Source organism: Pinus tabuliformis, chromosome 2_2, assembly GCF_031772625.1.
Source record: "Pinus tabuliformis cultivar Carrire ecotype Pingquan chromosome 2_2, CPIR1, whole genome shotgun sequence".
Classification (NCBI taxonomy): domain Eukaryota; kingdom Viridiplantae; phylum Streptophyta; class Pinopsida; order Pinales; family Pinaceae; genus Pinus; species Pinus tabuliformis.
In genome coordinates, this window is record NC_142300.1 from 1,043,675,691 (window position 1) to 1,043,819,869 (window position 144,179).

The window sequence follows — 144,179 nt, forward strand, 5'->3', positions numbered from 1 at the left end:
ATAAAATTGCACTGTATTGGATCTTTTTCAATGGCAATGCAATTTCTTCCTTTTTGAAGGTAACATGCTAGTGTTGTACCGAATTATCAAGCATAAAAGAAATAATGAAGTAAATTAGTACAATGACATATAAATTAAGAAATAACATATTGAAATTCAATTTCATATAATAAAACTTACCTGAGCCAAAAAATAAATCTAGAACCCAATCTCCTTCATTTGAACATATGTCTATAAGATAATTAATCAATAACTATAGTTTTTTATAAATGTTAACTATCTCTCCTTTTGCTTCTTTGTCTTCATATGTTAGTTTTCTCACAACAACATCAGAAGTCAGTATTTGGCTATGACTCTTTCCATCTACTTGACTAAAACTCATAGACATATAGCTATCATCTTTTGCCCAATTATCAATATGGATCAACTCACAATCATTTATGAATGGTTGATCTTCACAGTTAAGAAGATTTGAATTTTGCCTGTAACATGAAATAGTAAAAGTTTAATTAAATTGTACATAAATGAATTTTTTAACATTAATCAAATATACATTTTAAACACCTTACCATGTAAGTTGCATCCTTCAATTTGTTTCCCCTTGAAGCTTAACAATAACATTGCCAATTGTGTGTTTGAATAAAATGTCACAAATCTCCATAATGGTGATGACGTGACTTATAGAAATCCCGCAACCACTTTACTAAGAGCTTGATAAGTATAAGGGTCACTATCATAGTCAATGTTTGGAATATTGAAACCATGGGGAATATCTGCAATAACTAGGGCATAATCCCTTTTAAGTATGCGTTTAGCAATGTCTTCACAGTCACCTTGTATTACTTCATATTGAATAGTGTCAAGCCCATTCCAAATGAAATGAGTAAGAGTTGGATCAAGTTCAACATTCTTAAGACATTGCTTCTTCAATTTTTTGATCTTAATTTTTTCAATAAAGGTTCTGAAAATATCTAGTGCTCCATTTCAATCCTTCTTCATCTTTTATATAATAAACAAATATATGTGTAAGTTATAAATTAAAAATAGTATACAGATGAATAAAAATGAATGTATAAATCAACATACCTTTTTAAATGCAATTTTTTTTTTTTTAATATTAATGTAGAACTTGAATCTCGATAGTTGCATACAACATCATCCCAACTATCTTCATTCAACAAATTAACCATTTGTTCTTGAATTTTCATGTAAACTTTGTGACTACATAGATAAAGTAACAAAAAGTTAATATAATTATATGTATAACAAATACTACCAAGAAAAATGTGTTATATTTAAAAGAAAATTATAATCTAGAAATATATAAAAATAATTCAACAAACTTACTTTTGAAATTCCTCAGACATTTCCTCCAACAATAATTCCCCTAACCTCACACGATATAATATTTCTTTGATAAGTTTTTCATCCTTCACTCCTTGCAATGCTCTCCAAGGTGTGATAGTCATATCTTCTGGAAGCTTCTTCATTTCAAGACCTGATTTATTGTTGCTACTATCAATGGTTTAGACCTTTTGACCTTCTGGTTTTTAATGCCAATATTCTCCCACATGCTAAAAATATCATTAATCAATTCCCATATCTCTCCAGTTATAAATGCAAATTGGAAAATGTTATCAATACCTTTGAATAAATTAGTAGTTACTATGACGCCTTTTGAATTGATTTTGTCTTCAATTTGATAGCCTATTTCCATACAACATTCCTTCATAAATCTACAGTAACATTTAGCTTATCCCCACTACATTTTTCTTCAAATTCACTATGAATAAATCCAACCCTTTGGATGAAAGCCATAGACATCATATATTCATTATCTGAATTATGATCCCATGCCACTAACGTTTCCTCTGTATTTGATAAACCAGCATAAATAATACATTTCATTGTTTCAAAATGTGGGTTAATGGGATATTCCTCCATCAATTGTCTTTGAGCTTCTACAGAATGGTTCCCCCCAAGCACATAAAAATTGTATTCAAAACATTTTGACTTATAAAATACTTCCTTATTGGGAACTTGAACTGGATCAACAAGAAGCACATAATTAACCACATGAGAATATGTCTTGTACTTCATCAATGTCTTCAAGTTGTGAACATGTAGATGGTGTGGCTTTCTGAATTGATAATTACATTGTCCTTTTACTTGCCTTATAGATTTGTCTGACATTAAGCTGAAATGTATGACCACTCTCAATTAAGTTTCTCTTTGTCAAGTTCTGTCAAATGGCATTTTGTTATGTTTTGATAATGTCATCCTCTAAATCAGCTCCTGGTGTAATGATTTCTCTACTTCCTTTTGAAGTTTCACTAGGTTCTTGACTGTTTGTAATGACTACTTCAAAATGTTCAACCTTACTTTTCTTCCTCATAACATTCTCATCATTAACTAGAACAGATTTATTCTTGGGAATTGTTACTTTTGGTATTTTACGGCTCTTCTCAGTTCCAATGTCATCCTTAGTAATGACAACATATTCTTCACTATCAGTTTTGACTTCCCCATCTTCAAAAGTAACCTGTCTACCTTTGCTAGATTTATCCAGTAGAGGTTTTTTTCTTTTGTTTTTTTTTTGTTTTTTGTTTTTTGTTTTGTTTTGTTTTTTGTTTTTGTTTCTTTTGTTTTTTGTTTTTTGTTTTTGTTTTTTTTGTTTTCTTTGTTATTTTTGTTTGTTTGTTTGTTTTTTTTTTTTTTTTGATCCCTTGGCTGTAGTTTTGTAGCATCATGAATTATTACATTTTGCTTGTTTGCCATATCTTCTTCTGACATTGAGCATAAATTGCTAACAACTTTCATAATATCATGCTCTATGAAATGAATGCCTCCCAACCTAATTAAACAATTTTCAACAAAATTCTTCCAAACAAAATATCATATGTCAATAAAAAAAACTCTATAAAAACATAGTGAGACAGTATCAAGAATGCAAAACACAAATATAAATAACAATACTTATGATATTTCTATCATCTCATTTACGATTTGTTTACACAACTTTGTAGATACCTTTCTCGCGTCATACAATGAATATGATAATTGGTATTTAATCTTTTCATGTGACTTGGGTGGTTTTGTAAGTATGTAAACAACTTCACTATCTAGTATCGAACACATGTCTATGACCTTTCCCATCACCTCATAAATTCCATTATTGTTAGGTATATCAACATATAGATATATCTGCACATTTTGGCTTTCTCTTTCTTTCACATAACAGACATTTGTTGGAAGTTTCACTTCTTTTGATTTCTTCTAGTATGAAATCATCTTCTTATCGTTTGAGGCACTTGAAAGATTTGTAGCCATCAGCTCAGGTGGAGTTCATTCAACAATGTTTTTTGAAGATCCATCTTTAAGAGTCTTTCGTTCGGAAAGATTCACAAAAATCTTCTTTGATGCCATTTTCCTGAAAAAGACACATATAAATCAGTAAATCACAAAAAAATAATAGCTTAAATTAACAATGAAAATGATAAATGATAATTAATTTTGTAAACCATAACAATTTAAAAAAATATAAGAAATTTAAAAAATAGAGCGCCCTGCCACCCCACCATGAAAATCGGTCGGCCAACTGAGCCAGCCATTGGGTCCGGCCACCCCCTACCCCACCTTGGAAGCCCAAAAAAAGCCCCCCTCTCCCAAAACCCAACCCCACCCCACCTCAGCGACCCAACAACATGCCACCCCTGTAGGCCACTAGGGTGGGGCGGGGTAATGGCTGCCAATCCCCATCCCACCTCGGCGACCCAACAACTTGCGAGAGTGGTGGGCCGATTTCGAGAATTGGCACGCTACCCCCACGGGCCATTAGGCCATCGGGGTGGGGCGGGGTGCCGGATAGCCAGCCGCACTGCCCCTAACCCACTAGCTCATTTGGCTATCGTGAGCATTACCGAGCCCACCATGCCCACTACGGACGTAGTGGGTAAATTTGGCCCACAAAAATTTTTAATTTAAAAAAAAAAATTTAAACTTCATTAAACTTATTTAATTTTAAAATTTGCAAAGCATAAAAATTAACTATCCTTTCAAATGTGAGAATCCTCCATTGAATATGTTGTTGATAGCAATGTAGCTGCTCCGTAAATTCACTTCAAGTCTTTTAACGAACCTCAGAAAACCTTGATGTGATGTGAGTAATAGTGAAAATGAAATTTATTATATAGGCGAAGTTATGGAAATGTTTTACCAGATGGTTAATGTGGGATTAATTTGTTTTTATACAATTTAACATGTTAATTTTATTATGGTGATATAGGAAACTATGATAAAGTGAATACTATGGAATTGTTTTACAATACGGTGAATGTGGGATTAATTTGTTTCAGAAGGTATTAAAAGAAGAAAAAAAATTAGTTGTCTAGTAAATATTATATAGTTTAACTATTAAATTAATTTAGGTAAAATATTTAGTTTACAATTTTAAATTTAAATATTTATTTCATTAAAAAAAATTAGCTAAAATTTTTCAATAAATTGTAGAAGAAAATAATGGAGGGAAATAAATGAAGCAAAATTTTTGGAGGGAAAATTTCATTTTTTAAGCTATATAATATCATTAGGAGAGTCTGCATTTGTATCATTGAACCTCTTCTATTTGAAACGGATGGATTATTCTGATAGTGAAGTTTCACTTTGCGAAGCATCAACATCTTCATCACATAACAACTCTATTCATATTGATGAATATAATGGAAATTCTTCCACTACAAATAGAGAGTCAATTCTTCCACTTAGTCATAATCCTAAGGACTAGGAGAGTAGCACTGATGAAATATGGGATGAAGAATTTCAAATAAATAAAGAGTCATGGTTTCCACTTAGTCCTAATCCTAAGGATTATGAGAGAAACAGTGATGAGGAGCATGATGAAGAATTTCAAAAGAATGGAGTGTCACAATGTCCACTTAGTCCTAATCATATGGACTATGAGAGCAGCAGTGATGAAGAGCATGATGACGAATTTCAAAAGAATGGAATGCCACGGTGTCCACTTAGTCCTAATCTTAAGGACTATGAGAGTAGTAGTGATGAAGAGCATGATGATGAATTTCAAAAGAATGTAGTGTCACGGTGTCCACTTATTCCTAATCCTATGGACTCTGAGAGCAACAGTGATGAAGAGCATGATGAAAAATTTCAAAAGAATGGAGTGTCATGGTTTCCTCTTAGTCCTAATCCTATGGAATATGATAGCAGTAGTGATGAAGAGCATGATGACAAATTTCAAAAGAATGGAGTGTCACGGTGTCCACTTAGTCCTAATCCTATGGACTATGAGAGCAGTAGTGATGAAGAGCATGATGAAAAATTTCAAAACAATGGAGTGTCATAGTGTCCTCTTAGTCCTAATCCTATGGACTATGAGAGCAACAACGATGAATAATTTCAACTGAATAGAGTGTCACAATGTCCACTTAGTCCTAATCCTATGGACTGTGAAAGAAGCAGTGATGAAGAATTTCAAAAGAATGATGTTATGAAACCAGCTCAAGAAAAGATAGAAAATGTAGATCAACGCCTTAGAATTCAGCCTCTTCGAGGGGGCAACCTCCTTTACATTACATAAATGAACAATTCTTTGATGATTCAAATGACAAAACCTCCTTTCTATATATAGGAGTCTAAGGAGTCACAATATAATCCAGCCGACCTAACAATAATAATATAAAGCCACAAAAATAAAAATAGAGGGATTCTATGGGACACAGAAATAACAATATGGGGGTAATAGGGGCACAACAATATAAATAAGGGGTATAACTATAATAGTAATGGGGTAATCACTAGTATTATAGGGACCCAACATGCCCCTCTCCTTCAAAAAAGTGTTGTCCTCAACGCTTGAGTAATTCTGGATACTTCTGCATAAAATTCTCATCCTCCCATGTGGAATCTTCAGCGGATATTTTCTTCCACTTGACAAGATACTCTGAAATTGATCGATTTCGTAGCTGTCGAGTTCTTGTTTCTGTGACTGCTTTCGGTTCCAATATAATTTTTCCTTCCTCGTCAAGTTTTGGCAATATTGTTTGAATTGGGAGCTTGTCGCCTATAACCTTCTTTAAACATGAAACATGGAAAACTGGGTGCAATCGAGAAGCTGCAGGAAGCTCCAATTTGTATGCCATAGTACCAATCTTTTCCAACACCTTGTATGGACCATAATACTTTGGTGATAATTTATTATCCTTCTTAGCTTGCTTTAGGGACATTTTCTTATATGGTTGTAGCCGTAGGAATACCCAATCACCTACATCAAAACTTCTTTCACTGCGATGTTGATCTGCCTGTTGTTTCATTCTATTTTGTGCCAACACGAGGTTATCCTTTAAGAGTTGGAGGACTTGTTGTTGATGTTCGATGTGATGTTCCACTGCCTGAACCTTAGAATTTTCTCTTAAATATGATGTGATGGATGGTGGTTGATACCCATAAAGTGCCATAAATGGGGTCATTTTTGTTGCTGTATGGAAGGAAGTGTTATACCACCATTCAGCCAGAGGCAACCATTTGACCCATTGTGTCTGTTTATCAGATACAAAGCAACGAAGATATCCTTCCAAACATTTGTTTACTATCTCAGTTTGCCCATCAGATTGAGGATGATAAGATGAGCTATGAGCTAACTGAGTACCAAGACAAGAAAATAATTTTGTCCAAAAATTTCCAGTGAAAATGGGATCTCTGTCACTTACAATAATCTTTGGGTTTCCATGTAGCTTTTGAACTGTTTCCATAAATGCAGTAGAAACTGTACTGGCTTTAAATGGATGTGATAATGCACAAAAGTGTGCATACTTGGTAAGTCTGTCAACTACCACCATGATGACACTCTTTCCCTCAGACTTGGGTAAACCTGTGATAAAATCCATTGAAACCTCCTCCCAACGTTGGCTTGGAATGGATAAAGGTTGTAATAGACCCGGTGTCTTAATTGTTTCAACTTTATTTTGTTGGCAAACCAAACATTCCGCCACAAACTTTTGAATATCTGATTTAAGGCCATCCCAAAAAAATTCCTTCTTAACCCTGTGGTAAGTTTTTAAAAATCCTGAGTGCCCTCCTAAGGGAGAAGTGTGCAATTCCATAAGAATCTTTTGTTTTAGCTGGGAATTCTTACAGAGGTATAAGCGATCTTTGTACCATAACGAATCATTTTGCCAGCTAAATGTATCAGAAGTACTGGAATCTTGTTGTAGCTTTCGAATAAGTGCCCACACTTCTTCGTCATTCTTCCATTCCTCCCTTGCTTCGTTTATCCAATCTGGTTGGATAATAGAAATGGCACACAACAATGCTTCCACATCCTCATCCTTTCTTGAGAGTGCATCTGCCACCACATTTTGCTTCCCTTTTTTGTAGATGATTTCAAAGTCATAACCCAACATCTTTGTGACCCACTTTTGTTGCTCTTCAGAGGATAATCTTTGTTCTAAAAAGTATTTAAGGCTATCATGATCCGTTTTTACCTTGAAGTGTCTTCCCATTAGGTAGGGTCGCCATTTCTTAAGTGCATGGAGTATTGCCAACATTTCCTTCTCATAAATAGCTTTGCTTAAAAACTTTCCCTTGATTGGACGACTTTCAAAAGCAATGGGTCTTTCATCTTGCATTAGAACAGCACCAATTCCATTTCCTGAAGCATCACATTCCACAATAAAGGTTTTTGTGAAGTCCGGTGTAGCTAAGACCGGTGCTTGGCACATTGCCTCTTTAAGATGTTCAAAGGCCTTTGTTGCTTCCGAGTCCATGAAAATGAATCTTTCTTCAATAATGTTGTTAGAGGTGCTGCTATTCTCCCATAATTCTTAACAAACTTGCGATAATACCCTGTCAACCCAAGAAATCCTCGCAGATGCTTTATGGATGTGGGGATTTTCCATTCCTTAATGGCTTTAATTTTGCTAGGGTCTACCTTAACTCCTTCATGAGATACAATATGACCCAAATATTCCACCTCCTGGACTCCAAAGAAACATTTGGATCTTTTTGCATATAATTGTTTCTCCTCCAATAGTTGTAGCACCCTGTCAACATGTTCAACATGATCCTTCCAAGACTTGCTGTAGATTAGTATATCATCAAAAAATACTAACACAAATTTTCTAAGGAATGGTTTGAAAATTGAATTCATCAAACCTTGAAATGTTGAAGGTGCATTGGTAAGGCCAAAAGGCATGACCAAAAATTCATAATGACCCTCATGAGTTCTAAATGCCGTTTTCGGAATGTCTTCAATCTTCATTCTGATTTGATGATATCCGAACGAAGATCCAACTTGGTGAAGTAAATTGATCCATGCAATTCATCCAGTAATTCATCAATGACAGGAATGGGGAACTTATCTTTAATAGTGAGCTTGTTGAGCTCCCTATAATCCGGACACATGCGCCATGATCCATCCTTCTTGTGCACCAATACTACTGGAGCTGAGAAAGAACTTTGACTCGGTTGAATTATACCAGCCTCTAGCATTTCTGCAACCATACGTTCAATTTCACTTTTTTGGACATAGGGATATCTGTACGGCCTGATGTTTGGAGGAACACTTCCTGGAATCAGATGAATAGCATGATCATGATCACGCATAGGTGGGAGACCTTTGGGAGTCTCAAATACCTTGGAATGATTGTCCAGGACTTTTTGGAGATCTGGAGAAATAGATGATTCCAATGTGGAAACATCTAGCGAACATAATTGTGCAATTACACCTCTTTGCTCCTTTTTTAGAAGCTTTGTCATGCCATTAGAGCTGATTATCTTTCCTGGTTTCCCTGCAATACCCCTTAATTCAACTTCCTTTCCTTCCATAGAAAATTTGATGAAAAGTTCTTGAAAATTAAAAGCTATTGTACCCAAGGATTGTAGCCATTGGACTCCTAGTACAACATCAGCACCTCCCATTGGAATGGAAAGCATTGGGCTAGTCAATACATATTCTCCCATGGATAGCTTGATATTATGGCACTTTCCAGAGAAATTTATTGTTCCTCCATTTGCAATCATCACTTGACACTCTGGTGCTGGATATAGGAAGCAATTCAATTCTTTTGCTACCCTACAATGAATAAAATTGTGGGTGCTTCCTGAATCAATCAACACTATTACCTTTTTCTTCTTGATTTGTCCTTCTATCTTTTTCTTCATCTAGGCTTTGTTCCTGGAATATATCCTCTTCTTTTGACCTTTCTTGCTCCTTTTCTTCTTCCTCTTCACAATCTATGTAGAATAATTTCTTCTCAGCACACTTATGACCTTTTGTGTATTTGCTATCACAATTGTAACAAAGCCCTTTTGCTCTTTTTTCTTCCAATTTTTGTGGTGTCAACCTTGTAGGTTGTGGAAGACTAGGGGCAACAACACTTCCGTCTTTATAGTTGTGAGTGGTATGCTTCCTAGTTGCCATAATTTTGCTTTCCATTTTTCTTGCTAACCTGAATGCCTTCTCTAATGAATCAGGTTCCCAAAGGCGAACATCATGTTGGATATTATCCTTTAAAGACCCTATGAACACATCAATCCTATGCTCCTCTGGAATATCTTTTACCCTTATGTTCAATTTTTGGAACTCCTCAATGTGCTCCATTATTGAACCCTTTTGTTTGAGACTTATCAATTGGCTAAAAAAAGTGTTGCTTTTTGTATCCTCATAATGTGCTATCAATTCTTCCGTAAAAATTGCCCAAGTGATAAATTGTTTACGAGAACAAAGCCATTGATACCATACAAACTGATTTGGTTCCAAATATACAGTTGCCATACGTACCTTTTGTGCTTTTTGCACATTATTGAGATTGAAGAATTGCTCCATCTGTAATATCCATGTGGCGGGATCCTTGCCATCAAACTTCCTCATATCGATTTTTGGAATATGGTGATTCTTCGATCCAACATTAGCATCTATGGAATCATGATTAACATTTCTTTTGTTCTCATCATGAGTTTCCTTTACTACCTTTTCACCATTAGTAAGTATTTCTTGTAGAAAATTTGTCAAATCTGTCTTCAAATCTGCCATGCCTGTCTTCAAATTTGTGTTCAGATCTATCTTCAAATTGTCCATATTAGCTTCCACGCCATTTATCTTAGCATCTGTTAACTTGTGAGCGTGACATTTGTTGCACTTGTTCTTGTAATTTTGATATATCATGTAGCATTTCTTCCTCTTCTTCATGAGTCATGCTAGAGCTTTCAGGTTCCTTACTAGGTGTTTGCATTTTCTTTCCTCGGGGCATCAGTTACCGATAATAATGCTCTACTATGCCCTTTGAATTCCTTCAAAATAAATTTTCAAACCAAACTTAAGCAAAAATTTAAAAAAATCTACACACCTTTTTTCACTTTGTAGGAGCTCGATATTGCCTCTGATGTATCTCTGTACTTTCCAATCATCTAGTTCTGAAATTTTGACCTGTAGTAGCTCTCTGTGTCCTCTTTCCAATGCCACCAGTCTGATCCAAATTGGATTCTCCAAGAAAGAGTTATGCACAATCTCCCACAGTGACTTGATTATAGACTAGTTCAGTAGAGCGAACTTGTACGATGTGCCACGAGTCACTGTTTCGACCCTTGGATCTAAAAAAACACCCACAAGAAACTACAGTCCGTCCTCTTTCTTTACCTTCTTACAAAACTTCAATCCGATCCTCAGAGAGAAAGTTATGACGATTTTCCCCAGGTCACCTGTTTTGAATGTAATTCAGGAGTCTGCAAAAAGACCAACTTCCTCAGATCATATCTCCGCAAATATCGTGCGAAAATCTCTGAAATTCGGACCCAAGGTTCAACGCAATTTCTTCTCAAATGGGTTTTTTTTGCGACTTCTGAAACGTCACAAAAAAAATTATAGCGAAAATGCCACGATGACCTTTTTGGAGCAGCGAAACCCTAGAATCCAAAGCTCTGATACCAAATGTTATGAAACCAGCTCAAGAAAAGATAGAAAAGATAGATCAACGCCTTAGAATTCAGCCTCTTCGAGGGGGCAACCTCCTTTACATTACATAAATGAACAATTCTTGGATGATTCAAATGACAAAACCTCCTTTCTATATATAGGAGTCTAAGGAGTCACAATATAATCCAGCCGACCTAACAATAATAATATAAAGCCACAAAAATAACAATAGAGGGATTCTATGGGGCACATAAATAACAATATGGGGGTAATAGGGGCACAACAATATAAATAAGGGGTATAACTATAATAGTAATGGGGTAATCACTAGTATTATAGGGACCCAGTCACTAGTATTAGTCCTAATCCTATGGACTATGAGAGCAGCAGTGATGAAGAGCATGATGAAAAATTTCAAAACAATGGAGTGTCATAGTGTCCTCTTAGTCCTAATCCTATGGACTATGAGAGCAACAACGATGAATAATTTCAACTGAATAGAGTGTCACAATGTCCACTTAGTCCTAATCCTATGGACTATGAAAGAAGCAGTGATGAAGAATTTCAAAAGAATGAAGTGTCATAGTGTCCACTTAGTCCTAATCCTATGGACTATGAGAGCAAAAATGATAAAGAGCATCATGAAGAATTTCAAATGAATAGAGTGTCACAATGTCCACTTAGTCCTAATCCTATGGGCTATGAAAGCAGCAGTGATGAAGAACATGATGAAGAATTTCAAATGAATAGAATGTCATTGTTATAGACATTTTTGTGCCTTACAGCATTGAGCATGAAATGTCCATAATCTAAGGGATCCAAAGTCCCTAAACATGTTGTTCCTACCCATAGAGGAACAAGGTTAACAAACCACAACAATTCACAGAAGTTCTCCACCAGAAACTGGTCAAAAACAAGTCAATTCAGGATCAATTCAGTGGCTCCACTAGCTGTTTGCGCTGAATGTCAAAGCCAACACTGGCTACCTACGCTGAATGCCAAAGGCAACACTGGCTACCTGCGCTGAGCGAGAATTGACATGTGGAAAGTTCATTCCACGAGGTGTCAAGACCCAGGAAGCTTCCAAAATCTTCCTCAATGACACTTGCCTCAAGGAATTCGACTGGTGATGAGTAAGAGGTTCGAAATCTCCAAGTGGAAGCAAGAACCTCCAAGTGGAATCAAGAACTGACAGAGGGAGAGGACACTAGTCAAATCTCAAGCTGACTCATCCTCTCTCCAAACATCTATATATGGATCTCTCCTCCATGAGATCTAGGGGGCTGGAATTTTGTTATTGCAAAGAATTTTTGTTGGTTTGAGACTGGAACTATTGGGTGCTTAATGCTTTGAAGGGGGTGAAGATAGGAATTCCATTTGCTGGGAAGGAGATGCTGGATTGGAGCCCTCTGGGTTGTATCTCTTCCTGAACCTTGTTATTCATCAATAAAGCTATCTTGGTTTCTCCTATATGCTCGTGTATTCTTGATGTATGATTGCATTAGTGTATTTGGTTTATTTCTAATCCTGAACTAGTTATGAATATGAATCCATGTCTTGTGTAGTGTTCTTTTCTTGTGATCTTGCAAAAACCTCTTGAAGCTGGGCGAGCGAGAAGGAAAGTAGCTGGGAACTCTCCAAGAGAAGAGAATCTGGATCGAGGGACAAACGGAAGACACTGGTTAGTCCATCTATCTCTCTCTCTTCATTCTCAATTCATAAAGAAAGAATACTAGAATAGCTGTCTCTGTTTGTTGCTAAGGCACTGTCACACCTTAGGTGGATAGGATCGTCCTGCATAGGCATTTTTCCCCACAACAAATTGGCGACTCCGCTGGGGAAGCTTTTTTAGTCATTTTATTTGTGTTTCTATCATTGTTTACTTCATAGACTTGACAACAACAATCGAACTGCATCTGCTTTTTCCGGATGCAAAGTAGACAGTTGATGCTTTGATCCAATCACTGGACTTGTCTGTGATGTGAACAATGGACTCACAAATGATTTGATGATCCTTTGTGATAGATCTTAGTACCCTTCAAAGCATCCCTTTGATTACACCTTGCTTGTTGCTTTTATTTGGCCTGAAACAGTTGATTAAATAGCAATCTGTGACCCAGAACCTGTGGGAAACGAGAGTTTCTCCTTCAGCGCAGACCCAGTGAAGGGATTCTGCATTTCAACGCAGGTCCCGTGAAGGCTACCTGCGCTGAATGTCAAAACACCTGTGTTGAGGTTACGCTGAACCAGTTTGCCCTTGTGCAGCTGGGGTTCTCTGCTATGTTTTGCCTTGTTTTGATCTCTGTTTTTAGCATAGGTACCAGTCTGATAACTCCTTTTCTCTGCTTAGATTCCGACTCCTTTTGTACAAAAAGACTATGAGTGTTTTTATGTGTTTGTGGCATCATTTGCAGTTTTCCTTTGCATGAGTGAAATAGTCATCCTGTAGTCCTTGATTCAGATCTGTTGATTGTGATCTTAGAAGAGAGTTCATTGGCTGTTTGCAAATTGATTATACATTTACTCTTGCTTATTGGTTTGAATTTGTCTCTTTTAAGTGTGGAAACAAGTATTCATTTCAAAAATCGTTAAGTGTTGTAATCTCTTCTACCCTCTCTGATTTCGAAAAAGTAAACTTGTTTGTATCGGTCATTTAAAAGCAAATTCAAAGTTGTACAAAAAGCTTTCTTTGTAGGCATCAATACTAAGAAAGCGGAAAACAAACACCTGCATTGTGCATTTGCATTTTGATAGTTTGCATGTTGGATTTAGGAAAAGTGCATTAGAGTGTGCTAATTGCTCTTTGAGAAAAGATGGTGTCTTTATTTTCCCTTAGTAGCTAGGATTTTCAAAGTTGAAAAGATATAAAGCTTGCTTATCATCTTTAGACTGCATTTAGCAATTGTATCATACATCTCGTGGTGAACCTCAAAAGGCAAACTTATAAAAATATCAACCTAAAATAAATTGAATGAACTTAACAACGCTATGCAACATAACGCACAACATAGAGGTCTAGGCTAGAGACGTGTTCCGGCGTCGTAAAGCCTGGTGACTGTCGATCTCGTTGATGGTGGGTGATTCCTCCTGAGGGACGATAGCGCCAGTACGGATTGTGCTCCCACGTACCGTCGCGTATATATTGGGAGACCCCTATAGGCATAAAACCTTTATCCTTAGGAAGCCGTGTCGGCCGCCCTACTGATCGCAATGCACTGAACACAGCATTCAGGAAGATCGACCGCCCGTATCTTAAAAAGTATTCTGTGGTTTTGCAAAAAGTTTGGCACACCCTCTGCCTAGAACTCCAGAGCAGTTTCTTTTGGCCTTTTTCAGACTCTATAACAGAAAAAGTCCATCCGAGCATTTGTCCCTTCGGGCTCGTTAAAACATCGAAGGAGACTAGAGTCATCTTTAGCTTTTTCTCGACTCTTTAAAATTGAAAAAGCAAGTTGTGTCTAAAGCGTCGTTAAAATTTATTTTAAACGGAACAATCACCCCTTATTCCTGCGTTGATCTTTAGGTTGAAAAAATGGAGCACACCAACCAAGGAATTCCCCTTGGTGGAAATCCTAGTCCCTTCTCCTCTTGGGGAGATGTTGGTGCGCCCCATATGGCCACATTGTCGCTTCCAGGGCTGACAATTGGCCTACCGGTCTGGCTCTTTCCAACCAATGTCGTTCAAACCACCACTATTCCTGAACAGTCGAGTCAACAGTTAGACCAGACCAAGGTTGCCAACCAGCCTTCTACTTCATCTAACGCTTCCTCTCCTCCTTCCTCTTCGCTTGACGGAACTGGTAAAACAAAAAACCAAGTTCCTAAGGAGAAGAAGGAAAAGAAGAAGAGAGAGAAGAAGAAGAAGGAGCCAAAGGTGACTGGGGGAAAACAAGTGTCATCTGACAAAAATCCACACACAGCGCTGACCAGGCCTAAATCGCCATGTGTCATATGCAAGGGAGACCACTTCCATAGAGATTGTCCCTACATCCCTCGGATACTAAGGGACTGGTCTCCCCGTTTGCACAATTCGGTAGCGTCAACCTCTGATAGCCATGTTGACTGCTCACCGTCAACTAGTGAAAGTGAAGTCACAGGACAGAGGGGGAAATCTAGATTTCCCTACAAACTGTGTGAAGGCGATCACGCCATCCACCGTTGTCCCTTCTTAGACGAGGCTAAAAGAGTTCTGGAAGATCGCCCGATTTTACGAGCGCAACTTCCTCCTGGATATCAAAAACTCCTACCAAGTCCTTCACTAGTTGAGAACCCGGCTGGCCCACCCAGGTGGTCAGCCAAAGCACCTATCATTGAAGATGAACCGTCTAGATCCATGCCTGACGAAAGTCAAAAGGTTGAGACGGCAGTTGACCCGGTTTTGCCTTCAGAGGCTCTATCTTCGAATGATACTGCCACAGAGGAGAATAAAGACGACACCGTCCAAATTCTTTTCATCAACACTGACTCTGATGAACAAGGGGGCAATGCCCCCATTCCTTTATCGCAGGAAGGAAGTTCGTCAGAGTGATATCCAGCCGTCTATTCGGTCCCACCACCAAGCAACCTGGTTGTGTCCTTCGACTGGAACCAACTAGGCAGACCCCGGTTGCCAGCAAGCTGATCCAGGTGGATATTGGTGGCCACCTTCCAAGTCCACCTGGACCCCCACCATTTTCTTTCTCAGCATTTTCAGTTTCCTTAATTGTAGCACAACTTACTATTTTTAGCAGTTTTTCGGGTCCTGAACTTCCGGAGCCGTTTTGAGGCCCTAAACGACGTTTTTTGGGGAATCCAGGGGCAACACGAGTCCATGTAATGGACTGGTGTTGCCCGTTCCAACAATGATAGTGCTCGGATAGATCTTTCTAATGAGCTATTGTACGCGTCAAACGGAGATCATATGCCAAAGTTACGACCCCGGGAAGTTGATGTACCAACTTACCCCCAAACGGGGCCCACAGTTTGGCGTTTCATCTCCTAGGGTTAGGTTTGGAATGTTAAGGGTTTTTCCATTGTTTCTCAACAATAAATAGGCCTTCGAGCCTCATTGTAACACAGTTCAGAGGCATGTAGCCATCACATCTCTTCTCAGAGATAAGCTACCATCGCCCTAGCTAGTTTATTTCCATTTCTGTTTGTAAGCATATTTCAGTATTTTCCATTAATGAAATGAAGTATTATTTCCGCTGCATCTTTGTGTATATGGTTATCTCTGTAATTTGTTGCGTTCCTGTTTAAATCCGGATCAGTGGTATCAGAGCGGTCTGCTTTTTCTCTGTTTTTCTTTGCATGTCCCCAACAAGGTCGGGATATAAGGAGTTAGGGCTTGAACTGGTTGAACCTTTGCAAGACCAGCCTCGCAAATCCCGACGGCCTCCCATGGCGGACGAGAAGAAAGACGAGGGGGCAGGAGATCCCATCAAAATCTTGCTCGAAGAAGCGCTCGAGCGACAACGGAACGCGATGATGGACAGCTTTGCGCAGATCCTTCAGCGGCTACCCAGAAGCGGCGCATCGGCTTCCAGCAGCTCCTCTGGAAACGCCACACCCTTTAAGGTACAAGTTAATTTTGAAATCCCCATATTCGAGGGTCAGATAGACGCCGATGCCGTAGATAAATGGTTAAATCTGCTAGAGGGTTATTTTTCTGTTCATGAATTTTCGAGTCGGGAAAAGATTGTTTTTGCTCTTCTCAAAGCAGCCCCCCACGTCAAGGACTGGTGGGAAACCTACTGCGAGCAGAAGGATGAAAGTACTGGCTCACTATTTTCAGCCGCACCCACCTGGGATTCGTTCCGGGATGCCATCAAGGAGCAGTACTACCCTGTCGGAAGCTATGAGGATGAATACATAAAGTGGACCACGCTGCGGCAGGGAAGGGACCAAGACGTGCCGGAGTTCACCAATCTTTTCCATACCCTTCGCACAAAGTTGGGTATCAAGGATTCGGAGCAACATTTGATACTCAAATACCGTGGCTGCCTGCACAAGTACATCCAGGAAGAAATACAGTTCCTAAACATCCCCTCGCTCGGCGCAGCATACCGGTATGCCGTCAAGGTCGAGCAGAAGTTTAAACAAAAGAAGCGAGACTTTGGATCTGCGAATCCAAAGCAGGGGAAAGGTGCCCCTAAACCACAGAACAAAGGACAAAGCCAAGGCGGGACAGCCCAAGACAACCAGCCGAAGCTGCAAGCAAAGAGCAACGCCGCGAAGCCGAGAAAGGACACTGGAAAATGGTGCGAGTTCCATAAGAGCTCCACTCACAACACAAGTGAGTGTCGGGCCAAGCAGTCACTGGTGGCTGAGCTAAAGGTTTCAGAATCAGATGCATGTTCCGACTCTGAGTCAGAACCCGATAAGGGGTATGAAAAAGGGAAGCAGATCATTGATGCGGATCCCAGCGCCACTGTTGCTACCGCAAAGATCCAGAAAAATGAACCCGAAGATCCAGAGGAGGAGGAGCGTCTCTTCCACTCCCAGATGTGGGTAAAGGGCTCCCCGATACAGTTCATTGTTGATAGCGGGAGTCAAAAGAACCTCATTTCGGCAGAGGTCGTGAAGCGGTTGGGCTTACCGACCACAGCACATCCACAACCATACACCATTGGGTGGCTTCACCAAGGACGAGATCTTCGCGTGAGCCAGCAGTGTCGCCTTCCATACAACATCAAGCCCTTCACGGATGAGGTATTGTGTGACATTGCTCCCCTTGAAGTTTGTGATGTATTACTAGGACAACCATACTTGTGGAAGCGACATGCTGTGTATGAATCAAGGCCCCGTGCTGTTATTATTACATTGGGAAATAAGTTGTTCAGGATACCAGAGGTAGCACCACCTGCCGCCATCTCTTTGATTACTGCAAAACAATGCAGTAAGATCATTTCCAAAACCAGGAAATTTGTTTTCCTGATGATACGCCCTCAAGGGAAGAAGAAGACAGTGGCCGCGGCCTCCAAACGGGGTCCCTCTGCACGGCAGCTACAGATGGACAAGATTGTGGAGGAGTACGAAGACATCTTCACCTCCCCGGCAGGGGTTCCTCTGCACTGTCAAGTCAAGCACTCCATCGATCTGACCCCAGGTGCGCCGCTACCCAATGGACCAATTTATCGGCGCTCCGTTCTGGAGAACAATGAAATCAAGAGGCAGATTCAGGAGCTCCTGCAGAAAGGTCACATCCGTCCGAGTTCTTCGCCCTGTGGGAGCCCGATAGTGTTGGTACAGAAGAAGGATGGGACGTGGAGACTCTGTATTGACTATCGGGCGCTGAACAAGATCACTGTCCGTAATAGGTACCCGATCCCGCGGATTGATGACCTCCTAGACCAACTAAAGGGGGCGAAATATTTCAGCAAGATCGATCTGAAGTCAGGATATCACCAGGTACCAATTGAACCCTCAGATGTGTGGAAGACTGCCTTCAAATCCAAGGAGGGCCTCTTCGAATGGTTGGTCATGCCTTTCGGATTGACGAATGCTCCTGCAACCTTTATGAGGCTAATGGATGACATCTTGCGGCCATTCACCAACTCCTTTGTAGTAGTATACTTGGATGACATTCTGATCTTCAGCCAGAGTTGGGAAGAGCACCTCCACCACATCCGACAGGTTCTCCAAACACTGCGGCAACACAAGCTATGTGCCAATTTGGAGAAATGCACTTTTGGCATGACCGAGGTTCAGTATCTGGGATACATCATTGATGAACAGGGGGTGCATGTCGATCCAGCCAAGGTCCAAGTCATTCGGGATTGGCCCTCTCCAACCACTCTAACAGAGCTCCGCAGCTTTCTAGGTCTTGCCAACTTCTACCGCAGGTTTGTGTTGGGATTTTCTCATATTTCTTGGCCCTTGAGTCAAGTCACCAAGGGCGGGGCGAAAGCAAAATTCTTTTGGTCTGAATCTCAACAGAAGGCATTCAGGGAGTTGAAGGATCGCCTCTGCACGGCACCAGTGCTCGCGTTACCAGATTTACAACAACCATTTGAGGTCGAGACAGATGCCTCTGACTATGCTATTGGGGCAGTCCTTACTCAACATGGACATCCAGTGGCATATCACAGTGAAACACTTTCAGACACAGTCCGGAAGTACCCCACTTATGATAAAGAGATGTATTCCATTGTACAGGCCTGCCGACAATGGAAGCATTACATTTTGGGGAAGGAAACGGTCATCCACACAGACCACCGACCTCTGCAGTTCATACAGACCCAAGGGAAATTGCAGAATGATCGCCATCAGAAGTGGTCTACATACCTGCAACAGTTTCACTTGAATATCAAGTATAAAAAGGGCAGCACCAATAATGTTGCAGATTGCCTCAGTCGACCACCGATCATGGCGCTAACCACCGTGCTCAACTCTTGCGGGCACGAGACTTCTGATTGGCCACTTCTCTACAAAAGCGACCCAGAATTCGGCCACACATACCAGACACTCTTGGAGGGTCGGCAGGTTGCAGATTTTCACCTCCAGGATGCCCTATTATGCCACCTCGGTCACCTTTGTGTTCCTTCAAGCGAGCGTGCCAAGATGATTTGGGAAGCACACTACAGTCGGGCTGCTGGGCATTTCGGGGTCGAGAAAACAGTGGCAGTACTGCAAAACTATTTCTATTGGCCGAATCTTCGACAGGATGTTGGGAAGTACATCCGATCATGTACTGCCTGTGCCATTGCCAAACCGACCATTAAGAAGCAAGGCCTCTATACCCCGTTGCCTACCCCTAGTCGACCTTGGGAATCCATCTCCATGGATTACATGTCAGGCCTTCCTTCCACTAAGCATGGAAATGACTGTGTTTTTGTGGTCGTCGACAGGTTCTCAAAGATGGCCATTATGATGGCCTGCAAGAAGAATATCACAGCAGAAGCCACTGCTAAACTCTTCTTTGAACGAGTGTGGGTGCACTTTGGGATCCCACAGTCTATCATCTCAGATCGGGACAGTCGGTTTCTCAGCACCTTTTGGTCCAGTCTCTGGTCAATGCTGGACACCAAACTCACGAAGTCCACAGCCTTCCATCCTCAAACTGATGGCCAGACAGAGGTTGTCAATAGGATGATTGTGCACATTCTGCGCATGTATAACTCAAAGCATCCACGCACATGGGACGAGAGCCTCCCCTATGTTCAGCACAGCTACAACCGAGCTCTTCACAGCTCCACTGGCCATAGCCCTTTTCAGGTGGGTTTGGGATTCCAGCCACTATGCCCCATTGATGTGGCCATGCCACTTGCAGCTACTCACATGAATTCAGCTCATGTCCAGTCCGAAACAGATAAGGCCACCAGCTTCATTGAGCGCATCCAACATATTCGCCAGCAGGTCCATGACATTCTTGAGAAATCAAATGCCAAGTACAAGCAGCGACATGATCAACATCGGGTGCCACACAAGTTTCAGGTGGGCGACAAAGTCTGGTTGCATTTGCAAAAGGAACGCCTTACTGGAGCCTATCGGAAATTGAGACCACTCCGATATGGTCCTTACACCATTACTAAGGCTATGGGAGACAATGCATTTGAGCTCAGCATTCCCCCATTCCTTGGCCTGCACCCAGTATTCAATGTGGACCGCCTTCGGCCATACTTTCCACCATTGCTAGACACATCCGACATTGCAGAACAGCTCAAACCCACAGAATTAAATCCAGATTGCATGGAACAAGCTGCAACTGATCGGATCATGGACACACAGATCAAGAACACTCGCCAACAGAATATCCAACTGTATCGAGTTGTCAAAGCGGGCCAACTCCTTCAGCAGGGCAAGTGGCTCACCAGGGAACAAGTTCAGCAGAAGTTTCCTCATCTCATGGAGGAGCTCAACGCAATGGGGACCATTGCTTCCTAAGGGGGGAGGAATGATCCAGGTGGATATTGGTGGCCACCTGCCAAGTCCACCTGGACCCCCACCATTGTCTTTCTCAGCATTTTCAGTTTCCTTAATTGTAGCACAACTTACTATTTTTAGCAGTTTTTCGGGTCCTGAACTTCCGGAGCCGTTTTGAGGCCCTAAACGACGTTTTTTGGGGAATCCGGGGGCAACACGAGTCCATGTAATGGACTGGTGTTGCCCGTTCCAACAATGATAGTGCTCGGATAGATCTTTCTAATGAGCTATTGTACGCGTCAAACGGAGATCATATGCCAAAGTTACGACCCCGGGAAGTTGATGTACCAACTTACCCCCAAACGGGGCCCACAGTTTGGCGTTTCATCTCCTAGGGTTAGGTTTTGGAATGTTAAGGGTTTTTCCATTGTTTCTCAACAATAAATAGGCCTTCGAGCCTCATTGTAACACAGTTCAGAGGCATGTAGCCATCACATCTCTTCTCAGAGATAAGCTACCATCGCCCTAGCTAGTTTATTTCCATTTCTGTCTGTAAGCATATTTCAGTATTTTCCATTAATGAAATGAAGTATTATTTCCGCTGCATCTTTGTGTATATGGTTATCTCTGTAATTTGTTGCGTTCCTGTTTAAATCCGGATCACAAGCATACCATTCAGAATTATCGTTCAAATATACAGAATGGTAATGACTGGCATTATCATTGATGAGGGGGCATCTGTGAGTATCCTTTCCTCTATTGCTTGGAAAGCGCTTGGTTTGCCAGCGCTTTTTCCTGAAATGAGAAATCTATCAGGCTTTGATAAAGGAACCTGTCGACCTTTAGGGATCCTCCCCAATGTGCCTATAACACTGAAAGGGAAGACCGTTCAAATGAACGTGATGGTCGTTCAAGGACCCTTGGATTATAACCTACTCCTTGGACGAGACTATATATATTGCATGGGAGCTATAGTCTCCTCACTCTTTAGAGTAATGTGTTTTCCACATGAAGGAAGAATGGTCAAGCTCGTGGACCAACTTTCATTTCCCGGATCACGCATCGCAAATAGTCATGTACCATCCCTAAATGGTCTATTCACACAAGAAGTGTCTCAACCCACGGTTCGTCCTCCTGATGAGCGCGAGTAATCTGGGAGGATATGACTAGAACCCAGGGGGCATGCATCCTGGTCTGCTTCGGCAGGGAAACTTTGGGTATAGAGTAGGTTTCCGCGGGAGAATATGACTAGCCTGTACCCCGTCCGTATAGGAAGAGGGGTTATTCTAGAATAAGATTCTTTTGTCAAAGTTATGTGAGTTGGTGGGCATCGTCACTCACCTTTGTCTATTTCGGTAGACATTGCCGAGGAAGTGTTTTGTTTGAAATATTAACGAGACAATCTTTGGGTAACCTGAAAGAGGTAAGCCTCTCTCTTTAAAAAAATTGTTTTGAAGGAAAAGAAGTAGAGGTAACCTTGAAATCATACTTTATACCTGGGGGCATGCAAACCTTTTGGAGTGTAAGCAAAGAGCGATTATTTATCTGTTTTTTGGGTTAGCCATTTCCTAACTTGCACAAAGAAAGGATGCAGGGCATAGCTTTGTGAGATGAAGCTCCATAAAAAATAGAATCTCAATGAGACACTCTTATCATATGACTGGGTTATCGAGCAGTTTTAGCACACAGTTCATGCTCGTTAAAAAATAAACGCAAGATCCGAGCAGTTTTAACGCGGACTTCATTCTCGTTAAAAAATAAACATAAGCAATGAGCAAGTGTTTCCACCAGCGTTTAAGCTCATTTTAAAATAAAAAATGAACCAAATTCCCGGTAAATAACCACTGTGAATGTAATATCATCAGCCATTAAAGCCTTGGTCGTGTTTGCACCGTCACCTCCACTTTTCCATTGGCCGATCATTCACCTCCATATGATTGTTTACCCATTTTGAGGAACAGCTGCGAAGAGTGATTTCACCTAGCCATCCTTGTGACACTGCCGTGATTGGAAAATTCCAACTTGTACCTGGAATCAACTGCTAACCCGTTTTATCACTCGTTCCTCAGAAGACGAGTCTTCTTTAAGCTCTTTTCATCTGACTCATAAAATATGAAAAGATTGCCGAGTCCTTGGCCTTCCAGCTCGTTAAAGGATAGGAAGTGCTATCCCTCCTCTAGATTTTAATCTTTTTGGACCTGAGGGATTATTGCACAAAAATATCGAGCGCTTGTTTTATTCGGCTCGTTAAAACTATCGAAAACTCATCCCTTCTGTATTGTTTTATACTTTTTCTGACCTAAGGGATTAGATGACGAAAAAGGACTTTTGGAGTTAACTTTATGTACCTTTTCATACTCCCTAAAAATGAAAAGTACCGAGTTATCCTTGTCGTTAGACTCGTTAAAATCATTAATAGCGACAAACTTGTCTTTAGACAAGAGCGAGTTTCACTATCGCTAGGCTCGTAAATAACATAGCGATGGGCTTGCCCGAAGGGCAGGTTATAGAACAAGCATATGTTATCCTCCTCAAGCTTGACAAAAATAAAGAGGTACTGGTCAGCAATGACTGGGGAAAAATTGGGAGAAACTCAAGAAAACTTTGATGGTAGCAAGTCGCTCTTGAACATGACACTTTTCCTCCGTACCACAATCGGGTTGGGTTGTTTCATTCACCGGTCACATCCATGGTCTCGCCATACCATCCATATTTGGGGTAATGCTACCAATCCATCGCATCAGTGTCGCCATATGTTCAAGAGAAGTCGTTCAGAAAAGTCAACCGTGTCCCATCCACTGCCGTACATTATCCTTCATCCTTTCATGACCGCCACCCTGAATCATATGTCACAGATTGTTTTCACCTCCATCAAAATCATTAGCTCCGTTCCCTGTCATTGATGTGGGATTCATTAAGGCCCTCCTTTGACGGATCGCTTCTTGTCGACATCAGCTCATTATCCAAGAAGTTGATCTAGGAACAACCCCTTCAGTATTTTGAAGCTTGCATGCCTCAATGGCAAGTTTCTCACTTCCGGCGACAGGTATACATCAATGACCTTCGACCGAAAGATTTTGCGTGGTGTTCGACGCCAAGTCCTTTATTCACACCACGTGAATTGTACTGCAGTACCTTGAGGGTCATTATCATTATCGGTGATTCCTCTCGCGCTTGTTAACGGTTTACCTCATTGACCGGTAATCAAGCGATGTCTTTCCATGTTCGACTTCAGAACAATTCTCACATGGATCGACTTGTACGTAGAGTGAAGATCGAACGAGTTTGAAGACCCCGGATCTAGTTTCTTCCATCCGGGCTGCGATATATATTCAGGAAAGATAAAGACATTGACATGTACATCATTGCAGCAGATAATCATCCTACTCAAAGGATGATAATTTCATCAAAATTATCAGTCTACCACCAGATGATTGTCTGTTCTATGTATAGAAAAATGAATTTATAAAGCTGAGCATGGGAATGCCCGCCTCAGCTAGATCACGAAAGCAGTATGAAAAATAATGTATTGTATTGTATCTTATTACAGGTCTCCTCCCAACATTGGATGAACTTCAGATCCCCCTGATAAAGCATTTCACCCGATAAACGGCCTCATACTTTAGGGGGCAGCTGTTATAGACATTTTTGTGCCTTACAACATTGAGCATGAAATGTCCATAATCTAAGGGATCCAAAGTCCCTAAACATGTTGTTCCTACCCCTAGAGGAACAAGGCTAACAAACCACAGCAATTCACAGAAGTTCTCCACCAGAAACTGGTCAAAAACAAGTCAATTCAAGATCAATTCAATGGCTCCACTAGCTGTTTGCGCTGAATGTCAAAGCCAACACTGGCTACCTGCGCTGAATGTCAAAGGCAACACTGGCTACCTGCGCTGAGCGAGAATTGACATGTGGCAAGTTCATTCCACAAGGTGTCAAGACCCAGGAAGCTTCCAAAATCTTCCTCAATGACACTTGCCTCAAGGAATTCGACTAGTGATGAGTAAGAGGTTCCAAATCTCCAAGTGGAAGCAAGAACCTCCAAGTGGAATCAAGAACTGACAGAGGGAGAGGACACTAGTCAGATCTCAAGCTGACTCATCCTCTCTCCAAACATCTATATATGGATCTCTCCTCCATGAGATCTAGGGGGTTGGAATTTTGTTATTGCAAAGAATTGCTGTTGGTTTGAGACTGGAACTATTGGGTGCTTAATGCTTTGAAGGGGGTGAAGATAGGAATTCCATTTGCTGGGAAGGAGATGCTGGATTGGAGCCCTCTGGGTTGTATCTCTTCCTGAACCTTGTTATTCATCAATAAAGCTATCTTGGTTTCTCCTATATGCTCGTGTATTCTTGATGTATGATTGCATTAGTGTATTTGGTTTATTTCTAATCCTGAACTAGTTATGAATATGAATCCATGTCTTGTGTAGTGTTCTTTTCTTGTGATCTTGCAGAAACCTCTTGAAGCTGGGCGAGCGAGAAGGTAGGTAGTTGGGAACTCTCCAAGAGAAGAGAAGCTGGATCGAGGGACAAACGGAAGACACTGGTTAGTCCATCTATCTCTCTCTTCATTCTCAATTCATAAAGGAAGAATACTAGAATACTTGTCTCTGTTTGTTGCTAAGGCACTGTCACACCTTAGGTGGATAGGATCGTCCTGCATAGGCATTTTTCCCCACAACAGTCATAGTGTCCACCTAGTCCTAATCCCATGGACTATGAGAGCAGCAGTGATGAAGAACATGATGAAGAATTTCAAATAAATAAACAGTTGCAGTTTCCACTTAGTCCTAATCCTAAGGACAATGAGAGCAGTAGTGACGAAGGACAGGATGAAGCACTTAGTCCTAACCGTAAGAACTATGAGAGTAGTAGTGACAAAGGACAGGATGTAGCATTTTTAGTAAGTAAACAGTCACATTTTCAACATAGTCCTAATTCTATGGACTATGAGAGCAACACTAACAATGCACATGAGGAATAATATCCAATAAACATCGAGTCAAATTTTCCATTTAATCCCAATTATAAGGACTATGACAGTAGCACTAAAGAAGGGGAAGATGATGAATATCCTCCAAGTTAGTATTTAAAAAGCACAACTAATCATAGTGTGGATAACATTCTTCAGAATGATGATGAAAATGGTTACACAAATGATGATCCAATGATGGAGATGTTGCCAAGAAATATTGTATCGAGGAGTAGGAGGAGACCTTTTCATATCAATCCAAGATGTTCTAGTTATACAAGGGGTAGAGTAGAATATCTGACGAGAAGAAGTTATATCAGTGCTCTCATTTCAAGTGAATGTTGTCAAAAAGATTGCTTGAAACATATGGATTTCAAATGTACATTAGAGAAGAGGAAGAGATATTTGTCAATGAATAAAAGCATGCAAAATTCATATTTAGTTGGGTGCATGCAATCTACATTGTCAGGTTATGATTATCATATTGGGTCTTTATTTATCTGTAGAAAGGCTTTCAAAATGTTTCATTCGATGGGTAATTTTCGTCTCTCAAGAATCCAAGAAAATTTGGAAATGGATCCCACATTTTATTCGGAAGTACATCATAAACGACAGTTTGGGCCATTATCAAATACTGCAATTTCATGGATGAAAGATTTCTTTTCAAAGCATGGAGAGTGTATGCCAAATAGAGAGGCAATACATATTCCAGATAAATTTTCAAGACGATAAATCTACAACTTATACAAAGAATATGCAGAAGGTTTTGAGGGACATGGTCGGTTTATTACATATCAATATTCTGTGAAGTTATGGAAGAAAGAATTCAACAATGTCTGTATTCTTAAGAAGACAAGAGTGGGGATTTGCAGTACATGTGCTTCTCTTAAATAAAAAAGGGATAAATGTGAAGGGTCAGAAAGAGGTAAGCATTCATAACTTTAACTTTTAAAATTGTATAGTCATCAACTATGAAAACATATTTCTTAATGACTTTCTTTTATGTTGTGTAGATTCAATTCTCAAAGAACTTTAGGAGCATCACAAACAACAAACAAGTCAAAGGAAAAATTTGTACAAGCATTGAAAGAAGTGTTATGATAATCCGAATAAATATTTGGGTTTGATAATTGATGGTATGGACCAGAAGAAAACACTTTTACCACATTTTGTTCACACACCCAAAAATTTACAGGAGAAAAATTTTATTCAGTATCACTTGGTCAGTTGTATGGTCTTCAATGGGAAAATGTTGCCAAGGGTGTACTTCAAAGCTCCAAATATTCATAATGATGCAAATCTGACAATAACTATAATTCATGATGTGCTTTCTCATTGGTCTGGTAATCTTCCTTATGTTTTGTATCTACAATTGGACAACACTTTCCATGAAAACAAAAATCAGGTTGTTTTTGGATATTTAAACATGCTTGTTGAATTGAGAATTTTTCAGAAGGTAAGGGTTGGTTTCCTTCTTGTTGGGCACACTCATGACAATATTGATTAGTTGTTCAGTCGTTTTTCAGTCACATTGAGGAGGAAGGAAGTTTGGATCTTGCCATCATTAATTGAATGTATTAAGAAATCATACATACCAGAGCCTACTTTTGATGCATTGGAAGAAACTGTTGACATGCAAAGGTTTATTCTGGGATCACATGGTGAGGCGAAATGCATTGAACAACTTACTGACATTAGCTTCCAACATCAATTTCGTATCAAAAAAATTGATGGGAAAAAAATAATATGGGGCAAGAAGTATTCAACTACTACAGAATGGGCATCATCATCAGGTTTGGAATTTTTGAAGTTCATTCTAGATCATCCAATATTTGCATCAAAAATATTGTTATTACAATCAGTTGCTGAAGTTCATAATGCACGCACACAGAATAGAGATATAAATTATTTTGATTGCCTAGAAGAAATTAAGAAATGTATTAGATATACATATGAGTACTTTGACATTGCTGATTCAGTTTGGTGGGAGTCATTTTTCAATAATCAAAGTGATATCATTTCAACAACAACAAATGAAGATATAGCTTTGAAAAATCCATTTATTTGGCCACAAAATGTGTTAAATGAACATGAGGAAATAAACATTGTTGAACAACAACAATCTCAAGGAATTATTAATTCTTCACAGGCAGAGGAAAGAGAGATGTATATTGGTTCCAGAAGATCTCGGCACAACATGAAGTCATGGAAGACCATCACAAGGGTTCAGTACATGATAATAAGGAGGGTTGCATGATCGTAGTGCTAGTAGATGGAGATCCCAATGGCTATCCATTCTGGGTTGCTAAGGTTATAAAGGTATTTACAAAAAATGAGGATGTTACAGGTGTTGAAGTACATTGGTATGCCACAAATACACACCCATTCAATGGTGTGTATAAGCCAGAGATGGTAGTTGACAAAAAATTTGGCGGGAAGAGAAAAAGAAAGGGTACAAATATAAATCGTTGCCGCATAGACCTCTTAAAATTATTCAATTTAACAAAGAGAGGAATTCTTTGCTTCTAGATGATAGAGATTCTAAAAAGGTTGTTACCAGAAGGAACGACGTTGAGATGGGAGTTTGCTGAAACCAGTCGTAGATCCAGAAGAACTTTGAAACCTGAAATGGTGGGCATGCATGTGGACTCCGATGGGTCACTAGTTGATGAAAGAGAAGAATATGAAACATCTTCATTTGCATCCAGTCATTCATTTGAAGATGTGAATTCTGATGATGTGCAAGAAAATATGAGTGATTTTGTATAATTGTCTAAGACAGTTTATATAACTGATGTTTTCATCCTATCTTGAAATAAAAATTTTGATTTCCATATGGTGTTAAATTAGAAGTTATGAGTCATTTTTATGTTGTTGGATTATATGTCTTAATTATGATGATTTTTATTGTTTATAATATCTACAATGCAACAATAAATTAGAGATATAATGTATGTTTCATTCAATATACAAATAATGACATTTTGATCAAATTAGTCATGTAATATGTTCATAATGTCATGGTTTTTTAATTTTATGGTTGAAAAATTGGCAATTTGTTTTGTATCTATAATGTTATGGTTGAAAGCAATTAGAATTTTAGCGATCTTTAGTGTGATGTTATTATATGTTTAACAACATGGATGAAAACTAATAGAATTTTAATGTATATCAGATCTCATTATTTTATCTTTATGGTCATTACTAAAACATGTTGAATTTATACTTAGGAAAGAAAAATGTTATTCTAGCAAAAAAATTAGTGTGTTTTTTTCCACATAAACAACTTTTTTTTGCACATAAAAATTCAATTTTACTGGCATTTTTTTAAAAATGTTGAAAATTGACCCTAAAAAAAAAACCATTGTTCTAGTATCAACACTTTTTGTTTTCAGGGTGTTGTTTGCACAATTTTTTCACGAAAATTTCATTTTCACTGCCATTTTTAAGACATGTTCAAAATTGACCCTTAAAAAAAAAACATCATTCCAGTATACACACTTTTCGTTTTTAGCACTATTTTTGATGTTTTTTCAGGGTTTTTTGGCCATATTTCCCGTTTTGAGTTTATAGTTCCCGTTTCAAAGTTTACATTGTTAAATGCTTGACAAGGGATACATTAGGCCAAGTGTATCACTTTGGGGTGCACCGATATTGGTTGTGAAGAAGAATGATGGTGCTTCTAGGTTATGCATTGATTACAAGGAGTTGAAAAGGGTAACGATAAAGAACATTTATCCATTGTCGAGGATTAATGACTTGTTTGATCAGTTGAAGGGAACAACGATGTTCTTGAAGATTTATTTGAGATCAGGATAGCATCAGGTACGCATCAAGGAAGAGGACATATACAATACCTCTTTCCAAATCAGGTACAATCATTTTGAGTTTGTTGTAGTTCCATTTGGTTTGAATAATTCTCTAGAAACTTTCATGTGCTTGATGAATATTGTGTTGCGTCCACATCTAGAAAAATTTGTTATTGTATTCATTGATGACATCTTGGTATATTCTATAAATGAGGAAGAACATGTCGAGCACTTATTAGCATTGTTGAGACTATTGAGAGAGCATCATTTATATGCTAAGCTTAGAAAATGGAGTTTCTTTCAGACAGAGGTACATTAATTGGAACATGTTCTTTCCACAGAAGGTGTAGCAGTGGATCCAGAGAAGATAAGGGCTATCATGGAGTGGGTAGGTCGTAAAAATGCAGATGAGGTAAGATCTTGTATGGGGTTAGAAAGTTATTATAGGGGGTTCATCAAGAACTTCTCTCACATTGCATATCATATTACATCACTATAGAGGCAAGCTAAAAAATTTGAATGGATAGAGGAATGTGTAGCTAGTTTTGAGTAGTTGAACAAACTATTGACAAATGCTCCAGTTCTAAAGATTGCAAATCCAGACAAAGAGTTTGTGGTATGTAAAACTTGTTTCAAGGGAGGGCTTGGTGGAGTCCTTATGCAGGAAGGACAGGTAGTATGTTATGAGTCACAGAAATTAAATGATCACGAGAAGAATTATTTAACACATCATCTTGAGTAGGTAGTGATCATCCATGCTTTGAATATGTGGAGGCACTATCTTCATGGCAGGCGGTTCATATTGATGAGTGATCACAGTGGATTGAGCTATCTATGTGATCAACCGAATCAGAATGAAAAACAAGCTAGATGGTTGGCCACGAACAGTGATTCGAATTTGAGATCAGGTATATTAGAGGTAAAAAGAATAGGTTTGTAGATGCTCTTAGCAGGAGGATATAGGTAAATCAAATAATAGATATGAGTTATTATGGAACATATTTGTAGGATCATATATTGTATATAGGAGAGTAGAATGATAGGTATATGGATCTTATGCATAGGTTACAATAGGGTACAGGTGATCGGGATGTGGACTATTGTCTCACAATAGATGACTTGGTCAAATTTGGGGACATGATATATGTTCCAGAAAACAGTGAATTCAAGAAGATTATCTTGAGAGAATTTCATGCTAAGCCATATTCAGGTCACCTAGGATATCAGAAGACATTGAATGTAGTGAAGAAGTGTTATTATTAGAAAAATATGAAAATAGACATGGCAGATTTTGTGGCTAGATGTTTGGATTGTGAGTATGTGAAGGAAAAAAGTAAGCATCTTGGTGGATTACTACAACCGATTCTGATTCTAGAGTGGAAGTGGGAGGTCATTTCCAAGGATTTCATTACAATTCTTTCAAGGAAATCTAGACAAAATGATTCCATCATGATTGTGGTAGACATGTTGAAAAATGTAGTACACTTCATTCCAGTGAAATCTATGTATTCAACTAGTGATGTAGCACAAGTCTTCATAAGATATGTGTTTAGATTGCATGGTGTTCCAAAGAATATTGTGTCAAACAAGGATACTAAATTCACCTCCAAGTTTTTGAAGGAGTTGTTTGTAGGATTGAGGATATAGTTGGTCTTCCGTACAACTTATCATCCACAAAGAGATGGAAATATAGAGAGGGTCAACAGGATATTGGAGGAAATGTTGAGGATGTATGTGATGCATCAATGAAGGAGATGGGAGGAGTACCTTCCATTGGTTGAGTTTCCTTATGAAAATGGGTATCAAGAGTCATTGAGTATGAGTCATTTTGAAGCATTTTATGAGTGGAGTTTTAATACTCCCATAAGTTAGAGTGATACAATTAACATGGTGTTGATTGGAGTAGATATGTTGGCAGAGATGGAACAAGAAATGAAGGTAATAAAGAAGAATCTAAAGGTAGCACCAGACAGGAAAAAAAGTTATGCATATCAGAACATGTTGTTTAAGGATTTTTAGATTGGGTAATAAGTATATTTTTACATCAAATTTAAGAAGATCTCCTTTAGGATTAGATCGTGTGTGAAGTTGACACCTCAGTTTTGTGGGTCTTTCAATATACTTAAAAGGATTGGACCAGTAGCCTATCGACTTGCATTGCCTCCAACAATGAAATTACTTGATGTTTTCCATGGGTCATTACTTAAGAATTATGTTAAATATGTTGATCATGTGATTGACCAGTCTGTATTGCAGGTGGAGCCAAATGTAGAATTCCAGCCATAACCTTAGTGTATATTGCAAAGAAAGATGCTCATGCTCCGGAACTGAGCAATCAAGTAGGTTAAAATGTTGTGGAAGCACTTTGGTCACAATGAAGCTACATGGGATATGGTAGATCATATGCTGGATATGTATCCTTATTTATTCTCTAGTTGAGTGAATTTTTGTTGTGTGATGTTTTTGGCATATGTACATATGTATATGGATGTAAATAACACCATGAGTTGTGTTATAAAGCTCTAATAAGCAGTATGGGTGTCATGTCATTATGGTTGTTATGTTTTTATGTTTCATGTTGGTTTTCTTCTTTGCAGGTTGATCATTGTAAATACTACAACAAGATAAGTTATAAAGCTCCACAGGCAGTATGTTTTAATTTTAGTAGTTTTATTGATTGTAGGTGTCGTTGAACACCGAGGACAGTGTTCCCCCAAGGGGGAGGGTTGTGTAACAACCCTAGTGAAAATTCCATGTAAATAAAAGTTAATAAAGGAAAAATAATAACCACGTGACACTTATTGAAGGTTGAATGTTGGGAACAACATCCTAGTGTGGGTGTTCATTTGGTTTATTATGGCTAAGGAGATTGGCAAAGGAAATGGAAAAGGCTTTGGAAAGGCATGATGCATTAATTGGAATTTTATTTTTGAAAATAATGAAATTAGGAGAAAGGGAAGGACAAGGTCACAGGTTGCATGTGATGAGGAAAATGAAGGAAAATAATTGAAAATGAAGGAAATAGAGGCCTCATTAATAGAAAGGATTCTGAGGATCAGTTGGTACCTTTTTCGAGTTCAGTTTTGGAGCTCTTTCTCAATTCCCTCTCTCTCACACACACTCTTTGACACTTATATTTTTCTTGCATCATTTCAACATTGAATCAAGAAAAGCATAGAAGGAAAGAGGAAGCAAAGATCAAGCAAGGCGGAGTAGGATCAAGGAGCTACAATTGGCTTACTTGCAAGTATCACTTTGCATGTGCGATTTCCTTGCTAGATTTGGCATGCATGATACATGCATGTGTGAATTGGGCTCTCTTGTTGTCATTGGCATGCGTTTTTCCAGGTATGGCAGTGTCCTTCAGCCTTGCCTTTCCATTTCTGGATAACTATGGTATGATGGGCTTCTCATGTTTTGTTTGATCCAGATTGACGAATGGATTTGCAACTGAGTGAGGTGGTCTATTTAATACGTGGCCTAGTGATCCCTGTGTCAAAATGTGGATTGCGGTAAAGCCTTGGCCTAGTAACCCCTGAACTAGATTGTGGGTTACAGTAAAGCCAAATTTTGTGTTACCTCAGTGGGCCTAGGAATCCTTGACTGGTGAATGGTGTGATATACAGTAAAGCATAGAGGTGGGTGCCCTCAATTAGGCCTAAGAATACTTGACTGGTGAATGATAGGATATACGGTAAATCCTGGAGGATGGAGTCTCCATTAGGGCCTAGTGATCTAGTGGGGATTTTGGTATATCCTAGAGACTAGTAGACATGAAAATTCCTCATGGTCTAGGTGGATAAATTTGGTGGCATCCATGCTTGTTTAGGGCCTAGTGATCCGTTGGGGATTGCAGCAAAGCCCAATTCTATTGATGTATATCCTAGAGACTAGTAGACATGAAAATTCCTCATGGTCTAGGTGGATAAATTTGGTGGCATCCATGCTTGTTTAGGGCCTAGTGATCCGTTGGGGATTGCAGCAAAGCCCAATTCTATTGATGAGGGTGATGTGGTTTAGCCTTGGGAAGCCCTGGTGGATTTCCAGTTATGAGTCCCACATTCATGCTTGGAATATGGCATGGGGGTGATTGGCTAAAAGAAATATTTTATTAAGCTAATCTATGGTCAAGTGGTTCGTAGAAGTCCCATACCTGATTGGCTTATGCATTCGTTAATAAGAGTTCCTTATCCTTGGTATTTTATGTTTAAATGTACTGGCTTATATGTATAATTTATGGTCATTGTATCCTTATTATTTATGTTGTTTATATATTGATTATGAGTATATTTTATGACAATGATGATGTATGGATCTCATCATGTTTTGATTTTTAAATGAATGAACAATGAATATATCAACTAATAGATGATAATGAAGCTAATGTGATATGGCATCAATTCTTCTTAGTGATTATTAGATAAGTATGAGACCCCTATGGTTAGATATGTTGTTATGACCTATATTATGCATATATGTGACATATTTGACGAAATTCTTGTCATGGCTAATAGGGCTCAAGTCAATTCCTTGTTCAATTATTTTCTTTAGTATCATTGTTTCAATGTATTTTTATTTTCTGAAAGTATCATGAAGTTTTGGGAAGTGGTTGATAGAAAATTATATATTACAGAGCAATGGAACACATAAAATATATTACATAAATATTAACACAGAAAAAAAAAAAAAAAAAAAAAAAAAACAAGAGAGACACAGATATACGTGGTTCACCCAGTTTGGGCTATGTCCATGGGAAACAACTAGTCCTTCCTTTTATATTATCCAGCAAACTGAAGAGATATAACCTACAACAGATCCGCTGTAATTCCCTCCTCTCTCACACAATCTCCTCTCTCTTCTCACTCAGAATACAGATCTACATAGACGAAATACAATTCCCTCATATATAGTGAGGGGTTTCCTTCTAGGGAAAAAAACCCTAAATTAAACATAACTTTTGCCATTAGATCTCCGCCTAATGAACAACCCAGATTGACTATGAAATTACAACATTTTACAAGCCAATTTTACATCTATTTGTAGCTTCGAGGTTGCTACCTTCAATCCCCCGGCAGGGGGGGCTCCTAAAGATCGCTTCCACCCCCCCTGGACCCCCCTTGCAACGCAAATATTATGGGCGGCGTTGCCACCACATTATGAACTAGGGTCCAATGTGGTGATACCTCTGAATAAAGAAGATAATTAGGGTCCACACACAATAGTGGATTGAGACCTAGCTGTGAAAAAAGTGGCATAAATCTCAGGGTCAAGGGCTCAGAACTAGCCACAAAAGTCCCCAGTCAATGGCATTCCCTTGCTGTGAGAGTGACTGGAGGGTCCCAGTCACATGAATGCCATGTCATCAGAGCGACTGAGGCTCTAGGTTAGTAAAATGTCAAGTTACTTCATGGGCTGGTCACCTGGAAGGGTTGACTGGCTCCTGAAAGTTTTGTAACATGTGTAGAAGGTTAGATTGGTTGTGCTATGTTGGTTCCACTTCCTTAACTATACATGGGGAGTCGAATTACATCATAGTAGACTCTCCTCACATGTTTACCCCAGTGGACCAATTAACTTGGGTAAATATGGGAGGATGGTGTAAACAATATTGTTATCAACACTCCAATATACTCCTGGTATGTTTTAGAGTCGATATAGAAAAAACCTAGTATGACTACCTATCAATTGCCACAAATATACACTTTTTCAATTGAGGATGGGGTCAAGTAACTTGAAGTTTTTGGGCATTCCACCCAAAATATGGGGTTTTCTTTTATATAAAGAAATTTGAGGTTTCCAACCCAACTTCATATTTTGCCCCTTTTCACTTCCTTCACACACCTTTAGTCCTTTGTTAATGAACTTTGGTCAATAATTTTTCTTCCAATTAACTTCAACAAACTCATTTTAAAGAAAATATCTCTTCATCCATGACTTTATCATTAATAACAACACAAAGTACAACCCCATTCTGACAGTGACATCAATGACAACACAATGTTCAACATCAACTAGAGTTGAACAATGGGCTAGGCTAACCATGGTCAAACATAGTAAGTTATAGTGAACCATGGTCATGGAAACCATGTACATGGCCAATCATAATCATCCATTATGAAACATGGTCCAATCATAATCAACCATTATGAAACATGGTCCACAATTGAGAATGGAACAATTTGACATTAATCAACCATGATGAGCAATGCAAGGGGACTTTACCATAAAAAACATGATTATATATAATCAACATACTCAACCATAAACAATTTGACATAGTCAAGCAAGGTAAAAGGATGATGAAGGACAACCGTAGTGAATCATAACCAGCCATATTCATGATAATTATTGACTATGGACATGGTCATGTTGAACCATAACCATCGAATATAATTTCCAATGGTCATTTTCCTAATATACCATAATCAACCAAGGTCATTTCACCCATAATCATGTTCAACCTTGATCGACCATAATCCATCATAATTTACCATAGACTAACATGGTCAATCATATTCAACCATAGTCATGGTCAACCATAATGGTCGGCCTTAATCATCCATAGGCATTTCCAACTATTTTCAATCACATGGTCAACCATATTCAACTATTCTTGATACCCATAGACTATCATGGTCATGTAAAATCTTAGTCAACTAAACTTAACTATGGTAAACCATAATTAGCCATGCTAAAAGATGATCATGGTCATGCTCAATACAGTCAATCAACTTCAACCATAATTGACCATGGTCATGTTCAACCATTCTCACTCATATACAATCTTGGTAACCGTGGTTATGATCTACCATAATCATAATGTCGGCAAGCATAGTCAAGCATAGTCAATCATGGTTGACTAAAGTTAATCATAATCATCATCTCTTTTATGTTCATGGTCAACCATGATTGACCATAGTATTAATTTACCATAATTAGAAGCATGGTAAGTTATGGTGATTGTCACACTCAAACATGCTCAACCATAGCCAACCAAAGTTGACTATGGTCAAAAGTGTTTTACCATGTTCAACAATAGGTTTCCATGGTCAACCTAAGAATGACGTGGTAAAATATGGTAAAACATAATCAACCATAGTCAACTACAATATGTACAGTCAGCATGTACACCCATAGCTAACACTCACAAGAAAAATCTATTTAGGTGAACAAAATTCAATCACTACTAATAGTTAATAATATAACAAGGTCAACAAAATTAAATCATAGCTAATAGTTAATAGTCAGCTATATTAAAGTATAATTAATAATAGTCAACTATATTAAACCATATTCAATCATGATCAACTTGATTGATTTTTAAATAATGTTGAAGAATTTAGGGTAGATAGCATTAGTAAGATTCTTCTAGACTTGATAACAATTTGTGAAGTTCTTTTACAATTTATCTTAGCTGGATCTTCTTCTCATTATTAGTATGTGTGTTTACTTCATTAAACTGCTACCACAAACAAAGAGACAAGAACTCAAGAAGTTGGAATTCTGCCAAGGCCAAAACCTCTCCCTCTTGGAGAGGAAAACCTACATGTGATTCTTCTTATAGAGATTCCAATTGACGAATACCAAGACCATGGCCATTGACCTACTAGGCCAATCCAAGACCAAGACACAAATCCTCTTCTGTATCATTGTCGAGGTCGTCATCACTACTGCTTCACTGAGGTCATCATTATTGTACCTTCATTGAGATAGTCATCATAACAACGAGATCATTGCTGCTGGACCATAGCCACACCTTTATTGAGATCTTCACCTTGTAATTATGTCTCCATTAGGATCACGACTATACGAAGATCATAGTTGTGTCCAGGATGAATGCCGAGATAGAATGTGATACCGTGGGATCACTGAGATCCTTTTCATCACTGCTACCCATCTAAATTTACAGTCCTATACCCATCTGAAATTTAGTCCTGCACCAATCTGAAATTATAGTTCTGCACCCATACAAAATTATAGTCCTACACCCATATCAAATTACGATCCTACACCCATACGAAATTACAATCATGTACCGATACGAAATTATAGTCCTGCAACCATACGAAATTACAGTCATGTACCCATACGAAATTATAGTCCTGCACCCATACAAAATTACGATCATGTACCCAAACGAAATTATAGTCCTGCACCTATCCGAAATTCAAAGGATTCGAGTTCCTTCACCTCATACAAAATTTTAGGGATGTCCTAAATATTGTTGTGTAGTTTTGCGGATACCCAAGCTGGCCGTTTATAGTAGTTTGTCCTCCATATTAGCTGACATGTCCAGGTGAATCGTTGTCTCTTTTATATGAGCTGACATTACATTAATATTCATATTTTGAGGCCGACATGATGTTCTCTTCATTGTTTTTTTCTGTCTTTGAAGGATGGTGCTTGTCTTGGAGGGCTGCTTGACACTAGGTTGACCCATGTAAATTACATAAATGTTCAAAAAAATCTCCTCAACATAATTTTGACTCTTTGAATTTCTTAGATCTATGGAATAAGCAAGAAACGCATTCCTATAATTTTAAAAATTCATATAATTTATAAAAATAATATTTCTTTTTTCTTGACAAATACAAAGATCAAATTATATTGACAAATACCAAACCTAGTTCCACTTTTCTTCAACAAATAATGTGATTTATCAAAATTTGTCAAAATGAATTAATCAATCATGGTTAATAAAAATCATCTATACACAAATGTAAACTACAATACATAGTCAACCATAACAAACTAACTGTAATTTAACTGTAATTTATTAGGATCATCCATATCATATATTTTAGTATTAATTATATTTGTATAAATAATCATGATCCATGTTGAAAACATAGTCATAGGTGATCAACCAGGTCTTCCATTTCATCTATATTTGATAATTAATCATTATATATTTTTCTCCTTTCAATATTAATAACTCTTTAACCTATATTGAAATATTAATAACACTCTTTTATCATATATAACCACTTTTAACGTATATAATATGCTATAATTTATGACATATTATTAATACACATAAGTTAATATATATGTATTGAAATATTATTAACCTAATTGTCAATAGTAATAGTTATTACAATTAATAAAATGCATTTATGTAATGCATACAGACATGCGAATAACATTAACGCGATTGTTGTCAATTAAATATGAGGGAGACTTAAACTTACTAAGGAGTTAATTAAACATGAGTTGAAGTAAAAACAAAACTATAAACATTAATATTAATGTACACACTGTAATACACATAAGTTAATATGTATGTATTGAAATATTATTAACCTAATTGTTAATAGTAATAGTTATTACAATTAATAAAATGCATTTATCATGTAATGCATACAGACATGCGAATAACATTAACGTGATTGTTGTCAATTAAATATGAGGGCGACTTAAACTTACTAAGGAGTTAATTAAACATGAGTTGAAGTAAAAACAAAACTATAAACATTAATGTTAATGTACACACTGTAAACATTAATATAGTGGTTGTTACTGGTATACATGAGTGAAGCACAAACTGAAGGAAAAGATTTTAGCCATTTACGTTATGAGATAAACGCAAACATATTTTCCCAGCGAAAATGCTGAACAAACTTCTCTTAAGTTTCTTATGTTGAATTACCACGATAAATATAAACATGGTGAGAAAGGAATCTAGGTAGCGTGTTAATCTGGTCAACTCTGTAACAAGCTTGAGGTATCAAACATATTTATCTCTCTCTATATATATAAACTTCTGTATGAAGGCAATGCCAACCAAAACAGAGCATTAGATAATTTGACAATTTTTTTTTTCAAGCTTGTCATCTGCAAATTCTGAAGTATATCTACCATCTTTTCTTTAACTGAGATGTACACAATTTTCTTTTTTTCAAATGGGAAGTACACAATTCTCCAAATCTCACCTATCACAACTTTTCTAGGGAGTATCTTATCCCAGCTTTTCCAGTGAGTTGAGTGAGTTGAGTTTAAAAAAATATCATATGATAAATGATTGGGTTGATACTGATATTAACTGGACTTACATGCCAGGGAAAAACAGCCAAATAAACTGGTTATGTATAAATCTGGAGCTAAATTTCAAGGAGAAATAGCCTGCAAACATGGATTTATTGTACTGTATAATTTCAATACATATATATACAGTATCAGATAATTACATGTACAAACAACTATCGTTAATCTTCGGGAAATAGGTCCGCCTTGGCAGGTCCATTGATGCATCGACCCAGATTATCAAACATTGAACCATGGCAGGGGCAATCGAAAGTTGAGTCTATAGGATTCCATTTCACAATACAGTTCATGTGTGGGCATATTGCTGCAATATTCAATCATAATATTTAAGAGAAACTCCAGTTGCAGGACTATAAAAAGACATTGAAGATAATTAAGGGAAATGAATAACCATCCAAATGAGAAACAGTTACCCGAGTATTTGTGAGTCAGTCCATTTTCATCTTTGTAAATGGCAAATTTTTTCGTGCCCTTTTCAATAACTGCTCCACTCCTTGGCTTCATATCTTCAATATCTATCGAATCTGCTCCAAGACCTGGTATGTGATCTTTGTAACCCTGTAAAAATATATTAATATAAGAATGAAGGGAAGTTGGTAGTAGAATATGCAGGAATTTTGTATTCTTTTCTGAAAGAGATTGAGTCAGGAATATGATCCACAATTACCTTTTGTAACTCTACTTTTCGGAGAGGAGAGAAGAAGAAGTATAAATATAAAGAGAGGAAGGGAATAGCCTAACTAAGTTAAGTTAATATTATTAATTTTTTTCCTTTTTTTTTTCTCTCTTTGTATTTATACTTTTATATCTCTTTGTATTTATACTTTTATATATATATATTATATATATATATATATATATAATTATAATTATAATTATAATTATAATTATAATTATAGTATTTTTATTTTTTACAATCCTCCTCTCAAACCATGAGACTTATTTTGAACTTGACACACCTACTTAGAAATAGAACTCCTTCTCTCTCTGTATTTATACCTTTCTTCTCTCCTCTTAAACCATGGAACTTGTTTTGGACTGGAAACATCTACTTACAAATAGCACTGTGGATCATATTCCGGACCCATTCTCTTCAAATTCTAAGCAATAAGGTAGAAAAATAAATGTTTTTTTTCTTTTTTCTTTTACATGAACTGTATGTGAAACTTCTTGCGCAACATTTTTCCCTGTTGTCTTTGATATAGGTGGCCGCCTCCCTGGATCATAGGCTATTTCCCAAGGGTTATTACGTTGGAGTATCATGTCTTTGATTAAGATGCCTCCTATAATCCCTCCAGTGATTCCTTGCCCACTGTCACCTGTACACATGGAGGCGAAAAAACCATTAAAAAAATATCAACATGTTAAACTAAGATCAAATTCAACTAAAAAAAATATCTGCATGGGGACTGTAATCCAACGGCAATTAAACAAAGGCTAAAAGATCAAATTCAACTATAGCTATAGCCCAAAACCCCATCTAGATCCCAATTCTCTGATATGCACTTTCAGGTCACATATATGAAGTTCCAGTAATCCAAAACCCTAAATGGATTTCGTTTCTGTGTCGGAAAATAGTATCGAAAACCTCGAGGGTTTAGAACCCAGAACTTCCAGTTTTGGCCTTTCCCTGATACACACCAATTAAGTCCACCAGCACGCAGAGGAGGAATCAATCACTAGACCTCCATGATCAACGAATCCCCCTCGAAGCTCGTCTTGTTAAATTGAATTGTGATGGAGCCCCAAGGAAACCGAAGGCCTCTGGATGCGGTTGGCATACTTGGAGGTTAAAGTAACTTGGCAAGTTGTCAGGTCATAAATAACTTTCCCAAACTACAAAATTGTGTAGCGAAGCTGAACAAGCAGCTCAGAAATGCATTCCATTACCTCCGAAGATTTTGGAATGTAAATCTTAATCTTATGACAAGTATCATTTGGTAACTTTATGAGGGAAAAAATTAAAAGAACTGTGGCCAATTTAAGGAGCAAGTCTTCGGAGCATTTAATTATTTGCCGATTTCGAGTTTAATTTAAAGAGTAGGTCTTATTTGCTGATTTCGAGTTTAATTTATCTGAGTCACATTAAATGAAACTTGTTGGGATCAAAATTTTAATTAGTTCATTTCTATCGCTTAGACATGTGCAGAAAAATTAATTAGTTTGTTTTCATACGTTAAACATTATATAGATTTAGACGATCACAAACATACCTCATCCCATCCCCAGTCGTAGATGACTAGCTAGCCATGTTAAATCCCAAATTACTAAGAAACTTAAATTAATCTTCCAAATTACTAACAAACTTATATTAATGAGTTCATTTCTATCGCTTAGACATGTGCACAAAAATTAATTAGTTCGTTTTTATACGTTAAACATTATATAGATTTAGACGATCACAAACATACCTCATCCCATCCCCAAGCGTAGATGACTATCTAGCCATGTTAAATCCCAAATTACTAAGAAACTTAAATTGATCTTCCAAATTACTAAGAAACTTATATTAACCTCAAGCGTGGATGATTATGATTATGATTATGATTATGATTATGATTATGATTATGATTATGATTATGATTATTGATTTTAAATGAAGTTGTTTTTAGTGCGATTTTTTGGAAGTTTTTTTGGTGGGGTTTTTCGATCTAATTTCTGTAAAATCCTTTATAGAAATCACAAGCTTAATAGGTAAGCCTTGCTAGGTAAGGCTTGCTCAATGAAAGTGCCCTAAAAGTTTGTCAGGATGCTGAATTCATATAAAGTCAAAGAACCAGTTTAAATAACACAATTCCAAATTTCACCTCAAATTTTTTCATCTAAAAGATCCAAAAAATCACACTAAAAACAACTCCATCCTAAAAATAAAAATTACCTATTATTATATAAAAGTTAATATTATTATTCTTCCATAATTAAGCATAGCATCTTGAAATGACATATCGAAAGAATCTTGAAAGCATCTTGGAATGACATCGAAGCCTCCCAAATTACTAAGAAAAAATAAAAATGACAGTATTATTATGGCTTAAATCCGAGCATCTTGGAATGACATATCGAAGAATAATAGAGAAGGTAAAAATTTCATAGTATCTAAAAACCTCATGTCATCTTCTAGTTAAGCAAAATCCTTATAGTGTTTTTTTATATTATATTTTATCTTCTAGTTAAGGAAAATTCTTAGTGTTTTTATATTATATTTTGAGTTTTAGATGGTATTTTAATGTTTCCTTTCTTTCATTTTAGTTTTAGTTATTTTCATAATCTTTAGCAAATATGGTAAGATTTAGCAATATTGTAATATTATTTGAGACATAATAATATTGTAAAATTTTTTGGAAAATTTGTTATAGTGAAATATTTACAATAGTTTACCAAATCCTTAGTGTTTTTATTATATTTTGAGTTTTAGATGGTATTCATTTTAGTTTTAGTTATTTTTAGTTATTTTCATAATCTTTAGCAAATATGTTTTAGTTATTTTTCATAATCTTTAGCAAATATTGTAAGATTTAGCAATATTGTAAGATTATTTGAGACAATTTGATAAAATTAATAATATTGTAAGATCTTTTGGACAAAAATTAATAATATTGTAAGATCTTTTGGACAATTTGTTATAATTAATAATATTGTAAGATCTTTTGGAAGATTTCTGGAAGATTTCTTATAGTGAAATATCTACAATAGTTTACCATTATATTGCTATGCAAAATGAAGATGAAAGTTGGAAGAAATATTAAAACAAAAATTAGCAATATTGTAATTTAGCAATATTGTAATATTATTTGAGACATAATAATATTGTAAAATTTTTTGGAAAATTTGTTATAGTGAAATATTTACAATAGTTTACCAAATCCTTAGTGTTTTTATTATATTTTGAGTTTTAGATGGTATTCATTTTAGTTTTAGTTATTTTTAGTTATTTTCATAATCTTTAGCAAATATGTTTTAGTTATTTTTCATAATCTTTAGCAAATATCGTAAGATTTAGCAATATTGTAAGATATTTAGCAATATTGTAAGATTATTTGAGACAATTTGATAAAATTAATAATATTGTAAGATCTTTTGGACAAAAATTAATAATATTGTAAGATCTTTTGGACAATTTGTTATAATTAATAATATTGTAAGATCTTTTGGAAGATTTCTGGAAGATTTCTTATAGTGAAATATCTACAATAGTTTACCATTATATTGCTATGCAAAATGAAGATGAAAGTTGGAAAAAATATTAAAACAAAAATTAGCAATATTGTAAATTTATTTGAGACAATTGGTTATAGTGAAATATCTACAATAATTTACCAACTATATTGCTATAATAATAGTTTCCCAACTATTTTGTTACCAACTATATTGCTATAATAATAGTTTACCAACTATATTGTTATAATAATATTGTAAGATTATTTGAGAAAATTTGTTATAATCAAATATCTACAATAGTTGGTAAGTGAAATATCTACAATAGTTTACCAACTATATTGCTATAATAATATTGTAAGATTATTTGCGAAAATTTGTTATAATCAAATATCTACAACAGTTGGTAAGTGAAATATCTACACTAGTTTACCAACTATATTGGTATAATAATATTGTAAGATTATTTGAGAAAATTTGTTATAATCAAATATCTACCATAGTTTACCAACTATCGATTTGTTATAGTCAAATATCTACAATAGTTTACCAATTATATTGGTATAATAATATATTATATTGGTATAATAATATTGTAAGATTATTTGAGACAATTTGTTAGAATTAATAATAGTTTACCAATTATATTGCTATAGTAATATTGTAAGATTATTTGAGACAATTTGTTAGAATTAATAATACTGTAAGATTTTTTGAGATAATTTGTTATAGTGAAATATCTACAATAGTTTACCAATTATATTGGTATGGTGAAATATCTACAATAGTTTACCAATTATATTGGTATGGTGAAATATCTACAATAGTTTATTAATTATATTGGTATAAAAAGTGAAGGTGAAAGTTGAAAGAAATATTAAAAAAAGAATTAATAATATTGTAAGAAAATTGAAAAAAAAATGGTATGAAAAATGAAAGTGAAAATTGAAAGAATTAAAAAAAAAAAAAATCTTACTAATTTTATGAGAAGTGAGAACAATTGGTTAGAATTAATAATATTACGAATTATATTGGTATGAAAAATGAAAGAGAAAATTGAAAAACAAATTGGTATGAAAAAGATTTGTTGATACATAGTGAAATTAAAAAATAGCTTACGAATTATATTGGTATGAAAAATGAAAGAGAAAATTGAAAAACAAATTGGTATGAAAAAGATTTGTTGATACATAGTGAAATTAAAAAATAGCTTACGAATTATATTGGTATGAAAAATGAAAGAGAAAATTGAAAAAAAAATGGTATGAAAAATGAAAGTGAAAATTGAAAGAATTAAAAAAAAAAAAAATCTTACTAATTTTATGAGAAGTGAGAACAATTGGTTAGAATTAATAATATTACGAATTATATTGGTATGAAAAATGAAAGAGAAAATTGAAAAACAAATTGGTATGAAAAATGAAAAAATTGGTATGAAAAATGAAAGAGAAAAAAAAAATATATTGGTATGAAAAATGAAAGAGAAAATTGAAAAACAAATTGGTATGAAAAATGAAAAAATTGGTATGAAAAATGAAAGAGAAAAAAAAAATGGTATGAAAAATGAAAGTGAAAATTGAAGGAATTAAAAAAAAAAAAATCTTACTAATTTTATGAGAAGTGAGAACAATTGGTTAGAATTAATAATATTGTAAGATTTGTTGATAAATAGTGAAATTAAAAAACAGCTATAATATTGTAAGATTTGTTGATACATAGTGAAATTAAAAAATAGCTTACGAATTATATTGGTATGAAAAATGAAAGAGAAAATTGAAAAAAAAAATGGTATGAAAAATGAGAGTAAAAAATTGAAAGAAAAAAAAAATCTTACTAATTTTATGAGAAGTGAGAAGTTTTAGTTATTTTGATAAATTTTAAAACAATGATATTTAAAGTAATAAATAATATAATTATATATTTCATAATATATGATATTTAAAGTAATAAATAATATAATTATATATTTCATAATATATAAAATTTAATGTGATGAATTGCTTTGGTGAAATATTCAAGATAATTTTCTTTAATTATCTTATTATATATATAATAATATTATTATATAATAATATTATTATAAAATATTATAAAATGTGTTGTCTTATTATTATATATATAATAATATTATTATAAAATGTGTTGTGATTCTTAATATTATAAAATGTGTTGTGATGAATCATTCTAGTGAAATATCCCTGAGAGATTAGATGTCGTATTATTATAAAAAAAATCTTTGATGAATTGTTCTAATAAACTATCCAGATATCGTATTATTATAAAAAAAAAAATTCTAAAATTTCATAAAATTTGATGAATTGTTCTAATAAACTATCCATAATATGTGTTGTGATTCTTAATATTATAAAATGTGTTGTGATGAATCATTCTAGTGAAATATCCCTGAGAGATTAGATGTCGTATTATTATAAAAAAATTCTCAAAATTTTCATAAAATTTGATGAATTGTTCTAATAAACTATCCAGATATCGTATTATTATAAAAAAAAAAATTCTAAAATTTCATAAAATTTGATGAATTGTTCTAATAAACTATCCATAATAACCTGCCGATTGTTCTAATAAACTATCCATAATAACTTTCCGATTGTATTGCTATTAGAGAAATTATGTTTAGAATTTCTATGAAAAAGAAGTTAGGGATATCGTATTATTATAAAAAAGTTCTCTAAAAATTTCATAAAATTTGATGAATTGTTCTAATAAACTATCCATAATAACCTGTCGATTGTTCTAATAAACTTTCCATACTAACTTGCCGATTGTATTGCTATTAGAGAAGTTATGTTTAGAGTTTCTATGAAAAAGTTGTCTTTAGAGTTTCTATGAGGAAAAAATATAATTGTATTAATAAAGAAGTATTAAGAACCTAGTATGAGTCCAATCATTATAATAATCCTCGAGTCCAATCATGATAATCGTTACGATGAAACTGAGAAGAGATTATTGAAATTAGAAGAGATCAATGATCAATAAAGAATGAGTTATTGCATTGCCTAACCTTTTGAGGTGGAGATGAATGCAAACAAACCTGGTATGCAGTAGTATGTATGGGAGGATGTAAATAATTATGCTATCATTTTGAGATGTAAATCATTATGCTATCATTTTGGTAGGCAGTAGGATCCATGCGAGGATGTAAATCATTATGCTATCGAGGATGTAAATCATTATGCTATCATTTTGAGATGTAAATTATTATGCTATCATTTTGAAAATGTGTCCTAGTCGGGTCATGAACTACGTTATATATAACAGGCAACTTTATAGGCAACTCTGTGCCCTCGTTCAAACTATAAAGAAATAGAAGCACTATTTGAAAGAAAATAAAACCATTGTCCACACTCATCATCACTAAAAGATATAAAACTATAAAGAAAACTATAAAAAAATGGAAGCACTATTTGAAAGAAAATAGTCATTATAGTATTATATCCATATAAAAGGATATGGAAGCACTATTTGAAAGAAAATAGCCATTATAGTATTATATCCATATAAAAGGATATGGAAGCACTATTTGAAAGAAAATAGCCATTATAGTATTATATCCATATAAAAGGATATAAAATTATAAAGAAAACTATAAAAAGATATTTTATAAAACTATAAAGAAACCTATAAAATTTTTTATAATGGAAGCACTATTTGAAAGAATCTATATAAAAGGATATCTATATAAAAGGATATAAAGAAAATATTATATCCATATCTATATCTATATAAAAGGATATCTATATAAAAGGATATAAAGAAAATATTATATCCATATCTATATCTATATAAAGGATATAAAGAAAACTATAAAAAAATGGAAGCACTATTTGAAAGAAAAGTCAAATAAAACTATTGTCCACACACACCAATCACTAGCCACTATATAAGGATATAAAGAAAACTATAAAAAAATGGAAGCACTATTTGAAAGAAAAGTCAAATAAAACTATTGTCCACACCAATCACTATATAAGGATATAAAGAAAACTATAAAAAAATGGAAGCACTATTTGAAAGAAAAGTCAAATAAAACTATTGTCCACACCAATCACTAGCCACTATAGTATTTTTGTAATCACTACTAATAACTAGCCACTATAGTATTTTTGACCATTGATCCACTACTAATCACTCGCCACTATAGTATTATATTTGAAAGAAAACAAAACAATTGATCCACTACTAATCACTAGCCACTATAGTATTTTTGGATATAGAGTAAACTTCAACATACTTTGGTCCACTACTAATCACTAGCCACTATATTATTTTTGGATATAGAGTAAACTTCAACATACTTTAACATACTATATAGTATTTTTGGAATCACTACTAATCACTAGCCACTATAGTATTATATCACTATAAAAAATCCCTATAAAAAAATGGAAACACTATTGGAAAGAAAACAAAACCATTGTCCACTACTAATCACTAGCCACTATAGTGGATTTGGATATAGAGTAAGCTTCAACATACTAAATCACTAGCCACTATAGTATTTCTATAGTATTTTTGGATATAGAGTAAACTTCAACATACTTTAACATACTATATAGTATTTTTGGAATCACTACTAATCACTAGCCACTATAGTATTATATCACTGTAAAAAATCCCTATAAAAAAATGGAAACACTATTGGAAAGAAAACAAAACCATTGTCCACTACTAATCACTAGCCACTATAGTGGATTTGGATATAGAGTAAGCTTCAACATACTAAATTAGCCACTATAGTATTTTTGGATATAGAGTAAACTTCAACATACTTTAACATACTATATAGTATTTTTGGAATCACTACTAATCACTAGCCACTATAGTATTATATCACTATAAAAAAATCCCTATAAAAAAATGGAAACACTATTGGAAAGAAAACAAAACCATTGTCCACTACTAATCACTAGCCACTATAGTGGATTTGGATATAGAGTAAGCTTCAACATACTAAACAATAACCACTGTAGTATTTTTGGATATAGAGTAAGTTTCAACATCCTAAAATTTTTGAAATAATTTCATTAAATCATCTTTGAAATAAGCTCATTTAATCATATTTTATAAAAGGATAAGTACTAATAAGTTAGTAGACATAATTCCAAAGCCACCTACGTCCAAGATTATTGCTTTGGAAAATTTATGCAAATGAAAATCCATGATGCATACACAATGAGACATATATGGAAGATGAAAGAATTTAAAAATGTATTTCACTATTGAAAACTTTTAAAAGATATTTCAATAGTGAACGGACCACTGTTTTTCCAGAGGTGTCTTTAAGGTTAACTATCATCTCCGGAATGGATTGCTTAAAAACAAGGTAAACTCTACATGTCTAAAGATGTAATATTGCATATTATTAGCGATATTCAAACCTCCAAGTTTGTGAGAATCTGCCGAACAGTTCACTCCAAATCCTGAATAATTCAGGAAGCAAGCTAATTCGCGTTGTTTGATGAGATCACGTAGTATCAGGTAGTTGATTAGGTAATGATTTAGTTATAGCTAGAGATGCCAGTTTGTATTTATGAAAGGAACGCCGAAAGAGGGAAGAATCAACGAATATAAACCACATCTGAAAAAAAAGACTAAGAAAAGAACTCGCAAGACAAATCTATTTTTCAATATGCTTGATATTTTTCTATTAGGAAGAAAATTATGGTCAGCCTAGCCAGTGAGGTTCTGATCAACCCCCTTATCTAATGGTTTGCCTTTACGTTATAGAAGTATTATAGAAGTATGTGTATTGACATAGAATGCAAGATGTAACTCAACTCGTTTTATTGGAGGATGAATACTATGTTGCACTAAATTTGAAATTATATCTCGTTATAATAAATTTGAAATTACATCTCGTAAGAGTATTTTTTAGGTTAAAAATGAAACTCGAAGAAAAAGTTATTCTATCAACAACAATGTTGAGAAAGCTAACGAGATTCAAAATTTGGAAAGGGATATATATATATATAAAATCAAATTTCTAACCCTTATTAGAATGAAATTCTAATAATGAATGAGTGTTTACATTTTAAAATTGGAAATTGGAAGAAATATAGTTGAAAATATAATTTTAAAATTTATAAGGTATTGAATGAGTATTTACATTTAAAATTTGAAGAAGAAATATATATAAGGAAAAATTATTCTATTAACAACATTGTTGAGAAAACTAACGAGATTCAAGATGAAAATGTAAATTATAAGAGTAAAAAATTTGGAAAGGGATATATATATATATATAATCAAATTTCTAACACTTATTAGAATGAAATTCCAATAATGAATGAGTATTTACATTTTAAAATTTGAAGGAGAAATATAATTTTTTTTTTTTAATTTAAAAAAGAAATAAATATATAATGAAGAAAGATATAATGATAAATATATAATGAAGAAAGATATAATGAGATAAGTTGAAAATTTTTAGATTTTTTTTTTTTTTTAAATCTAAAAAGAAATATATAATAAAGAAACATATATAATGAGATAAGTTGAAAATATGAATATGAATTTTTAGAATTTTTTTAAATTCAGAAAAGAAGAATAAGATAAGTTGAAAATATGAATATGAATTTTTAGAATTTTTTTAAATTCAGAAAAGAAGAATATATAATGAAAAAACATATAATAAGATAAGTTGAAAATATGAATTTTTACACTTAATTAATCTAAAAAGAAATATATAGTTAAGAAACATATAATGAGCTAGACTTCCTCAATTGTGGCGAGACTAAGTCCTCCTCAAATGATTTTGTGGTAATTTGGTAATTTTATAATTAGGAAAATAAACGACTCTATATTTGTGATGGTAATTGATAGGCTCAACCAAATATGAATTCTGTTACCTAAATACCATTAAAACACTAGTGCATTCAGAAATCTATCTAATAGATTTCTCAATGAATAATAGATTTCCAATTAAAAAAAGTTGGACAAAGTTGAAGATATGTAAAATTTTACAAATAATAATAAATTTCCAATTAAAAAAAGTGGGACAAACTTGAAGATAGGTATAATTTTGCAAATAAAAGTATTTAGTGGTGCATTCATTCCAAATTTTGAGGGATAACAATTGAAACACTTGAAATGAAAATTCCATTTATATTCAACACTCTTAAATGATAAGAGTCCAAAATTATACTACAACGATCCACACTTCTAATGTCTAATTCCCTTTTGAAACCCATTTTAGGTATTTTCCTCCATCTTCTTTGGATATTTATTTGGATATTATAAATAGAAGAGAAAGAAGAACGATGATTAAACATATCGAAAATGTAGAATTCAGGAGAATAAATACCATGATTAAGGAACTTGGCTTGAATGAAAATTTCATTTATATTCAACGCTCTTAAATCATTAAGAGTCCAAAATTATACTATAACTATCCACACTTCTAATGTCTAATTCCCATTTCAAACCCATTTTAGGTATTTTCCTCCATCTTCTTTGGATATTATAAATAGAAAAGAAAGAAGAATGATCATTAAACATATCGAAAATGTAGAGTTCGGGAGAATAAATACTATGATTAAGGAACTTGGCTTGAAAGCGTTCCTTATTAGAAACTTGGGAGAATAAATACTATGATTAAGGAAATTTTTTTGAAAGCATTCTTGATTGGAAAATTTGTTGGCATTATGATTCAAGTGTTGTCCTTGATGGCAACTCACTCAGAGGATGGTACAAGTGCTCAGAGGTTGGTACAAGTGATGGCATCTTAATCAGAAGACAGATCTCAGTACAGCATGCCAAGGAAGCTCATACACGCCGTTTCGTTAAGCCCAAGTCGCGTGTACACGCTAGTTCGATTCATAAAAAGCGCGTGTATGTGGAAAGGTTCCTTTGGTCCATGGTGGTTAGTCCTTGGAAGTTGTGTCTATGATTTCGGACCATTGTGTCTTGACGGGCGTGTCGATCCCTAGTTTTGAAGTTGATGGTATTGTGTTACTATGGTTTTGGCTCTTGGTATTGAGCTAGGCCTAAGACTATATAAGGAGAAGAAGATCATTAGGCAAAATCATCTTTCGACAAGGGCTTGAATATCTAAGAGTGAAAGAGATCTGATTTGCAGGTGCTGGGTTGCTTGATTTAAGCCAAGGAGAGATCACATTGGTTGATGGAAGACTAGATCTAAGGATAGATCGGGATCTAATGGTTTGAAATGCACTATCATGATATGGTTGATTATGCTTATTTCTAGATCTGCATATTGTCGCAATGCTATGTTCTGGGTCTAACTAATGTCTGGTACAGCTGCAAATTGAGAAAGTTTATTTTTAGATCTGTACGCAGGTTGGCTTCGGTAAAAGAGCGTGTATACGCGGGTTTGTCTCCTTGAAGTAGCGTATATCTTTTGAAGCTTGTTTTTGGGTTTACAGTGGGGTCTGACAGTTATTGCAGAGTTCTGTAGTCTGCTCTGTGTTCTGATAACTGGTGATTGACAGGGTTCAGTGGTTCAGTGATTCAGAGTTTGGTTGTTTTATGCTTCAATGATCTGTTGTGGAAATTGAATGAATTGTGGTCTTCAGATTGTAATGTTGTGCTTCAGGAATATTCAAGTCTGAAAATGTATGAAAGGTGATACCTGAAGAAAAGAAGATTGTAGGTCAGCACCTACGTACTAGTATCTTGGCTAGTACAAGAACAAAGGGGGTTGGAGCTCCCTTCCAAGGAAGTTTGGAGAACGAGAGAAGGTTGTAGCCTTCTGCAGGTTGTAGCCTGCGTACTGGTATAAGGCTGCACCAGTACAAAAGATTGTAAACTGAAGTTTCTTAAAGAAAGATAGAGATAACTTGCAGCAGGTGGTTTTCACCCACATTGGGTTTCCACCTTATATCTTGGTGTTCATGTGTGTGACTTTTGATCCGTTCTGTTATACTGCATCTGCTTACTGTTAATGTGCTGAATAATGTCCTGATGAACTTAACTGAAGAATAAGCTAACTAAGTTATGAGTTTTCTGCTTATACGCTGTTTTATTTAGTCACAGTAGCGTGTACACGCTGTTTTACTTAACTGAAGTAGCGTATACTTTTCTGAGCATTGAAAAGGTTTGATTGATCTGATAATACTGATTCACCCCCCCTCTCAGTATTATTTCCAACAATTGGTATCAGAGCAGGTCCTTCAGGGAAGCTTGATCGCTTGAAGGTAGATCATTCATCATGAGCAACTACGAGAAAGAAGCATCAATCAGGCCACCGGTTTTTGATGGAACAAATTTCAATTATTGGAAGGTAAGAGTTACTGCATATCTTCAATCTCTTGGTACAGAAGTTTGGAACATTGTAGAAACAGGCTATGCTTTTCCTTCAGTTACTCCTACAGATCCAGCTGAGAAAAAGACATATGAAACAAATGCAAAAGCAGTCAGTACTCTATTAGGAAGTATATCCCAAACAGAATTCATGAAGGTCATGCACTTCAAATCAGCAAAAGAGATATGGGACAAAATGATCACTAGCTATGAAGGAGATGAACAGGTAAAGGAAGCTAAACTTCAAACTCTCAGGATTCAATATGAGACTCTCAAGATGTATAATGATGAAAGTGTGGCAAATTATTTTCTTCGGGTAGACGAGATTGTTAATTGTATGAAAAATTTGGGTGAAGAAATAAAAGAGACTATAGTAGTTTCAAAGATTCTAAGATCATTATCCCCCAAGTTTGAATCTAAAGTATCTGCAATAGAAGAAAAGGAAAATCTCAAAGTTCTCACTATGTCTCAGTTACATGGAATTCTAACTGCTTATGAAATGAGAAAGGGAGGTCCATCAGACAGAAGGGAAGCTGCTTTTAAGGCATCAGGAAAAGAAGATTACTATGAGGCAAGCCATGTTCCAGAAGAAGAGGAAGAAGAATCAAATTTTGTTAGAAATCTTCAAAGGGGTGCTGGAAGGTTCAGAGGTAAGCTACCTTTCAAATGCTTTGCTTGTGGAAGAGTAGGTCATTATGCTGCAAAATGTCCTAATAAAGATAAAGGAAAAGAACCTGCTAGATGGAATAAGAAACAAAGTGCAAATAAGAAAAGCTACTACACCCATGAAGATAGTGATGGCTTATCAAACAGTGATGAAGATGAACAAGGTAATAAATATAAGCTATTAATGGCATTTGAAGATGATGATTATGAGGATGCTGTAGATGTGGATAATCTCTATAATGAAATTACTAGACTCAAGAGATGCATAGAAGAAAAGAGTGTGATCATTGATACTTTGCAATTTCAAATTGATGAAAAGGAAAAACATCTTGAAAAACTAGAAGGTGAAATTGTTGGTCTCAGAAAAGAAATTGAGAAAACAAAAGCTATTAATCTTAAGTTTGTCAAAGGATCTGAAACTTTGGATGAGATTATCAATGTGCAGCGGTCTCCTCTAAACAAGACAGGTTTGGGCTATAATGGAGAAACCTCTAAAGCATCCACCTCAAAGAATTATCTTGATGCAGCAAGAAGAAATGAGCAGAAGAACAATGAAGATAATCAGGTAAAGCAGGGACGAATTACAAACAGAAACTATCAGGGACAATCCTTCTTAAGGGTGAACAAAAGCTACAACCAACCACAGGTAAAATCTTCTCAGTTTGGCACAAGAATAGATGAAAATAGAAATTACAATCAGTTGGCTGGTAGATTCAATAACCGCAGAAGCTTCTTCAATGGACAATGCTTTTCTTGCCATAACTTTGGTCACAAAGCAGCTCAATGTGTTGCATATAAAACAATCATGACTAGGGAAGCTCAAAAACAAAGAAGTATGACAGGGATTACAAAGAGGACCTATAACAACTTTTCGGTTCTTGAAAATGAAGTTGAATGTTCTATTTGCAATAATTTTGGTCATAAAGAATCTGAATGCAGGAGCAGGTTTCAGGAGAAAAAGGAACAAGCCACGAGCACCAAAAAATGGAGAATAAAAGAACCTCAGACAGAAAGATGTGGGATAGCGTTTTATGCAGAAGGACAGGAAAATCTATGGTACATTGACAGTGGATGTTCGAAACATATGACAGGTGATAAAGAAAAACTTGAATCTTATTCTACTTTAGAAAAGGGAAAGAAAGTTTCTTTTGGAAATGATACTCCTGCAACTATAAAAGGAAAAGGTATTGCTCCTTTGAAAGAAAAGGTCAAGGCTGGAAATGTTTTGTATGTTGATGGATTGAAGCATAATCTTCTAAGTGTCAGTCAGATGTGTGATCAAAAAACCGAGGTTATTTTCAGATCGAATGGATGTCTTGTTCGTGATCTTGATACAGGTAAAACAGTTCTCAAAGGCAAAAGAACTCCAAATAATCTGTACATATTTGAAGAAGGACAACAACAATGCTATCTTAGCAAGGATGAAGAGCACTGGCTATGGCATCGAAGGTTGGGACATCTAAGCTTCTCACAAATAAGAAAAGCATGCAAATATCAGGCAGTTCGCGATCTTCCAGATATCAAAATTCCAGACAACACTATATGCAAATCTTGTCAGTTTGGAAAACAAACCAGAACTAACTTTCCAGAAAAGGAAGGATCAGCTAGCTTGCCTCTTGAGCTAGTCCATACAGATGTATGTGGTCCATTTAGGAAAAGGACACCTCGAGGAGAAGAATATCTGATATTATTCATTGATGATTTCTCAAGGTTTGTTTGGTTAGGGCTTATGAAGCACAAAGATGAAGCATTCGAAAAATTCAAATCCTTCAAAGCATTGGCTGAAAATGAATCAGGACACAAAATTAAGTGCCTCAGATCTGACAGAGGTGGGGAGTTCACATCAAATGAATTTTTCGATTTCTGCGATGAACATGGGATAAGAAGAGAATTCTCTACAGCTAGAACTCCTCAGCAAAATGGGGTTGTGGAAAGAATGAACAGAACTATCCAACAAATGGCTCGTGCTATGCTCGATGAATCAGGTACTCCTGCAACCTTCTGGGGTGAAGCTGCACATGCTGCTGTTATCATTCTTAACAAAACAAATGTCCGAGTAAACAGCACTCAAACACCTCATGAGCTTTGGAGTGGTAAAACTCCTTCCGTGAAGCATTTCAAAATCTTTGGGAGCAAATGTTATATTAAGAATACTGATGAGCAACTTGGCAAACTTGAACCTAGAGCAGATGAGGGCATTCTTCTTGGTTATTCTCCACATAGCAAAGCATACAAGTGCTACAATAAAAGACTTGGCAGAATTGTTGACAGTATTGATATAGTGGTTGATGAGAAGGGATATATTCCTAGGCAAGTTCATCATGAAGACATTGAAGAAGATGAAGGTTACTCTCAAAGGCGAAATGATGAAGAAGAAGAATCTCAAGAAGAACCAGAGGAGCAGACAAGAATAGAAGAGAAGACTCCATCCAGATATGTCCAAAAGAATCATCCAGAAACTCAGATTGTGGGGCAGAAAGAAGCAGGAGTACAAACAAGAAGGACACTTGCAGAAGCTTCAAGCTACTTGGCTCTACTCTCCTCCATTGAACCACAAAATGTGAAAGAAGCATGCAAAGATGAATGTTGGGTCAAAGCAATGGATGAAGAACTTGAGCAAATCGAAAGGAACAACACTTGGGAATTAGTTCCTAGACCAAAAGATAAGAATGTAATAGGAACAAAATGGGTCTTCAAGAATAAGTTAAATGAAAATGGAGAAGTAATTAGAAACAAGGCCAGACTTGTTTGTAAAGGGTATGCACAGCAAGAAGGAATAGATTTTGAAGAGACCTTTGCTCCTGTGGCAAGACTAGAGGCCATCCGAATGTTCCTTGCTCTCTCAAGCTTTCAAAACTTCAAGGTATTTCAAATGGACGTGAAATCAGCCTTCCTAAATGGAGACTTAGAAGAAGAAGTATATATTGAGCAGCCAGATGGGTTCATTCTTGGAAATGATCCAAACCTTGTATGCAGATTGAAAAAGGCACTCTATGGGCTCAAACAAGCTCCAAGGGCTTGGTACTATCGCTTGGACAAATATCTTCACCAACAAGGCTTTTCAAAAGGATCAGCAGATAGCAATCTCTATATAAAAGTTGAAAATAACAAATTGCTAATCCTTGTTGTTTATGTAGATGATATTATTTTTGGCAGCAATGAAGAGACCATGAGTCAAAACTTTGCCTTGGTTATGCAGAAAGAATTCGAAATGTCACTTCTTGGAGAATTGACATATTTTCTTGGATTGCAAATCCAACAAAATGAAGGAGGTATCTTCTTGTCTCAAACCAAATACCTCAAGCAGATCTTGAAGAAGTATGGCATGGAAGAGTCAAAACCAGTATGTACACCCATGGTTACAGGATGCAGCCTCAGTGCAAATGATGAATCAGCAGCAGTTCACCAACCCACTTATAGATCCATGATTGGGAGTTTGCTTTATTTGACAGGTACTCGACCAGATATTACACATGCAGTAGGAATGGTTGGAAGATTTCAAGCCAACCCAAAGGAAACTCATCTTCAGGCAGTCAAAAGAATCTTCAAATATCTTCAAGGGACCCAAAACTATGGCTTATGGTATCCTAGAAATACTGATCTCACTCTTCATGCTTACACAGATGCAGATTGGGCTGGAAGTGTGGATGATAGGAAAAGCACAAGTGGAGGTGCTTTCTTCATGGGTTCTAGATTAGTATCTTGGTTCAGCAAGAAACAAAGTTCGATTGCCTTATCTACAGCTGAAGCAGAATATGTGGCTGCAGCATCTTGTTGCACACAACTTCTTTGGATGATGCAGACCTTGCAGGACTTTCAAATCACTTGCACTCCACCTGTCTCTATCTTATGTGATAATACAAGTGCAATCAGCATTTCAAAGAATCCTGTCATGCACTCAAAGACCAAGCACATACCAATCAAGTACCATTTTCTTCGGGAACAAGTGCTTGAGCAGAAGGTCAAGTTGGAGTATGTTCCTTCTAAGGAGCAAGTTGCTGATATTCTCACAAAACCACTGCCCAGGGAAACTTTTGAATATCTCAGACAAAAGCTGGGAGTAGTTGATGCTTCATCCTGTTGTTGAAGATTGTTTGTTCTACAGAAAAGTTGGTATACGCAGGTTACGGAAGGGATATGAGCGTATACACGCGGATTTATGATGGGTAAGTCGCGTGTATTCTGGACGCTTGTTGCAGAAAGAATATCCGCGTACATACGCTGTTTTATACAGGATAAAACGCGTATATGAAGTTCTGAACAGCAAGGGAAAACTCTGAAGTTCTGAAAAGCAATAGGAATGTCAGAATTCTTCAGGCACAGTTTCAGGGAGTGCAACAGGCACAGGTTCAGGGGGAGCAGCTCAAAAGTCTCATAAAGCATTGTTGGCATTCAGATGTTTTGGTTGTTGGTTTCAGGAGAAGGAGCTCAGAAAGAAATTCTGGTTGCTGATCTAACAAGATGTTTATCAGATGTTGCTGGTGTCTTTCCTAAGTCTTGGTCTAGATCTGTTGTCTCTATGTCATGTATCTCTCTTGTCATATCTCTTTTATGGTGTCAAGGTCATGTAACGGCCTATGTTGGTTTCCCCACTATGCTTGGGATGAATGCTGTAATATAATTGGTTGTTTCTGATATGTCCCCTCTTGGTAGGGAGTATGGATGCATGTATTGAGTCTTTTGGTGATAGGAAGGTCCCTTATGGTGTATAAATCTTGGCTCTTGTTGAAGAACATCTTTTTCAGATCTGGCCTACTGTCAGGGGGAGCACGAGTCAGCACAGCCAAGCAGAGGTATCAGCATGTCCTCAGGGGGAGCACAGCCCTTTGCTCTTGATGTCAAAGGGGGAGAGTGACTTGGTGTGGTGGTTGCCATCAAGTCCAAAGGGGGAGATTGTTGGCATTATGATTCAAGTGTTGTCCTTGATGGCAACTCACTCAGAGGATGGTACAAGTGCTCAGAGGTTGGTACAAGTGATGGCATCTTAATCAGAAGACAGATCTCAGTACAGCATGCCAAGGAAGCTCATACACGCCGTTTCGTTAAGCCAAAGTCGCGTGTACACGCTAGTTCGATTCATAAAAAGCGCGTGTATGTGGAAAGGTTCCTTTGGTCCATGGTGGTTAGTCCTTGGAAGTTGTGTCTATGATTTCGGACCATTGTGTCTCGACGGGCGTGTCGATCCCTAGTTTTGAAGTTGATGGTATTGTGTTACTATGGTTTTGGCTCTTGGTATTGAGCTAGGCCTAAGACTATATAAGGAGAAGAAGATCATTAGGCAAAATCATCTTTCGACAAGGGCTTGAATATCTAAGAGTGAAAGAGATCTGATTTGCAGGTGCTGGGTTGCTTGATTTAAGCCAAGGAGAGATCACATTGGTTGATGGAAGACTAGATCTAAGGATAGATCGGGATCTAATGGTTTGAAATGCACTATCATGATATGGTTGATTATGCTTATTTCTAGATCTGCATATTGTCGCAATGCTATGTTCTGGGTCTAACTAATGTCTGGTACAGCTGCAAATTGAGAAAGTTTATTTTTAGATCTGTACGCAGGTTGGCTTCGGTAAAAGAGCGTGTATACGCGGGTTTGTCTCCTTGAAGTAGCGTATATCTTTTGAAGCTTGTTTTTGGGTTTACAGTGGGGTCTGACAGTTATTGCAGAGTTCTGTAGTCTGCTCTGTGTTCTGATAACTGGTGATTGACAGGGTTCAGTGGTTCAGTGATTCAGAGTTTGGTTGTTTTATGCTTCAATGATCTGTTGTGGAAATTGAATGAATTGTGGTCTTCAGATTGTAATGTTGTGCTTCAGGAATATTCAAGTCTGAAAATGTATGAAAGGTGATACCTGAAGAAAAGAAGATTGTAGGTCAGCACCTACGTACTAGTATCTTGGCTAGTACAAGAACAAAGGGGGTTGGAGCTCCCTTCCAAGGAAGTTTGGAGAACAAGAGAAGGTTGTAGCCTTCTGCAGGTTGTAGCCTGCGTACTGGTATAAGGCTGCACCAGTACAAAAGATTGTAAACTGAAGTTTCTTAAAGAAAGATAGAGATAACTTGCAGCAGGTGGTTTTCACCCACATTGGGTTTCCACCTTATATCTTGGTGTTCATGTGTGTGACTTTTGATCCGTTCTGTTATACTGCATCTGCTTACTGTTAATGTGCTGAATAATGTCCTGATGAACTTAACTGAAGAATAAGCTAACTAAGTTATGAGTTTTCTGCTTATACGCTGTTTTATTTAGTCACAGTAGCGTGTACACGTTGTTTTACTTAACTGAAGTAGCGTATACTTTTCTGAGCATTGAAAAGGTTTGATTGATCTGATAATACTGATTCACCCCCCCTCTCAGTATTATTTCCAACAAAATTGGGAGAATAAATACCATGATTAAGGAACTTGGAACTTGGCTTGAAAGTGTTTTGGAACTTGGCTTGAAAGTGTTCCTCACTAGAAACTTGGATATGTTAGCAAGTATAGAAAACATATCGATCAACATAATTGAAAAAATGAAAAAGCTGAAACTTGAAACTTGGATACGTTAGTAAGTATAGAAAACATATCGATCAACACACAATTGAAAAAATGCAAAAGCTTTTAAAGTGGGATATAAAGTTTGGTTACTTTTGAAACACATGTCCTTTGAAACACTACATGTCACACCCCTACACTGGCGGTACTCTTCCAACTGCACTATAGGAGAAGCGGCACCACCGACCCTTTTCTTTTTAACAATACTAACGATCGTGGACTACACCTACTTTTGATACTTAGTTTGTTTCTCAATAGCTAAGCATATCTTTCATTAACACAGTGGAAACTTTCATCATACCATTAATCATATTAACATCATTACCATTCAAGTGCACAATGAATTATCATGGGAGGGGAAACTCCCTACAATATGAGTCTGCCTGTATCAATAATGTTAATAATCAGAATTACATATAAGCTTACATTCACGGGAAACCCCGAGTTTCACTTTTACACTTATACAAATTCACTTCCTACACTTGTCGTGCAGCCTTGCCCAACCACCAGGCAAAGTTGCCCAAGCTGTTGTTCGGCTTGTTCAACTCGTGCATGGCTCATCCGTTTGCCAATGCCTTCACCCATCGCACGATTTCTCATCTCATTTCGGGCGCGCCCAGCACGACCACCAACCGTTCACAACTCGTCGTTTTGACCCGAGCTCGTTCCACTAACTTGCCCTTCGTTCACTCGAGCGCGTTCACCAACTCGCCCTCGTTCATCGTTCACTGGTGTGTTTCACCAACTCGCCCTTGTTCACCCACAAGTTGATCGTGTCATTGTGCCAGGCGTGCCCGCCCGACTCATTTGTCAGCAAGCCTTCGCACGCCCAACTCGGTTACCTCGTCCACTGTTCGCCTACCCGATGTTCCTTCCATCGGGTGTCCGCACACGAGCTTGACACCTAATCCTTGTGATTGGGTGAATTATTGTAAATAGATAGATAGGAAATATGAACAGTCATCGGGAGATGAACTGAACAGTCTCTCCCTCGTATATAATGAGGACCTACCTGATGGAATAATATAGTCAAATTTTTTTTTGCCCAATCGAGTTATTGCCTGGCCTGACATGGTATCAGAGCCAGCTAATTTTTTAGCTCTTGTGCCTTGTAACTCCCTTATTTGACAAAGTGACTGTACTGCCTGCATTCTGTCTGCCATATTCCATTCCCTGCGCTTTGCTCCATATTCCATTACCTGTGCCCTACTCCATACAATACACTGCCCATATATTCGATGGTGTCAGTTGCCTGACATTTTCTGTCAAGCCTACCTACACCATTGACTGCTACTATTACGCTGCTATGTTACTCTGCTGTGTTTCGCTCCCATACGTTGCTACGTTACACCATTGACTGCTACGTTACTCTACGTTTTGCTCCCATACGTTGCTATGTCCACCTCGACCCTGCTGCAACAGACATCCATGTGTTGTGTGTCTCCGTGACTATTCAAAATTGCGCAAGAGGTCTTGCGTTCAAACCATTGGCCTTTTAACCAGTGCTTCCACCTATTTAGAGTTCTTTGCCGATATATTAAACAAATGAATTTATCAATCGAGAAACATCCAAAGTATTCAATTTACGGTGCAAGGTTGAATCTGAGTGTATACTGGGCTTCTTTTGGACGGACTGCCCAACATGTGATATAGTACTCTAACCAGTGCTTCCAACTCTTTAGAGTTCTTTGCCGATATATTCAACAAATGAATTTATCAATCGAGAAACATCTGAAGTATTCAATCTACGGTGCAAGGTTGAATCTGAGTGTATACTGGGCTTCTTTCGGACGGACTGCCAAACATGCGATATAGTACTCGTAAAGACGAGTGGACTTGATCTATATTCATTGCAAGTTAAGTTAAATAGTCTCAATTTTATGGAGACAAGATGATTCAATGTCAGCTGTTGTGAATGTTTGTGACCGGGAATATAAAAACCAGTCAAAGCACTTTGCAACACAGTTTCGAACGATTGTACTGCACACGACTGTTAGGAGCTGATCTTAAATAGAATTTTCAGCTGATATGTGTACACACATGAGAGTCGGTTGGTTCTTCTTGCATCTGGAACGCAGTGCAAGACTTTGACTGGATTTCAGTTTTCTGAGGAGACATTATCCGTTTTCCAAAATTTGAGGTTGAATAACTAAAGTTGAGGTGTTGTGTTGTTTGCATTTCCACTTAACCTACTTTCTGTCTCTTTCTGATAGCAAGAATAGAACCATCTACATTGAGGCGCGCAGAGGTGGAGAGAGCGCACGACAAACACAATGTTATACACTGGTATATAATGTTTGATGTGGCTACTATTTTCATATAGACTATATCTCATATATACCACGTTGTTGGGCTACCATAATGTTGTTTTCATAAAGTCGTTTTCAAAGTGACTAACATAGTTAACGCTCCTGCGTTTGACTATGTTTAATATATTGTTTGGAGCTAGAATACATTTTGATATCAGAATCAATTTCTTTTTAGAAGTAGAAGTTTTTTATTTCTCCACAAAAGCACATTTTTCTGCCAGCAAAAGTATTTTTACAGCTCTTGGATTTTACAATGCATTCAATCATATCTATGGTGGGAATAGTTCTCACTGGCAAGGAGAACTATCCAGAATGGTCCCGGATGATAAAACACACTCATTTTCAATGAGTTGTGGAAAGGAGTGTTACAATGACCCTGTATAGCCTACCTCAGACAAAGAGCTTGTCATTTGGGAAAACAAGGACAGCAAAGTTTATGAATTAATCGCAGCATCTGTAAATGAAGAGGTGAGTCGCCATATTTCGTCATATTCAACTGCCTTTGAAGCCTTACAAAAGCTGAAATAACTCTATTACTCACATTCTACACTTGAAGTTGTCAAACTCGTGATTAAACTCTTCACTCTTGAACTGCAAAATAATGATCCTCTTGCTCTTGCATATGAAGTAAAGTCTATAATGCATGATATCAAATCCACTAAAGTTGAATTTGATATTCTTCTTATTTCTTTTCTCAAGGCACTTTACCCTACTTACTCCAATTATCTTGAGTCATTGCAAGAAAATGGAAATCTCAAAGATATAACCTTTGACTCTCTTGTGAAAAAGTTTGCTGAAAGAGAGAAAGCTTTTGGAAAGAAGACAACCCATGAATCTTCTGAAGAGGTTGTGTGCCTTGCTCATAAAGAAAAGCATCTGCTCAAGATTTTATAAGAGGAAGAGGTGGACGAAAAGGAAGAGGAAGATATTTCAGAGGCAGGGGGGCAGACATTCTCAAGGAGAAAAGGCAGATTTGCACTGTATTCACTACAAAAGAAATGGATCAAACGATGCCTCTACATGCAAGCTACCATGGTACAAAATTGAGCAGAAACGAAACCAACAGAAAGGTAAAACTGATGATACAGACAAAGGTAATGCACTTGAATCCACTCACTATGTTGAGGCACAATGTAACATTGGAGTAAATGAATATTTGTCTAATGCTTCACTTGCTTCTTGGAAAAATGATTGGTTGCCTCTACATGCAAGCTACCATGGGGCAAAAGTGAGCAAAAAAGAAACCAACAGAAAGGTAAAACTGATGATACAAACAAAGGTAAAGCACCTGAATCCGCTCACTATGTTGAGGCACAATGTAACATTGGAGTAAATGAAGATTTGTTTAATGCTTCACTTGCTTCTTGGAAAAATGATTGGTTGCTTGATTCAGGAGCAACCTGTCACATAGAAAAGATTTTTTTGAAGATTTCACTGACAATGTTGATGGAGCGGTATACTTTGCAGATCAATCAAAAATCAAGCCATCAGTGCTTGGCACAATCAGGCTTAAACTGTCTGGTCTTCCAGACTTTCTTTTGCATCATGTTCTATATCTTCCACAACTGAAGAGAAACTTGTTGTCCCTGGTCCACATCCGCCAGCAAGGTCACTCCATTCATATGTTTGATGGCAAGCTTGAGGTAAGAAAAGCATCTGACCACTCACTTGTCATGAGGGGAATATATGAAGAAAGGCTTCTCAAGTTGCAAGGAACCTCTGCTCATGCACAACATTTCTCATACAATTGTCATCATGAAGAAGGTATACTTCCATCAAGTTTATTATGGCATGCTAGATTTGGACATTTGAACTATGACAGTCTCCTCTTGTTGAAGAAAAATGGTGTTGTTGGTTTGCCTACAATTCCTAGGAAACTTAAGCGGAAACTTAAGCAATGTGATGCTTGCATTGTAGGAAATCATAGCAAACAGTCTTTTCATGATTCACATTCAAGAGCACATAGAAAACTTGAACTCATTCATTCATATTTATGTGGTCCAATGCCTTTTCCTTCTGCAAATGGAAATAAATATATCATGACATTTATTGATGACTACACAAGAATGTGTTGGGTTTATTTATTGAAGAACAAATCTGATGCTTTTCAAACATTCAAGAATTTTCATAAATGGATTGAAAATGATGCACAATCTCATATTGGGTCTATTCACACTGATAATGGAAATGAATACACATCAAATGAATTTGAAAACTATCTTCCCCAACATGGGATCAAACATCAAACAATTATGCCTTATAATCCCCAACAGAATGGTGTAGCTGAAAGAATGAATAGGACAATCTTAAATATGGTATGACCCATGATCTTCTTCAAAAATGTAAAGATAATGTTTTGGGTTGATGTTGTTCTATGTGCTGCATTTATAAAGAATAGATGTCCATCTAATGCTACAAGAAACAAGACTCCATATGAAATTTGGTATGGACATGTTCCTTCGGTAAAGCATCTCAGGGTCTTTGGTTCCACATGTTATGCCTTGATACTACAGGTACATAGAAACAAACTTGGTGCTAGAAGTCATAAGTGTATCTTCCTGGGGTACTCAAAAACCTCCAAAGCATACTGCCTCTATGATGAAGTAAATAAGAAGTTTGTTGTATCTAGAGATGTAATTTTTCTTGAATCATCCAAAACTGACAATGTTGTTGAGCAGCAACTTGATTGCTTGGATAGATTCGCAAAAGCAAAATCATTTCAAGAATTTGATAATCAGATTCCACATCTTGAAGGGGGGATTCCTATACTAGATCAACATGTGGAATCTTCTTCTGAAGAACACTCTCCCCCGCATGAAACTCCAACAACGGATGATGCTTTAAGTGATGTAATTGACAGAATTGGGAGACTCAATCTTGATTCACTCCCAACTCAATCAACGAAGCAGCCTGGAACATCTCAGAAAGGTCCCCCAAAGTGGCTGACAAAGACACTTGAAAGTGTTCATCTTGATGAAGTTGGAAAGATAAGAACTAGAAATTCAAACCGGAAAAATGGAGGTGATGTAGATGACTCTAATTCACTTGTTGATATGGATGTTTCTTATGATTATGAATTGAACTTGTCTACAGATTTTGAACCAACTTCCTTCAAAGAAGCTGCTTCTCATGATGAATGGAAAGAAGCAATGCAAAAGGAGTATGATGCCCTCATAAAGAACGACACTTGGAAGCTGGTTGATCCTCCATTTGGAACCAAACCAATTGGCTACAAGTGGGTCTACAAGAACAAGTATAAAGTTGATGGCTCACTTGACAAGCACAAAGCTAGGCTTGTGGCAAAATGTTTTGCATAGAAGGAAGGGGTAGATTATGAGGAGACTTTTTCCCCAACAACAAAGTGGGCTACCATCTAGACACTCTTTGCACTAGCAGCTCAGAACGGTTGGAAAGTCCATCAAATGGATGTAAAAACTGCTTTCTTGAATGGAGATCTAAAATAGAATGTTTTTATGTCCCAGCCTGAAGGTTTTGGCTATGAAAGGACATGAACATAAAGTTTGCAAACTTGTGAAGTCCTTGTATGGCCTCAAACAAGCACTGTGAGCCTGGTATGAAAAACTAACTGAGCATCTTCTGAAACTCAATTTCAAACATTTTGATCTTGATAATACAACTTTATTTGTCAAGAAAGTTGGCAAAATAGTTGTATATCTTGTGGTATATGTAGATGATCTTTTGATGACAGGGAAAAATGAAAGCTACATTTCATCCATAAAGAAGGAATTGGGGAAAAGTTTTGAAATGACTGATTTGGGCTATGTTCACTACTATCTTGGCATTGAAGTAACCCAACATCCAAAGTCCATATTTCTTTCTCAAAAGAAATACATTGGAGATTTGTTGAATAGGTTTGGCATGACATAGTGCAATCCTCTTACTACTCCAATGGAACAAAAATTAAAGCTCACATCTATTGAAGGAAAGGAATTTGAGGATGCAACAAAGTATAGACAACTTGTAGGAAGTCTCAACTGCCTAACTACTACCAGACCGGACATTTCATTTGTTGTTGGAATCCTCTCCAGGTTTATGCAAAAGCCTTGTGAGGGACATTGGTCTACTGCAAAAAAAGTTCTAAGGTACTTGAAGGGAACTCAATACTTTGGAATTAAGTATACACAGGTGGACAACTTCAGCTTGATTGGATACTCTGATTCAGACTTTGATCGAGACAAAGAAACTGGGGTATCCACTTCAGGATATGCTATGAGTCTTGGATCAGGAGCTGTCTCCTAGAGATCGCGCAAACGATCAGTTCCAGCAGATTCCACAACAGAAGCAGAATACGTGGCAACAGCTGAAGCAACAAAAGAAATTGTGTGGCTCAGGAAAATTCTTGAAGATTTGCAAGTAAAACAAGTACGATCAACTCCACTCATGATTGACAATACCTCTGCAATAAATTTGGCCAAGAACCCAAAGTTCCATGATCGAACAAAGCACATCAATACTAAATATCAACTGATTCGACATCATGTTGAGGCCAAAACAATCCATCTCCATCATTGTTCCATAAATGAGAAAATTACAGACATCTTCATCAAAGCGCTTGGAAGGGAAAAGCTTGAATGATTCAGAATGATGCTTGGACTCACCAACATCCCTTTAGATTAAGGGGGGGAATGTTGACACCTAATCCTTGTGATTGGGTGAATTATTGTAAATATATAGATAGGAAATATGAACAGTCATTGGGAGACGAACCGAATAGTCTCTCCCTCATGTATATAATGAGGACCTACCTAATGGAATAATAAAGTCAAATTTATTTCTGCCCTATGGAGTTACTGCTTGGCCTAACAGTCTCATCTCACCGTGCATCCCACCACTCGTCATTCACCTGCCATTTGACCGAACTTCGCTCCACCGAACTATCATTTACCAAAACTTGTCATGTGTGCCTGCCTATGCTGCCTGACTTGCACCCTAGCTCTACAATGCCCTCGACCTCCACTTCATCTCGCCTCTTCACCGTTTTGGCATGGGTGCTTTGGTCTGTGACCGCCTGCACCTGCGCCTCGCACTTCGTAACACCTTCTCAACTCGCACTTCACTTCTGCAGTTGTATTTCTTGTTCGAACTTTGATGATGGAATGGCTCTCCATGCCATCCTAATTATACACCTTCACCGCCATGTTTTCCACCATGTCGGCTCACCTAGCTGACCCTTCGTTCGGCCTGTTGTTTCAATATTTCACCTGTCATTCCATTGACTTGGGCGCCCCCACCCAGGACTACCTTACGCTATAAACCAACTGCTCTTCACACTTAGTCGCATTTTTCACATCGACCTCGTGTTTCCTTTGCTAGATTTTCTATTCCGTTCAGCTCGCCTGCACTCCTCCCATTGTGCGCTCTCGCCGAACTCGTCTACAACCTCGAGGCGTTACATCCTCCCCCAGTTGAAGTCATTTTTGTCCTCGACACCATCTGTCAGCAAGATATCATCCACACAACTGTGTATATGGGTATTCTAGATGTCCACTACTCAACCTACTCCCATGCCATAGATATGCCACTATACTGCAAGGAATCATGTTCCGGTACCCCTCATGTTGGTGATTAGTTGGGTAGCTAATCTAACCATGCATCGCCTCCACAAGAGCTCATGCCCCACATCGTCATGACTTTCCACTGCATGCTATATGTTAGCCTATGTCATCTCACCCCTAGATGCTTGCTCAAAGTGTTTGGAGACTCACTTCCATGAGAAGCTAACAATGAGCCTCATGCTCCACGATAGTCTAAGATGATGAGGAGGGAGCAGAGCCTGAAGGCTCTCTCTCACTTATCAACTCAATCCACCTATATGGATCCTCCACTTCCATTTTCTGTAAGTATGCCTTCCAATCCTCCATCTAAACATTTGGCCTCACATACTCTTCGTCATCGTCATCCTCCACTACTTCTAGCCTCTTAGATAGATCCAAGATGTTATCTGACAATGCCCTGATAACCTGTGACTGCTCCATAAGTTTTGTCTCTGCAACAGAAAAATGCTAATATATCTCTTCATCTCTCTTTCCATCCTCCATACTCATCACTGTTAGCTTATGCTTGCCCTTAGTTACTCCCACAGTCGGTGCACCAATGGGTACATCCTGTCATCCATTGTAAATGTACAGTTTCCTCAAATGGGGAATAATCATCGCATCGAATTCCTTCATGAATTCTATACCTAGTACAGCTTCCTAGTCATCTATCCACACCACAGTGAAATCGACTTTCCCTGTCCATTCACCAAGTGTCACATCCACCTTTTCAGCTACACCAATCATAGAATCTGGAGGAGAAGTCATTGTCTTCATTTGTGCTTGCACTTGTACAAACTTCAGCCTAATCCTTCTTGAAACATCCTCACTCATAAATTTGTGATTTTCTCCACTATCTACCATAGTAAGCACACCCACACTCCCAACTTTCATTTCAACATATTCTAATTTGTTTCTCTGAGGATCTCTCCTAGAGACCACTTCCATAGTCACTGCAGCTCCCAATATCTGCATAACTCCTACGGAAGTTTCTTCTTTCTTTGCATTGGACTGTGCCAAGGCAGCCACCTTTGGTCTAGAAGGACAATTCTTCACCGTATGTGGTTCCTCACATATCCAACACTTCAACGGTTTCTTCATCTTCGACTTGTCATTTGATCTTGAAGTCTCCTCTTTCATAGTCTTTTCTTTCGGTTTGTCATACTTCTTCTTTTTCTCATCAGAACCCTCATCAAAGTGTTCTACCAAATGATCCACAATAGTAAAAGCCTCCTCAAGTGTCTTAATCTTTTGCCTCTTCACTTCATTCCACACCCAAGGTTTCAGACCTATGATAAAGTTGAACACCTTGTCCCTTTCTGCCATGTCTAGAAGTTCCAAAACTGCACTTGCGAACTCTCGCTGGTATGCCTATAGACTTCTTGTTTGCTTTATATACTTTATCTTCATCCTTGCATCCCATGTTTCATCTTGTGGACTAAAGTGGGTTTGCAAAGCCTTCTTCATTTCATTCCACGAAGTTATGTCCCCAACATTGCCATTGGCAATTTGGTCCATCTTTCTCCACCACCACATCTTAGCATCCTTCATCAAGAATTGAGCAGCTACTTTCACTTTGTTTTCCTCATTGGATAATCCCAAGCGCTCCAAGTACTGTTCCATATCCCATAGAAAGTTTCCAAGAGTCTTCGCACTCCTGGTTCCATCATAAGAATCCAGCTCTTTGACTTTGACATGAGCCACACCTCCACCTGAGTTGTGTCTCACGGCCTTCTTCAAAACCGCGATCTCATCCAGAGCTTTGTCAAGAGCTTGCCACAATTTCAAGATTTCAGCCAAACCTTGATCTCTTGCTTCACCAATCTTCTTGACTTCTTCTTTCATTTGTGTATACTCATATTTCGTATACTTGTATCGGCTCTTAAGGTCTTCAAGTTCTTCCTTCACTTTTGCATAGCCTTCATGTTTGGCTTTCATCGAAGTTATGTCAGAACCCAATTCCTCCATTCGTTCCAATACCATGTTCAGAAAAGATTCTCCCGCATTATGGATAGATTCACCTGTCACAATCTGAGGTTCTTCCGCCATCTCTGCTATCTACGTTCTTTGTGATCTTGTGTAGACCATAAACTATAAATTTGAATCACCAAAGCCAACAAGTCATGATCCTCTTGAAACCACCTTTCACAAGTGTAATGGGATCAACTCCTTCTCATTGATATTGTAGCTCTGACGCCTCTACGTTGGTGGTACTCTTCCAACTGCACTATAGGAGGTGTGACACCACCAAACCTTTTATTTTTAACAATACGAAGAATCATGGACTATTCCTACTTTCGATACTTAGTTTATTTCTCAATATCTAAGCATATCTTTCATTAACACAGAGGAAACTTTCATCATACCATTAATCATATTAACATCGTTACTATTCAAGTGCATAGCGGATTATCATGGGAGGGGCAACTCCCTACAATATCAGTTTGCTCGTATCAATAATGTTAATAATTAGAATTACATATAAGCTTACATTCACAGGAAACCCCGAGTTTCACCTTTACACTTATACAAATTCACTTCCTGCATCTGTCGTGCAGCCTTGCCTAACCACAAGGCAAATTCGCCCGAACTATCATTTGACTCATTCACCTCGTGCACAGATCGTTCGTTTTCCAATGCCTTCACCCGTCGCACAGTTTCTCATCTCATGTCAGGTGTGCCCACCACAACCGCCAACCGTTCACAAGTTGTCGTTTTGACACAAGTGCATTCCACCAACTCACCCTTTGTTCACCTGGGCGTGTTCAACAACTTGCCCTCATTCATTGTTCACCGGCGTGTTTCACCAACTCGCCTTCGTTCACCCACGAGTCGACTGTGTCATCATGCCAGGCGCGCCCGACCGATTCGTTCGTTGGCACACATTCACACGCCCAACTCGGTTACCTTGTCCACCATTCGCCTACCCAACGTTCCTTCCACTGGGCACCTGCACACGAGCTTGTCTTGTCTTACTGTGTGTCGCACCGCCCATCGTTCACCTATTGTTCGACCGAAATTCTCTCCACCGAACTATCGTTCATCAAAACTTGTCGTGTGCACCCGCTCATGCTACCCAACCCGCGCCCTGGCTTGCCCTGCTGCGCCCTCGACCTACACTTGCACCCTCGACCTACACTTCAGCTCACACTCTTCACCATTTCAACATGGGTGCTTTGGCCCGTGACTACAAGCACCTACGCCTCGCACTTCAGAACAACTTCTCAACTCGCACTTCACTTCTGTGGTTGTATTGCTTATTCAAACTTCAATGATGGAATGGCTCTCCATGCCATCCTACTTATACACCTTCACTGCCATGTTTGCCACCATGTCGACTCACCTAGCTGACCCTTCGTTCGGCTTGTCCTTTCACTATTTCACCCTTCGGCCTATTGGCTTGGGTTCCCCCACCTAGGACCGTCTTACACTATAAACCAACCGCTCCTCACACTTAGTCACATTTTTCACATCGACCTCACGTTTCCTTCGCTCAGTTGTTTGCTCTATTCAGCTTGTTTTCTCTGTTCAGCTCGCTTGCGCTCCTCCCATTGTGCAATCTCGCCGAACTCATCCACAACCTTGAGGCGTTACACTACATGTCCCTATAAAGTAGATTAACTCTTTATAGTATGGTTAGTATGGTGGAGAACATGTCCCTATAAAGTAGATTAACTCTTTATAGTATGGTTAGTATGGTGGAGAATGTAGTTGATAATGCTTAAAAACTCAATATACCCTCATATACTGCATTTAATTTTTAAAATTTTGAAACTCAAAGAGTCTTTATATGTTAAATGAGCCTTATATGTTGGGTGAGAAAACAAGGGAATAGGTTTTGCATACAATAGAGGACTTATTTTGATAGAAAATACAATTTTGCAAAATAATGTTAAAAATTAGAGGTTGAATTTCAATGGACCACTGAGCATAATAATTCAAGGGAAAAGAAGAATAATAACTCCGAAGAAAAAGTAGAAGAATAGTATCCTCCACTCCGGTAGGAAAAACATTTGGAAACAAAAAAAACTTTATACAATAGAGGACTTAGCACTAGTAATGTAAACTAGTATCCTCCACTCTGGTAGGAAAAACATTTGGAAACAAAAAAAAACTTTATACAATAGAGGACTTAGCACTAGTAATGTAAACTATTTTGATTGAAAATACAATTTTGCAAAATAAAGTTAAAAATTAGAGGTTGAAATTTGAAGGACCACTGAGCATAATACTCAAAGGAAAAAGAAGAATAACAACTCAAGGAAAAAGTAGAAGAATAATATCCTCCACTCATGTAGGAAAACAATTTGGAAACAAATAAAAACTTTATAAATTGAGAGGTATGATTAAGAATAGATCATCATATAATTTATCTATATTACTAGATTCTATAATTTATCTATCTTATTAAATTCTAGGAGATTATTAGATTCTAGGAGAAGAGCCTCCCTAAATTGGGATGTATGATTTAGAATAAATAAAATTTATCTATCTTACTAGATTTTACGAGAAGAGCCTCCTCTTCTCCCTAAATTGGGATGTATGATTTAGAATAAATTAAATTTATCTATCCTATTAGATTCTAGGAGAAGAACCTCCCTAAATTGGGATGTATGATTTAGAATAAATAAAATTTATCTTATCTTACTAAATTCTAGGGTTTAGAATTTAAATAATCATATAATTTAAATAATCATATAATTTACCATACGAGAAGAGCCTCCCTAAATTGGGATAAATTGGGATGTATGATTTAGAGTAAATAATTATTTACCATCTATCTTATACTTTTTGAGATACTTTTCTAGAGGAAAAAATGTTTTCAAATGAAAGAAAACATTTGGAAACAAAAAACTTCATAAATTGAGAGGTATGATTAAGAATAGAACATCATATAATTTATCTATATTACTAGATTATAGGAGAAGAGGCTCCCTAAATTGAGATGTATGATTTAGAATAAATAATTATATAATTTACCATATATCAGATGTATGATTTAGAATAAATAATTATATAATTTACCATATATTTTGATACTTTTTGAGAGGAAAAAATGAAATAAAACATTTGGAAACAAAAAGACTTCATAAATTGAAAGCTATGATTAAGAATAGAACACCATATGATTTATCTATCTTACTAGATTATAGGAGAAGAGCCTCCCTAAATTGGAATGTATGATTTAGAATAAATAATTATATATTAGATAATTTTTGAGAGGAAAAAATGAAAGAATGAGAGGAAAAAATGAAAGAATTAACTTACTTGTTACTAGTTTTTGGTATTTTAGGGTTCAAAAAGTTCCATTTTAGGAATTAAATAACATTTTGAGGGTAAAAATTTATAATATTATCTCTATCTCATGAATATTATTCCACATTCAATAAATGTTTAAATGGTGTTAATACCACTTCAATCAATTAATGTTCAAATCAATTAATGTTCATATGAAAAATTTGTCTCCCAAGAATTGATCTAGCTCGTTGACTATTTGTCTCCCAAGAATTGATCTAGCGAGAATTGATCTAGCTCGTTGACTATTTGTCTCCCAAGAATTGATCTAGCTCGTTGACTACCATGGTACCTAGTGGATGCCCCATTAGTACCAGGGTAAAAATTTATAATATTATCTCTACCTCATGACTATTGTTCCACATTCATTAAATGTTTAAATGGTTTAAATACCACTTCAAACAATTAATGTTCATATGTGAAATTTGTTCAAATGGTGTAAATACCACTTCAATCAATTAATGTTCATATGTGAAATTTGTCTCCCAAGAATTGATCTAGCTCGTTGACTACTATGGTACCTAGTGGATGCCCCATTAGTACCAGGGTAAAACTTTATAATATTATCTCTACCTCATGAATATTATTCCACATTCATAAATGTTTTAATGGTTTAAATACCACTTCAATCAGTTAATGTTCATATGTGAAATTTGTCTCCGAAGAATTGATCCCAAGAATTGATCTACCTCGTTGACTACCATGGTACCTAGTGGATGCCCCATTAGTACCCATTACTCACACACGTGAGGGAATTTCACAAAAGTTCTAAAGGATACAATCACATAACACTAATTGAGGTTTGAGACATAGAAAAAATGATAACCTTAAACCTAAATTGCTATCAAACTATGTTAAATACTAGATCATAAGAAAAGGAAAGGGAGGAAAGGGTTTGATAGGAAAGGGAGGAAAGGGTTTGATTCTCTGGGTAAATACTAGATCACAAGAAAAGGAAAGGGTTTGATTCTCTAGGTAAATACTAGATCACAAGAAAAGGAAAGAGTTTGATTCTTTGGGTATTGAGAAGATAATTTAGGAGTGAGAAATTGAAACATAAAAATGAACATTGAAGATTCTATAGTTGTCATTCAATGCATACTATCAATTCTTTAAATATTACTATCATTCCCTAGTTAAGAAGGGAAATTTATGAATGATATATTGAAACATAAAAAAGGTTGATAATTTATAATAACCATTCTTTGGTTGTCGTTCAATGCATACTATAAATTCTTTAAATATTACTATCATTCCCTTGTTAAGAAGGGAAATTTATGAATGATATATTGAAACATAAAAAAGGTTGATAATGTATAATAACCATTCAAAGAATAATTAGAATGCCATAATAAGTATCAATATTTATACTTTCATTGCATAACTAAAAAAATAGTTATAACTTCACATTCTAGTTAATTTTACAGTCATATTGGAACCATTAAGAAGGACAGCAATTTAAAGTATATTTACCTTAATCAGACAGTTGTATAATGATAGGAAGTATTGTCGTCTTCCTATTAAAATTATGTAGCCCGATTTTAGGTATTAGATGACATTTCGAGGGTAAAAAATTATAATATTATCTCTACCTCATCAATATTATTCCACATGCAATAAATGTTTAAATGATGTAAATACCACTTCAATCAATTAACGTTCTTATCAATTAACGTTCATATCTTAAATTTGTCTCCGAGGAATTGATCTACCTCGTTGACTAGCATGGTACGCAGTGGATGCCCCATTAGTACCCATTACTCACACACATGAGAGACTTTTAAGAACACTCTAAAGGATACAAACACCTAACACTAATTGAGGTTTGAGACATTAAAAAACCATAACCTTAATCCTAAATGGCCATCAAACTATGTTAAATACTAGAGCACAAGAAAAGGAAAGGGTTTGATTCTTTGGGCAAATAGAAGATCACAATAAAAGGAAACCTAAATGGCCATCAAATTATGTTAAATACTAGAGCACAAGAAAAGGAAAATGTTTGATTCTTTGGGTAAATACTAGATCACAAGAAAAGGAAAGGTTTTGATTCTTTAGGTATTATTATTGTTCCTTAGTTGAGAAGTTGAGAAGATAATTTAGGAGTGAGAAATTGAAACATAAAAATGAAAGTTGAAGATTCTATAGTTGTTATTCAATGCATACTATCAATTATTTAAATATTACTATCATTCCCTTGTTGAGAAGGGATATTTATGAATGAGATATTAAAGGGGATATGAATGACATATTGAAGAGAAATTTATGAATGAGATATTGAAACATATGAAAGGTTGATAATACATAATAACCATTCAAAGAATAATTAGAGCGCCATAATAAGTATCCATCTTTATACTTTCATTTCATAACTAAAAAAACAGTTATGACTTCACATTCTAGTTAATTTTTCAATAATATTGGAATAACTAAAAAAATAGTTATCACTTCACATTCTAGTTAATTTTTTAGTCATATTGGAATTTTTGAGAAGGACAACAATTTAAAATATTTTTCAATCATATTGGAATTGTTAAGAAGGACAACAATTTAAAATATTTTGTAAATGTACTTTTTACCTTAATCATACGATTGTATAATGATAGGAAGTATTGTCATCTTCCTATTAAAATTATGTAGCCCGAGAGGAATATTGTATTAGATAGCCATTGATAACATAGATCAATAAATTATTCCAATGCATTTCCCAAGGAGGTTTCCATGACATACTATCAAGGTTTTACCATGTAAATCCTATGTCTATTTATGTGAATTTAGTTTCTTGAGCCATGTGGTTGTGAAGGTCGTGCGATAAAAAATTCTAATTGTTGCTAAAGAAAGAGGCAAGAAAGCGAAGCCACAAGTGCTAAGTTAAAGTCGAGTTAGTTAGTAGTTTCGTCTGATTGTGAGAAACTAGATTAGTTAAAGTCGAGTCCGTTAGTAGTTTCGTCTGATTGTGAGAAACTAGATTAGATATTATGTAGAAACCAATGATTACAAAAGAGAACTATGTGAATAAAGGAAGGAAATATGGGTCTAAGCCATCTGAGGTACAACCATGTGTTGTCACTGTAGTCCAAGGTTGTGGAGGACAACTACCAAAGGAAGGCCAAGCAACAGAAAAGGAATTCTGTAAAGGATTGACCAAGCAGTAAAATAACGTTCCACGGTGGAGCCTCAGAGTAGAAACATGAAATCATGTAGAGGAGTCTTGAAGGCGAAACATGAAATTTTGGTGTTAAACCCTAGCAACCATAGAGAGAAATCAATCTAGCGCCTGTTGACTGAATATCTTGCACAAAAGCACGGGTATTTATTTTAAAAAACCTCCACATAGTTGTTCTTAATGAAATTGTCCAAAGTCTTTTCTGTGAATAAATATCTTTTTTAAATTTTTGGGTTACTTAAAAGGAAGTAGGGTTTTGTTTAAAGAAGAGAAAAATAAATATTTTCTATGAATAAATATCTTTTTTAAAGTTTTGGGTTACTCAAAAGGAAGTAGGGTTTTGTTTAAAGAAGAGAAAAAAAAATTGTTTGGGTATTTTGGAAAAGGGAAGCATATTTTTATTTATTAAAAAAATATAGATTTAAAAAAAAAAACTTGGTGGAAAAACTAGAAGGAAGAAAACTCAAAAAATTAAAATTTCAAAACGGGGAAGCAAAAAATTAAAAAAGGGAAAACCCTAGTTGAAGGATTCATATAAAAACTTTGATAGAACCTAGTCATTTAAATAAAAGGAGTCTGTGTAGAAGAAGAATGACAAATGCCAAGTTTGAGGCGGAAAGGAGAATTCATTGGCAAAAACAATTTTGCATTGTGGAAACTAAAGGTGTGAGATTTATTGGTCCAACAAGGGTTTTGCACAAAGATTTAAATGAGATAAGAAAGAGATTTGTGGGCATGATATATTTGGAATTGTAGACATGATATATTTGGAATGGGAGGACTTGGATTCCTGAGATCTCAGTACCATCAGATTGTGCTTAATAGATGATGTTCTTTTCAACATTATTGAAGAAGCCTCAACCACAAGTCTATGTGGTAAATTGGAAACATTATACATGAACAAATCTTTAACCAACAAAATCTACTTGAATAGGTAATTGTATTACCTCACCATGAAGGAAGGCACTAAAATTGCAAATCCCTAGTAAATGTATTTTAATACCCTTATTTGGCACTAAAATTGCAAATCCCTAGTAAATGTATTTAATACCCTTATTTTTTAGTTGGTCAATATGGATGTCAAATTTGAAGAAGAATATAAAGCGAATACATTTTTGTGTTCATTTTCCTAAGTCTTAGAACCATTTCGTGACTTTTATCAGTTTAAGCATAGTTGAATCTCTAGAATCTAATGCAATTGTGGGAGCTTTTTTATCTAAATAATTATGGAGGAATTATGGCATTGAGATTTCCACACTAGAAGTCATGGTATCCAGAGGTCGTTCGAGTGAGAAAGGAGAGAAATCAAGAAGTTATTCCACATCGAGATCAAGAGGCAAGAAGTGTAAAGCCAAATGCTGTTTTTGTAACAAAAAAAGGAATCTCAAGAAGGATTACCAAAAAAGTCAAGAGTCTAGTGAAAACCCAAAGAAGGAAGCAAATCAAGTCGAGTTAGGTATGATAGATGAGGGTTTTTTTTTTAATTGGGTATGATGGATGGAGTTTTCTCTATGTGTAATGTTTCTAAACATTTGAGAAAAAATTTGAATATTGGTTGTTAGATTTTGACACTTCTCGTTACATGAGGTCACACAAAATAAACTCTCTTCATATCAAGCTATGGATGGTAGTTTTGTGTTTATGGTTAATAATGTATCTGGTCAAACTTTTGGGGTGGGAAATGTCGAAATAAAAATGTATTATGGTACAATAAGAACATTGGTTGATGTCATACATGTACTTGATTTGAAGAATAATTTGATTTCTTTGGGAGTATTAGATTTAGAGGGTTACAAATTCACGGGTCAAGTTGGAGCACTAAGATTTTCAAAGGTCACTCTAGTTGTTATGAAGGCAAAGAAGATAAAATAAATTTACAAACTTAAAGGAAATACTCAGGTCAATGATGCAACAAATTTATCTAATGAGGCAAGAGATGTTACTAGGTTGTAGCATCAGTGGCTAGGTCACATGAGCGAGAAGGGCCTTTAAGTATTGATGAATGACAAACCACTTCCTAATTTGAATTGTTGAGTTTGGATTTTTTCAGACTTTGTGTATATGTGCATATGGAAAACAATGTAGATAAAAATTTAAAGCTAATGGTCATAAGAGTAAAGGAGTTTCGAATTATATTCATTTTTATATTTGGGGACGATCTCCAACCATGCCTTATGGAGGTGCATCCTATTTTGTAACTCTCATTGATGGCTACTCTAAGAAGGTTTGGGTTTATATGTTAAATGAAAGGTTGATGTATTTAATGATTTTAAATCACTCGAAGTTATGGTTGAAAAAAAAACTCATAACACGATTGACAATGGTGGTGGTGTTGAATTTACTTCCTTAGAATTGAACAATATTGTAAAAATGAAGGGATAGTTAGACGCAAAACCATTGTCTATTCTCATCAAAAAAATCACGTTGTTGAACATATGAGAAAGACTCTTATGGAAAGATCCAGAAGCATGGTCAACAATGCTAATTTGCGGAAGGATCTATGGGAAGACACAACATCCATTACTTGTTATTTGGTAACTAGACCACCTCAAGTTCCCTATTAATTGTAAAATTCTCGAAGAAGTTTGGTCATGTCACTATTATGATTATTTGTAGTAAATAAATCACCTTTAGTTTCTATTATTTTTAAAATTCTTGAAGAATTTTGGTTGGTCTAGTCTTATGATTATTCTTACGTAAGAATTTTTGGTTATAATGTCTATGCTCTTATTCCAAAGAAGTAGTGTTCTAAGTTAGACCCAAAAGAAAAAAGTTGTCTTTGTTGGGTATGAGGATGTTGTGAAAGGATATAGGTTGTGGGGTCATACTATACATAAGATAATCATAAATAGAGACATAAGTTTGATGACTCCTCTCTTCTAAAAGTATATGTTGAAAAAGTTGAATAAGAACAGGTACTATGGAATTAAAAAATTCACTTGGAGACAACCATTTTGGGAAAATTAGAAGGAAGAAGAAAATTCTAAGTAAAAAGGTGTATAAGATATAAGGGGAGGTGTAAAGGTTCAATAACTAGCCACTCTTAGGAGGTATACAAGAGAAATAAGATCTCCCAAGAAATATGTAGATTCGACTTCATCTGTTGTTTTTATTACTGAGGATGGGGAATTTTCTTGTTGTCATGAAGCAATGAATGATGTAGATAGTGAACAATGGAAGAATGTTATAGGAAAGAAATATGGAGATTCATATTCGTTTATTTTTTTGATTACTGAGGATGGGGAATCTTCTTTTTATCATGAAGCAATGAATGATGTAGATAGTGAACAATGGAAGAATGCTATGGGCAAGGAAATCGATTCCTTGCCCAAGAAAAAAACCTAGGACCTTGTAGAACTTACCAAAGGGAGAATTGTTGTTAGATGTAAATGGGTCTTCAAATTAAAGAGAAATGTTGATGGAAATATTGAAAGATGTAAGGCGATGCTAGTAGAAAAAGTGTACTCTTAGAAGGTATTGAATTTCATGAGATTTTTTCACTAGTTGTAAAACTTGTTTCTATTCATAGAGTGTTAGAACTAACTACATAGAGTGTTAGCACTAACTACAATAATTAACCTTGAGTAGAATAATTAGATTTTTAAACTTTTCTTCATGGAGATTTAAATGAGGATATCTATATGGAACAACTAGGAAATTTTGTACAAGGTTGGAATAGGAGATGTTACTAGCCTGGAGATGGTGATCTAGAACTTCACTAGAAGTGAATATGGTCATTTTGTGTATTTTAAAATTTTCAATAGTATATTCATTGTCTTAGTTTTGTATGCTGATGATAGACTTGTTGCAAGAAGAAACAAGGAAGAGATCATCAGGTTAAATGCTAAACTTGCTATGACATTCGATATGAAGGATCTTGGAGTTGCAAAATAAATCTTAGGCATGGAGAGACACAAACACAGGAAAAATGGAAAACTCTAGTTATCATATCATAAGTATGTGGAGAAAATACTTGCAAAATTTGGTATGAACAATGTGAAATCTATTAATGTTCCTTTAACTTCCCATTTTAATATTTCTGCAGGTTTAAGTCATAGAATTGATGAAAATAAAAGATCTTATGTCTTGTGTAGCTTATGTAAATGTAGTAGGAAACTTAATGTATGTGATGGTATCTATGGGACTTGACATTTCACATGAAATTGGAGTTGTCAATAGATGGTAGATCCAGGAAAAGAAAATTAGCAAGCAGTGAAATGGGGGCTTCTATATTTGAGAGGAACATGTGACCATTGTATCATGTTTAATGGTTGTGATGATTCAATCTGTATATATGTTGAGGAACAGGTGACCATTGTATCATTTTTAATGGTTGTGATGATTCAATCTACAGATATGTTGATTTGGATTATGTTGGTGACTTAGAAAAGAGGATATCTACTACATGATATGTTTTTACTCTTGCAGGTGGATTAATTAGCTGGATGTTAAAGCTTCAGGAAACAATTTCTTCTTTGTCCACCACTGAGGTTGAATACATAGCTGCTTCACATGCTTGTAAAGAGGAAATTTGGTTGAAGGGTCTACTAGGTGAGCTTGGAAGGATACATGAGAAAGTGAATTCATTATGTGACAATTATAGTATTATTCATGCATTCTGTGACAATTGGAGTGTTATTCATGTGGATAATAATCCTTCTTATCAAAACAAGACTAAACATGTTCATGTAAAGTACCATTTTGTAAGGTATATAATTGATAGCGGTGAAGTAGCTCTCAAAGAGGTACACAGATAGGAGAATTTTGCAAACATGTCAATGAAACTAATTTTGGTGGAGAAGCAATGGTGGTGTTTGGCTTCTTGTGGTTTTCAGAAAAGATGATGAATGGGAATGGGCAAGGGATTGGGAAGGAATTTTTTTCTCAAGGTGGATATTGTTAAGAATGATAACAATTTACAAGATTTTGTAAATGTACTTATTACCTTAACATATGGTTGTATAATGATAAGAAGTTTTGTAATAGTGGCTTCTTATCAAAATGTTGTAGCCCAAGAGGCCTATTATATTGGAGAGTCATTGTTGACCTTGATTAATAAAATATTCCAATCCATTGCATTGTGGAGATTTCCTTGACACATTATTAAGGTTTTACCATGTAAATCTTGTGTATATTTGTGTGAATTTAGTTTCTTTTTCTTATGTGCATTTCTCTTCTTATTTAATTATTTGCGGGCTCAAAATACCAATAGGAATTCCTAGGTTAAATACTACCTTAATAATAATTAATCCAAAAAAATATATCACCACAATAAAATAGGTCCACAATATTATTAATAATAAATGTAAAATGCACTAAATAATGCTTATTTGAATATTTATACACATATAAAATTACACTATACAAACTATGTGAGAGAGAGAGAGAGAGAGAGAGAGAGAGAGCGTCTACACAAAATCATACTATACAAACTAAATCATATCAATTATCAAAGAAGTGGAATATGAAAAATTGCTCTTGTTTTCATCCAACCTCTATGTTGTTTTAGGTGGTCCAAAGTGCTTGCATTGTACCTTGACCTGCTTGATTACTAGTCCCTCTGTCTCCAAGATTTGGAAGGGTCCACAATGTATTTTTACTAAATTGACACTTGATCCTACTCCTATGGACCTTGCCTTTGACCTGAGTTGGAGATATACATTCTCTCATACCCAAAATTCCTTATGTGTTCTATTCTAGTCTACATAACTTTTCTATCAATCTTGTACTATATTCAATGTATACCATATGCTAATTACTTCTTATTCCATTTCCTCGAAATATTTTTGGCCCAAGTGTAAAATATTTTCATTGGATTATCCCTAACTAATTGTAATATTTCACTTTCTTCCATATATAGCTTTAAAATGGTTCATATTTAATGATTCTTGATAGTCATTATTGTATACAAATTCTTCCCAAGGAAGAAATTCTTCTGATTTCTTGGACTGGTGCATGAAATACATCTTGAACATTCCTTTGAAATTTCTTTTTATTCTCTTTGTCTATCCATCAATATTAGGGTGATATGTTATGTTTGTCCATCAATCTCAGGCTAATATGCTATGCTAAAGGTAACTAGGATCAAAACTATTTCTTCTGACTTCTTGGACTGGTGCATGAAATACATCTTGAACATTCCTTTGAAATTTCTTTTTATTCTCTTTGTCTATCCATCAATATTAGGGTGATATGTTATGTTTGTCCATCAATCTCAGGCTAATATGCTATGCTAAAGGCAACTAGGATCAAAACCCTGTAAACAAAGTTTTACAAAAATTAGAGATAAACTTGGCATCCTTATCAGATATGATCTTTGATCAAGCCATGAAATCTAAAAATTTCCTTTATAACATTTTTGGCAATATGAATTACTTTATAGGTAGAATTTATAGTTATAAAGTGAGTTGTCTTACTTAGCGTATCTATTACCACCATGATTGCACCATGTTGCTTGAGGGTTCTTTGTAATCTAGTGATGAAGTCCAGGTATAGGTGGTATTCAGGTGGGTAAGGTGGGTATCCGGATAGCAGGCACATGAATTATAGGGCTTCTAAAAGTCAATACGACTGGTCTAACTAAGCTCAGTGCGTACCCAAGCGCGTAAGATATTATAAGTAAGGCAGTATGGAATCCAAGGGTAGTTCCCCACGCACGAGAATTCTACGACAGGTAATCAAAATGCTTTTTTCAAAGGTCGGAGGATTGAACGCCAAGAACTAGGGGCGTTAACCTAAAGCCATAGTTCAGAACAGCCAGCCCTCAGTTCTCAAATCACCCAGTTCAATAGAACACAGTTCAAACCTCCAGTCCACAGTTCGTCTGAGTCCATTGATATGAATTCCCACTTCCATTATGTAATTGGTATTGGCTACCAGAATTTTGTTGGTGTTTCCATACCACTTTAACCTATTTGTATTCTAAAATTTTGGCAATAAATTCAATAATTTCCTTGTTAATCCTTGGCAAATAATATAGTTCCTGATGGTTGCTATCATCTTTTGATATCATAGGTGACCTACATATGGTCTTCTATGAAACTCATCCATTATGAGTCTCTTTCACTTAATATAGTTCCTGATGGTTGCTATCATCTTTTGATATCATAGGTGACCTACATATGGTCTTCTATGAAACTCATCCATTATGAGTCTCTTTCACTTAGCCATGTTGGGTAGGTATATTCTATCTCTGAACAACAATAATCCATCCCTGGTTCACTGATAATTTTCTCTCATTGGCCCCTCGAGCTCTTGTTCCAAGCACTTACATCATGTTAATGTTGATCTTCTCGCAATGCTTCTCTAATTTATTTTTTTACGTTTTTCTCATATATGTTTATGGCTTCCATGTGTATAATTTTCATGCTTTTACTAAGCGCATCAAACACTTTATTTTCTCTTTCTTTAATATGTTTTATTTCAACATCAAATTCACTAATAAAGGCCATTCATCTAGTTTCCTGGAATTCAATTAGGTTGTTCATATAAATACCTAAACCCATTGTGATTTGTCATTAATATGAACTTACTCTCAAAAAATTTGTGCCTACACATTTTCAAAACATGCACAATGTATGCAAGCTCCAAATCACTTGTTACATGATTCTTCTGGTGCTAATTTGATTTCGTAGCCTCATAATTGATCACATGTCCATCCTGCATGAGAACTCCATTGAGTCCTTTCTTGCATGCATCTATACAAACGAGAAAATATTTCTTTGGATTTGTGATCATTGTAATAGGGGCATGTGTGAGAAGTTGCTTCAACTATTGAAAACCTTTTGCAGAGTGTTTTCACACTCTAATGTTCAATGAAATCTCACACCCTTACTTTGAAATGTTATAATTGGGCACCCAATCATGGAGAATCTTCGAGTGAATCTCTTATAATATCTTGCTAACCCCATAAACTATTTAATTACTTATACTTGGGGTGCATGCCACTATATTATGGCCTTAGTATTTTTAGGAACAACTGTCACTCCTCCTTTTGAGATAACATGACCCAAGTTGCATGCTTGCAATTGGAGGAAATCACATTTGCTAAGATTAACATATAATTGATGCTTCCATATCATTGCTTAAACATTTTATTCATGCTCTTCATTGGTCTTTGAAAAAAATAATATTTCATCAATAAATAATAGCACAAACTTGTTCAAATATTTGATGAGAACATTATTCATGAGGAACGTAAATGTAGCTAGTACATTTGTCAACCCAAATGGAACCACTACAAATTCATAGTGCCAATATCTAGACTTGAATGTAGTATTCTTGATATCCTCATCATTAATCCGTAATTGATGATACCTAGACCTTAAATCTATATTTGAAAACACTTTGGTTCATCATTGATCCAAACCTGATAATACCTGGAACTCAAATCTATCTTTGAAAAAAATTTGGCTCCTCTTAATAGGTAAAATAAATCATCAATATTGGGAAAGGGATATTAGTTTTTAACGGTTTCTTTGTTCAGTACTTTGAAGTTGATAGACAACCTAAGGGTTTCATCATTTTCCTTCACAAATAATACTTGAACTCGTTGTGGTAACATGTTAAGTTTAATGTAAACTTTATCCAACATTTACTTTATATGTTTGTTCAACTCCACTAACTCAAGTGTGATGATTCAATAAGGTGTTTTGGACACCAACGCTAATCTTAGAGTGATCTTTATTGATAATTCAATGTCCCTCGTAGGTGGTAGTCTTGAGATCTCTTCAGGAAATACATCACTATATTCTTATAGTATGGAATGATCTTCAATTCTCAACGTATTTTCCTCTACTAAAATTGTAACTTCTATGGCATACAAGGGCATCCTTTTTTGCAACACTCATTTAATTTTAGGGCTAAAATTTATCTCATAGAGACATGGTTCCCCACTCCTCATAGTATCAATTTCTCTCCTCCATCATCTATGAATTTCAAGGTCATGTCATAGAAATCGAATTTTTCGTTGTGCATTTCCAACCAATCCATGTTAATCAGCACGTCATATGAAATAAAGGGAAAAATAGTTAAAGTGGCTTTAGTAAGTATGCCGCTCATATCAAACTAGCACAATTTGACATAATCAATCACTTTCCTTTTTTACTTCGATGGCTAGTGGAACTAGCCATGATTTAGAATATTGTTTCCTTTGTAAAACATATGCTTCCACAACTTGTGGAATAACATAACTAGGGTTAGAACTAGGGTCAATTAAAATTGAAATAGGATTATTGACACATACACCTTCCATTTCCACCACTATTGCTTGGTGGTCCACTTTCTTATTTTCCATAGTTGTCTAAATATAAGGCACACTTCGAGCCACATCATTTACTAAGTAGTCTCTTAGAATTTGTACACCATTTTGCTATATTTCTCATGGTGTGGAGAGTATATTAAAAAGTGTTATTCCTTGCAAACCCAACACTTTGTTAGATTCTTCCTTTTCCTGGTCGAATCGGTTGACCCACTTGGAGTGAGATTTTTTTTTTCGGTGAAACTCACTTTTGGTAGGTGTATTGAACTTAATATTTTACTCAACCTACATATAACATATCCCTTGTTTCTGAAACTAGTCTTTTCTATATTTTTCGATTGTTTATGGAATTTAATGTTTTTCTTTGTATCCCAGAGGAATCCATTAGCCCGCCTGACATGTAACTACTAGTAAACCTATGGGGGTCTACAACCTGTCCTCCTATCCGTAAATTAGGTTAAAACTAAGGGGATTTGAACATTGGATCTCTCAGCCTTCACATATTTCAAATTACTTCGATCACCAATTGAGCTCCCCCCTTGGGAATTATGAAATTCAATGTTATTCTTGGACTAGCCATAAGATTCATAATAATATTTTTCCTTTTGGATGGTATCCTCTAGCATCTTTGGTTCATAAAATTTTATTCTATCCTCGTAGCACTATTGAATTTTAGTGTGGAAGTGTTGAATATTTGTATTTTTTCCTTTGATGTAAGGCACATACCTAAATAGTTTTATAATTTTGTTGGTATAAGAATCCATGGTAATTTGTCCCAAACTTATGCTCATGGAATTATTTAAATTTACCATCATAATATGTTTCAAACAAGTATCTCTCTGTGAAGTATCTCTCAAAAATACTCTATGTCAGCTCATTCTCTCAAATTCCCTTGACATTCTTGAGATCTTTCCACCACATATAGAAATTTCCTCTTAAATTAAATACAACCACTCATGCCTTCATATTTTCAAAGTAATTTTGTAGTCTAGAAAATTTACTTAGGCCTAGAAGCCATGCTTCAACCTCCTAATTCTTTTTGGCATGCCCATCAAAAGTAAGGTTATTCTCCATCTTAAATTCATAAGAAAACATACCCTTGTTAGCCCTATTCTTCTTATGTATCCCTAAATTGGTTATTATGTTAGAAACTTTGTACATACTAATAGTCCCATCCTCTAAAGTCTTTGCTAAAATATCCTCACTTGCACTCTTGTGCCACATTTTTTATCTTCTTCCTTTGACCTTTTTGTTCACTAATCCATCTTTTTAAATTTTATATGGGTTATGGACCTATTTGGACCTATTCTTTTCCTAATAACTAGCAATTGCTTAATGTTTCCTTTGTCATTGCAACTCTAACATGATTTGTAATATCACAACATTAAATTCTTCTCAATTCTCTTAGGCATTGATAACTTCTCATTATTATCCTTATAAAGCCTTACAACTCCTTAGTTCATTCCTTATGATTCTAAGGGTCTCCATCCGGTTAGGAGGTGTCTCTATTTTCCTCCTCTCATATGACTCCTCTTCTCTATTATGAGAAGTTCTTTCCAAACTGTATTGGACCACTCCACTACACATTCCTTTATCTTTTTAATGGGATTGTATCTTTCATATGAGTTGGAAGAACACACATAGTTGTTAGTTTTAAAATAATTATAAATAATATTAAACATATTTGGTTACCTTGTATATACCAACATTAGCTTATGCTAGTCTAAGGTCATTATTTGACACATTCAAACATAAATTAAATATATTATCAACCTTTAAATCAATAAGGTTAGCAAGATGAATATTCAAATTTAACTCTCTTTGCTCCACGCCTTTTCAATCCAAAAGTAAAACCTTAAGCTCCTATTTCAATTATGATAATTCTATTTCTTTTGTGCCCATTTAGTCTGAGCACTGAACCTTTCCTTTGATACCACTTTCTAACATACCCAACCCCTTAATTCCATATTAGGGTTGTAGAGTATTAGACTTACCTTCAAGGTAATTTATAAAGATGAGATTATCCAAAATTTCTCTTTCTTCTATCACCTCAAATCACAATTTTAATACTGCCATCACCTTTTTCTTGTCCAAATATTTCCAATGATGTAAATTTTTCTCATCAAGATAGTTCCAATGTTGTAAATTTTATCTCAATTTGAGCTACAGGCATAGAGTTATGCCCATTTGAAGTATTTTCTTCTTAAGGGTGCATAATGATCCATACATACCACATGGTTTACATGTGGATCCCTTAGCCACGTGGTGCCTCCAAACTAGTCCATGTCCTTGATGCACATCATATTGGACTTCGTCATATTGCGATTACTAGAGATTCTATGGTTCAATTCTATTAGGGTTTTAATACGTGGTATACCTGGTATACCGATATGGCCAATATTAAAATACACAAGTGACCCGAATTGTTGATGTGCCAATATCTAATATGGCACATACATTAACCACCCAAATTACGAATGTTCCAATAACCCATATGGCTAGTAAGGGAAAATGTTGACATGCTGATATGGTTGAACACTAATATCCCGATAGAGGCATAACCAACTAGAGTCCTCAATATGTTGATAGTGTCAGTTGTCGATACATACAACATGATCAATATACCAATAGGGGCATAAAATCCAAAACACTAATATTCAATATGGCAGATAGATGTCTATACCGGGAGTGGGGATTGCTAATATGTCGATATAGTATAGTCATGTCAAAATTGAGAGTGGGGATTGATAATATGTCGATATAGTATAGTCATGTCAAAAAAGAATATTGGGGACCCAACAAAAATAGTATAATGATACAACACCTCATAAAACGCTGATAAGTCGATTGGCCTATGTCAAACTCAACTTGTCGCCTAAACACTATGTTACCTAATCACAACCCACCATGTGGTGAAGTTTGGCCTGCTTGACAAAGAGCTCGACTTACATGTATATCACAATAGTAGACACCGATAGATTTCCTAGGACGTGGAACTCTAGAACCCGTGATATGCCAATATGACAACTCATCATGCCACATCAATCACAAACAACCAATCACTATATGACACCTCAAACTTGTTAATGTGTCCATCATCACATGGCACTCTTGGTATGTGCCACCTATCAGTAATTTTTGTACACATGGCATGTCCAAAAAGCATACACAATTGAAAATTTTCATCCATGTGGCATTGTTACATCATCAATATGATGTCATCTATCCTTTCTCCCAAATGCCTAGTACTCGAGTATTTTGATATAGACCTAGGGCTTTTGTCAACATACCTAATAAACAAAAATAGGGTCATCAAGTGATGATATATCAGCCAGGTCATGTCATATTAGACTTTTTGTCCATGACATGCATTATTAAAACCAAGTCATATTATAGTTTTTGTCGATGACATGGATTATTAAAACCTTTGCAGCTTGATATTCAAATAATCCCCCTTTTACAACTATCTCTCGATCCTATCTCTCATCAATCAATATGACCAGGGGCTAAGGTGGGAGCCATCCAAACTCCAAATTTTCATTGCTCCACTAAATAAAAAGGGGAACTTCCATCCCCAAAATTTCATGGAATCATGCACCAAGAGTTCAACCCTATATTTCCTTATATTTCTTTTGATAGCTTGGGAATATAGGGTTCCAACCCTAAAAAAAATTGGTGGCTTAGAAAAAGGGCTCAAATTCCATATTTTCTAAAAAAAATATGGGGGGCTCTGCCCCAAATTTTCTCCATTAACAAAAACAATTTTCAACTACCTTCGATAAACAACCACTACTTTTACTTTTAACCAGACAACCTTCATACATCTAATAAATACAAATATTAAAATCAAGTCCGTCCTTTCCAATTATGTTATATTCTCACTTACAATTAGAAAAGGGCTTCCATTCACACAACATTTCATGTTCATAAGGAATGCATTTCAATAAATAAGAAAGTCATGACGATGCTAATTGCTTAGCACACTAATCATGCATATTCATTTCAACCATACAACAAATCTCGACTTACCAATTCCAATTATGTTATATTCTCACTTACAATTAGAAAAGGGCTTCCATTCACACAACATTTCATGTTCATAAGGAATGCATTTCAATAAATAAGAAAGTCATGACCATGCTAATTGCTTAGCACACTAATCATGCATATTCATTTCAACCATACAACAAATCTCGACTTACCAATTCGCACACATACATAGTGAATCTAACATAATTCTTAAACATGAAGTATTGAACAACATTTTGCATTTCATTTACTAGAAAAGATATACTTATCTATTCCACTTAATTGAAGAAGGGATTTCCACTCTCCACCCAACCGAACCGTAGGAATAGCTATCCTACAAATTTATTTCCACTAGGCCCCTAAGCTAGATATGATGTTTGCTACAAATTTATTTCCACTAGGCCTCTAAAGCTAGATATGATGGTTGAGGGATGTTTCACTTAGGGTATTACACCAAAGATCAATTCAGGGATAGAGAACAAAGGTGAAACTCCTTCATTGGCTTGGAAACATGGATGCCACCTCTGAAGCATTGAGTTTTGACTAAATTCATAGCGAAATATGGACACTAAGGGCCTATACAACACAAAAAACAGACCCCTTCACCACTTCCTATCGTTCCCTCAAAGATACTCACTCCTTCCCGTGTTTCATGTGCACAAAGACAATTAAAGGGATCAAATGGATCAAATTTTTCTTGGTGTACCCCACTCGTGTGGAGGGCTCTCTCACAAGTTTCCTTAGCTATCACAACTCAAGCATAGACTCTACAATCCAATGTCTAAACACAAGTTTTAGTGAATAAGTTCACTAGGTTACAAGTCTCTAGCTAGATTAACAGAATTTACAGATCCCAAACTCTCTACTTGACTTTCAAAATTCCAAAGACTTCTTTATTTCTTCCTGTAAACATTTCATTACATAGGATAACTGTGAGGTCCCCTCCTCGGGGTGCAGAGTCAATCAACAACCCATGCTTGATGGTTCCATTACCTCTTCCTCCATTCTGCACAACTACTAATGGTAGTTGGTAGTTGGTAGCTCCAGAAGAACATCATAGTTCATAACATTAGATTGAAAGAAGAAAAGAAACTTCCCAATCTCGTTCACAAGATTTCCAAGGAGGCTATCCTTTGAGAAAGAGGATAGTAATATTCCCCATCTCTCTCACAAGCTCCCTAAGCAAGTTATCCCTTTATACAAACATGTATTTCTTATTTAGTTTTAAAAGTTTTATAATTAAATCAAAATAATTATTTACATCAAATACTCATTAACAATATAGCCATGTTGGCTCTCCAAGCCAACATTATCATCTATATAAACAATATAGCCATGTTGGTTCTCCAAGCCAACATTATCATCTATCCCTTTATATAGGCATCATCTATTAGGCATCATCTCATCTATCCCTTTATATAGGGATCATCTATCCCTTTATATAGGCATGTCTTTCTTCTTTAGTTTTAAAAGTTTTATAATTAAACTAAAAGTTTTATAATTAAATCAAAATAATTATTTACATTAAATAGTCATTAACAATATAGCCATGTTGGCTCTCCAAGCCAACATTATCATCCTTTCATTACATTAAAAAGCTAAAAATACTAGCCATGTTGTCTCCTCCAACATTATCATCCTTTAATTATATTAAAAAAAATAGGTATAAGATAAAAAATATTGCAATAATTATAGTTATATGGTGATGGGCATCCCCTCTTCACAGGGACGGGAAATATTGCAATAATTATAGTTATATGGTGATGGGCATCCCCTCTTCAAAGGGACGGGAGGAATATAGGTTAAAGGATGGGAGGAATATAGGTTAAATAATCACTTGTGGGGATAGGTCATCCACTCCATATTCATAGCCTATGAGTGTTAAAGGTTAAAATAGTTATATGGTCATCCCCTCCGTCTTTAAAAGTTATAAAAAGATTTAAAAACATTAAACTAACAAACCCATAGGGGAAAAATAAACTAATAGATCTAAACTGAGAGATCAATTTTACCCTGATTTTTTTAAGTAGCTAAAGTTTTGCTTTTTCCTTGTTTTCTTTCTGTGGATCACTTCAGTGCTTAAATATTGTTCACTCCTCTCATGTTCAGCTCTCTCGTGATGAGAGGATTGAAAAACGGGGGCTCATTAATCAATCAATCAATCTCCAATTTGTAATATTCTAGGCTCATCTTTCTTTTATTTAAAAACAAGATGGGTTTTGATTGGAAAGGAAATAAAACCTGTTATAAGATAATGGTCCCGTTGAACAGGGTTAAGTCCAATGTGGTAGAGATAATCTACCGGATCATACCACTGCAGACACAGGTAAAAGAACATAAATATGTCAATTCAAAAGATATGCTCAAGATACAAGTTTTCAATTTTAATGAATCTAGTAGGAATAAGCACATACCTGGCCTGTCCACTTATACAAGACCTCCCCTGCAGTGGTCCACCTCTGTCGCGTCCATTTCGCAAGAGCAGAATAAGGATCAGGGAAATCAGAAGGCTTCATGCCACCATCGGTGTCCTCTCCCCCAACTATCAGAACGTCATAGTCTGGCTTTGCTTCTAGTCTGACATAGTGATAAGGATCAGCTGTATCCCACCAGTTGGCTTTTCTGCTCAGTACCAATTCAACAATATTATTAAACTCAACAATTTGAACAGAAAAGAATCAAGGCTAGTAAATGAATGCATCGATAGAGAGCATGGGTTGACATACTTAACAGAGCCCCTGGGAACTTTAAATCCAACTACATAGGTTCGATATGCTGTCTGGCGTGCATGGACTGCCAAATTGTGACTGAGAGGAGAATTGGTGGCCATTACAACTGCATGGGCAGATACTGTGACCCCGTCTGTTGTTGAAACTTTATTTTGTTCTGTCTTGAACACGGGACTCTGCTCATATATTTTGCCTCCTCTTCTGACTATGGCATCAGCCAATCCCTTGACATACCTAAATCATGCATACATTATATCAAACAAATTAATTATATTGCAACAAACAGGGTGCTCTCTAGACCTGCACAGCACAACACCTAGAAAGATCAAAGCAAATCTAAACACAAACAATACGCGGTGTGAAAATACATGCTGAAAAATTGGGTGTTTTTATTCTTTTTCTTTTCTCGAAAGATGAGGTTGATCCTCAGCCATTCCAATCTCAGATTTGGATGAAAGAATAATTCTTATTAATGAAAAAAATCTTTTTTTAAAGATAGGTTGATTCTAAGCCATTCCAATCTCAGATTTGTATGAAAGAATAATTTTTATTAATGAAAAAATTCTGAAAACAGAAAGAATTGTGCAAGGCTTGGTCAAGTGCTTATAAAGCATTCTGGCAATCTCATGTGGTTAAAAAATATTCTGACTCCAGAATTGTTCAAGCGTCCATCAGACAAGTGCTTAGATACCCAACTGAACTTGAGATAGATCAAGTGCTTAAAAACCATTCTGACAGTGCTTTAAATGCATTCTGACACCACGATTGTCCTTGGTGCCAAGGCTCCACTCCATCAAATGCTTAGATACCGAAGGCTCCATCACGTGCTTAGATACCCAACTTGACTTGAGATAGATCAGGTGCTTAAATACCAGACTTAAGACTGGAAATCGATTTGATCGAAAACAAACGAGATGACAAACTACACAAATGAGGTGCCCTATAGATTGGGTGGAAAAGTCTTATTGACGTGGGCATGTACACCCCCACACACACAAGCTTTCACCACAGACCTGTTGCTCTCTGTGCAGTCAGGTGGAGAAGTCTGAGACAAGCCAGTTATTTTACAGATCAGGCAGAGAAGTCCTTTTTTTCACTCCCAGATAGAGAGGTTTTTGCTTTCAATTACTAGATGGAAAGTCTTAGAGCTTTTGTGCTTAATAGGTTAATGCCTGAGTGCTTAATAGGTTAATAAGACTCTCTTGAATGGAGAAAGACATCACATTGGGACATCACATTGGTGTATGAGACTAGTTTTGCAATCAAGAGACCCATTTCCACCCATTTCTGTGGAAATGGGAGATTGACCTCCCTGGATCTGAATTTGAAACCAGGTTAAATAGCTTTGGATTTGAGGTTAAATAGCTTTGGATATTGACCTCCCTGGATCTGAATTTGAAACCAGGTTAAATAGCTTTGGATTTGAATATGTGACCTTTTTATAACTTTGGATTTGAACATGTGACCTTTTTATCAAGAGGAGTATTCTTAACTATTAAAAAGTACATGATGAGAAAATGTGAAAATGTTCTTAAAATGTGAAAATGTTCTTAACTGGCTTTGCAAAGTAGATACTCTATGCCTTTGAATTTGAATGTGGATTTGAATATATAATTTATTTTTTCCAAAAAGATCACCTTCTTTGGCACGCTACTACTGAGAAATCCAGGAGGTAATCTCCTTAAATAGTCATGGTTACGAGAGGCTCCCAGGGGAAAGACATGTCATAACTCGAGAATAGAAACGGAGTAGAGAGGATGATAACAATGACATGTCATATCTCGAGAATAAAAACTGAGTAGAGAGGATGATAACAATCCAACTCAACAGTCAAGTGTCTGTAGGTCAAGTGGTGGGGACAGATTGTTGTCATCCTCCCCACCAAGTTCCAATTCCTGAGTTATGACATGTCTGCTCCCTAAGAGCCCATTCGCCCATTCCTGAGTTATGACATGTCTGCTCCCTAAGAGCCCATTGTATTTAGTGGGATTACATAACGTAATGTTGTCTATTTAGTAAGATTACTAACTCAATAGGAGTAGAAGCAGGAAGGCGTTTTTTTATCTGATAATCAAGATACATGAACTTTGTACATTTTAATGATGATATACATGTTCTTAACATGTAGAACTTTTTAATAAGACATCTTAAGTTTTAACCCTGAGAATGATATAACAGAAGCAAGAAATTTGAAAACACGTTTCGTGAAGATAAAAGCAGTTATCGAAGTGAAAATTTCGAGTTGTTAATAGTTACAGGAGAGGATGAAAATCAGCAGAACCCGGAAAACGAATCGACTTCCCAGCTTTGCCGTGGGCAGGTTCATCTCCTAGATCCGCAATGCTGACATCAAGGCCTACTCTTTTACAAGCTTCGTATTCCTGTGCAACCCAAAATAATCAAGATTCAAAATTCTGTAAAAGTACGTACAGGATGCTATCAGGGCTGAAACTAAAGCCGCAAACCCAACCTTGAGAATAACATCCATGGCTCCCGCAGAATCATCGTGGGAGAAAAGGTAGCCATCGAGTCGACAGAAATGGCAGTCAATTCCCTCTTCCTTGATCGTGTTCTCTACAAACTCGATAGCCTTTTTGTGACTATCTGCAGCAAGTTTGGCTATTTCCAGACCATGGTCATTCTCTATCCTGTAATAGAAGTCGTCGAACCATAGCATAATATGCGCCGTGCTCCTCCCAGTTTGGCCACTGCCTGCTCATCAAAAATATTATTCAGAATATAATCTTATGTAGATTTTCATAGTTATTAATTTATATTGTAATATGATTTTTTTGGAAAATAAATACTATTTGGAATATAATCGTATGTAGATTTTCATAGTTATTCATTTATATTTTAATATGAATGTTTGGAAAAAAAAGTGTGTTTATGAATTTAATTTGCCCTAACAAATATATAATTTATTTTAACTAATGTATAATCATAACAAAAAACAAATATGGTAAGATAAACCCTCCAGTGAGAATGGCACCAAGTACTTCATTACGAGTTCTAATATGGTCGCACCAAGTACTTCATTACGAGTTTTAATATGGTCAGATATGAAGTAAGCATCTCTTATGGTCAGATATGAAGTAAGCATCTCTTGTAAAATATAAGCAACACCAAAATCTCTTGTAAAATATAAGCAACACCAAAACCTTCTAGAGCTTTCAGGACCTTCTTTTTCGTTGTGCTCAGGCTTTGAGGGGAAGAAATGCTCTCGGTGTTATAGTGGCAGCTATAAGGTTTGATCTTTGGTCTCCCATAGATTAGGCCTGGCAGTTACAGATTCACCATGTGGTTAAAAAAAAAAAAACTTTATCTTTGGTCTCCCATAGATTAGGCCTCCCAGTTACCGATTCACCATGTGGTTAAAAAAAAAAACTTTTGGAAAAGAATTGTGTTTGGTAAACAAATATGGTAAGATGAAATTTTGGAAAAGAAGTGTGATTGCGAATTTAATTTGTCCTAATAAATATATAATTTACTATAACAAATGTATAATTTATCTTAATAAATGTATAATTATAACAAAAACACAAATATGGTAAAACTTTTGGAAAAGAATTATGTTTGCTAAAGAAATATGGTAAGATGAATTTTTGGAAAAGAAGTGTGTTTGCGAATTTAATTTGTCTGGACAAATATATAATTTATCTTAACAAATGTATAAGTTAATGTATAATTTATCTTTGATAAATGTATAATCCTAACAAAAACACAAATATGGTAAATATGGTAGGATGAACTTTTGGAAAAGAATTCTGTTAATGAATTTAATTTGTTCTAACAAATATATAATTTGGTAAGATAAACTTTTGGAAAAAAAGTGAGTTTGCGAATTTAATTTGTCCTAACAAATGTATAATTTATCTTAACAAATGTATAATATGGTAAGATGAACTTTTGGAAAAGAATTCTGCTGGCCAATTTAGTTTGTATATATAATTTGTTAGAACAACTATATAATCATAACATAAAAACAAAAATTGAAAAAATAAATAAATGTAAACACACCTCGGGTCCTAGATTCGAGGACGACAACACTTTTGCCTTCTCTAACAAGATTGTAAGCCACACTTAATCCTGCTATACCAGCCCCGACTACAACGACATCAGCACTTTCATCTTTTTCAATTTTAGGGAATTTCGGTGTCAAATCCTGCTGATCCCAAACAGTGTGCCTTAGTCCAGGTATACCGCCAGCCTGAGCTCTGAACTCCTTTTCTATATCGGCTGCTGATCCTCCTGCCATTGATGCGAAACTTGCTTTGCTGATAAAACTTCCCTGCAGCCATTAGTTGTCAGAGCTTAATAAGTGTAGTCCAATGACCAAAGCAAACGTTTACTTCTTTTGTGTTTGGCTAAGAGCATGGAACCAATCAAACGCCTGCATGAGCCTTTAATATTTCAAAAATATATTAAAAACTTTGTAACTTCGTAATATACCAGACGTAAAACTAACATATGAAATCCCTTGGGAAATGTTTCTGAAACTTCCCTCTGAAGAGGGATTTGAGGGTTTAGTCTAGAAATTTGTGAACTGCGGAGCTAGTTTCTCTCTAAAGAGGGATTTCAGGGTTTAGTCTATAGAGATTTGTGAACTGCGGACTTAGTTTACATACCTGTAATACACTCCCTAGGAAAATCCTTGAGGGCTTAATCTACAAGAGTATAGAAAACACAACCAAATAACCTCAAAAAAAGAAAACACATAACCACCTTGATACAACAATATTGAAATAAGATAATAAAACGGTATAATCCATAATCCATAAGGTGTAGATAATATAAAAAAGTATAATCCATAAGGTGTAGATTTGTGTAGATTTATTGGTTTGTGTCACTGGTTTGTGTGAGTGTGAGGTATAATTCATTGGTTTATTGTGTAGATTTATTGGTTTGTGTTACTGGTTTGTGTGAGTGTGAGGTATAATCCATAAGGTGTGGATGGATGGATCTATTGGTTTGTGTGAGGTTTAGTCCCTGCACAGGGATTGATATTAATAATATTTTGTTTACTTGGTTCGTTTATATTGTTTTGTTTGTTTGGTTGGTGGGTGTGAGGTTTAATCCTCATGGAAGGAGATTCATGGAGGAGATTCACAATATGAGATTCACAAATATAGAGAGAGGGATGAGAAAGGAGAGAGGGATGAGAAAGGAGAGATTCACAAATATCAGGAAAGCGATGGGATTCCCCATCTTTCAAATCTCAAGAGAGGAGAGGGGAGGGAAGGGGAGAGGTAAGTCATATGTCATGGGAGGGGATGGGATTTCAAGAGAGGGAATGGAAGGGTAGAGGTAGGCATATCTCATGGGAGGGGAGGTGATGGGAGTTGTTTGTTTGGTTGGTGCGAGGTTTAATCCTCATGGGACGAGATTCACAAATATCAAGAGAGGGATAAGATTCTTTCAAATCTCAAGAGAGGGGAGGGAAGGGTAGAGGTAGGTCATATGTCATGGGAGGGGATCGGATCTCAAGAGAGGGAAGGGAAGGGTAGAGGTAGGTCATATCTCATGGGAAGGGGGGAAGGGAGGAGAGGGGAGTGGTAGGGGTAGGTCATATCTAATGGGAGGGGAGGCGAGCGGAGAGGTAGGGGTCGGTCATATCCAAAAACACCAAGATAATGTAGTGGTTTAAGAAAATAATAAAAAATATGTCCACAAACACCAAGATAATAGACAGGTTTTAAAAAACCAATAATAAAATAATAAAAAGGTATGTCCAAAAATACCAAGATAATAGGGTGGGCTTATGTATGTAATGTATGTAATTAGTGAGACATTATGACAGACTTGTCAGCGTCCTGTCAGGAAATTTCATGAATCCTACTAGCCTCTTCCATGTTATTATAACCATCCTGTCACAACACTCACAAACTTCAGAGCAGAAGCAAAAGGGAGGTAAACTTGGAATTAGTGCCCCTGAGCAACCGAGTCACAATTAAACTATCGGGATAAAACTATCCCGATAACCTATAAGGGGCTTAGCAAATAAAAAAATAATAAAAAGGTGTGTCCAAAAGTACCTAGATAATAGAGTGGGCCTATGTATGTTATTTGTGAGACATTATGGCAGGCTTGTCAGCATCCTGTCAGGGAATTTCATGAATCCTACCAGCCTCTTCCGGGTTATTATCACCATCCTGTCACAACCCTCACAAACTTCAGAGCAGAAGCAAAGGGAGGTAAACATGAACTTAGTGGGCCTGACCAACTGATTCACAAGTATCAGTATTGCTTCCAAGATATAGAATTCAGATAGATTAGACAAACCAAGAACGGGATTCTAGACAAGTTGTCAAACTTTCCAGGAGACACGGCCCGGAGGAAAATGCTCATTCCCATGAAGTGGGAGACTTGGGGACACACCATGGAGGAAAAAGCATATTAAGCCCATTGCCATTGAGTCGGGTACCTCCAGCGGACCCTGACCCGCACCCGCACCTCCAGGGGTGCTTCCAGGGAGGTTGGATAGATCATGAAAGTACCAAAGGTCCTATCCAACACCGCAAATGCGTTACCTTTGATTCACAAACTAAAAGTGTTGTATGGCGAAGACCACATGCACTGTAACACACGGGCACCCAGCTAGTCATTACCACTGGCCAGGCCTGGAATTTCAAATCCCCTATGCCCGTCAAATGAAAATTTAATGACGTTTTTGCATTTTTCATGCCCTTCATTTTACGTTCTACCCAAATTTGTGGGTGTCAGCTACTCTTGCATTTCAACTTTCATTAATCTCCTTTAAAGAGTGCCTTATTTTTTCCCAACTTAGCATATGTGTTTCGATATAGCATACAACCATAATTTTGATATGACACAGTATGAGGTTTATTTGTTTCGATATAACATACAATCATACTTTTGATATAACACATTATGAGGTTTATTTGTTACAGTTAAACTGCTCTAATGGTAGCTGAGTATGTTTTGATTTCCTAATTATATGGTCTAATGAACTAGTTTTTTTTTTTTTAGGACCTAAGAGTCAACACAACATATATTTCAATATGAAATATAATGATTTTTTTTTTTGGAGAAAAATAATACATGTTGCAATAATTGATATATATTTTGATTTTGTTTCTAGTAAGATGTATAAAGGAGGGGACTTTTTTAATACATCAATGACTTTAATACTTAAAACAAATCATCTCTCAAATTCTTTATCAAGTCCTTTCTAACTATTGTGTATATAATGAAATTAGTTGACTAACATGTTAAATTCAATATTTAGATGAAATACCTTCAAGCTAAACACCAATATTTCTATAAAATACCTTCATGCTAAACAAGCATATTGAAAATATAACGAGCTGCAAAAGCCTAACAAATACTATACATTTTTCTAATTTGACCTTTTCTCAACCATTAATAGAAGAAGAATAATGGGACACCACATAGAAAATGAGCTACATTAAAACATCTGGGTAATAACTCTACCAAGGAGATCTTATTACAAGAAAGACATCAGATACACCAATCACAATTTTTAATGCCCAATAATCAATTTTATAGGAGAACCAAAAAATAACCGTTTTCACCAAAAAAAAAATGAGTCACTACAACCAAAATTACAACCTTACCCCAAGTTAACATGTAACATCCACATGTGACCTAGACATAAATACTCCCAATATCCTCAATGAAACCACCATACTTTCCAACCATATATAGTGTTGCACACCTTAAGTGTCCATGTTACACAGCGATTAATTATATTACAATTATTCCATGATTCTATCACACTACTTTTAATATAAGTGGTATTTGTTATGCAAAGAACTAGATTATCTTTCGGAATTTCCACCATGCCAATTGGGATCCCATGCCAATTCAAACGCTTTTCTTTCCCTTAATTTCTTTAGCTATTCAAACGAATGCCCGACTTGATTATTTTTTATGTTTCCAGGTTCGGTTAATTTCCCCTTACATTGCATCAATTTCTTCATGTCCTTTACTCCACACTAATAAATAATTTACATTATTCGTAGTAAACAACATCTTAGACGGCAGGAATTTAGCGGCTTTCAGTTCCAATAAGATAAAGGACAATTTAAATTATGCGTCTTATATCATAATAAAGATATCTTAGACCAAAGGAATCGATAAAAGGAAATTCAAATTATGAGCTATCTTAGACCAAAGGAATTGATAAGAGACTCCCTACATCCCAAGGATTGCGAAGACAGAGATTTCAAGTGATTTCCATTCGACATTTCAAGCATGTTTACTGTGATTTCCATTCAGCGTTTTAGGCATGTTTACTGTTTATTCAAAAAACCTAGTACCGAGCATACATATGACCGCTGCTCAAAAGGATCCTTTGAAATAGAGACGCAATGATGAGAACGATAAGAATCGTAAGGAAGAAATACCGTGACTTTCAAAAGATGTGTTACCATTAATGAGCCTGGAAGAATTGTCACCCTAATTGAGAAAATTGACGGGTGGCTCTACAGGATTAGGCATTAATGAGCCTGGAAGAATTGTCACCCTAATTGAGAAAATTGATGGGTGGCTCTACAGGATTAGGCATGAACTTGTGCTCCCCTATGATAAAAGCTAATCAATTTGTGCCTCTTTCGAAGGTTGAGTAGGAAATTAGAACCTATAACCTATCAGTTTAATTGCGTTGCAACTTGCATTCAGTCATCAAGTGCAAGTAATCATCTAAGCGGCAGTTATCACTGGAGGGTGACCATTTAATCCGTAGTTAACACATGCCGCAACCACTGTACCCTAATTTTGTCAATTGCTATGGTTGCCATGTTAATGAATTCGCTTGCTAAAATCCAAGGTGGTAATTTACAGGCTCCACGCTCTACATTAAAGTGAACGGGAGTGTGGGAAGTTGGGAACTTTAAAGGTCATAAATTATAATACGCGGCTACCCATAACAGAATTTTGTCTCTGGTAATTTGCCTCCCCATGTGGCAGGCACAGGTGTCCAAAAAGCTTCAACCAAATCTGGTTCCGAATTTCGAAGTCCCTTCAGTGAGAAGCAAAGCTTATTTCTTTAACTCCTGATTTGTATTTTAAAATTGATTAAACATCAACTTTAAGTAGTGAGCGCAAAAAGAGCATATTTGTGAGTCATCGTGGCTTGCAATCATCCAACACCAAAGAGCATAATTTTTTAATGTGAGTCATCATGGCTTTCACTTATCCAACACCTAACATGTTTGGCTGCTTGTATATTTTTTTATATACCGAGGGGACGCATTAGCTTTATCTTTTATGTGGAATAGAAAACTGAATGGACAAATATCCACGGGCCGCACTATGTATAAATTTCATTGTTAAATGGGCACTTCACTGTAGTCAGATGATTGCATCAAGGTCTTCAGGGGATGTTGCAGAGGAAGTGCCTCACTGTAATGGTTTAGATAAGTCGGCCATGAAAGCCCTGCCTACTGTTGCCTATGCGAGAACACAGTCCCAGCATGCCCAAAAGCCTGGTCTATATTAAAAAAAAATGAATATTACCAATTAGAATATATTGGTATCTATATATACCAGTAATTTGCTCTGATTCATTCAGATCCGAGCAGAGTTTGAAGAAATGTAGTCAGTTAAATGTGCAATGGCAGCCTACTTGGAGATTGGAAATGGTTGGCACTGGGATAAGATTGATGAAGTTCAGGAAACAGAGCACTCGTATTTGGGTACTCAAATACAATTTATATCCTACAACGTAAGGGAATTTAAAAACAAGATTACCAGAAAATGGTTTTATAATATTTGTTTTTGGTCAGATGATATGCCTGCTTTATGTTTAGATGGAACAATCCTACCTGTTAAATTTATCACATTAACTGTCGAGGCATGCATTCTTTTTACAAAACAGAATGTACTTACCTTGTTTGCTGGTTTTTTGTTTATAGCTTGACATCCACATCTGAACTCCTCACTGTAATTGGTATCCAAGATCGCTGGCAATCCTTAACAAGGAACCCTCCGAGACTGGAACCTGAGCTTCACCAGAGCCTGGAGGAATACGCACTGTGGCACTAGTGACTAGCAGATTGCAGTGGATTGCAATTTGCAAATTGCAAGTCTCGTATTAAATTTGAGCGGCAGATTGTCGCTAGATAATCAATGGTAAGTACCCTGTAGTACGCAGTGGGATGGTGATGCAGTTAAAGGCTTTTATTTTAAACTGCGTACTACTGCAGCACTACTGGTCCGGTGGTCCCAGACTCCCATACTCCCATTACACATATTATAGATTTTTACGTTTTCTCCATGAAATTAGACGTCAAAACGACGGGTTGGAAACGTATACCACACGTCTAATCTGACGTGGAAGAATTTTTCCCTGCCGTCAAATACGTTTTGAAATCAAAAATACGTCCTGTGGGACGTCAAATTCCAGGCCTGCCACTGGCAATGCCCAGTGAGGAGGAAACTATTTGCCCGGGGATTTGAACTTCAGTAGCAAAATGGAGACAGGCTATGTCCACATGCACTGTAAAAGACACAAAATGTACTAAGGAATATGTAAATTCTATGTTTCTATTTGTAATATAATTCTTCCAATGTTCAAGATATGGAAACCAAGCCTAGATGGGAAGCACTCTAGGCTTTTAGTATTCAAGGAAAAAAATAAAGGAGATGGGAAGCACTCTCTATAGCTTGCTAATATGCCAAAGGTTTACTGGTATTCATAGAAAGGAGTAAATGGTAAAGTTAAGCCTTTCAATGCTGGACTAGATTTTGGTTTGAAGTGATTTAAAGAAAAAAATTAATCTCAGGTGTTTGGCAACATCATCGAGCAAAGAAGTGAGGAGATGGAGGCAACAAGTTTGATTTGCATAAATTGTTTTAAATAATAGTTTCAATATACAAGTTCAAATTTGTATGAACTTCTAAGTTGTCAACTCTTCTCGTAGTAGAATACCTAATACAATATGACTTGAATACAGTTTTGGCAGAAAAAGAAAAGAAAAAAAAACAGTTTTCCCCTTAAAAAGCACAAGTACCGGAAATTGTGTACAGGGATCAATGCAAGAGACTCTAAATGGCCTGCTTCGCGGGCTAATTAACGCTGTCCATTTTGAGAATAGAAGAACGGGCATTAATTTCTTCACTGAGCAAGAGGAGGAATTCTGAAGAGCGTGGCAACTGTTATCGACTGTACTTCTCAAACTGCCTGAAATTATAAATGAAATCCGTGTCTTCGGGGATACTGGAATCCTAGAAAAGGAGAGCAGATTCATGAAGCAGGCCATGCTCGGGAAGAGTCCTAAAATTTCTTCGCCGATTAATTCTTTTCAACTTCTTCAAATCTAAAAGTGGAAAAGAGAGAATTACCAAAATCCACCCTAATGAAAAAAACAGCTAAGTATTACTCATAACAGCAATATGCATTATGCTGAAAACAACAACAACAAATTAGGACAGCATTCTGCAATATGAGGCACGAAGTTTACCGTTCGTTCTCTGAACTGATTCGTAGCGAAGAAGAAGCCCGACCGAACAAAGCCCAACAGGTTCTGTAAATGTGTCCACTCCAATTTTTAAAAGTCGTGATGTGTTCTTTGCAATTTAATCCGACACACACCTGTTGTTACTCTCATACGTGTTGGCCACCCTGTTTGCATGCCTCGCAAACTTCTTTGACATCGTCCACACGTTCCCACGAACCGTGAAAAAGCAGCCCGCCATACAATTTTCGACGAATCTCAAACTGGGAAGATTCCAGCGTTTATTTAGAGATTACAGAGCCTAGCTTCATTTTCGCCAGCGAAACGTTTACGTTGCTGCAATTGGCTAGTGGGTTTACTATTTGCGTTTAAAATCGTGGGCTTCATGCATGCCATATGGCGGTGCGTGGTTGAGAAAACAAAGTGGGCACAATGTTAGTATCATATATGACAGGTTTTTGAAATGTCCGATAATGTTTATTATTTTAAATGGCAAGTTGATTATTAATTTTAGGGGCATGTTTTAATGGTTATGTGTGGAGATTTGGTTTTAAAAGTTTGGGTGGTCTAATCTTAGTAGTATGTTATTCATTTTATAAATAGGATTGTGGAGTATGCTAGATCCATCTAATTTTGGAATTATCATGCGTGGAGAGGGATCGAATCTTTCGAGGTGAAAATCTTCTTTTTGGAGTGTACAATTTGAAGAAATGTTTGCACCTTGAGGGATTCAATCCCTCTCGACGCATGATAGATTAAGAGTTAGATGGATCTATGTTGGTTCTAGCTGAGGCCAGCAATGTCATATTTTTAATTATCATTATTATGTATATGTTTGAGATAAACTTCATAGTTTTAAATTTACAATATGTTTTCTTTGTCTAACATGACCATATAATTATGTTCTTTAATTTAGTCTATGTTGTTTGCCTTATGGTTTGTATCTCTGTGTTGGGATGTTTTGAGTGGTTTGTGTGTGTCTTATTTGAGTGGTTTGTGCGTGTGTTTGGATTTGGATGGTAATGTTTATGAATGTTACAATTTTTGTGTTATATTTCTATATGTATATGTAATTGTTTAATTGGTTTGTGTGCGTCTATGTTTGGATGTGTTTGGATTTGGATGGTAATATTTATGAATGATACAGTTTTTGTGTTATATTTCTATACGTATATTTAATTTTCTATTAGTAATTAGTTGGTGATGAATAAGGAAGACAATCTTGTCAATAACTAGTAGGAGGATTGATACTGCACGTCTATTTCATTTAATTTTAGGTATCATAGTTTTCACAACTAATTAATTCTTAATAGTGTCCCTCTAGGTAGTACTAAATATATCTTGAAGAGTAGTTTTAATTTTAGATATTGTTAATAACTTTAATTATGAAAAATGATGAAATAATTTTTTTGATATTGTTAATAATTTTAATTATGAAAAATGATGAAATAAATTTTTTGAATGCAAAGTGAAAATGTAATAGTATTGAATGGTAAAAATTGTGAATAATAAGAATGTAGTCAATAAAAAATAGCCTTCATTGTGATCAATCTCAAACTATTTTCTTCTACTGTTCTTGTTGTCAACCCAGTTAGTTTTGTCATATTTTCATATAGATTATATGAAAAGCGCAGTTTAAAGTCATATTTTCATATAGATTATATGAAAAGTGCAGTTTAATCGTAAAGTGCAGTTTAAATCGTAAACCATTCAAATTTTTAAGTCAAGCTATTGTAGTAAACATTTTACCTTTTCTCTCTTGCTCTCCAATGTTAATAGGTTGAATTACTATAACATAAAAATCAATGCACATTGTCAATAATTTTTGTTGTGCTTAAACTAAAATCAATCACACTATTAATCCAATCACTTTAAAATTAGTGTACCATCGTAAATCTAGTTACATCATATTAGAAATCAACATCTACACTGAAATCAATGCATTTAATGCAAACAATCAAATATGATTAAAAAAACATCTACAAAATCAATGCATTTAATGAAATCAATCAAATAACATTAGAAATCAACATCTACACGAAAATCAATGTATCCAGTGCAAGCAATCAAATATGATTAGAAATCAACATCTACACTCAAATTAATACATCTAGTGAAAGCAATCAAATATAATTAGAAATCAACATCTACATTGAAATCAATGCATCTAGTGCAAGAAATCAAATAGAATTAGAAAACATCTACATTAAAATCAATGCATCTAGTGCAAACAATCAAATAGGATTAGAAATCAAAATTTACACTGAAATCAATGCATCTAGTGTCACCAGTCAAATATCATTAGAAATCAACATATACATTGAAATCGATGCATCTAGTGCAAGAAATCAAATAGGATTATAACTCACCATCTATAATGAAATCAATGCATCTAGTGCAAAAAGTCAAATAGGACTATAAATAACCATCTATACTGAAATCAATACATATAGTGCAACAAATCAAATAGAATTAGAAAACGTCTACACTGAAATCAGTGCATCTAGTGCAACCAATCAAATAGGATTAGAAATCAACATTTACATTGAAATTAATGCATCTAGTGCAAGTAATCAAATATCATTAGAAATCAACTTCTACATTTAAATCAATGCATCTAGTGAAAACAATCAAATAGGATTAGAAATCACCATGTATCCTAAAACCAATACATCTAGTGCAAGGAATCTTCATCCCTCTCTCCCCATCCATCTATATCTATATATTCCTCCATCTCTCCTTCTTTGCCTCTCTATCTCAATCCCAAACATATGCACACTCTCTCCATCTCTCCCTTGTCACTCCCTCTCTCTCCACTTCTCTCTCTATGTATTTCTTCTTCCCTCCCTCTCTCCCCTTTCAACTTCATCTCTTTGTCCCTCCCTCTCTCCTCCTCTCTCACCTCCTCTCTCTATATCCGTTTATCTTCCCCCATCACTCTCTCCTTTCCCTCCAACCATATCACTTTCTCCTTCCTTCTCTCCTTCTCTCTCCCCCTCCATCTTTGTGTCTCCCTCTCTCTCTTAGCCTTATCTACCTCTCTCATTACTCTCCTTATCTCTCTCTTCATTCCTACTCGCCCCTCTAATTTGGTTTATCTCCTTCAGTGAAAGCAATAAAATAGGATTAGGAATCACCATTTACACTAAAATCAATGCATCTAGTGCAGGAAATATTTTTCCCTCTCTCCCCCCTCCATTTATATCTATATGTCCCTCCATCACTCCTTCTTTATTTATTATGTCAAACCCCCCCAAACACACATGCTCTCTCTCTCTCCATATATATCTATCTATGTCTCTATTTATCTCTCTCTTCTTCCCTCTCTTAACATTCCATCTATATCTCCATATCCTTCTATCTATCTTTTGTCTTTCTACATCACCCCCAAAACATACACACTCTTTCTCTATATCTATCTATCTCTCCCTCCCTCTTCCTCTCCCTCACTTTCTCTCTTCCCCTTCTCTCCCTCTATCCCCCCTTATATCTCTCTTCCCTCTTTCTCTCCTCTCTCCCTCTCTCTACATCTCCCTTATCACTCCCTCTCACTCTCTCTATGTGTCTTTCTTCCTACCTTCCTCTCTCTCTCTCCCTTCCTCTCTCCTTCTCCTTCTCATGCCCTCGCTCTCTTCCTTCCTCTCTCTCCCCTTCTCACCCACGTCCCCTCTCTCTCTCTCTCTCTTCACCCTCCAACTTTGTCACTATCTCCCCCCCTCTCTCCTTCTCTCCCCATATTCCCCTCCTCTCTCCATCTCTCTGTCTTTGTCTTTTATTTTACACCCAAACATAAACACCCTCTCTCCATCACTTCCTTGTCACTCCCTCTCTCTCTCTCTGCACTTTTTTCTCTCTATGTATTTCTTCTTCCCTCCCTTTCTCTCCTTCCAACTCCATCTACCTATCCCTCCCCCTCTCCTCCTTTCTCTCACTCCCTCTATCTCTCCACCTCTATCACTCTATGTCTTTGTTCTTCCCTCCCTTATATATCTAGAGATAATATATATCATGATATTTTAATATATATTATAATATAAAAAAATTAATGTTATATTAATGCTTAATATTTCATTAATTAAAATTCAATAAGTTGAATAATATAATATTATAATATATTAATATTAATATTAGATTTAACAATAATATTAATATGAATATTAATCTCTCAATATTAATATTAGATTTACTGATGTTTTTTATATGGCATGATAACAAAATTTATAATAAAATTACATCAAATGAATATTTTCTAATATTAGAACTTTGATGTGGAAATATTTATGTGTATAAATATTTTAATATAGCAGTTGTCTTTAGTGCGACTTTTTCGACTATATGATGTTGGAATCCGTCTTAAAAAATTGAGGAATGTTTTTTTTTACTGTTTCATCACCCTGAAAGACCCCTGGGGCACTTCAATTATGTAGGGGTTACCCATCAAACGTGTGATTTCAATAAATTCTTCTCAGATTTTAGAGAAATTAGATAGGAAAAACCCACTAAAAATGGTTTTCCTTTTAAAGATTCATTTTATAAATAAATAATTAAAAGAAATATTAAAAGATTTTAGAGCAAAATTTTGGATTCTTTGTATTGAGTTAACCTTTTTACTTTGATTGATTGAATAAATGGTAGTGGCATTTAGTAAACAATAAAGATGTTTAAAATTTTACCTAATTTAGAATTTTGATGTGGTAAATTTTTTTGTTGAAGGTAAATTTATGATCCATTCAAATTCAACATATATAATAAAAGAACAATTGAATGAGATAATTGTATTGTAATTTTTTTATATAAAAGCATGGGATAATTGTATTGTAGTTTTTTTTTTTTAAATATCTATATGGTTATTTTCATTTTTGTTTTGGGCTAACATTAATTTTCTCTATTTTCATTATTATTATTTATTGGAGATATGAAAATAAAAATTATTTAGATTTGCAATTTTTTATTTTTATGTTGGACGACATTAACTAAAAATTAAGATTTAATTTTGAGCACGAACATACTTACACATTTGGGTCATACTAGATCTAAAATGTGCCTCTCAGGGCAATGATATCAAAGACAAATACTAAGAATTAATTAGGTTGGAAGTGAGAGTAACATATTAACTATGTTATTTTATGTTATGGTGGTCTTTTCTTTTTTTAATATTTTGTGGTAATTAGAGTGATTGGGATTTTAACGTAGGTATTTAAAAATATATTTTAAACAATTTGATAAAATTTTAGTAAAAAACTTCAAAGCATAGAGTATTTAGACAAAGTTTTAAAAACGTATTTTAGTGACATGGTTTTTCTTAAATAATCATGATGAGTGGCTTTAACAATAATAGTTAACGATGATTGTGCTTATAATCAGTTAACAACTAAATAATATTTTTTGGTTTTTCTTAAATAATCACGATGAGTGGATTTAAAAACAATAGTTAATGATGATTGTGCTTATAATTAGTTAACAACTAAATAATATATTTTGTTATTTAAAAAAAATAACAAGATAATAGCTGCAACGTAGCATAATCCCTGCCTCTATCTCTAATTAATTGATTAAGGTACTGCGGGGTTCGTGTTTTATTGTAATTCAAGAATGATCCATCTAAACAATCTATTGTTATTCTCACCTATGCACATGTTTCCTTTGCACATATGCACTCCACACAATGAAAGCTACCTCGGCATAGCTTTCTTCACCTCAGCACATGTACGGAAATGAAATTCAAAGTTAAGATTTAGTAAAAATGGCAAAGACACTATGAGGTGCGGAGAAGTGTGATTAGCTATACAAAAGGTTAATTGTTAGACATTATAGTTGATGTAGGTATGGATGTTAGTACTATGTATAATGAAATCATATGGATTGTACAAATGAATTGAGTGAAGAACAATCTAGCATTCTATTTAATTATAAACAATTTTGAACTAATTCTAAGATGTAGTGATGTTGACTGTTGTCTTAGTGGGTCCTGACCCAGGTTCAGAGTTAAGTTTGCCAAACAAATCCCTACACTACTAGCCCTTTTGTCATCAACCCATGGAGCGCGAGCTGGAGTCTCACCCGAAGCAGTATGGGGGGGTGCTAGAACCAAGTTTCCGCACACAGAGATGAGCGTGATGTCATTTTATTCCCTAAACCTCCCTTTACACAAATCAATAATCCCTTAATACTTATCAATATAACTTCCTTTTATCAACCTCTAGACCTTCGCGAAGGTCTACGATTGTCTTTCGCGAACCCTAAATAGGTAAATCCTCCACTTACGCAACTTTTTAATTACCCTTAATTTTGTGTTTACCCAGATCGGCTTAAGTGTTTGATAACTTTAACATGCAACATGATATGCTTCACGTAAACAATTATTATTACTTTCATTTATATGACAAATCATGTAAAATCGCTCATCAATACAATACTAATTCATAAACCCATTGTTCATCATAACATAAGAGTGCATTCATTCATAACAGAAATAAATAGACAAAACACAGGAATTGCTGGAATAATCTCTTTATTAATGCTTCAGTTCTTCTTATAGGCTCAAGACTTCCCTGCACACACAGTTGCAGGGGTCTGCGCACTCAGCTGTGGACTCTACTTTAGGCCTTTGCACACACAGCTGCAGAGCCTCTCTTCTACTCTAAGGCTTCTTCGCTCTTACTTCTAATGACCCATTACATCTTCATTGATCTTCGATCTACTAAAGCTGACACAACTTATATAACAAAAGGGTAAAACCCTTTATGACACTTTACTATCTACATGCTCTGCGACCACATCTTGTGGAGACTTTACATTCTTTACGAAAAAACTTAGGCTTTTTGTCCCAAAACTTGGGCTTTTTGTCCCAAAACTTAGGCTTTTTCCCCAAAATTGACCCTAGGGGACCCTATCCCAACAGGCCCCAACACAAATATCGTGACTCGCCCTCGAGTCACTCTGTTGGGGCGAAGATCTTTCTGCGAAGACCTCGCATCTCAACTTGTGCTACTGCTACTTCAGTCGCGCTCTGCGTGGCTGCCTGTTTGATCTGCTCCACTAGCTGCTCAGTTACTAGTCCTGCACTTTCTTCCTTTATCTTCTGCTGTGTTCTTTGTAGGCTCACCAAATTCTCCTCAATGGTGGCAGAGATAACATAGGCCTCATCTAGCCAAGGCCCCAATCTAGCCCTGAGGACTGCCTTTTTCCTTTGCGCTTCTGTTATGCTCTTAACCTGCAAGACGATACAAGAATACCAAATATGTGTAGAAATATACCCAGAACGTAGAATAGTGAGAAATAACAACAGGTATTTTATTATTCAGAAAGTAATGTTCACTTGCCTCTTCGAGGGGGCAACCTCCAATAGAGCAGAGCTCGATTACAAAAGAAGACACAATGCTCCTCGTAGGGAGTCTCTATTCTTTATATATGACTCATACATGCAATACCATGGAGCAATACCATGGTTCTTATTAATACCATCTATCTAATACCATGGCCCATTTGCAACTAACTGCAGTCCTGTCATTAAATGCGGGTTAACCACTTACAATTATTAATATGGGCTTTATTGACTCTTTACTTAACTATAACTATGACTCAATCCTACTACATAAATAAGGGGGTTAGGTTGGGACCCTAACATGCCCTCCCCCTTAAGAATATCCTTTTCCTCAAGGCTGAGGCTGCGGAAACTGCTGAAGAATAGTGGCTGGTTCCCAAGTTGCATCTTCCGGAGAGGTGTCTTTCCACTTGAAGAGGACTTCCTTGATCATGCGGCCATGCAAGTGCCATTCTCGTGTGTCTAGGACCTGTTCAGGTTGGAGCCGGATTGACCCTTTTTCATCCAATTCAGGTAGACTGGTTTGAATTCTGCAATTGTTCCCAATCACTTTCTTAAGGCATGAGACATGGAAAACTGGATGGATTTTTGCAGTGGGTGGCAAAGCTAGCTTGTAGGCTACTTCTCCAATTCGCTAAAGTACTTGATACGGTCCATATAATTTTGGAGATAGTTTCTGACAACCCTTGTCTTTGAGTGATGTTTGCTTATATGGTTGCAGCCTCAAAAATACCTGATCCTGTTCTTCAAATTGGCGTTCTGAGCGATGCTGATCTACCTGTTGCTTCATGCGGTTTTGAGCTTGATGAAGATTCTCTCTAAGATGGGCGAGCATGGTTATGCGGTTCTGTAGGAGTTGATCCACTGCTTGTACCTTTGAGCACCCCTTGATATAAGAAGTAGGGGAAGGAGGGAGTTGACCATAAACTTCTTCATAGGGAGTCACTTTGGTGGTGGCATGATAGTTGATGTTATACCACCATTCAGCTAGAGGTAACCACTATACCCAAAGATGTTGCTTTTCTGAAGTGAAACACCTAAGGTAGGCTTCCAGACATTTGTTGACTGCTTCAGTTTGACCATCCATTTGTGGATGATAGGAAGTACTGAGTTTTAGTTGGGTACCTTGTAGCCTAAAGAGTTCATGCCAAAAATTTCTGGTGAAGATCAAGTCATGCTCAGACACAATAGAAGTGGGCATGCCATGCAATTTGAAGATCTGATCCATGAAAGATTGAGCGACCAAAGTCGGTGTAAAAGGGTGGGGTAGGGCGGAAAAATGAGCATACTTAGAAAGTCGGCCCACAACCACCATGATGACTGACTTGTTTCCTGACTTTGGAAGACCCGTAATGAAATCCATAGAAACCTCCATCCATATTGATGCCAGGATGGGCAATGGTTGTAATGTGCCTAGTGCTTTGACTGTCTCCCCTTTGTGGCACTAACAGACATTGCATTCTGCTACAAAAGTAAGAATGTCCTTTTTCATGCCTGTCCAAAAAATGATCTTCTAGTGTGAGCATACGTCTTCTGAAAGCCTGAATGTCCTACAGTGGGGGATGAGTGCAACTCTGCCAAAATGTAGCTTTTGAGGCTGGATATTGGTGATATTACGACTCTGTCCTTGTAGCGAAGAATCTCATCCTACCACGAGTAGCCCTTGGTGGAATTTGGATCCGCCTGCAGTTGAGTAATGAGTTGGGAGAGCCAGGGATGTGAAAACCATTCCCCGTGAGCCTCTTCAAGCCATTTTGGAATGGGAAGGGAAATGGCGAGCAGGGTACTTTCTTCCTCAAATTTGCGAGATAATGCATCTGCTACAATATTTTTGTGCCCTTTCTTGTAAATGATCTCATAATCATATCCCAGCATTTTGGCGAGCCATTTATTTTGTTGTGGTGAGGATAGGCATTGCTCCAAAAAATATTTAAGACTGTGATGGTCTGTGCGGATTTGGAAATGTCACCCCAATAAGTAAGGTCACCAGGTATCGACTGCATGTAAGATGGCCATCATTTCCTTCTCATAGGTAGATTGTCCCAAATTATTCCCACTTAGTTGGTGGCTTGTGAAGGCCAAGGGTCGAACTTCCTGCATTAAGACCACCCCAATACCCGTACCCGAAGCATCACATTCAATGACAAAAGATTTGGTGAAGTCGGGTAGTGCTGAGACTGGAGTGGAACACATGGCATTTTTTAGAGATGTAAAGGCCTGTTGTGCTTCATCATTCCAGAGGAATGAATTTTTCTTGAGGAGTTGAGTGAGGGGCTTCGTAATGAGACCATAATTGCGGACAAATTTGCGATAATAGCCCGTGAGACCCAAAAATCCTCTCAGGCTCTTCAAGGTCTTAGGTTAAGGCCAATCCTACATTGCTTGGATCTTTTTGGGGTCCACCCTGACACCTTCACGCCCCACAATGTGGCCCAAATAATCAACTTCTTCAATGCCAAAAGAACACTTGGACATCTTAACAAATAATTTATGCTTGCGGAGCAGTTGCAAGAGCAGATCTACATGCTGAAGATGTGCGGCCCAAGTGCGACTGTAGATGAGGATGTCATCGAAGAAAACAAGGACAAATTTTCTGAGATATGGTTTGAGGAGGTGGTTCATAAGGCTCTGAAAAGTAGATGGGGCATTACAAAGATCAAATGGCATGACCAGGAACTCATAATGGCCTTCATGAGTTCTGAAAGCAGTCTTTGGAATGTCGACTTCTTTCATGCGAATTTGGTGGTAGCCTGAGTGAGGAACCAACTTAGTGAACAATTGAGCCCCATTTAGTTCATCCAGCAAATCATCAACAGCCGGGATGGGAAATTTATCTTTGACTGTCAACTTATTGAGGGCCTTGAAGTCTGGACACATATGCCATTCCCCATATTTCTTGAGCACCATGACCACTGGTGATGAATAAGGACTAATACTGGGACGAATGACACTTACTTCCAAAAGTTCCTTGATTATTTTTTCTATTTCATTCTTTTGGGAAATGGATATCTATATGGGCGCACATTTGGTGGCTGGGCCCCTGGGACCAAAGTGATGCTATGATCATGTTCCCCTCTTGAGGGTGGCAGCTCATGAGGCTTGTCAAATATTGGCAGATGGTTATTTAAAATCTGTTGCATCTCCGGATGAATCAGAAGAGAATTGGGTTTGACGGCCTGGATGGCATTAAATTGAGATATAACTCCATGATGGCCCTTCTTTAACAATTTTTCCATCCTATGTGAGCTGATGATAGAGGGAGCTCCTGCCTGGAGTCTGCGGAGGGTATGTGTGTAGTTGTTCTGCTTAAAGCTCATATATAACTCCTGGAAATCCATTGTGATTGGCCTAAGTGTGCGAAGCCATTCAGCACCGAGGACATTGTCGCACCTTCCCATGTGTATGGAAAACATGTGGAACTTCAACTAATAATCCCCCATTTGAAGTTTGACATTTTCACAGCGGCCGTCACATTTCATTGTTCCCCCATCCGCAATTTCGACTTGGAAGTTAGAAACTGCTCGTACAAAACAATGCACTGCTTCTGCGACTCTTTTATGGATAAAATTATGTGTACTTCCACTATCAATCAAGACTACTACTGGGCGATGCTTAATAAAACCTCTGATTTTGAGAGTTTGAGGTGAAGAAATCCCTGCCAAAGCATGCAGTGAAATAACTGGTTTTTCAGGGACATTGTCATTTTGGTTGTCCTCTTCTTCCTCCTCATGTTCCTCAAGTGGTGGGCTTCCTCTAATTGGTTGTAATCAGTAGCATCAATTTGAAAGAATTTGGGCTCCTTGCATTTATGACCTAGGGAGTATTTTTCATCACAGTAGTAACATAATCCCTGATTTATTATTTCTGCCATTTCTGCAGGTGACACCTTTTGCACCTTAAGTGTTTGAGTAGTGCTGTGAGCCTGTGGGGGGCAACCCTTGGCAGTGAAATTTGGGCGATTAGACTGGGCTGCTAATGCACATTCAACTTTACGAGCTACCTTGCAAGCCTCCGACCATGTGGGAGGTTGGTGCAGTCATACATGATCTTGTATGGCCTCTTTAAGACCACTGATAAAACATTCCATGTAGAACTCATCTTGGAGACCCATAATGCAGAAAGTTAAGGCTTCAAAGGCTATAATATATTCATCCACTGTGCCAGTCTGTCAGATCTTAGTGAGACGACCCAAAAAAGCGGAGTCATGGTCAAAGCACTCTATAAGAGCTTTTTTGAAGGTGTCCCAAGTCAAGGGCCTTCCATTGCAACATTGATGCCATTGCCACCATTGCCATCTTTCATTTTCCAAGTACATGCTCCCCACCATAAGCTGAGTCTCATTATCCAAGATGTAATTCAGATTGAAATACTACTCCATTTGTGCTATCCATGCTGCTGGGTGAGAACCATCAAATTTAAGCATATCCAGCTTGGGTGGTCGTGGATGGGATTGTTGGTGGGTGTCCCAGAGGTGAAGACAGTGGCTAGACTCGCCCTCACTGTGTTTGTTGCCAATACACACCTCGTCGCAGGCTTCCGCCTTGCCCTTAGAGAGTGTGTTACTTATTGTTGCCAGCTGGTCTTGGATGTCTTTCAAGGATTGTTCAAGTTTGTCAATCCTCTCATTGGCCATAGCTTGAGCTCTAGTTTCTACCATGCACCGATCGATGTACTTGAAATTTGGGACCGCCCGATTTTTTTTTGGCACTAACAATTGAATGTTACAACCTTGCTCAGCTCATTGTTCTGATTCTTATGGGCTAGGTCACCAATAAATGCCCCGGGGGGTCTCAGACTCTTTTTTTACTCCTTTCTTAGGAATACTACAGTAGCTGAATCCCCAAAATATCAATGTTGCTAAAAGTCCTACGAAAACCACGCCCCAGTATAGGAACCCACCCAACTACTTAGATCTGGATGGTGGATCTGGTGGATTTGAGAGATCTGAATGGCTGATCGGATAGATCTGAGTGACGGAACAGATTACTACTATAGATATGATGGATCTAATAGATCTGAATGGTTGTTCTGTTAAATCTGAACTGTGGGACTAATTTCTGCTGCTTCTGCAACCCCACTTGCGAGATCTGATCTGGCAGAGATTGTGCGTAATCCAGAGAGAGAAAAGGGAACTATGGTCTCAAGGAGTGTCAGGTGCTACAAATCGCAATATACATAAGGGTCTGACAGTAGTACTCGAGCCAATTTTTCAGGGCACTAACCAAGGAGGATCAACCGTACCCTTAGCCATACAACCCGACTACCCTATCGTACGGGCAAGTAATCTCTCTAAGTGTTGCTCTCAGTGTACTGTAGCAGCAAGATGGCTGATGTTTTATCTATGGCAAGGTTTCAAGGGAGATAGGGGGCTTTCGATATACCAGAGGGTACTTCGAAGATAATCTGTGCATGGTTGTGTCTAATGCGCTACTACTCGAAGGGCTACCCACAGGGGTTAGAAGGGAGTCCAATAAGTGTGACCACCTCTTGTATTTTCTGCATGAATGCCTCCCCAAATCTACAGGTTTATGCGCTAAATGACAGATCCCATGGTTTAAAGACGCCGGAACATGTCTCTAGCCAAAAAAAAAATTGCTAAAAAAATGGAGATCCCACCGGCCCTGGAAAGCACTCTGATACCACTTGTTATGCTCTTAACCTGCAAGACGATACAAGAACACCAAATATGCACAGAAATATACCTAGAACATAGAACAGTGAGAAATAATAGCAGGTATTTTATTATTCAAAAAGTAATGTTCACTTGCCTCTTCGAGGGGGCAACCTCCAATAGAGCAAAGCTCGATTACAAAATAAGACAGGATGCTCCTCGCAGGGAGTCTCTATCGTTTATATATGAGTCATACATGCAATACCATGGAGCAATACCATGGTTCTTATTAATACCATCTATCTAATACCATGGCCCATTTGCAACTAATTATGGTCCCGTCATTAAATGCAGGTTAACCACTTACAATTATTAATATGGGCTTTATTGACTCTTTACTTAACTATAACTATGACTCGATCCTACTACATAAATAAGGGGGTTAGGGTGGGACCCTAACAACTTCCTCCACCTGTTCAAGCAATTTTTTTGCCTCATGCAACCTTTCCAATCACTGTGATATAGCGATGGTGTGCGTCATCACTCTTGCTTCATTGCACTGTTGTTGCAATTGACGGGCTTCCGTGTTCAACCTATATAGGTTAGGATCTTCCTTAAGCATCGTGACTACCTCCATTGACCGCTCAAAGAGCGTAGTGCAATCCACCACCATGACATCTACTATTGCGACTCCATCCTTTACAGCTGCTTCGCACTGCTCTTTGACCTCTAGTGGAATTGAAGGCTGTGACTTAAACTTGAGCTCTATTATCTTCAGGTTTAGTTCAAATTGAACCTTGGCCACTTCTGTTTTTTCTTCATGCACACATGTAGCCAACTTCCTGATCTTGACATACAATAGTGCTTCCTCTGGGATATGCAGTTCAGGGATTGTCCTACATGCCTCAGCCACCATGGCTGTAGTTTGGTAATTTTGTGCCTGAAATCTCTTCCATGCTTCCAGCGTGGTTGTTTTCTTTATGAACATTTGTTCGTTTTTGACCTTATACTCGCTGATCATGCTCAACACATGTTTCTCTCGGGCCTTAAGCTCTACGATCACACCTACTTCCAGTGTGTGAAGGAACTCACTTGGGAGCGTGGCCAAGTTGAGGCTCACATTCTTTAAAGTGCTGACAATAGCCTTGTTAGTATCCACCTCCGTGTTAAAAGCCCCATTAGGCAGCGCAACTACACGGAGATCCATCGACCGAACCATATTTGCTGCTTGAGTGGTCCCCAGTGCCAAATTGGTTGACGCAGTGTTGCTCTATCCTGCACCTGCCTAAAGCCTAGTTGTTTGGATCTGCAGCTCGTGTAGACCCGTCTGTTTGGCGCTTTGTGCCTACTTCTGCTTCTTCCGGTACTGTGACATCCTCTAGTTTCGCGCAGACCCATTGTCGCACAACTCTACAACCCGAGCAGTGTAGTTTATAGTCCCATGCCTCCTTGCAGTTGCTTGGAGCACTAAGACTCTACTACCATCATGTAGTCATTGGGTCGGATCCTCGGTATATGGCTTCAGTCGACTGTCATTTACATTTGCTGGAAATGGATCTCCCTTCATTTTCACAAGCTGAACTACACCACCATTGGTAATCTCCTTTATCACATATGGATCCAACTAATGCAGCTAAAAATTTCTTGGAAATTTATCAAACTTTTTTTCATATAATAAAACTAAATCATTTACCTTAAAGGTACGCAGTTTGATGTGTCGATTGTGCCATGCTTTTTCATGTTCCTTCTACACCTGCTGATGTAATCTAGCCAAAAATCTATCTTCCTCGAGCTCTGTTAGTTGCGTGAGTTTCTCTTTTAAGGCTTCGCAGTCTACCATCCCTGTGAATGCCATTATGCATAGACTAGGCACGATATACTCCATAGGCATCACAACCTTTATGCCATAGACCAACCTAAACGGTGTATGACTAGTAAGCTTCTTACAAATAGTTCTGTAGGCCCATAACACAGTTGGTACATGCACACCCCAATCATTCCTTTGTGCATTGCAAACCTTTGTGAGCACTTCCTCCAATATCTCATTAAATGCTTCAACCGTCCCATTGGCCTGAGGATGATATAGCGTACTCTTCTGATGATAAACTTGGAATTCTTTTGTCAGTGCGTTGATTATTTCATTAACGAAGTGCGTATCGTGATCGCTCATTAAAATATTCGGGCAACCAAACCTAGTCAACACATACTCAAACAAAAATTACGTTGTTGTTTCCCCTGTATTATCCTTCACGGGTTGTGCCTCTGCCCATCTAGTCAAATATTCGGTCACGGTGATGATATACCGTGCAACCATCTTCTTTCTTGGAGGCTAAATCGGTGCTACAAAATCAATTGCCCACTTCTCAAATGGCTGCAATGATACCTATAGATTTAAAGGTAGCTCATCCCTCTTAGATGGCTTGCTGGTTCTCTGACATGCATCACACGCCCTACAACATACTTTGGAATCCTTATGCAGTGTTGGCCACCACAACCCTGCACGTAAAATCTTCTGCGTTGTTTCTTTCCCTGCATAAGGGCCTCCTGCAGCTCCTCCATGAGCTTCAACAAGGATACTACTTCGTTAAAAATCAGGCACATAGCATCACAGTATCTCGTTTGATCCCATCTTATACAAGTGACCTGCAATAACCAAAAAATATTTCATGCGCACCACCAATTCCTTCTTCTATTGACTAGTGTATCCTTTTTGGGCCATTCCTGTGGTCATAAAGTAGATAATGTCTGCAAAATGATTGCCTGCTACGTGAACCGCAAAGAGCTAAGCATCAAGCAACCCTTCCTCTAAATTGGTAGGCTCCTCTCCTGTTTCAATGCACGATAAATGATATGGCCTTGCATTCAATTGCCCTAGCTTCAAAATTACTTCGAAATCATACTCTTGAAACAACAACAGCCATCTGCATATCCCCCCCCCAACCAACACAGGCTTGTTGACAAGGTATTTTACGCAGAATGGTCTGTATACATCTTAAAGTTTCTGCCTAGCAGGTAATGTTAAAAATTCTGGATCGCGTACACCATAGACAACCCTTCGCATTTTGTCGTCGAATAATTCTTTTCAGCCTTAGACAGCTTCCTGCTTGCAAACTCTATCGGGTGATCCAGCTCTCCTTCACTAGCCTACATCGGCACTACTCCCAACGCGATACGTGATACATCCACATGCACATGAAATTCCTTCTTCCAATCTAGGAATACTAGGATCGGCATGGTGACCATTTTCTTCTTCGATACATCCAGACTCTGGTGATATTCCTCATTCCAATAGAATGCAACGTCCTTCTTCAATAGATTTTCCTTTGGCATAGTAATTTGGGCATAGTTCTTGATGAACTTTCAATAGTATCCAGTATGACCCTATGTTGTGCACAACTATTTAACACTCCTTGGCGCCTCCAAGTTAATTATGACCGCGATCTTAGCAGGGTCCACCATTAATCCTTGTCTGCACACTACATGACCTAGCAAGATCCCGAAGGGGAAAAAAATAAACACTTCTTCAAATTTAGCGCAATCTGATACCTTCGGCATGTATCCAGCATCAAGCACAAACTAGCTACATGTTGCTTTACTAGTCGAAACGCTATCCAATCATCAAAATATACCTCCAAGAAATTGTGAATGGACTCTTTGAACGCCGCAATGACTATGCACGAGAATATTTCTAGTGCATTCTTAATTCCAAAAGGAATTACCATATACTGAAAGCATCCCCACTCAGTCGTGAAGGTAGTCTTACTCCTGTCTTCTGGTGTGATCTTTATCTGATGGTACCTAGAGAACCCATCATTGAACAAATATGCATCCAGTCCTCCAACGTTATCCAATATCTTATCTGCGAACGTTGTTGGGAAAGGATCATGAATGTAGGCATCATTCAGCTTCTTGAGATCTACGCAAATCCTTATTTCATCCTTTTGCTTCTTTTCCTGAACTACCATTGGACTTACCCAATTAGAATCCTCCACTGGTTCAATAATACCAACTACCAACATATTTTCCAAATCCAAGTAGACCTTTTCCTTGTACTTAGGATTAAGGCGATATGGCCTCTACTTAACATGCTTCACGTTTGCTTTCAATGTTATTTTCATCATTCCCAAATCACTTGTGATGCCTTTTAAGTCTGAAAACTTTGTGGGGAACAAATCCTTATATTCGCGGAGCAACTCAGCAACCTTATCCACCGTAGCATCATCCCAATAGTCTCCTATCTTCGCAAACTTCAGATCCACCTCTGTGCCGATGTTTACCTGTCTAGTTTTCAGCGATGCGGTGATATATGGATTCTCTATATGCATCCCCTAAACTTCACAGTGACCTTCTTCCTCTGGGATATTAATTTTCCTTGGATCCTCGTCTTCCTCTTCAGTAGTCACGTTGTAGCACTTTGGCGCATGGCACAGCTGGGTTGTCCAATCTGGTTGAATCAAATCCAACAGATCCTACGGGATTCTAAAGATTGTTGCCTTGACCTCCTGCAACACTTCATCGATGCACTCGAATCCATCCTCAAAGCTGAGTGTAATCAATAATCCCTGTCTCAAAATATCCCATTCATCCGTGTCGTGGAAGATCTATGTTTCTAGGTACCAATTCATTGGTATCACATCCAAGTATGACAAAACAAATGCACCACTTCGGTTGTGGCTCTGCTCCATAAGCATCATTCCATTTTTCTAGGTGATCACGTGGATCACTCCTCCCATCATATTTCTCTGTCAATCATACTTTCAAGCGACCAAACCACAACCTCATCATTCTTCAGTATTCACGCCATCCATCGAAACTTTCTTTATGCGTACCCCACCATCTTACGAGTGTAGCACGCAATGCCAAATCCAGTACTTGGAAATGATGCTTCTCAGGAACTTCCCTTTCAAATGCATCCAAAAATTTATCTACATCAGTTAGACCATCATAATAAGGAAAACTCCATACCTCTGATGATAAACAACGCAACGATTTAGTCGTCATGTTACAGTGTAGCATAGATACTTCATGCAACCTATTATGCTAGTGTTCCAAATCCTCATCCAAATCCGATGTACAGGAGCTTTTGCAGTCCCATGGAATGCATCCATATGTTGTTGGATTCACCCAATCTTGGTCTCTCGTTGTTATTTTGTAGATCTGGTCCACATCATTATCACTTTCATAATTGCGAACCTGTTCAGTATAGCATGGTCCTTCTGCAAGGTCCAAAGGTACTACTACGCAGAGCGATTTCCTCTCAAATGACATTGCCCACTTCTTCAAATTGATCACCCCATTCATGTCAATAGCCCAGTCGATCCCAAGAAGCACGGGTACGGATTGTTGTCAATGACAATCTCTATCACTTCGAAATCAGCCAATGTGCTCACATCTTCAATATCTACTGTCATTCCCTGTAGTCTTCCCATGGGGATAATATTTTGTTGATTCACCATCCTCAATTGAATCGGAGACCACTACAGTGCAGGTCTCCCCATTATCTCCCATGTTTGTTTAGCAAAACATTCGCATCTGACCCAATATCCATAATAACTTGTTCCATTTCATATTCACCTATTTGCATGGTGAGCCTCATCTCATGCCCTGTTCTTGCCTTATGCTTACCAATTTTCCTGACCTCGTGAAATCCTTCAGGAGTATTTTCTTTATTGGCACATTTATTTATCTACTCCTATAATCCTTTCACGACCTTTCTATCGTGTAGCAACTTCATACAGGTCTCCAAAAAGGTAGTAAGCATGGATGGGTCCATTTCTTCATACTTCTTATCTTGACTTCCTAAGGTAGAAGCCTCAGTGAAGCTTTTCTTTGCTTCCATGAGGGTTTCTTTTGTGCGCTCTAAATCAAATCCAACCTCTTTTTTTAGAGCTTTGCAGACCCACTCGCTTTCTTCAGGACTCTTTCCTTTATCCTTGCCAATTGTCATTCCACTATGCAACACAATATTCACATTAGGATCCTCTTCGCAGGGTTCAACCATCATCATCTATAGGTTTTTGGTAGGTTGCTGAGGCTGCGTCCCCTTTTCCCTCATATTAGCTAATATTACAGGGCAGTCTTCTGTCGCATGGTCAAACTGAGTACAATATCGGCACGACAAGCCCATCGGGTTTGTACACTCCCATGCGTAGTGTCTTGGCACTCCACAATTGTAGCAAATGACTTGTCCCTGACCTCTCGTAGGTCCTCCTCCACCTCGGCCTCGTCTACGCCCCTGATATCCTCCTTGTGCTCCTCCAATGCTTTGATCTGGAGGCTGAGTTTCTATTTGCATCTGATACACGGGTGTTCTCTCCATCATTAACTCATAGCTATGGTAGTTGTGCTCATCGTGACCCACCAATTTACAGAAATTTCAGAAGAGCTGTTGCAGTGTCTCCACAAATTTCTGCAACAAGCGACAATTGTCTATCACATGTTTTCCAGCTACCTGAAAAATAGCACACCATAGCACAGGCCCGGTACTTGGCCCAGCCTGAGCTTCCAGCCTTAGAGGCATCAACCCTCCTCTTGCAACATAATTCGCGAAGATAGGGAAATGATCTTTATCATGCCCCTGACTCTTACATTTTAGACACCAAATTTCTTCACGCAACTTGGGCCAAGCCACTCTATCCTTCTTCAAACTTTGGAATTCTAGGCAAAGATTATGCAACTCCGCGTGGATCTGTTGAACTCCCAATGCAGCATCTTGAATCGGTGTCTCTTGCAATCTCATCGCAATCTCCAAGGCTTATGCCTGGGTCCCAATCTTTTGTTGTGATAAAGCAACCCTTAGGTGAGGCAAGAGTGAAGCCATAAACCATTCGCGGTGTTGTCCATCATAAGATTCATGTTAGCTTCGCGGATCTTACATTTCAATCCTTAATCTAGCTCCCAGGGTGTTTTGCCAGTTTTCATCATGATTTACTTGAATCTAATGATTGATTGTGCTTCAGACTTGGGCCTACTGAATTCCTTATTCAACGCAGTCTGAATGTCTGCCAACATAGTTGTCGGGTTATCAGTACAGTACTTAATGTACCACATTAGCGCATGATCCTGTAAAGAAGTAACCAATGTTGATTTCTTCATCTGATCATCTATAATATTCTGGGTTGTCCACACGGCCTTTGCAACGAACCAAAACTAGTCCAGGTCCTCATTTCCCAAGCCCTTGAAAATGGGAAACTTCACTGCATTCACCATATTGAATGGTGGTGGAGGTGGTGGCAGTGTGGGCGAAGGTGTATGCTATGGAGGTGAAGATGGAGGTGGTGTGGGTGGATGGGGTATTCACGGGAACCCTTGCCTTATTAACTGGACAATGCTCTGTGGTGAAGCCTGTGTTGCTCCTTTGTCATCACTCAAAGGAGGCTCAATCAACGGGCTATATTCAGGGCCTGTTCTCCCTCTATCCCTAAATAACTTTCCACTTCACGTAGCTCTAAAAATCAAGGTAATTGCATAACTTGCATTTCACACAAGAGAATTTTAATCCAAGTATTCAAATATCTTAAATAATTACCTTGCGGTCCCTTGAAGAATTGTCGCTTTGCTTCACTGTAGTTGACTGAGATATCAACCGTGAATTCTGTCACAAACCCTCTAATGACACGATCAAGCCAGTGATTGACAACGTGCATGATATTATCTTTAGAGGCTTCCAATCTCCACACTAGCTCCGAGGTCCACACTATTGAACCATCAAGGCTCCACCTTCCCTAGATGTCTACTAATTTAGCAATCCACTCGTATAGGTCGATCGAAAAGGAACAAAAGAACATTTTGTGTATCTCTATGTACAGATACCTGTCCAACCACTGTTCTTTTGTCAGTCGTGGATTCCTATTTTCTTACACCGCAAATTCGTGGATATTTCTATCCAACCACTCCTAAACTTCTTTCTTTGGTGGATTCTAGTGATGCGACATCACACATCTCTTTATGCAGATCCAAGTCTTGGCAATGAGACCATTTGTTGGTTTATTGGGTCCTGACCCAGGTTCAGAGTTACGTTTTCCAAACAAATCCCTACACTATTGTCCCTTTTTGGCATAACCCGTGGAGTGCGGGCTAAAGTCTAACCTGAAGCAGCATGGGGGGATGTTGGAACCAAGTTTCCGCACCCAGAGATGAGTGTGATGTCGTTTTATGCCCTAAACATGACTTCGCACAGATCGATAAGCCCTTAAGGCTTATCAATATAACTTCGTTTTATCAACCTATAGAGCTTCACGAAGGTCTACAACTATATTTTGGGGACCCTAAACAGGTAAATCCTCCACTTACGTGCCTCTATAATTACCCTTAATTCTGTGTTTACCCAAATCGACTTAAGTGTTTGATAACTTTAACATGCAACATGATATGCTTCGCGTAAACATTTATTACTACTTGCGTTTATATGAAAATATAAATAATGTAAAATCGCGCATCGATACAGTACTAATTAATAAACCCATAATTCGTCATAACATAAGAGCACATTCATTCATAACAAAAATAAATAGACAAAACACAGGAATTTCTAGAATAATCTCTTTATTCATGCTTCAATTCTTCTTATAGGCTCAAGACTTCCCTGCACACACAGCTGCAGGGGTCCACGCACTCAGCTACAAACTCTACTTTAGGCCTCTGCTCACACCGCTGCAGAGCCTCTCTTCTACTCTAAAACTTCTTCACTCTTACTTCTAATGACCCATTACATCTTCATTGATCTCTACTATTATGCCTTAGACTCTCTAAGACTCTCCTTTTTATACAATCCCATGGTCCATGGACCATGGGTACATCTACTAAAGCCGACACAACTTAAATAACAGAAGGGTAAAACCCTTTATGACACTTTACTATCTACGCGCTCCGCGACCACATCTCGCGGAGACTTTACATTCTTTACAACAAAACTTGGGATTTTTGCCCCAAAACTTGAGATTTTTCCCCAAAATAGACCCTAGGGGTCCCTGTCCCAACATTGACCTTCAAGGACATGCATAAAAATATGGACATACATAAAGCTTTTTAGAGATATTTGTAGTGATGCGTGTATTTAAATGCAATGTTTACATCAGTGATGAACAATATGACATAATATTAAATAGATAATCATATGCGCGAAATAACAATATTCAAGTAGAAATAATTTTAAATTAATAAGCATATGCAGGAATGTCGACTTCCATACCACATATCACAATTCAAATGAGTAAATGATGTAGGAGCATCAACCCTAGGTATATTATTTTGTTAGAGTCCCAAAGAGGTCATGTGTAGTTTTGTACAAACATCTTGTTTTCACTCATTTTAATTAGGGACATGCTTTGATTCTAGAAAGTTGAATTGTTAGGATATTTAGATGAGTTAGTTTTTTGTTTTTCTTTTGCTGATTGGGCCTTTGTAAATTGTACCAGGTGTGAAGGTTCGTTGTTCGTTAGTTTTGGAATACTCGACATATGTCCTTTTTTCTTACATTTTTGTTGAGATATTTTTAGGTCAATAACATTTTATATGAGATGTATGTAAGACAGAATAGGTATCTCCCTAGGGAACTTCGAGAAGGATCTAGTTAGGAGGTCTACCAAACTCATTGTATGTATATTTTATTAAGGAATGAATTATACGATTTTCTTCATGCTCTATGTAGTTTTTAATTTTATCAATTTGGAGATTTAAATAAGACAATCCCTGAACTAGGCTCAACTACTACACAAGGTAGAAGGAACAAAGAGGGATCAAGCTTAAGTAAATTTCGTTCTCTCTGGGAGGAGTGCCAACCAACTAAGAATTTGGGTTGGCACATTGACTCTATTGAGGGGAATAGAACCCAAGTTATCAAGATCATGTTGCACTATGTGTGCACTCTACGAGTTTGATTGCAAATTGTGAAGCGACCCTCCATTCGAGACAAGATCTGTTGAAGTTGAGGGCATCAAAGTTATGTTATTGCAGAAGGTCCACCTTACTGAAATCGTGGGAATACTCAGTCGTGACTTTCGTTAGCCAATAGTCACCGAGGTCAGAATTTGCGGGTAGATGAGTTTATAAACAAATCTCTTTCTGACCCGTCCCATCATGTGACCTACCCATTGAGGAAATTTCAAACACACCTAATATCACTAGTCGTTTACTTCATTTCAGGAGAATTAAATTGCATAGGGAGAATCCTAAGTGGAGAAACCCTCAATCGTTCCATTAGAGCCAACTCATGAAAGAACCCAGACTAGTCAAGTTTCGGCAGGCTTATTAAAATTTTTGGAATGAGTAGATTGTTTGACCTTGATTGGTCGAAGGTCGGGACGTGGTATCACTGGATAGAGGGTGATTTAATTTGACTCTTCAACTAGATCGATGCAAGAAATAAACTTTTGCAACATGTTTCAAGTGTGCTAGGGCCTCGATTTATCATTACGACCAATGGGCATCCATGACTATCCACGAACACTTAGAGAGTTAAAAAACCAAATTTAGACTGAGTTAGACGAGAGCGCATGATAGCCATGCCCGCATGAAGGGAGGGCGCCTGTTTTACCTCTGAGATAGTAGTAGGTCAGCTACCAATGCTAGAGCATATAAAATGATTGTTTTGGGGTTTTTGGTTTTAGCTTTGGAAGACCAATGAATGAAGACATATTTAGAATTGAAATACTTAATCCTTTGGATAATATTAATATCTCAGCAAAGGGCCACTATAAAGCTTTACACAGCGATATAGATCAAAAAGTGGTGAGAAGAAGATAGAAAACAATATGATTATCACAGTTTCCAGACTGTAAAACAAAACAATCATAAGTATGAAAACCTTTTAAACTATGTTCCAAAGATTCAAAGCAATATACTTAAGCTTACAAAAGATACTGATGATTTATTGATTAGAGGGGATTAGCTAAACAAATAGTTCATTAATCCATTCTCTTAGTAGATGATCACTTTAGGAGTTTATAGGAATAAATTGGGACACAATTATTCCTACCTAGATATCTCTATAAGTCATAAGCATATGAAGAAAAAACATAATGATTGATAATTGGAAAAACTTACAGGATAGAAAGAACTGTGTAAAACCAAATTCAGAATCCTCTGCTTTATATTAAGGTTCCAGAAAGACTGAGTACATCAAGTGTCTAGAAAAGCTTCCTTCAAAGGTGCAACTAGGTTCAAAGTAGAATGAACAGTCACAACTTCTTTAACAAGCAATGAACAATGAAACTTGAACATTGAACCCTTTAATAACTCAAGAGGAGAGTTATATATACAATAATGAAACTAAGAAAATATCCTAAAATTGATTAATATTTATTCTAGGAAAGGAAAGATCTTCATACAAGAAGATAGGGGCAGCTATTGAATTGCTTCTTACTGTCCCTTTTATTTAGGTTGTGCTGGCTTTATTGTTTGATATTTTTCCCTTTAAGCTACTTGATTGTTTGTATCCTTTACACTTGGTTGATTCCTTCATTTGATCTTTCATCTGATACTCTTTAAACTCTATGATTATCCTTTGACTCTGCTGAGTAGCCTTTACTGTGCATTTCAATTTTTACTGTGTTTTTCAATAGTAAATCCTTTTAGATTTTATGTTACAGGGTAAAGTGATTTGATATGCTCTTCATATTTGTCTTCTAACTGTATGTAGGCTTTTTTCTTTGTAAGCCTGGAACAGGAGTTTTTACCTGCAAAACACAGAAATTGTTAAGAAAAACATAGGTGACAGAGAAGGTTACCAATGGCTTTATTGAGCTTGAAAGGATATTGGAAGGAGTCCAAAGTGTATCGAAAGGTAAAACAATGGTTTTATTGGTCGCAGAGGCTTATGGAGGCTTCACTGTGTAAACGGGTGAAACAAAGCCAAAATGGTGATTTTTGCATTTAAACGAAAAAATTACTTTCTTTTTGAAATATGGCACAAAGTGAATAGTGGTCATTTTATCGTTATGCGGGAGGTGGTTTTGGTTTTCATCACACTGCTTATGAGGTGTGGGCGGTTTTGGGAGGGGTCACCCGATACAATCTGAACCTGACACATAGCAAGGGGAGGTCAGTGGAATACCGCTTTTCGGGTGGGTAATACTCGAACAGAGAGCTAACTCAAAATTGCTGAGGGTTGTTGGATTTGAATGCATGTGATCTGACGGTGGTGGAGCGAAAGAGCAGCGTGGACGGGCCCAATGATTAATTATGGCGGTATGGGCTTTATTATGGGTTAAAGACTGAGATTAGCGGGGTTTTATTGTTAAACAAAGGTTTAGGTTGGTTCTTCATTTAAATCATAAAAACAATTTAACAAAGAAATCCTTTGCAAAACAAGGTATGGCAGACTTGAAAAAGTATGAATTCAGGCAAATAGATGATGTCGGGTCCGGGTTCATCGCATATCGCAATCGCAGTTTAGCGAAGGAAGGCCCATCACAAAGGAATACGATAGTGGTTGGACGAGATGTGAAAAATAAATCATAGATAATAATGCGATCGGGTCCGAGTTCCTATCACATATCGGAGATCGCAACGATGGAGCGTTATTGTTTTAGTAGGGACTTGCGATGAGGGGCGGATGCAAAATGGCAATGGATTATGAAATATATTTGCATTGGGTCTGGGTTCATCGTGCATTGCATATCGCAATGCGGAGGAGAGTGCTTGCACGTTGAAAGGTTTGCGATCCACCGATATGCGATATGCTATGGAATACATAGTTTTATAATAAAACTAATGGTTTGAAGATATTTTAATAAAGGGAGTTAATATATACAGGAAAGGACTTTTAGGGGTTTAATACGTTAAGTTAGCATTAATATGAAATATGAGTGGAAAGGGGAAATACACTAAGTATAATGCCTTTCATGAGTTATTTTCTTTTCACATATATACATCAATACTTAAGCTAAACATCTTTTTGTAGGTTTTTTGGGTAAAAGGGGATTTAGCATGGGGTTTTCACTTTTCTTAGGCAAAAAAGATTTTAACCTTAGGAAAAGAGGATTTTGTGGAAAATGAATGAATATGAATTGTATGAAGGTGGGAGGGGGAAATTAGCAAGTATAGGAATGAATGAGGATGAGGGAAGTTAATTAATTGATCTTGTAGACCTTCATTTTCTTTGTGTAATTGCCTCATGGACATAGAGACATATGGTAAAAGATGATAAATGTACATTTTGTCCAATGAATTATCATACTTCTGCAACCTTTCTTCTACTTACCCTTTACTTATCCTTTCATTTTTTCTTCACTTAATGGGTGCATTTAAGCTAACAAACCCCTTTCCTTTCTGTTTATTTTAAAAATAAAACTATCTAATTCTAACCTTATAACATCCAAGGGCTCAGATTAAACTGATGAGCACCTTATTATTCTCTACCTAACTACTGATCTGCCAAGATTAAACAGTTTGTTCAGATCTTTATTCGCTAATTATAACATCAAATTTAAAGCATGAAGCAGTCAAGATTAAAATATTTGACTGACATGGGTTGTGGCATTTATGACAAGCCACACACAACCATTATTTTGTGAAAAAAATAGTAGTGGCATTTAGACTTGCTTACTTTCAGATTTTATTTCTTTTCTTTTCTTTCTAACCTAACATTTTCTTTGATATGGACATCATCATCAAGATATTTTCAAAAACATTTTTTCAATATTGTTATGTCCATATCCTAATTTGACATTTTAAATTTTTTTTTTTTTTACTATTTTATTCTATCTTTTCAAAACCAAAAAATGCTACAACATTGGCTCCATCTGGGGACTGCTTTCTCCTGTAGAATGCAGAGAACTTGAAAATCCATGTCCCTTGTCCTCGGGCTATGGAGTCCTTGCTGTAAAAAAAATCACACTGACATCTTGAAAAGCAAAAGAAAACCGGAGTATTTACAATGAAAACTATTTAAAATTCTTAGTACTGAATGTAAAGTTTGAGAAACCTTCCATTTATAGGATAAGTGGAATATAGCCCATCAAGATTTTGCAGCACAAAAGTGTTGTTACTCTTCACTTCAACAATTGCTAAAGGTCCAAACCATAGATTGTCAAATTTTCCATGCTTTCCTTTCTCTTCTCTCCTAGCATCCCATCTCAGAACTAGATCACCTTCCTTAAAGTCCCTTTCCCTCGCTCTTCTTTCAAACATGGCCTTCATCTTATTCTAATATTTCTTCATTTGTGTTGAACTTCATCACTGTTTTCATTAAGTTCAATGATTTGATTTATTCTTCTTGAAAAATCATCAGGTTCATCTGTTGAATCATGTATAAATTTTAAAACAGGGAAGGCCAAATTGGTAGGGAAGATTGTATTTTTCCTATAGACTAATTGAAATGGAGATTTTCCAGTTGATCTCTTTGGAGTAATTCTATTTGCCCATATTGCATAAATCAAATGTGAATCCCAACTCTTTTTGTGATAAGCTAGAGTCTTTTTTATTACCTTTACCAGACTTTTGTTTGATGACTCTGTAAGGCCATTACCTTGAGGGTAGTGTGGAGTTGAATGATGTAACAGAATCTAATATTTCTAGCAAAAGTCAATCATTTTAACACTAGAAAAAGTTGCGGCATAATCAGTGACAATTTGAGTTGGACAACCAAATCCAGATAAGATATTCTCCTCAATAAACTTAATTACTACTGAATCAACAACATTTCTGACTGGAATTACTTCCACCCATTTAGTAAAGTAGTATGTTGCAGTGAGGATCCATCTATGTTGATTACTTGAAGTGGGGTGAATCTCTCCAACAAAATCTAATCCCCATTGAGAAAAAGGTGTTGAAACTATTGATGGAACGAGTGGAAGGGCCGCTAATTTTTGTTTACCACCAAACATTTGACAAGAAACACAACCTATGACCTTTGCCCCTACTTGTAAGGACAATGTGGGCCAATAAAATCCTCCCCTCGGAATCTTGTATGTTGTTGCTCTCCAAGCATAATGTCCCCCACAAAATCCTGTATGGAACTGATCAATGATTCCTTCAGTTTCTAATTCTGTTAAACATAATAAAAAAATATACAGTGGATCTTTCCAATGTAAATTTGCATTTATAATGCAGTACTTGACTGATTTTAACTTAAGGGTTTTACACTGGGTTTTGGAGAATGATGTTGGACACTCAAAATGGATCAAGAAATTTACAATATCTTGATACGAGTTTAACAACAAGAATTTTTCATCAATGTGTGTAGGACTGATCTGCTCTGAAGGTAGAGCTTCTTGCAAATTCTCCCCTTTAGGATGAAGGGAAGGTTCTTGTGGATTCTCCCCTTCAACAAGGAAAAAAGGTTCTTGTGTATTCTTCCCTTGTGCAAGGACAAAAGGTTCTTATGTATTTTTCCCTTGTATTTCTAAAACAGAATTGATTCCAAGTACTTTGCAGTTGTATTCAGCTAGAAGCTTGGCTAATCCTTGACCTTTTACTAGCTTGGTAGTCTTGATAGTTAGATCAAACTCCAGAATTTGAGTGATCCATCTACCTCTTTTCCCATCAGTGTCTAGTTGGGATAGGACAATTTTAATAGCACTATTAGGGATATAAGAAGTAATAGGTGAATGTAAGACATACATTCTGAATGATTTCAGGGCTTGAATGAGGGCATATGCTTGCTTCTCAATGATGTCATACTTAAGCTCAACATATCTCATAAACTTGCTGAAAAAGGCTATGGGTTGGTCGTGGGAATCTTCATTTTTCTGTAATAGAACAACAGTAAGGGTTTTTTCAGAGGCAAAAGAGAAAATACTAAATGGCTTAGTATAATCAGGGTTGGCTAAGGTGGGAGCTGCAGAGATAGCCTTTTTTTTTGTTCAAATGCATGCCTAGAAGAGGTAGTCCATTTGACTTCATGGTCCTTTCGGAGCATGTCAGTTATATCTTTTACAATCTCTGCATATTTTGGAATAAATCTCCTTAGAAAATTAATCTTTCCTAGAAAAGCTTGAATCTCCTTCTTGTTTCTAGGTAAGGTCAATGTTTCAATGGCAGATACTTGTTTGGGGTCAATTACTACTCCCACCTTTGAAATTATATGGCCCAACAGGTTTCCTTCTTTGACAACAAACAAGGACTTCCTAGGGTTCAATGATATTCCAAATTTTCTACACCTGTCAAAAACCTTCATCAAGTGCTATAGATGTTTCTGATCGCATTTAGAAAAAACAGTTATGTCATCAAGATAAATAACCACAAATTTATTTACCTGACCCATAAAAGCTATGTCCATATCTCTCTAAAATGTTGCTTTAGCATTGGTTAAGCCAAATGGCATCCTAGTGTACATGAATGTACCCCAACGTGTAGTAAAGGTTGTCTTCTCTCTCTATGTTGTATCAATATTCACCTGATTGTAACCTGAAAAACCATCAAGCATAGAAAGTCTTTGTGCTCCTAAAACCATTTGAAGTAACTGATCTGTTTTGGGCAAAGGATAATTATCTTTTAATGATGCCTTGTTCAAATTTCTAAAATCCACATAGCGTCTTATTTCTCCATTTTTCTTTCTAACAGGAACTAGATTTGCAACCCAATTAGAATATCTAATAGGGAGGATGATCTGAGCATCTATAATATTCTTAATCTCCCTTTCTACAGTTGGTAGAAGGGTTGGGTTTATCCTTCTAATTTTCTGTTGATAAGGTTTTACTTATGGCTTCAAAGGAATCTTATGTTGTATTAATGAACTATCATAGGTCTTTAAATCAGCATAATTCCATGCAAAAACATCCTTATAATTTTGCAGTAACTTAAGATATTGAGCTTTGATCCTAGGGTCTAGAGATGCACATATTTTGATGCTTTTGATATCTTCATCAGTTCCAATGTTAATCTCTTTTATCTCATCTTATGAAGAAATGGATTGAGGGTTTCAGAGGACATCATCTTGATCAAACATTTTTTCTAAATGAATGAGTCCTTTTGGAATAAAATTATTAGATAATTGAGTAATGTCATGATTAGCAATTTGGGTTTTAAAATATGAAGTATCATTTCCATCTACATTTTCATTTATTTCAGTTCTATCTTCATCAATTTGTAGAAATGAAAAATCATCTATTACCTGCAGAAATGATTTCAAATGTTCATCATCTTTGAATATTTGCCAATATTTCAGATTATCTGGGATAGATGGCCTATATTTGATTTGTATCTGATAGAATACATCAGTATGACTGGGAATTTTAAAAGAGCTAGTAGAGACAACTAAGGCATCTACATGAACATTCTGATCTCTAGGAATATGAGTCAAATTAAAAGCATCAAAGAAGTTTTCAACTGAATCCCATACTTCATTTCGGTATGACCTAAGTCTAGGGTGCTTGGTTTGGCAAACATTTCTTACTTTCTTAACAATAAGTTTTGAATTAGTAAAAACACTTAAGTTTTGAAATTTTAAGCTTTTGGCTAATTGAAATCCTAAAAGGAAAGCTTCATATTCAGCCACATTATTTGTAACTTGGAAGTCTAATTTACATGATTGGGTTATATTTTCTTTTTCAGGTGAAATTAAAACTGCTCCAGCTCCTGCCCCATCTTTTGTGTAAGAGCCATCAAAGAACAGTTTCCAAATATCAGTTTGGTTTGGTCTAGGACTTTCAACTACCTCTTCAATTTTGAATTGAGTTTTATGTTGGCTTGAAGTGAGTTGAAAACAACAAAAGTCTTGATCTATTGCATAAATTGGATGGTTCCTTGGCTGGTCAGTCTTACAAACAATATGTACAAATCTTACCTCTCTATATAATCTTAATTGCTCTCCTCCATAAACAGGAATAGTAGCATATGACATATCCATCTGTAGAGTTCCCCTTAATTTGGCACAACAAGACCTAGAATGGAGCATTCCGAAATTGGGAGGGATATCTGTGACAACAATATCAAGTACTATACTTTTCACTGGAATTTTGGCAAGGGTAACCACTAGATCCTTGATCAATCCCAAACAAGGCACCCTTTTAGAATCAAAGGTGTACAGGTCATGGTAGGATCTAGTTATGTTGAGTTTCAAATGGTCCATGATAGATTTTGGCATAAGGTTGTGTGATGCTCCTGAATCAAGCATACAATTATACAACATGGAATCATTTGTTTTAAGAGTTACATAGAAAGGAGGCACTATCCCATCTATCATGTTTGAACTAGGGCAAAAAACTACTAATGGTTTTTCATATTGCAGACTTATGCCATCATTTTTAGCATCAACCGAGGTATTTTGTATCCATTTTGTGACTTGGCTTTTGTAACCAGGGTTTTTAGAAGGTCCTAATAGTGGAATTGGGATCTTAACCCTCTCTAATTGTTTTTCAACATTAAATGTAGTCAAAATGTTTTTACTAGTTTGGGTAGTATCAATTGACTAATCTAAGGGCTGAATAAGAGCTGTTTGAGCATCAACATTTTTGGTACGTGGTTCAATTATTGGAGTTTCATTTGGAGGTCTCCTAGGACTAGGCCTAGGCCTAAGATCATACCTCTTGTTTAACTCTGCAATTAAAAATTCAGAGAAAGAATGATATTTAGAGACCTGTGAAGCTTCCTGATTTTCTTGAACCTAATTTTGTTGTGAGAGTGGAATGATGACTGTTTGATTGGAAGAAGAATCCATACTATTAATATCTTCAATAATTGTCATAGTATTATCATCAGGTTGTTGATCATCTATCAATAGAGAAGTAGGAACCTATTGATCATTGCTAGGTCTCTGAAGAATTTGTAGTGGTGGATTTCTTTTATACTGAACTCGATTTTTGTTTTAGGGTCTAGTAACTATTTTTTGTATTGTCCTAGGTTGGGTCTCAATCTTTGAAATCCTAATTGATAGGTTTCTAAGAAGAGATTTTATTTCATCTATTTTTGAGTCTTCTGATTTAGTCTTAGAGGAACTAGAGGCTTCTTGAATAGACTTGAGTTTTCTTTGGGCCTTTTCTTCCTTAAGTTTTAAAGAAGTTGAGGTTGCCCTATTTGCTTCTACTTCTATAGCATTTGTTTGCATATCTTCAAGAGTTATTGAAGTTCTCTCTCGTAGCATAATAACAAAGTCATCATCAAAAGCTTTAGAAAATCTAGACTTAGCTGCTGCTACAGGGGGCTTACAATCAGCAGGGATTTTGTGATAGAGTTTATTGAATCTTTTGATAAAATCTGATACTGGTTCACCGAAGTTCCTTTTAAGCTCTTCAAATTCTGTGAGGAAGTAAAGAGGATCCCTTTTCACACCCCATTGATTTTTAAATATGGCTGTAAGCTCTTCCCAATTTCTAATGGAAGCTGCTGGTAACTGCCTAAACAAAATCCTCACATTTCCTTCAAGTGACTATACAAACAATCTCATATAAACGTTTTCTTGTTCAATATTCATGTTGTCTGCAAAGTCTAGGAAAGCTTGAAAATGGTCCTCAGCTGAGGGACCAATTTCTCCATTGTACTTGGGAAGGTATTTTAAGTATCCAGCTCAGAATGCATCAAGGTTATTAGGTAAGACTAAGGAAGCATATCTAGCATGTACAATAGGTCAGAAAGCCATGAAAACAGGTGGTGTATGAGGTGGTTGAGGTGTATGAGGTTGTCCAGGTGGAGTATTTGGTGTTTTTGTGGATGTAGGCGATGAAGAAGAAGTAGAGGAAGAAGATGGTGATTTAGGGGTTGATGAACTAGTTGGAGGTGAAGGAGGAGATCTCCCGAAAGACTTCAAAGGAGTCTTAAGAACTAACTTTGGGACTTGTAAAGGAATATCTTCTTTTGTTTCAAAGACAAGATTGGAATATATAGAGAAGGTCTCCTCAGGTTGTTCAGAAGAAGAAGCTTCAAGTCGGTCAAAAATGGAAGGAAAATGATAGGTGGTAGGGGATATGAAATCTGTGGGTTTATATTCTAGTAGATTAACACCCAAATCAGATTCAGGTTTAGGTGATCCTGGTGGTAGTGTGGGTATTGGATGAGATTCTAATGAATGACTAAGGTAGGCTGACTTACAATCAACTCCTTTATCTAGAAGTTCAACAACCTTAGGTGATAAATGGGAGTAATCAGGATTAGATAGGATATTACTATAGGGGTCAAATGATTATAATTCTTCAGACTATAGGACTGAAGAGGAAGAAGAGGATGGTTGGTGTCCCCCTCTAGAACAGGATTTTCTTAGAAGCCTTTTAGGATCTGACAGAGGACTAACTATGTCAAGCTTTTGAATGAGATCTAGTGTGTTTAAAAGGTGCCAGCTTGGGAGTGTGGAGTCGCCTAGGTGAATGATTTGAACCTTTCTAAACCATTTAATCACCTCAAAGGAAATGAATGAATGAATATTGTTGTCCCAATGGAAACTTAAAAGAAATTCAAATACTCGACAACGGCGCCAGTCTGTTGTTGTACCTCTAAGATAGTAGTAAGTCAACTACCAATGCTAGAGCATCTAAAATGATTGTTTTGGGGTTTTTGGTTTTAGCTTTGGAAGACCAATGAATGAAGACAAATGTAGAATTGAAATACTTAATCCTGGATAATATTAATATCTCAACAAAGGGCTGCTATAAAGCTTTACACAGTGATATAGATAAAATAGTGGTGAGAAAAAGACAGAAAATAATATGATTATCACAGTTTCTAGACTGTAAAACAAAACAATCAAAAGTATGAAAACCTTTTAAACTACGTTCCAAAGATTCAAGGAAATATACTTAAGCTTACAAAAGATACTGATGATTTATTGATTAGAGGGGATTAGCTAAACAGATAGTTCATTAATCCATTCTCTTAATAGATGAGCACTTCAGGAGTTTATAGGAATAAATTGAGACACAATTATTCCTACCTATATATCTCTATAAGTCATAAGCATATGAAGAAAAAACATAATGATTGCTAACTGGAAAAACTTACAGGATAACACAAACTGTGTAAAACCAAATTCACAATCCTCTACTTTGTATTAAGGTTCCAGAAAGACTGAGTACATCAAGTGTCTAGAAAAGCTTCCTTCAAAGGTGCAACCAGGTTCAAAGTAGAATGAACAATCACGACTTTAACAAGAAATGAACAATGAACCTTGAACCTTGAACCCTTTAATAACTCGAGAAGAGAGTTATTTATACAATAATGAAACTAAGAAAATATCCTAAAACAGATTAAGATTTATTTTAGGAAAGGAAAGATCTTCATACAAGAAGATAGGGACAGCTATCGAATTGCTTCTTGCTATCCCTTTTATTCAGGTTGTGCTAGCTTTGTTGTTTGATATTTTTCCCTTTAAGCTGTTTGATTGTTTGTATCCTTTACACTTGGTTGATTCCTTCATTTGATCTTTCATCTGATACTTTTTAAACTCCGTGAATATCCTTTGACCCTGCTAAGTAGCCTTTACTATGCATTTCAGTTTTTACTGTGCTTTTCAACAGTAAATCCTTTTAGATTTTATGTTACAGGGTAAAGTGATTTGATATGATCTTCATATTTGTATTCTATCTGTATGCAGGCTTTTTTCTCTGTAAGCCTGGAATAGGTGTTTTTACCTGCAAAACACGGAAATTGTTAAGAAAAATGTAGGTGACAAAGAAGGTCATCAATGGATTTATTGAGCTTGAAAGGATATTGGAAGGAGTCCATAGTGTATTGGAAGGTAAAACAATGGTTTTATTGGTTGCAGAGGCTTATGGAGGCTTCAGTGTGTAAATGGGTGAAACAAAGCCAAAATGGTGATTTTTGCGTTTAAATGGAAAACCAAGTTTCTTTTTGAAATATGGCACAAAGTGAACAGTGGTCATTTTATCATTATGCCGGAGGTGGTTTTGGTTTTCATCACACCGCTTATGAGGCGCGGGCAGTTTTGGGATGGTTCACCTGATACAATCTGAACTTGACACATAGCAAGAGAGGTCAATGGAATATCGCTTTTTAGGTGGGTAATGCTCGGACAGAGAGCCAACCCGAAATTGCTGAGGGTCGTTGGATTTGAATGCATGTGATCAAACGATGGTGGAGCGAAAGAGCAGTGCAGAGGGGCCCAACGATTAATTATGGTAGTATGGGCTTTATTATGGGTTAAACACTGAGATTAGCGGGGTTTTATGGTTAAACAAAGGTTTAGGTTGGTTCTTCATTTAAATCATAAAAATAGTTTAACAAAGAAATCCTTTGCAAAACAAGGTATGGTGGACTTGAAAAAGTATGAAGTCGGGCGGATAGATGACACCGGGTCCGGGTTCATCGCATATTGAAATTGCAGTTTAGCGAAGGAAGGCCCATTGCAAAGGAATGATATAGGGGCCAGATGCGATGTGGAAAATAAATCATAGATAATAATGCGATCGGGTCCAGGTTCCTATCGCATATCGGAGATCGCAACGGCAAAGGGTTATTATTTCAGTCGGTACTTGCGATGAGGGGCGGATGCGTCGGGTCTGGATCCATTGCGCATTGCATATCACAATGCAAAGGAGAGTGCTTGCATGTTGAAAGGTTTGCAATTTTCCAATAAGTGATAATCTATGGAATACCTAGTTTTATAATAAAACTAATGGTTTTGGGATATTTTAATAAAGGGAGTTAATATATATGAGAAAGGACTTTGAGGGGTTTAATACGTTAAGTTATCATTAATATGAAATATGAGCGGGAAGGAGAAATACACTAAGTATAATGCCTTTCATGAGTTATTTACTTTTCACATATATACATCAATACTTAGGCTAAACATCTTTTTGTGGGCTTTTTGGGTAAAAGGGGATTTAGCATGGGCTTTTCACTTTTTCTAGGCAAAAATGATTTTAACCTTAGGAAAAGGGTTTTTTTATGGAAAATGAATGAATATGAAATGCATGAAGGTGGGAAGGGGAAATTAGAAAATATAGGAATGAATGAGGATGAGGGAAGTTAATTAATTGATCTTGAGACCTTCATTTGCTTTGTGTAATTGCCTCATAGACATAGAAACATATGGTAAAACATGATATATGTACATTTTGTCCAATGAATTATCATACTTCTGCAACCTTTCTTCTACTTACCCTTTGCTTATCCTATCATTTTTTCTTCACTTAATGGGTGCATTTAAGGTAGCAAACCCTTTTTCTTTCTGTTTATTTTAGTAAGCAAACTATCTAATTCTAACCTTATAACATCCAAGGGCTCGGATTAAACTTATGTGCACCTTATTATTCTCTACCTAAATACTTATCTGCTAAGATTAAACAATTTGGCTAGATCTTTATTCTCTAATTATAACATCAAATTTAAAGCATGAAGCAGTCAAGATTAAACTATTTGATTGTCATGGGTTGTAGCATTTATGACAAGCTACACACAACCATTATTTTGTGGAAAAATAGTAGTGGCATTTAGACTTGCTCACTTTCAGAGTTTATTTGTTTTCTTTCCTTTCTAACCTAACATTTTCTTTTTGTCTTGATTTTTTAGGACATATAACCTAACATTTTCTTTGATATGGACATCATCACCAAGATATTTTCAAAAACTTTTTTTCAATATTGTTATGTCCATATCCTAACTCAACAATTTTTTTTTTTTGACTATTTTATTCTATCTTATCAAAATCAAAAAATGCTACAACAACACCCACCTATGCGATGAGACAAATTGGCAGTGACTTGGTGATGAGACTGTGTTGGAGGGAGAGTTGAGAGGTGTGGATGTGTTAGAGCAGAGGGTGCCCACACAACTCAGATAAGGAATGTGCATCGAAAAATTATAGCAACCAACTTATGGAATCGTGCCCATGGGCGCACCCACATGAAGGGGCACCCGAACACTAAGGCGATGTGATGCAACCTCAAGGCATAGTAAGCAGGCAGCGCGATGCGACGAGTGGGTGTGATGGGTGGAATAAGCGGCGACGACAGACATGACATGGGGTTCAAGCGAGTGATGAGAGATGGATAACGTGAACATGAAGGAAAAGGAAGTTCTCAAGCAGAGGCACTCCTACTTAATAGTGGCACCCTCTTGGCCATTGGTAGGTTGGCTCAGGGGTGCGTCTTCCCATGTAGGATTGGCCACCTAGCTAGTGGTAGGACAACTAGGGGCGTTCAACGAGCATGTTGGGTTGGGTCAAGAAATTGGAGGGGTTTTGGTCCACTTTAATGATTTGACTAAGCAGCATATAAATTAAAGGAGAGGATTTTGTTCAAAAGAAAGAAAGGAAAGTCAACCAAAAGGAAGAAAATTGTAAAGCCAACACTTGGGAAAGTTTTTGATATCATTGGAGACAAGATATTCACATAAGGAAGAAAGGGATGAGTAGTAGAGTGACGGGAAGAGTGAGGCTCGCCCAATGAGCCTACACAACTGAGTTGAATGAGTGTTTGTTTCTAGGCAGGAATTTTGGGGTTTCCTAAGCACGTCGCATTGTGTGGGTGAGGCTGCACATTTCAGGTAGAAGTGTGGGTAGGGTTGCATGACTCAGGCCAAACATGCAAGGCAAGCTATACGACTTGGGGAGAATTGGGTGGACTACTTATTGGTGCAACCAGGCAAACTCCCATGCCTTGTAACTTGTAAAATACACTTGTATTTATTTGTTGAAGTATTATAATAGTTGGGATGAACTTGTTTTGGGGAGTCCCCCCCACCATCATAATTTTTTGTTAATTGCAATATCGTACATTTGTGTTGGTGTTTTGACTATCACATTGTTCTACATTTGTATTATTGTTTGGTTATCACACATTTTATAAGTGTTGAATGATCAAATAAGTAATTGAATTTATGCCGCACATTGAATAATTGAATAAGGAACACTTGAACATAAAATTGACTAAGTTTGGAATAGGCATATTCTAGGTAAAAGTAATTCTAAAAATGAAATTGCGTCGGTGCAGCACAACTCCCATAGTGTACAAAGTCACCACAACATGGGGCCGTAAAAATTGGTATCAGAGCTTGTTTCGAATGAAGTGGGAGAGAAGTATTCAATTTTTGTAGTGGTAGAGGCACGCCAGGGTCAGAGTCGAGTTGAATGGATTGGGCACGAATATTGTAATAAGTTTAGTGATTGGTGGCAGTGTGACATAGGTGAAGTTTGGTAGGGGCAAGGTAGTGAATTCTACGCCAAGATGAATGAAGGATAGTTTATGGTCATAACACGTTCTCAAAGCAAACTAACGACCAATGTTGGTGAGGAACTATAGGTAACGGGTGAATCCAACCTGAATGTTGAGGAAATTTTCATGGAAAAAGTGTTGGATTGAAAGGAAGAACTTAAGGCATATATGGAAGAAGTTAAGGCAGAGAATGTCGAACTTAGAGAGAATTTTTCTGGGCGGGGAGAAGTCATGCAAAACTTAAGGTGTGATACAATTATATTTAATGGAGATATGATCAAACCATGAATGTAGTTAAAGGAGTTGAAGCTGTGAGGGACCAAGGAATGGAAGAGATTACAAAACTGCAAAAGGGTCTTTCTTAAGAACTGAGCAAGATTTCAATTTTGAAGAAAGTGGTTGGGCAAGGTTCGATTGACATATCTTCTCACATCAAGATTAAAGAACCAAATTGTACGATGGAATGAGAAGTGCAAAAACACTTGGAAAATTTTTGTGGAATATGGAGCAGTACCTTGAACGGTTGGAGCTTGCATCAGAAGAGGCCAAGGTGAAGGTTACTGCTTAATTCCTTACGAAGGATGCGAAGATGTGGTTGAGGCAAAGGGTGGGTCATATTTCCCATGGCAATGTTGAGGACATCTTGACTTGGGAAGAAATGAAGGAAGCGATGTTGGTTCATTTCAACACAGAAGATGAGACATGGGGCACACGTATAAAGATTGAGTACATTAATAAAACTAGAAGTCTGCAAGCTTATCAAAATAAATTTGTGAATGTGATATTGAAGTTACATGACATGGCAGAGAAAGAAAAGGTTTTCAACTTCATCATTGGATTGAAACCTTGGGCATGCAATGAGGTGAAATGGTAGAAGACCAAAACACTTGAGGAGGCATTTGCTGCAGTTGATAGGTTGGTAGACCATCATGAAGAAAGGGTAGAAGACAAGAAGAACAAACCTGATAGACCAATAAATAATTCTTCAATGGAGGATGAGGTGAAGACATGTGGCAAAGGCAAAGAAACCTTTGAATTGATGGTTGTGCGAAGGAAACCATAAGGTGAAGAATTGTCCTTCAATGTTGTGGGTCGTAGCTATTATGCAGTCAGATGGAAGGAAGAAAGAGGAACCAATAGTTGGGATGATGTGCATTTTGGGTGTTGCAGAAGCAACGAAGGTTGTCCCAAAATGTGATCTTGAGAGGAACAAATTGGAGTATGTTGAGATGAAGGTTGGGCAGGGAACATTGCTCACCATGATGGACAGCGATGCCACCCATAGCTTCATGAGAGAAGAGGAAGCGAGGAAACTTGGGTTGAAATTCATTCCAAATCAAGCTCATCTCAAAGCAACGAACTCTCCACTAGACCAAGTGACTGGAGTAGCATAGGATGTAGAACTGAAGATTAGTGAATGGCTAAGCAAAGATGACTTCATGATCATACGTATGGATGATTATGAAGCAATTTTGGGGATACAATTCATGAATCATTTTGAAGCAATGATTGTGTGACATATGAAGAAGTTGTACATATACAATGGCAAGGAGGACGTACCATTGAGCGTTCCAACCATGACAACCACAAAGTTTGAGTATAATATCACAACGATGAGTGTGGAGGAAGGTCAGCAAAACAACAAAGAAGTATGTAAGAGGTTGAATCGAATGGAAGAAAAACTCATGGAACAGTCAAAAGTCATAAGAGCATTTTTTGATAGTGTTATGGACTTGATAGGCAGGTTAGAGGCAATGGACGAATGTAAGGATGCAAAATCAGACAACCAGCCAAAGGAGGACTATGAGGCATATATGCATAGATTATAAGAAGAGGACATTGATACTTGGATTGAGATGTTGGAGCAAGATGAAGATGGATATGGGAGGCCATCAACCTTCCCATCCTCACCATCTTTCTGAACTTAGAATGGAGGATGGACTCATTGTCATCTGCTCAGGGCAATGAGACCCCTTGAAGTAATGAACAAACCATGGAGGCATGATAGATAGGAGAATCATATGACAACAAGATGCGATGACAACTGTGATGATGCTAGATGCATGCGTTCATGTGGAGGAGACGTTATGGTTAGATTAGCTACTCGACTAGTCACCAACATGAGGGGATTCAACACATGATATTCTTGCAGAGTTGCGACAAGATACAGGCA

At 36.7% G+C, this 144,179-nt stretch overlaps 1 protein-coding gene across 1 annotated transcript; it reads right to left on the minus strand.

Moving 5' to 3' along the window:
* Window positions 1-39,663: 39,663 nt before the first annotated feature.
* On the minus strand, window positions 39,664-104,109 carry LOC149196939 (uncharacterized). The gene is made up of 11 exons (XM_089405690.1): window positions 104,035-104,109; window positions 103,585-103,798; window positions 96,608-96,878; window positions 95,058-95,299; window positions 94,844-94,968; window positions 92,585-92,821; window positions 92,273-92,480; window positions 92,100-92,172; window positions 40,756-40,925; window positions 40,020-40,164; window positions 39,664-39,910 (listed from the first exon to the last, which is right to left on the minus strand). Exons 2-11 carry the CDS (start codon window positions 103,678-103,680, stop codon window positions 39,768-39,770), a joined length of 1,710 nt encoding a protein of 569 aa, XP_089261816.1. The 5' UTR covers window positions 103,681-103,798; window positions 104,035-104,109; the 3' UTR covers window positions 39,664-39,767.
* Window positions 104,110-144,179: the final 40,070 nt, after the last annotated feature.

Excerpts from the sequence above, each read along its gene's own strand:
- LOC149196939 (XM_089405690.1), bottom strand. The coding sequence starts at position 103,680 with ATGCCCGTTCTTCTATTCTCAAAATGGACAGCGTTAATTAGCCCGCGA. Across the intron at positions 92,822-94,843 it reads GCTGATTTTCATCCTCTCCT|GTATGTCAAGGGATTGGCTG; the intron begins GTAACTATTAAC and ends TGCATGATTTAG. Across the intron at positions 92,173-92,272 it reads TGTATAAGTGGACAGGCCAG|TGGTATGATCCGGTAGATTA; the intron begins GTATGTGCTTAT and ends CTGTGTCTGCAG.